Below are 144179 nucleotides of genomic sequence, written 5' to 3'. Positions count from 1 at the left end.
AAGAGAAGATCTTGAAAGCAGCAAGAGAAAAACAATCCATTACATACAAGGGAAACCCAATAAGACTTTGTGTAGATTTCTCAGCAGAAACCATGGAAGCTAGAAGACAGTGGGATGATATATTTAAAATACTAAAAGAGAAAAACTGCCAACCAAGACTTCTATATCCAGCAAAATTATCCTTCAAAAATGAGGGAGAAATTAAAACATTCTCAGACAAAAAGTCACTGAAAGAATTTGTGACCAAGAGACCAGCTCTGCAAGAAATACTAAAAGAAGCACTAGAGTCAGATACAAAAAGACAGAAGAGAGAGATATGGAAAAGAATGTAGAAAGAAGGAAAATCAGATATGATATATATAATACAAAAGGCAAAATGTTAGAGGAAAATATTATCCAAACAGTAATAACACTAAATGTCAATGGACTGAATTCCCCAATCAAAAGACATAGATTGGCAGAATGGATTAAAAAACAGGATCCTTCTATATGCTGTCTACAGGAAACACATCTTAGACCCAAAGATAAACATAGGTTGAAAGTGAAAGGTTGGGAAAAGATATTTCATGCAAATAACAACCAGAAAAGAGCAGGAGTGGCTATACTAATATCCAACAAATTAGACTTCAAATGTAAAACAGTTAAAAGAGACAAAGAAGGACACTATATACTAATAAAAGGAACAATTAAACAAGAAGACATAACAATCATAAATATTTATGCACCGAATCAGAATGCCCCAAAATACGTGAGGAATATACTGCAAACACTGAAAAGGGAAATAGACTCATATACCATAATAGTTGGAGACTTCAACTCACCACTCTCATCAAGGGACAGAACATCTAGACAGAGGATCAACAAAGAAATAGAGAATCTGAATATTACTATAAATGAACTAGACTTAATAGACATTTATAGGACATTACATCCCACAACAGCAGGATACACCTTTTTCTCAAGTGCTCATGGATCATTCTCAAAGATAGACCATATGCTGGGTCACAAAGCAAGTCTTAATAAATTTAAAAAGATTGAAATCTTACACAACACTTTCTCGGACCATAAAGGAATGATGTTGGAAATCAATAATAGGCAGAGTGCCAGAAAATTCACAAATACATGGAGGCTCAACAACACACTCCTAAACAACGACTGGGTCAAAGAAGAAATTGCTAGAGAAATTAGCAAATACCTCGAGGCGAATGAAAATGAAAACACAACATATCAAAACTTATGGGACGCAGCAAAGGCAGTGCTAAGAGGGAAATTTATTGCTCTAAATGCCTATATCAGAAAAGAAGAAAAGGCAAAAATGCAGGAATTAACTATCCATTTGGAAGAACTGGAAAAAGAACAGCAAGCTAACCCCAAAGCAAGCAAAAGGAAAGAAATAACAAAGATTAGAGCACAAATAAATGAAATTGAAAACATGAAAACAATAGAGAAAATCAATAAGGCCAGAAGTTGGTTCTATGAGAAAATCAATAAGATTGATGGGCCCTTAGCAAGATTGACAAAAAGAAGAAGAGAGAGGATGCAAATAAATAAGATCAGAAATGGAAGAGGAGACATAACTACTGACCTCACAGAAATAAAGGAGGTAATAACAGGATACTATGAACAACTTTACGCTAATAAATACAACAATTTAGAGGAAATGGACGGGTTCCTGGAAAGACATGAACAACCAACTTTGACTCAAGAAGAAATAGATGACCTCAACAAACCAATCACAAGTAAAGAAATTGAAGCAGTCATTCAAAAGCTTCCTAAAAAGAAAAGTCCAGGACCAGACGGCTTCACATGTGAATTCTATCAAACATTCCAGAAAGAATTAGTACCAACTCTCCTCAAACTCTTCAAAAAAATCGAAGTGGAGGGAAAACTACCTAATTCATTCTATGACGCCAACATTACCCTCATACCAAAACCAGGTAAAGATATTACAAGAAAAGAAAACTACAGGCCGATCTCTCTAATGAATATAGATGCAAAAATCCTCAATAAAATTCTAGCAAATCGTATCCAACAACACATTAAAAGATTTATTCATCATGACCAAGTAGGATTCATCCCAGGTATGCAAGGATGGTTCAACATAAGAAAATCAATTAATGTAATACACCATATCAACAAATCAAAGCAGAAAAATCACATGATCATCTCAATTGATGCAGAGAAGGCATTTGACAAGATTCAACATCCTTTCCTGTTGAAAACACTTCAAAGGATAGGAATACAAGGGAACTTCCTTAAAATGATACAGGGAATATATGAAAAACCCACAGCTAATATCATCCTTAATGGGGAAAAATTGAAAACGTTCCCCCTAAGATCAGGAACAAGACAAGGATGTCCACTATCACCACTATTATTCAACATTGTGTTGGAGGTTCTAGCCAGAGCAATTAGACAAGAAAAAGAAATACAAGGCATCAAAATTGGAAAGGAAGAAGTAAAACTATCACTGTTTGCAGATGATATGATACTATACGTCGAAAACCCGGAAAAATCCACAACAAAACTACTAGAGCTAATAAATGAGTACAGCAAAGTAGCAGGTTACAAGATCAACATTCAAAAATCTGTAGCATTTCTATACACTAGCAATGAACAAGCGGAGGGGGAAATCAAGAAACGAATCCCATTTACAATTGCAACTAAAAGAATAAAATACCTAGGAATAAATTTAACTAAAGAGACAAAAAACCTATATAAAGAAAACTACAAAAAACTGCTAAAAGAAATCACAGAAGACCTAAACAGATGGAAGGGCATACCGTGTTCATGGATTGGAAGACTAAATATAGTTAAGATGTCAATCCTACCTAAATTGATTTACAGATTCAATGCAATACCAATCAAAATCCCAACAACGTATTTTTCAGAAATAGAAAAACCAATAAGCAAATTTATCTGGAAGGGCAGGGTGCCCCGAATTGCTAAAAACATCTTGAGGAAAAAAAACGAAGCTGGAGGTCTTGCACTGCCTGACTTTAAGGCATATTATGAAGCCACAGTGGTCAAAACAGCATGGTATTGGCATAAAGATAGATATATCGACCAATGGAATCGAATAGAGTGCTCAGATATAGACCCTCTCATCTATGGACATTTGATCTTTGATAAGGCAGTCAAGCCAACTCACCTGGGACAGAACAGTCTCTTCAATAAATGGTGCCTAGAGAACTGGATATCCATATGCAAAAGAATGAAAGAAGACCCATATCTCACACCCTACACAAAAGTTAACTCAAAATGGATCAAAGATCTAAACATTAGGTCTAAGACCATAGAACAGTTAGAGGAAAATGTCGGGAGATATCTTATGAATCTTACAATTGGAGGCGATTTTATGGACCTTACACCTAAAGCAAGAGCACTGAAGAAGGAAATAAATAAATGGGAACTCCTCAAAATTAAACACTTTTGTGCATCAAAGAACTTCATCAAGAAAGTAGAAAGACAGCCTACACAATGGGAATCAATATTTGGAAACGACATATCAGATAAAGGTCTAGTATCCAGAATTTATAATGAGATTGTTCAACTCAACAACAAAAAGATAGCCAACCCAATTACAAAATGGGAAAAAGACTTGAATAGACACCTCTCAGAGGAGGAAATACAAATGGCCAAAAGACACATGAAGAGATGCTCAATGTCCCTGGCCATTAGAGAAATGCAAATCAAAACCACAATGAGATATCATCTCACACCCACCAGAATGGCTATTATCAACAAAACAGAAAATGACAAGTGCTGGAGAGGATGCGGTGAAAGAGGCACACTTATCCACTGTTGGTGGGAATGCCAAATGGTGCAACCACTGTGGAAAACAGTTTGGCGGTTCCTCAAAAAGCTGAATATAGAATTGCCATACGACCCAGCAATACCATTGCTGGGAATCTACTCAAAGGAATTAAGGGCAAAAACTCAAACAGACATTTGCACACCAATGTTTATAGCAGCGTTATTTACAATTGCAAAGAGATGGAAACAGCCAAAATGTCCATCAACAGACGAGTGGCTAAACAAACTGTGGTATATACATACGATGGAATATTATGCAGCTTTAAGGCAGGATAAACTTATGAAGCATGTAATAACATGGATGGACCTAGAGAACATTATGCTGAGTGAGTCTAGCCAAAAACTAAAAGACAAATACTGTATGGTCCCAATGATGTGAATCGACACTCGAGAATAAACTTGGAATATGTCATTGGTAACAGAGTTCAGCAGGAGTTAGAAACAGGGTAAGATAATGGGTAATTGGAGCTGATGGAATACAGACTGTGCAATAGGACTAGATACAAAAACTCAAAAATGGACAGCACAATAATACCTAATTGTAAAGTAATCATGTTAAAATACTGAACGAAGCTGCATCCGAGCGATAGGTTCTTGTTTTGTTTTGTTTTGTTTGTTTTGTTCTTATTATTATTACTTTTATTTTTTTTTCTCTATATTAACATTCTATATTTTTTTGTTATACTGCTAGTTCTTCTAAACCGATGCAAATGTACTAAGAAACGATGAGCATGCATCTATGTGATGATGTTAAGAATTACTGATTGCATATGTAGAATGGTATGATGTCTAAAAAAAAAAAAATGGTCAGCACAATACTGCCTAACTGTAATGTAATTATGTTGGAACGCTGAATGAAGCTGCATCTGATCTATAGTTTTTTTTTGTTTTTTTTTCTTTCTCTTATATATTTTTGTACTTTTTATTTTTATTTGTTTTCTCTGTGTTATCACTTTATTTCTTTTTCTGTTGTCGTGCTATTTCTTTCTCTAAATCGATGCATATGTACTGAGAAATGATGACCATACACCTATGTAATGATATTAAGAATTACTGATTGCATATGTAGAATGGATTGATTTCTAAAAAAAAAAGAGTATATAGAAAGACTACTGTTTTGGTGATGTTTATGTTGTACCCTAACACTTTCCTGTACTCATTTATTAGTTCTAATAGCTTTTCAATAGATTTTTGGGATTTAGTACATACAATATCATGTCATCAGCCAAGCGTGAACATTTTATTTCTTCTTCTCCAGTTTGTATGCTTTTAAATTTATTTTTCTTACCTAATTGCTATAGTTAGAACTTCAAGAACAATGTTGAATAACAATGGTGACAGTGGGCATCCTTGACTTGTTCCTGATCATAGAGGGAAAGATTCCAGTCTTTCCCCAAAGAGGATAATGTTAGCTGTGTTTTTTTCTTATATTCCCTTTATCATATTGAGAAAGTTCCCTTATGTTCCTATCCTTTGAAGTGTTTTCAACACGAAAGGATTTTGAATTTTGTCAAATGCCTTTTATGCATTAATTGAGATAATCACATGATTTTTCCTCAATTTATTGATACGGTGTAGTACTTGGTCATAGTATATAATTCTTTCAATGTGCTGCTGGATTCTATTTGAAAGTATTGTATTGAGAATTGCATGGATATTCATGAAAGAGATTGGTGTGTAATTTTCTTTTCTTGCAGTGTATCTATGTGGCTTTGGTATTAGGGTGATTATGGCTTCACAGAATGAGTTAGGTAGCTTTTCCTCCTTTCCAGATTTTTTGAAGAGTTTGAACAGGATTGGTACTAATTCTTTCTTGAATGCTTGGTAGAATTCACATGTGAAGTCATCTGGTCCTGGACTTTTCATTTTTGGAAGCTTTTTTGATGACTGATTCAACCTCTTTATCTGTGCTTGTTTTGTTAAGGTCATCTATTTCTTCTCTAGTCAATGTTGTTTATTCATGGTTTCCTAGGAAGTTGTCCATTTCACTACGTTGTCTAGTTTATTAGCATATGGTTGCTCATAATATCCTCTCATTATGTGCTATATTTCTGCTGGGTCAGTTGTTATGTCTCTCTTCCATTTCTGATTTTATTCATTTGCGTATTCTCTCTTTTTCAGTCAGCCTAGCTAAGGGTTCATCAATTTTACTGACTTTCTTAAAGAACCAACTTCTGATTTTCTTGATTCTCTCTGTTGTTTTCATGTTCTCAACTTTATTTATTTCTGCTCTAATATTTGCTATTTCTTTCCTTCTGTTTGCTCTGGGATTAGGCTGCTATTTTTTCTCTAGTTCTTCCAAGGGAACAGTTAATTCCTCAATATTTGCTCTTTCTTCTTTTTTATTATAGACATTTAGGGCAATAAATTTCCCTCTCAGCACTGCCTTCGCTGCATGTCATAAATTTCCCCTCACGCCTTTTTTTTTTCTTTTGCATGGGCAGGCTCCCGGAATCAAACCCAGGTCTCCAGCATGGCAGGTGAGAATTCTGCCACTAAGCCACCATTGCCTGCCCTGCATCCCATAATTTTTTTGTTTGTTTCTACAGGAAACCAGAAAACTGGAATTTTTGATGGGAAATTCTGGATTTTTAAATGTCATCAATTAATTTGAGTTAAAAAACAGGGACGGCGGCCACTGCTTGGCTTGGGCTGAGTCTCTCCAGCTTTCAAAACCCCTTGGACATTGCCCCTAGAGAGGTGCACATGGGTGCAGGGCAGAGCAGCAAACTCAGCGGCTGACACTGACACTCATAGAGGAGCCACATAGGGTGATAGGCTCTGAAGGCCCACTCATCCATCCCCCAACCATCGATCCATCCACCTACCCACACATCTATCCACCCATCCATCCACCCCCCCACTCACACATCCATTCCCTATCCATCCACCCACCCACCCATCCATCCACCCATACACTCACCCACACATCCATCCCCCATCCATCCCCTATCCATCCTACTTACCCACACATAAATCCATCCATCCACGCACCCATGCATCCATCCATCCATTCATACCCCATCCATCTCCCATCCATCCACCCACCCACCCATCCATCTCCTATCCATCCTACTTACCCACACATAAATCTATCCATCCACCCACCCACCCATGCATCCATTCATCCATTCATCCCCCATCCAACCATCCACTAACCCACCAACAATTCCATTTGCCTACCTGCCCATTGATCCATCCATCTATCATCCACTCATCCATCCCCCATCCATCCATCCATTCATCCCCCATCCATCCATCCAACCACCACCCACACACCCACCCATCCATCCATCCACTCATCCATCCATCTATCCATCCGTCCATCCACCCACCCATGTACCACCAAATGCAGGCCTTCCTCTGGTTCCTTTTCAGTGGTTGCATTTAACATCCCATAAATTTTTATATGTTGTGTCTTCATTTTCATTTGCCTCAAGATATTTTTGACTTCTCTTGTAATTTCTTCCTTGACCCTCTGCTTGTTTAAGAGTGTGTTGTTTGACTACATATATTTGTGAGCTTTCTAGCCTTCCACAGGTTATTGATTTCCAACTTCACTCCACTATTATCTGAGAGAGTGTTTTGTATAATTTCAATTTTTAAAAATTTATTGAGACTTGCTTTGTGAGCCAAGATGTGGTTTGTCCTGAATAATGATCCATGGGCACCTGAGAAAAATGAGTGTCTATCTGTTGTGAGGTGTAGTGTTTTATAAATGTCTGTTAAATCTAGTTCATTTATTGTACTATTCAACATCTCTGTTTCCTTATTGATCCTCTGTCTAGATGTTCTATTGGAAACTTCAATACACCTCTCTCATCAATGGACAGAACATTTATGAAGTCTCCAACTATTATTGTAGTGGAGTCTACTTCTCCCTTCAGTGTTGTCAATATGTGCCTCATTTATTTTTGGTCACTGTGGTTCATGCATAAATATTTGTGGTTGTTATGTCTTCTTAATGAGTTGCCCTTTATTTTATAAATAATGTCCTTCTTTGTCTCTTTTATTTGTTCACATTTGAAGTCTAATTTGTCTGATATTAATATAGCAACACCCACTCTTTTCTGGTTGTTGCTTGTGGGTAATGTCTTTTTCTAACCTTTTGCTTTCAATATATTTTTTTCCATGGGTCTAAGATGAGCCTCTTGTAGACAGCATATAGATTAGTCCTGTTTTAAATCCATTCTGTCAGTCTATGTCTTTTGATAGGGGAGTTTAAACCATTAATATTTAATGTTATTACTGTAAAGGCAGTACTTTCTTCTACCATTTTGTCTTTTGGATTTTATTATGTCATATCTTATTTTTCTCTCTCTTTTTTTACTCCTCCTGATTGTCTTTCTTTCCACACTCTCTTTCAAACCTTTCTCTCCTGTCTTTTCCAATCTGCCTCTAGTTTTCCCTTTAGTATTTCTTTTAGATTAGGTCTTTGGTTCACAAACTCTCTCAGTGTCTGTCTGAAAGTATTTTAAACTCTTCCTCTTTTTCTTTAATTTTAAATTTTAAATTTTTATTATTTTGGCATGGGCAGGCTCTGGGAATCAAACCCGGGTCGCTGGTATGGCAGGTGAGAATTCTGCCACTGAGCCACCATTGTACTACATTTAACTTTTTTATTGTATAGTATAACATATACACAAAGAAAAGAAATAAAAAAGCAATAGTTTTCAAAGCACTCTTCAACAAATAGTTACAGGAAAGATCCCAGAGTTTGTCATGGGCTACCATATGATTTTTCCTTCTAGCTGCTCCAGAATATAGGTGACTATAAGGCTTAAATATTTTTTTGTCATCACAATCGACGTTTTTTTCCTTCTTTTTTTGTGAAAAATAACATAAATACAAAAAAAGCAATAAATTTTATAGCACAGTACCACAATTAGCTGTAGAACATATTTCAGAGTTTGACATGGGTTACAATTCCACAATTTTAGGTTTTTACTTCTAGCTGCTCTAAGATACTGGAGACTAAAAGAGATATCAATTTAATGATTCAGTATTCATATTCATTTTTTAAATGCTATCTTCACTGTATAACTCCACCATCACATTTAATCTTCCCATCCTTCTTTTTAGGGTTGCTTGGGCTATGGCCATTCTAAATTTTTCATGTTGGGAGGGTCCATCACTAATATGTGGTAAGAAGATGGAACTATCTGATGATCTGGAGAGGTTGGGCCCTCTAGGTTTCAGGACATATCTGGATCAGGGACCCATCTGGAGGTTGTAGGTTTCTGCAGAGTTACTCTAGTGCATGAAACCCTTATGGAATCTTATACATTGCCCTATGTGTTCTTTAGGATTGGCTGGAATGGTCCTGGTTGGGGTATGGCAGGTTATGATAGGTAGCAAGGTCTACCTGAAGCTTGCATAAGAGCAACCTCCAGAGCAGCCTCTCAACTCTATTTGAACTCTCTCTGTCACTGATACTTTATTAGTTACATTTCTTTCCCCCCTTTTGATAAGGATGGAATTGCTGATCCCATTGTGCCAGGTCTGAATTCACCCCTGGGAGTCATTTCCCACGTTTCCAGGGAGACTTTCACCCCTGGATGTCATGTCTCACGTAGGGGGGAAGGCAATGATTCACTTGCAGAGTTGGGCTTAGAGAGACTGAGACCACATATGAGTAAGAAAAGAGGTCCTCCAGAAGTAACTCTTAGGTATACCTATAGGTAGTCTAAGCTTCTCCACTCTCTAAATAATCTTCATAGGAGTAAGCCTCAGGATCGAGGGCATGGCCTATTGATTTGGGTGTCCTTAAAGTTTGACACAGTATCAGGAAACTCTTCCTCATTTTTGAAGGAGAGTTTTTCCAGATGTAGAATTCTTGGCTGGCAGTTTTTCTCTTTTAGTATCTTATAAATATCATGACACTTTCTTCTTGCCTCCATGGTTCCTGCTGAGAAATTCGCATGTAATCTTACTGAGCTTCACTTGTGTGTGATGGATCACTCTTCTCTTACTGCTTTTAAAAGTCTCTCTTTGTCTTTGGAATTTGACAATCTGATTAATAAGTGTCCTGGAGTAGGTCTATTTGGATCTATTCTTTTTGGGGTATACTGCTATTCATGGATCTGTAATTTTATGTCTTTCATAAGAGATGAGAAATTTTCAGTGATTATTTCCTCTGTTATTCTTCCTGCCCATTTTCCCTCTCTTCTTCTTCAGGGACACCTGAAATATATTTATCATGTGCTTCATATTGCATTCAATTCCCTGAGATCCTGTGTATATTTTCTTTTCCCTATATACTCCTTTGTGTGTAGGATTTCAGATGTCCAGTCCTCTATTTCACTAATCCTTTCTTCTGCCTATTCAAATCTGTTGTTGTAGGTCTTCATTGTGCTTTTCATCTCTTCTGTTAAGCCTTTCATTCCCATTTGGTTTTTCAAACTTTTGAGTTCTTCTTTATGTTTGCCCATTGTCTTCTTTATATCCTTCATCTCTTTGACAATATCCTCCCTCAACTCATTGATTTGATTTTTGATGTGATTAAGCATGATGGTTTGAACATCTTTAATTATTTGTTTCAACTTCTGTCTTGTTTGTAATGTTAGTTTGTTCCTTTGACTGGACGGTATCTTCATTTTTCCCTAGTATGACTCGTAATATTTTGGTGGTGTCTAGGCATCTGATTTCCTTGATTAATTTATTCTGGAGGTTATCCCACTCTTTTACCTGAAGTTTTCTGGTTGGTTGGCTTTGTTCTCTATCTGTTCTTTCACATTCAATACAACTTATTCTAGACCTCTAGCATAGCCTCTGTTTAACAGATCAGAACTTTTAGCTCTTATTTTCCTACACTTGCCCTGCCTATATGGAAGCTTTTTTTGAAAAGGACCTCCCCAAATATGATCAACCCCACTCAGATTTTCCCAGGCCAGACAGGCCCATGTGCCAGAAGGAGGGTGTAATCAGTATTAAGTTTCCCTTAAAAAAAGACCCAGCAGGTTGTCAGATGTTCCTGTGAAGACTCTTGGTTGTGTGCTTTCCCTATCCTGCCCAGTAGGTGGTGCTTCCCCTCCTGCAGCTTCCCCCTGGTGTAAAGTGATGTGGTGACTTTAGTTCTCAGCAGACCCTTTCTCTGCCAGAGGCATGGTTGAGACAGAGTCTGAGGTACAAGACAAATTTAAGTTGTTTCTGTTTTCCATTCTCTGGGGTCTGAATTCTCTAAAGGAGGGTTTCCACTTCTGCTGGGCTCCACTCCCTTTTTTGGGGAAGATACAGCATTTAGGGAATAATCTCCACACTTGACTTATTACTTTGTCTCTCAGACTTATCTTACTCTGTCTTTGCCTGGGTCCTGCTGACCATTGAAAATGTCTGAGGTTTTCTCTAATGGGCTACTTAGAATATTTTTTTAAACAATAAAAGGAAACAAAAAGAAATCCCTTTTTGGAATCAGTACTCATCCCCCAAGTTTTGCCAGTCAAGAGCTAGAGTTGGTAACTGGCTTTATGCACCCCCCTTCTTGAGGAGACTGTGCCTCTTTCCAGTACTCTGAGCTTGGCCAACTCCAAAAGCCTCCATCTTTATTCTTTTTATTTTATTTCATTGTAATCTTTTCCCATCAGCCCTACCTCCACTCTGCCAAGCATACCTCAGGGTTCATTTCCTAGTTGTTCTGGGTTTATATGTGCCTAGAGCTTGTATTCAACAGTCCAAATTTGTTCATTAATTCCAGAATTAGAGCTTGGTTGACCTATCTTCCTTGCTTCTAGCAAAGGCTGTTTCTTTTTCCCTAGGGAAATCAACTCCAAAACAGCTTGCCATGCCAGTGGGGGGGGATGCCAGCCTCCATGACTTGGGAGATCTACAGTTCTGTGCTGTGATCTCGGCCATTCTACCTGTTCCAGACTGGTGTACAATGTATTTCTGGTCACAGATGTCCTTCAAACAGTTGTTCCAGATAGTTCCTGCCTATTTACCAGCTGCTGTAGAGGACTAACTAAATTACATACCTCACTACACCACCATTTTGCCCCACCTCTGTTTTAAGTTTTATGATCAGGAAGTGTATGTCTTCTAACTTCATTCTTCTTTTCAAGATTGCTTTAGCTATTCAGAGACCCTTAGAGTTCCATATAAGTTGGATGATTGCCATTTCCATTCCTGCAAAGAAGGTTGTTGGAATTTTTATTGGGATTGCATTACATCTATAAATTGGGTAGGATTGACACCTTAATAGTATGTAGTCTTCCAATCCATGAACATGGAACATCTTTCCATTTATTTAAGTCTTCTTTAGTTTTTAGCAATATTTTGATGTTTTCTGAGTACAAGTCCTTTACATCCTTAGTTAGACTGATATCTTATTCTTACTTGCTACTGTGAAAGGAATTTTTTTATTGATTTATTCTTCCTATTGTTTATTGCTTGTGTATAAAAACTACTGATTTTGGGATTTTGATCTTGTACACCACCACTTTGCTGAATTCATTTATTAGCTGTAGGAGCTTTCTTGCAGGTTTTTCAGGGTTTATTGATATAAGATCATATTATCTGCAGATAGAAAAAGTTTTACTTCTCCCTTTTCAATTTTGATGCCTTTTATTTATTTTTCTTATGTACATCTTCTGGCAAGAACTTTCCTACAATATTGAATAACAGTGGTGACAGTGGGCATTCTTAATTCTGATGTCGGAGTGAAAGCTGTCAATCTTTCACTATTAAGTAGGATGTTAGTGGCGGGCTTTCGTATGTGCTTTTTATCATGTTGACACAGTTTCCTTCTATTTCTAGGAGTCAATGTGTTTTTATCAAGGTAGGGTGCTGTATTTTGTTAAATGCCTTTTCTGCATCAATTGAGATGATCATGTGGGATTTTCCCTCATTCTGTTAACATGCTGTATTCTCTTAATTTATTTCCTTATGGTGAAAAAAACCTTGCATGCAAGTGATGAATCTCCCTTGGCCATGGTGTATAATTATTTTAATATGCTATTGAATTAGGTTTGCTAGTATTTTGTTGAGGACTTTTGGAACTGTATTCATAAGAGATATTGATCTGGACTTTACTTGTAGTAGCTATCTCCAGTTTTGGAATGAGGGTAATGTTGCTCTCAAAGAATGAATTGGGGATTACTCCTTCCTCAAATTTTTTGAAACTTTTAGCAGAGTTGTAGCTAAATTTTCTTGGATTGTTCAGGATAATTCTGTTGTGAAGCCACCTGGCCCTGGGCTTTTCTTTACTTCAATCTCTTTACTTGTACTTGGTCTGTTGTAGTCTTCTATTTCTTATAGTATTAGTGTAGATTGCTCCTGAGTTTCTAAGAATGTGTCCATTTCATTGAGTTTATCTAATTTGTTGGAAAACAGTTGTTTATAGTATCCTCTTATGATCCTTTTATTTCGGTAAGGTCAGTAGTAATGTTCCCCATCTCATTTCTGATTTTATCTGCATCTTCTCTCCTTTTTCTCTTTTTTTGTCAATCTAGCTAAGGGTTTGTCAATGTTATTGATCTTATTAAAAAACCAGCTTTTGGGTTTGTTAATTCTCTATTGTTTTATATTCTCAATTTAATTTATTTCTGCTTTAATTTTTCTTTCATTCTGCTTGCTTTGGGGTTATTTTACTGTTCTTTTTATAGATCCTCCAGATGTGCAGTTAGGTCTTTGATTTTAACACTTTTTCTCTTTTTAATGTAAGCAGTTAGGGCTATAAATTTCCCTCAGCACTGCTTTCACTGCATCCCATAAGTTTTTTTTTTTTTGGTATGCTGTATGGCCAGGGACAAATTTCATTCTTTTTCCATGTGAGTATCCCATTATTGCAGCACCATTTGTTGAATTTTTGTTTGCTTGTTTGTTCTCTCTCTTTGTTTCCTTGTTTGCTTGTTTGGGGGGAAGTGTGTATCCCTTAAGTTTTGTTTGTTTGTTTTGCTGCGTTTTTTTTTTCATGGACAGGCACCAGGAATCAAACCCAGGTCTCTTTCATGGCAGGCAAGAACTCTGCCTGCTGAGCCACCATGGCCCATCCCCCTTAAGTTTTTATACATTGTGTGCTCATTTCCATTTGTCTCAAACAGTTCCCAAAACATGCAGGTAAAGCTCCATTAGATCTCAAAATCTGCGAGGGATTTATAGAATGATGTTTTATCATCAGGGGTTGAGAGAACGGCAGTTCCATTATCTCCAAGGGCTTATGCAGCAGCTCTGCTCTCTCCAAACACTGGGATGAGGTATTTAACATATCCAAGAATTGGGGAGACCACTTTGTTCTCAGTCTCAGCTTCTTCAAGCATCGGGGCAGCACCCAAACTCTCTGCCATCTCTTGGACACAAGCTCAATCCCTTCAGAACAATGGGGTGGCAGCCAGGCTCTCTACAATTCCCAGGGAATATGCTCCACCCTCTCTGAGATCTGGGGCAGCAAAACTTTTCCTGAACAATGGAGCAGCCAGGATCCTATGTGTAAACTCTGGGGCAAACTCACCCTTTCCATGTGCATGTGTGGGTCCACTCTGCTGGCCCAAGGTATCTTAAGCTACAGATATTGGCTTCCACGGTTCTGCCTTTGAAGTCATTTTTCTTTCAATCTGTTTCTTTTCTATCCCTATTAGTCCAGACTGGCAGTGGTTCTGTATACACAGATCTGAAGCAAATATCCATTTTCCATGCAGCATACAGGGGTCACAATCATCAGACAATAGGACTTTCTGCAAATCTTTCCCAGATAACTCCATTTCAAATCCTGGCTTGTACTGAAATGACTGACTTTGGTTAAATCCTCATGTGGGGCACTATTTTCTGGGAACTCATTTTCCAAAAGCTCATAACTTTCCAAACTATCATTTTCTGTTTTCTTTGTACCCAAGAACTCAGTTCTCAGCTTATTCCTTTCCTTTCACATTTTACTATAAGCTGCAAGGAGAAGCCAGGATGCATTTTCCACATTTAGTTAGGAGATCTCTTCAGGTAAGTATCTCAGCTTATTGCTTTCAAATTCTACCTCCCATCCCACACCAGGACTCAATTTTGCCATATTCTCTGCCACTTGTAAACAAGGGTCATTTTTCTTCCAGTTTGCAATGACACATTTATCATTTCTGTCTAAGGTCTTATTGGAAGTATCTTTTAAGTCCATATTTCTATCACAGTCTCTTGAAAACAACCCAGACACGTTTGATCAAGCTCCTCACAATTCTTTCAGAATTTTTCCCTTATACATTTAAAAAGCCATTCCAACATGTTTGGTATTTGCAAATGAGCAGCATCCCATTTCTCTGCTACCAAAATCTGTTTCAGTTTGAAATATACCAAAAAAAAAAAAGATGTCAGAATGAAATATACCAGAAATGGATTGGCTTTTACAAAGCAGATTTATTAAGTTACAAGTTACAATTCTGAGGCTGTGAAAATGTCCAAATTAAGGCATGAACGAAAGGATACCTTCTCAGAGGAAGAGCTGCTGATATCCTGGGTTCTTCTGTCACATGGGAATGCACATGGCAACATTTGCTGATCTTTCTCTCCAAAAAGTCTCTGTGGGCTTTTCCTTCTCTCATAGTCTCTCTTGACTTTGCACTCTCTCCAAAATGCCTCTCCCTTAAAGGACTCCAGCAAGTGGATTTAGACTGACCTTGAATGGGCAGAGTCCCATCTCCATGGAAACAATCTAATCAAAAAGTTCCACCCAATAATAGGTCTACCCCACAGGATTGGATTTAAAGATATAGGCTTTTCTTGAATACATAACAAACCATCACACCCACTGATTGTTTAAGAGAGTATAATTTGCCTTCCATATATTTGTGAATTTTCCAGTTCTTTGTTATTGATTTCCACCTTTATTCTTTTATGACCATAGAAGATGTTTTGTATATTTCAATATTTTAAAATTTATTTAGACTTGTTTTTTGACCCTAGCACAAATGACCTATCCTGGAGAATGATCCGTGTGCACTTGAGAGCAATATACTTTCTGTTATTTGGGGGTGCAATGTTCTGTATATGTCTGTTAGGTTATCATATTATTCAAGTTCTCTGTTTCCTTATTGATCCTCCATCCAGAAATTCTATCTATTGATGATAATGGTGAATTGAAGTCCCCAAGTATTATTGTGGAGATGTTTATTTTTCCCTTCAGCTTTGCCAGTATTTGTTGCATGTATTTTGGGTCACTATAATTAGGTACATAAATATTTATGATTGTTATTGCTTCTTGGTGGATTGCAACATTTATTAATATATAGTGTCCTTTGTCTCTTACAACAATTTTTAACTTAAAGTCAATTTTGTTTGATAATAGGATACTTGTCCCAGCTCTTTTTTGGTTACAATTTTTGTGGAATCTTTTTTCAACTTTTCACTTTCAACCTATTTGTGTATGTGAGTGTAAGGTGAGTGTAAACAACATACAGTTGGGTCATGCTGTTTTATCCATTCTTCCACTCTGAGTCTTTTGATTGGAGAGCTTAACCATTAACATTGAGCACTATTACTGCAAAGGCAGTACTTACTCCAGCCATTTTGTCCTTTGGTTTTCACATGGTGTGCTGGTTTGAATCTGTTGTGTACCCCAGAAAAGCCAAGTTCTTTAATCTTCATTCAATATTACTGGATAGTATCTTTTTAAATGTTCTCATGGAGATATGACCCACACCCAGCTGTGTGTGATAACTTTTGATTAGGTGGTTTCCACGGAGTTGTGTTTCCACCCATTCTAGGTGGAGTTGTTTATTGGAGCCCTTTAAGAGGGCATAATTTTGGAAAAAGCTTTAGAGTCCATGCAGACAGAGACCTCTGAAGATGAAGAAGGAAAATGTCCTTGGGGGAGCTTCCTGAAACAACAAGCTGGGAGAGAAAGCTAATAGACTTCACCACATGCCCTTCCAACTGAGAGAGAAACCCTGAATTTCACCAGCTTTGGTGAAAATATCTTTCCCTAGATGCCTTAACTTGGATATTTTCATAGCTGTGCCTTAATTTGGACATTTTCACAGCCCTAGAACTGTAAACTTGTAACTTCAAAAATTCCCTTTTTAAAAAGGCATTCCATTTCTGGTATATCACATTCTGGCAACTTGCAAACTAAGACACATGCCATATCCTTTTTGTCTCTTTTCTTTTATCGTAACTTCCTTTTCTGTATAGATGACCTTTTATGATATAAATGAATAATCCCTTTCCCATTTCTGTTTCTGTATTTTTAAAAATGCTTTCTTTGTAATTATCCTGGGGTTTATATTTCACAACTTACATCTATAACCTACTAATTCGAAAAGATACCAACTTACCTTCAATATCGTACACTTTCTCTGCTCCCATAGCCCTCTATTTCACCTCTTTGTGACGTTTTTGCCCCACTTTACCACTTTGTATTTTAAATGCACATTAGCAGGAAATATCCTTTTCTCTTGTTCAATTGTATTCTAACACTTATGGAAATTAAAGAGTAGAGTTGTAACTTGAGAATACAGTACTAGTGGGATTTGCATTTACCTTTTTAGTTACCCTTACTGATAATTTTCATTTCTTCACTTTCCTTCAAGCCATTATCTCTTGTCTTTTCCTTTCAATTTGTGGAACTCCATTTAGAAATTCTTGTAGGGCAGATCTTTTGTCAACAAACTCTCAGTGGACAGTTTTGCCAGATAATGAATTCTTGGCTGGCAGTTTTTGCTTTTAATACCTTAAATATATCAAACCACTGCCTTCTCACCTTCATGGATTTTTGTGAGAAATTAACACATAGTTTCATTGAGGATCACTTGTATGCAGTGAATTGCTTTTTTTTTTTTTTTGCAGTTTTCAGAATTCTTTCTTTATCTTTGGCATTTGGAATTCTGATCAGTATGTGTCTCAGAAAATGTCTATTAGGATTTATTCTGTTTTCAGTATGTTGTACTTTCTGGACAGGAATAGTTATGTCTTTCATAAGAGTTGGTAAATTTCAGAAATTATTTCCTCAAATATTCTTTCTGTCCTTTTCCTTTCTCTCCTTCTCTTCTTCTGGGACCCCCATGATGTGTATTTTTATGTGCCTCATGCTGTCTCTCAAATACCTGCTCAAGTTTTTCTATTCATTTCTCTATCCATTCTTCTGATTGTAATTCTAATTGTCTTGTGTCCTGGTTCACTGATTCTTTCTTCTGGGCTGTTCAAATCTGCTGCTCTGTGCCTCTAGTGTATTTTTAATCTCTTCTATTATGACTTAATAATAAAACATAATTTCTGTTATGTTTCCTTTTATACTTTCAAATTCTTTTTTATACACACACACTGTCTCTTTAACATCATTTATCTTCTTATGCATATTTTCCTTCATCTCCTTGTATTAATTTAGGAGATTAGTTTGAGCATCTTTGGTTGGTTGTTCCAAATTCCGAGTCTCCTCTGAAGTTTAGTTTGATCCCTTGATTGAGCTATATCTTGTTTCTTAGTGTGGCTTGTAATTTTTTTTTTTGCTCATATTTAGGCATCTGATTATCTTGATGCATTAACTCTGAAGGTCAATTTCTCTCTTGTCTATGGTTTTATTGCTTATTGGCTTCATATTAAGGCTCTTATCTGATGTTTGGTTCAACTTATTCTTGACTTTTAGAGTATCTTGTGTTTAACTGATCAGATTTCTCAGCTCTTTTTCATCTGATTCTTGCTCTACATTGTGGTACAATTTTTAAGACTGTGCTTTTGTGTAATTTTTTCACCTCTAAGATAAAGCTTCTTTTCCTCTGTTCCTTCTCCAGAAACTTTGATATGTTCTGTTTGCTTTTGTGCAGAATTCCCCGCCAACCCTATGATTTGTTTAACTTCTCTTCCTCAGTCAGTGCCTCATTTTCCTTACATTTTTTCAGTTCTCAGATCCTCCTGTCTTACAGCAATTCTGTTTAGCACCCCCATGTTTTCTTGTGTATGAGCCTTTTCTGCCTCTGATTTCCTCTCCATTAGGGCATCCTACCCTGCAGGGCCAGATAGGGACAATCCAGAAAAGTCCATCTGCCTTTAAGTTTACCAGCTGACAGTAACTGTATTGTCTGAGTGTATCACTTGGCAGCAGCCATTCTCATAGCTTCTCTCTTCTCTTATCCCTCCATGGGGGGCCCTTTTGTATGCAGCACTCCTCAGAGGCATGTGTTCCACCATGGGTCTCTGTGAACTTGAGTTTCTGTGCCTAGATATTTTGGGTGTTTTAACTCACTGCTATGAGTGGCTTTATAGTCTGTGTCTCTGGTGGGAGGTGGGAGGGTCTGGACAACTGCCTCTGCACAATTCCCAAACTGCTTGGGACCAAGTGAGTGGGAGAGAAGAGGACATTGGGGTAAGGGTGGAAACTTCCCACTTGATTTTTTTTCTCTCTTCAGTTCATAAGGTTGCCAGGTCTTGTACATAGGTTTGACTACAACGGGAAGGAACAATATAGAAACAACATGTATTCACTGTAATTGCATATTTCTGCCATTGACTTATAACTTCCTTGAGGTTAGGAACTATTTGTGTCTTATTCACAAATTTGCTTGTTACTCTACATATTTCTATATTGTTCAATTTATTTTTCTTTACATTTTATTTTGAAATATGTACAGATTCATAGGCAATTATGAAAAATATACAGTGAGGTCCCTTATATCTTTCACCCATTTGCCTGCAATCAAAACTTTTCCCAAAATGTAAAAACCAGGAAATTGACATTGGTTTACTCTCCAGAGCATATTCAAAGTTCACCAGTTTTACATGCACTTGCGTGTGTGTGCGTGTGTGTGTGTAGTTCTGTGCAATTTTAACACATGTAGATTCATTTAATGACTGCTGCAGTCAAAATATAGAATTGTCCTATTGTAGAATGACTAATAAGTTTTCCTTGATATCATAAAGTTCTTACAAGTAGTGGTTAGTGTTGAGTTGGAAGGTGGTGACATAGGGGAAGTAAAGGAAGGTGTCAAGCAAAACCTTCAATTTCTGTCAGCATGGTGCTAGAATGATTCATTTATTATTTCAACAAATGTTTGTTGTCTAGTATGTACCAGACATTGTTTGAGGCACTGTGATTACAGTACTAAACAAAACACTAAAAGTCCAGCTTTCTAAGTGGAGCAATCAGTGTGTTAGTGATGTGATTATTTGCTTAATAATCAGAATTCAGAACGACACAATCAAGAAATAGCTCTATTTTTTCCCAACACTGCTTTCAAATGTACTCTGTGGAATCACTTTTCCCTGCTATAGCAGACATTTTTTTTGTGCCCCATGTTACATTCTCTCACCCTACCTGTGATTTCATTGGGAGCTATTATGAACAATTCTCCTTCACACTGAAGGTGTCTCACTTCTAATGCCAATCTTGCCTCTCCACTTTTTGATTTTGGGGAATCTCTGGCTAGTTCAGTGGCTCCTTGAAGGCCTGGGTTACACATAATGACAAGGGAGTTAATAGCCAATGACGTGAACTTTGATCAATGAGAAATAGGAGCTTGGAAGGGGTCATTGTTTGCCTTTCCTCTTGCCCATAAGATGATACCAAGGATTCTGTCTCTGTTCTTGTGAAACTATGGCCAGCTCAGAAATGTGCTACATCATATTTGTTTTCCTACTTCCCTTATTCACTTTCCCTATTTCCCACACTCTATCTGGCTTTTCACACTCCAATAAAATACTAGCATGAAAGCTTTGCTTCTGGCTGTCTTTTCAGAGTCTTGACTAAGCATAAGACAATGGGTGTCTGAATGATAACTTGTCCTCATGTAGTATATTTTTGGGTTCTTCAGAAACCTCTCAAAGGGTGTCTACACATTTGATGCATCCTCTGATCTCTTATGACTTTACCTTCAGCTTCTGCATCCAGGGAGTTCAATGTCAGTCTTTTTCTGTTGGAATACCTTTGTCAGTCTTCTGAGGTATTCCTTTCAATGTTACTCAAACCCAGATGCCTTCTCTGTTGCACCCACTTTACTGGGGGAAAATATTGTTCTTCCTAATGATGGAAGTGCAGTTTGATCAATTGCTGACTTTTTCTGTTTCAACTTTCTGTGACAGAAATCTTCAATCATCCTTGTACTAACAGTATCCTCCAGGGAAGAGGCATGTAGCAGTCTCTGCAAACTGTTGGGGACATAAGTCAGATTATCCCAGGAACTCTCTGTCTTTAATCTGCTCAATTCCCACAGAAGCATGAGGACACATAGTTCTGAAGGTCAATAAACATACAGCAGGGAATAAAATTCCAGGTTCCCCTTCTCACAAGCATCTTTGATATTGCCAAAGATTTTCCTGGAGACCTCATCACTTGGCTAGGGGAGGAGAGTACTCTTCCCTTCTCTCCAACTCCAGTCCTCAAGAAAAAGCCATAGTAACTTTTCTCTATTATGTGTTTGCTTTGGATAATCTCTTAATGTATTGTCTCAATAAATCAGTAGCCATAATAATATAATAATAAAATATGTTATAATATATATATAAATCTTTTTTATTTATTACATGGGTGGCCTATCACTCCTTTTCAGAATGGTTAGGTACTTATTTCTTCTCCTCCACTTTGGTGCCTCAGCCAACATTCTGGAAAATAATAAAAGTCTCTTTACATATCATATTACAGTGTTACTAGAGTTTCCCTAAATCCAAGTTAGCCACACATACCTCCTCATCACCCAGACTCCATCACTTTAATCTCAAGAGCGAAATTTTAATGTCATCAAGGACAAAACATCACAACAGGGCCACTGTAGAATAATGAGAGATCCAGGTTCAAATCTTGAACAGAATCCTTGGTGTACACATGTACCATCAGTGTGGTCGATTTACTCATTTACCTCCACAAAAGAAATGTTCTTAATTTTAATCTGTATTACTGTGAGCGTGACCTTTTTTGTAGATAGGACTTTTTTTGGCATGGGCAGACTCCAGGAATTGAACCCAGGTCTCTGACATGGTAGGCAAAAATTTTGCCACTGAGCCACCATTGCACGGCCCTGTAAATAGGACTTTTTGAAGATGCTATTATTAGCTAAGTTGTAGCCAAACTGAATCAGGATGGGTCTTGAGCCATAATACTGGAGGCCTTATAAGGAGAGGAAATTTGGATGTAGTCATTCAACAGAAACTAGAAACTGGGATGAGTCAGAAGATGGAGAAACCAGAAGTCAGAAAAAGCCACAGGAGGAGAACAAGGACATTGCCATATGATAGAGAACTGCCATTGTCAGAACACTATCAACTCCAGAAGAAAAAAATGGCCTTGCCAACATCTTGATTTTGCCTTCTAGCCTCAGAACCATGGGATAATAAATGCTTGCTATTTAAGCCAACCCATTGTGATGTATTTGTCATAATAGCCTGGCAAACTAAGACAACCACTTACTATTTGTGTGAGCTTAGGCAAGTTACTTAGCCCCATTTTACCAGTTTTCTCACCTTTAAAAGACAAACAATAATTGTACCTCCCTCCCAGGATTGTTGTGAGGACTAATGACATAGGGCTTATAAAGCTCCTAGCCCAGTACTTGATACAATTCTATTCAGTGGATGTTTGTTGCTGTTCTTGTTGACAGTGCTGCTGTTTACTGTTATTGTCATCATTTTCATTGTAGTAACTATATATTTTTTGTATGTTTAACATCCCTCCTTTAGTATCCCTCACCCATTCCTTAGGTTTCTTGGTAAAGCTATCAAGAAGGGTACAGAGTACACAGAAAAAGGCAACTGAGCCAGGTCTGGTTAATTGATCACCTATACCAGCAAGGTCCCATCAAGACAAAACAGGGAACAGATGGCTCACTCAAATTTGGATAATTTAAGGAAGGTTTATTTACTAAGAAATTATTGACAAAATTGTGTGCTAGGTATTAAGATCACTAAGGATAGTGCAGTACTACATGAAATATAAGGGGAATTACTAAAAAATATTTTGAACTGGATGAAATTGAAAATAAAACATATCAAAATATGTAAGGTGCAATTAACTGGTGAATAGAGGGAAATTTAGAGCATTAAATGCTTATATTAGAAAAGAAGAAAGGTCTCAAAATAATAATCTAAGTTTCTACTTCAAAAACTAGAAAAAGAAGAGCAAAATAATCCATACTAAGCAGAAGGGAAGTGTCATGGTCAGTTTCATGTGTCTCCTTGACCAGGCTGTGGTGCCTGTCTGTCTAGTTGGGCAAGTGCTGGCCTGTCTGTTGTTATGAGGATATTCCATGGGCTTAAATTATGATTACATCAGCTGCATCTACAGCTGATTGCATTTGTAATCAGCTAAGGGGAGTGTCTTCTGCAGTGAGTGATGCTTAATTTAATCAATGGAAGGCTTTTAAGGAGGTTTCAGAAGAGACAGTTTCTCTTCCTGCTTCAGAAGTTAAGCCTCTACTCTGGAGTTCATTGCAGACCTTCATTGGAGTTACCAGCTTGTGGCCTGCCTACAGATCTTGGACTCTACATTCCCATGGTTATGTGCAACACTTTTATAGATTTTATATCTATGGATATTTCCTGCGGATTCTGTTTCTCTAAAGAACCTTAGTTATTACAGAGAGGAATAATAAAAATAAGAGCAGAAATAAATGAAATTGAAAATTAAAATTAATGGAAAAAATAAATGAAACAACAAGCTTGTTTTTTGAAAGATAAACTTGCAATAATGACAAAAAAAGAAATAACATACACATTAATAATATTATGAAGGAAATAGGATAAATGACTAAAGATCCTGCAGACATTAAAAGGATAATAAGGGATCACCTTGAACAACTCCATGTACATAAATTCTACAACTTAGATGAAATGGAGCAATTTTTTTTTTTACATGGGCAGGCACCGGAAATCGAACCCGGGTCCTCGGGCATGGCAGGCAAGCACTCTTACCTGCTGAACCACTGTGGCCCGCCCTGGAGCAATTTTTTGAAAGACAAACTACTAAAACTCATCCAAATGAAATAGATACCCAGAATAGCCTTATAACTGTTAGGTGAATTGAACTGTTAGTTTAAAACCTTCTGAAAAAAAGCCTTCAAGCATACAAGGTTTTACTAGCAAGTTCTACAGAACATTTAAAAAGAATATAGATGAGCTTATTTTTAATTTATGTGAAAGGAGAAACACTAAAACAATTTTGAAAAAAAGGGCAAATTTGGAGGAATTACACTGCTCAATTTTAAAACTGAAAGTGCAGTAATCAAGACATGCTAATGTGAAGAGACATACACATAAGTCAATGCAGCAGAATAGAGTCCAAAAATAAACCCACAAAAATATGGCAATTGATCTTTGACAAAGATGCAAATGCCACTCAAAAGAAAAAGGATAATATTTTCAACAAATATTGTTGAAATAACTGGTCATGCAAAAAAAAACTCAACCTAAATCTCATGACTTATACAAAGACTAAAACTATTTAAATTTTTTTAGAAGAAAATATAGGAGAAAATCTTCCTGATTGGAGTTAGGTGAAAACAAATTGTATTTCTACACACTGGCAATAAACATGCAGAAATTAAAACACAATACCATTTACAATTGTGTCAAACAAAATTAAATACTTGGAATTAAACTTAAGAACACATGTACAAGATCTGTATGCTGAAAATGACAAAATGATGTTAAGAAATCAGACTTAAATAAATGGAGTTAAAATTATGTTCAGTAATTGGAATACAACATAATAAAGATGTTATTGCTTCCCAAATTGGAAAACCAAGTTAGCATAATTCCTGTCAAAATCCCAGCAAGGTTTTTTTTTTGTAGACAAAGACAAGCTTATCATTTTTTTATTCTTTTGGTATACAGTTCTATCAATTTTAATACATGTATAGATTCATGTAACCATGGCCACAATCTTCATATGCTACACTTCCATTATCCTCAAACACTCCCAAATGCTATTTCTTTATACTGAAGTCACACCTTCCTTCCACCCACAATTCCTGGCAACTACTGATCTGTTTTTCATCTCTATACTTATTATTTTTTTAGAATTCTATGCAAATTGAACCATAAAATATATATATAAAACCTTTTGGGATTGGATTTTTCATGACATAATTCCCTCAAGATTCATCAGTAGTATTCCATATAGCACTAGCTTTTTTGTGGCTAAATAGAAATCCATGGTATGGCTATACCATAGTTCATTTATCCATTTATGTGTTGAGGGACATATAGGTTGTTTCCAGTTTGGGTTATCAAATAACCCCAAACTTTAACAAATAAAGCTGTTATGAATGCTTTTTACAGGATTTTTGTTTGAACCTAAGTTTTAATTTATCTAGGGCAGATATACAGGAGTGGGATAGCTGGGTCATATGGTCAATGAATACTTAACTTCATAAGATATTGCCAAACTGTTTTCCAAAGTGCCTGTACAATTTTGCATTTCCACCAGCAATATATGAAAATCCCAGTTGCTCCTTGCTCTAGTTTGCAAACTGCCTGAATGTGATATACTAGAAATAGAGCAGCTTTTAAAAAGGGGGATTTAATAAGTTGCAAGTTTACAGTTCTAAGGCTGTGAAAATGTCCCAATTAAAGCAAGTCTATAATAATGTCCAAATTAAGGCACCAACAAGACATTTCCTTCACTAAAGAAAGGCCATGAAGTTCAGGGTTTCTCTCTCAACTAGAAAGGCACATGGTGAACATGGTGACATCTGCTAGCTTTTTCTCCAGGCTTCTTGCTTCATGAAGCCCCCCCCCCCAGGGGAATTTCCTTTCTTCATCTCCAAAGGTCTCTGGCTGCATGGGCTCTTGTGGGTCTCATGGCTCTTTCATGGCTCTCAAGCTTTTTTCCAAAAGATGTCTTCTCTTTTAAAGGATTCCAGTAAACTAATCAAGATGTGCCTGAAATGGTGGAGTCACATCTCCCTCTAATCAAAGGTTAATATCCACAACTGGGTGTGTCACCTCTCCATGGAGATAATCTAATCTAATCAAGTTCCCAAAAGATGGATCAGGATAAAAATATGTTTTTTCTGGGCTGCATAATTCTTTCAAAATGGCTCTTCATCTTCACCAGCACTTGGTATTGTCAGTATTTTTTATTCTAGCCATTCTAATGGGTATGTAGTGCTATCTCGTGGTGGTTTTAACTTGCATTTCCCTATAGGTAATGGTTTGGACATATTTTCATGCTCTCACTTGCCATCTCTACATATTTTTTGATGAAGTATTGCTTTAGGTATCATCCATTTTTAATTAGGTCATATGTTTCCTTTTGTTGAGTTTTATATTATTTATTTATTTATTTTAATTTTGAGAAACAGACATAGCATAAAAATTATTTTAACCATTTTAAGCAGACAGTTCTTTGATATTAAGTACAGTGACAATACTGTGCAACTTTCAACAGACTACTTTCATCATTCCAAAATAAAACTCATACTCATTATGATGGTTAAGTTCATATGTCAACTTAGCTAAGTTATGTTGTCCAGTTGTTTGATCAAGCAAGCACTGGCATGATTGTTACTATGAGGGTATTTTATGGATTTAAATAATCAGTAAGTTGATTGCATCTATGTCTATTTAAATCTACAATCAACTGAGGAACTGAGGAGATTGCCTTCAACTATGAGAGAAGTATCATCATTTCAGTTGAAGGCCTTAAAAAGAGAAATGATGATTTCAACAGTCAGAAGAGAGAATTTCCATTGCTACTTCAGCCAGCCAGCTTCTGGGGACTCATCAAAAACCTTCACCAGAGTCTCCAGCTTGCAGCCTGCACAATGGAATATGTACTTGCCCATCCCCACAGTTGCATGAGCCAATTCCTACAATAATCTCATAATTTATTTACTATATATATGTGTGTATAATATCTTAGAAACCATATATTCTGTAGATTATCTTTTCACTTTCTTGGTAATGTCCTTTGATGCACAAAAGTTGTTAATTTTGATGGAGTCCATTTTATCTGTTTTTTCTTTTGTAACTTGTGCTTTTAGTGTAAATCCAAAAATTCATTGCCTATAACAAAGTCCTAAAGATATTTCTCTGTGTTTTCTTGTAAGACTTGTAAAGTATTAGCTCTTATGTTCAGGTAATTTATCAATTATGAATTCATTTTTGTATATGGTGAGAGGTACGAGTCTAGATGGATTCTTTTGCATGTAGATTTCCAATTACCCCAGCATCATTTTTTGAAGAGACTATTCTTTCCCCATTGAATGAACTTGGCATCCCTGTTGAAAATCTACTGGCCATAAATGTGTGGATTTAGTTCTGGACTCTCAATTTTATTCCATTAGTCTATATGCCTATCCGTATGCCAGGACCACACTACTTTAATTATTACAGTTTGTAGTCATTCTTGAGATTTAAAAAAAAAAGTGTGAGCCCTCCAATTTTGTTCTTTTTCAAGATTGTTTTGGCTATAAAGGGCCCCTTGCAATTCCATATAAATTTGAGGATCAGCTTTTCCATTTCTGCAAAAAACAGTCTGCTGAAATTTTGATACACATTGCAATGAATTTGTAGCTCACTTTCAGCAGTATTGACATCATAACAATATTAAGTCTTCAACTCCATGAAAGTGTTGCCTTTCCATTTATTTAGGTCTTCTTTAACTTGTTTCAGCAGTTTTGTAGTTTTCAGGGTACAAGTCTTTCACCATCTTTGTTAAATATATTCGTAGGTATTTTATTCTTTTAAATACTATTGTAAAAGAAATAGTTTTCTTGATTGACGTTTCAGATTGTTAATTACTGGTATATAGAAACCCAACTGACTTCTGCGTACTTATCTCATATCCTGCACCTTTGATGAATTCATTTATTAGTTCCAGAAGCTTTCTATGATTTTCTATATACAGGATCATGTCATATGTGAATAAGGATAATTTTACTTGCTCTTTCCAATATGGGTGTCTTTTATTTATTTCTTTTGTTTGATTGTTTTGGATGGAACTTCCAGTACAATGTTGAGTAACAGTGATGATAGTCGACATCCGTGTCTTATTCCTGATCTTAGAGGTAAATATTTCATTCTTTCACCACTGATAATGATACTTGCTGTGGATTTTTTATAAATGTTCTTTATCATGTTGATAAAGTTCCCTTCTGTTTTAGTTTGCTAGAGCTACCAAACTTCAAAATAGCAGGAATGGGTTTGCTCTTAAAATGGTTATTTATTAACTTATAAGCTTACAGTTCTGAGGCCATGAAAATGTCCAAATCAAAGCATCATCAAGATGATACCTGGACTCTAAATATAAGATGCTGGTCATCCTTATCTCCTCTGCCACATGGCAAATCTGCTTATCTTTCCCTTCTCCATCAGGTTTCAATTCTTTCAGCTTCTGGCTTCTCCATCTGCAGCTTTCTTTCTGAGCTTCTATGTGTGTCCTTCCGTCTCAGCTTCTGTGGCTTTTTCTTCTCTCTCTTCTACATGTTTCTCTGAATTCCATCCTTTTATAAAAGACTCCAGTAAGATAATTAAGACCCACTTGTGGCATGCCTCAACTGAAATAACCTAATTAAAAGGCCTCACCCAAAATAGGTCTGCACCACAAGAATGGATTAGCTTTAAGAACATGATCTTTTCTGGGGTCCATAAAACCTCCAAACCATGACACCCATTGTTCTAGTTTGCAAGCCACAAACTAGACCTGTTCCAGGACACTTACTAATCAGATTGGCAAATGTCAAGAACAAAGGGAAATTTTGAAAGCAGCAAGAGAAAGCAATCCTATACAAGAGAAGCTCAATAAGTCTTTGTGTGGATTTCTCAGCAGAAACCATGGTGATGAGAAGGCAGAGTCATGATATATTTAAGAGTCTGAAAGAGAAAAACTACCAAACAAGAATTGTAAATCAGCAAAACTATCCTTCAAAAATGAGGGGGAGAGAGCAGTCCACAGTGGCTCAGCAGGCAGAGTTCTTGCCTGCCATGTTGGAGATCCAGGTTCAATTCCCAGTGTCCATGCAAAAAAGAAAATGAGAGAGAGATTAAAATATTTTCAAACAAACAATCACTGAGAGAATTTGTGACTAAGACACTGGCTCTACCAGAAATACTGAAGGGAGCACTACAGGCAGGAGAGAGATGTCTAGAGAAGATTGTAGAAATGAAGACTATCAGTAAAAGTAGAAAGAGAAAAAAATAGATGTGACATAAAATCCAAAAGACAAAATGCTAAAAGAAAATACTGCCCTTACACTAATAATGTTAAATGTTAATGGATTAAACCCCCCAAAATCAAGACATAGTCTTGCAGAGTGGATTAAAAAGCAGGACCCATCTATATGCTGATTACTGGAAACTCACTTCAGAATCAAGGATAAAAATAGATTGAAAATGAAAGGTTGGGAAAATATATTTCATACAAACAACAACCAGAAAAGAGCAGGGGTACCTATACTAATATCTGACAAATTAGACTTCAAATGTAAAATATTTAAAAGAGACTAAGAAGGATACTATGAATTAATAAAAGGAACAAGTCAACAAGAAGACATAACAATCATAAATATTTATGCACAAAGCCAGAGTGCTCCAAAATGCATGAGGCAAACACTGACAACACTGAATGAAGAAGTAGATACATCTACCACAATAGTTGGAGACTTCAATCCCCTACTCTCCTCAATGGATAGAGCATTTAGACAGAGGACCAATAAGGAAACAGAGACTTTAATAATATGATAAATATACTATACTTAACAGACATTTACAGAACATTATACCCCACAACAGCAGGATACACATTTTTTTCAAATATTCATGGATTATTCTCAAGGATTGACCATATGCTGGGTCACAAAGTAAGTCTTAATAAATTTTAAAAGATTGAAATTATACAAAACAGGTTCTCAGATCATAATGGAATGAAGTTGGAAATCAATAACTGGTAGAGGGCCAGAAATTTCACAAATATGTGGAGGCTAAACAACATACTCTTAAACAACCAGTGGGACAAAGAAGTAATTATAAGAGAAATCAATAAATATCCAGAGGCCAATGAAAATGAAAACACAACCTATCAAAATTTATGTGATGCAGAAAAGGCAGTGTTGAGAGAGAAATTTGTTCCTTAAATGCCTATTTTAAAAAAGAAGAAACAGTAACAATCCAGGAAATAGCAGTTCACTTGAATAAACTGGAGAAATGTTGAACAGCAAACTAACATCAAAGAAAACAAAAGGAAATAATTTATGCAGATAAGTGCAGAAATAAATGAAATTCAGAATATGAAAACAATAGAGAAAATCAAGAAAACCAGAAGTTGGTTCTTTGAGAAAATTGATAAAATGAATGGACCCTTAGCTAGGCTAACAGATAAAAGAGAGGATGCAAATAAATAAAATCAGAAGTGGAAGAGGGAACATAACCACTGACTCCACAGAAATAAAGGAGATAATGAGAGGATACCATGAGCAACTATATGTTAATGAACTAGACAAGGTAGAGGAAATGGACAATTTCCTGGAAAGGCATGAACAACCAACATTGACTCAAGAAGAGATAGATGACCTCAACAAACCAATCACCAACAAAGAGATTGAATAAGTCATCAAGAAGATCCCCCAAAAAGAGAAAGGCCCAGGACAAGATAGTTTTCATGTGATTTCTACCAAACATTCAAGAAAGAATTAGTACCAATCTTAATTCAGTACCTCAAACTCTTCAAAAAAATTGAAGAGGAGATGTTCTAGTTTGCAAGCTGCTGGAATGCAATATACCAGAAATGGCTTTTAAAAAGAGTAATTTATAAAGTTGCAAGTTTACATGTTCTAAGGCCATGGAAATGTTCAAATAAAAGCAAGGTGATAGATCTGGCCAATGTAAGGCATCCAGGGGAAAATGCCTTGGTTCAAGAAGGCTGATGATGTTCAGGGTTTCTCTCTCACCTGGATAGGTACGTGACAACATCTGCTAGCTTTTCTCTCCAGGCTTCTTGTTTCATGAAGCTCCCCCAGGGGCATTTTCCTTCTTCATCTCCAAAGGTTTCTGGCTGCGTGGGCTCTAAAGCATTTTCCAAAATGGTTCTTTCTTAAAGGGCTCCAGTAAGTAAACCCCAGTATGAATAGGTGGAGACACATCTCTATGGAAACTATCTAATCAAAGTTACCACCTGCAATTGGGTGAGTCACACCTCCATGGGCACAGTCAAAAAGCTCCCACCCAGCAATATTGAATGAGAATTAAAGAACTTGGCTTTCCTGGGGTACAAAACAGATTCAAACCAGTACAGGAAGGAAAGCTACCCAACTCATTCTATGAAGCCAACATCATCCTAATATCAAAGCGAGATAAGATACTATAAGAAAAAAAATTAAAGGCCAATCTCTTTAATGAATATATGCACAAAAATCCTTAACAAAATGCATGCAAATTGAATCTAGCAGCACATTAAAAGAATTATACACCATGACCAAGTGGCATTAACTCCAGATGTGCGAGGCTTGTTCAGCACAAGAAAATCAATTAATGTAACACACTATATCAGCAAGTCACAGTGGAAAACCACATGATCATCTCAATTGATGCATAAAAGGCATTTGACAAAATTCAACATCCTTTCTTGATTAAAACACTTCAAAGGACAGGAATAGAAGGCAACTTTCTGAACATGATAAGGGGAATATATGAAAGAAAAAAAACACAGTTAACATCATCTTCAATGGGGAAAGCTTGAAATCAGAAGTGGAAGAAGGAATATAACCACTGACTCCTCAGAAATAAAGGAGGTAATGAGAGCATACTATGAGCAACTATATGCTAATAAACTAGATTGTGGTAATAAACTAGCTCCCTTTATGATCAGGAACAAGACAAGGATGCCCAATGTCACCATTGTTATTCAACATAGTGCTGCAATTTCCAGCCAGAGCAACTAGACAAGAAAAAGAATATAAAAGAAATAGAAATAAAAGGCATCCACATTGGAAAGGAAAAAGTAAAACTCTCACTGCTTGCAGATGACATCATACTATATATTTTAAAATCCTGGAAAAAATCTACATCAAAGCTACTTGTGCTAATAAATGAGTGCAACAAAGTGTCAGGGTATAAAATCAACACCCAAAAATCAGTAGTGTTTTTATACACTAGTGATGAGCAATTTGAGAGGTAAATCGAGAAAAATTCCATTTACAATAAGAACTAAAATAATCAAGTAGATAGGAATAAATTGTTAATAACTTTTTATTAATTAAAAAAATTACAAGAAAAAATGCAAACATCCTTAACATATGCTCATTCCATTCTACATATAAATCAGTAATTCACAATATTATCACATAGTTGCATATTCATCATCATGATCATTTCTTAGAACACTTGCATCAATTCAGAAAAAAAAATAAAAAGACAACAGAAAAATAAAATAAAAACAGAAAAAGAAAAAAAAATTACATACCATAGCCCTTACCCCTCCCTTTCATTGATCACTAGCATTTCAAACTGAATTTATTTTAACATTTGTTCAACATATTATTTATTTTTATTCCATATGTTCTACTCATCTGTTGACAAGGTATATAAAATGAGCATCAGACACAGGGTTTTCACAATCACACAGTCACACTATGAAAGCTATGTCATTATACAATCATCATCAAGAAATATGGCTACTGGCGGGCCGCGGTGGCTCAGCGGGCAAAGTGCTTGCCTGCTATGCCGGAGGACCTCGGTTCGATTCCCGGCCCCAGCCCATGTAACGAAAACGGAGAAACAAAATACAATAAAACAAGAAAATGTTTAAAAAGATGTTTCCCTTTCTTCCTCTCTTCCTTCCTTCTATCCTTCCTTCCTTCTCTCTGTCTTTCCTTTAAAAAAAAAAAAAAAAAAAAAAAAAAAAAGAAATATGGCTACTGGAACACAGCTCTACATTTTCAGGCAGTTCTTTCTAGCCTCTCCATTACATCTTGGATAACAAGGTGATATCTACTTAATGCATAAGAATGATCTCCAGGATAACCTCTCGACTCTGTTTGGAATCTCACAGCCATTGCCACTTTGTCTCATTTCACTCTTTCCCCTTTTGGTTGAGGTTTTCTCAATCCCTTGATGCTGGGTCTCAGCTCATTCTAGAGTTTTTCTCAATCCCTTGATGCTGAGTCTCAGCTCATTCTAGGATTTCTGTCCCACGTTGCTAGGAAGGTCCACATTCCTGGGAGTCATGTCCCACGTAGACAGGGGGAGAGTGGTGAGTTTGCTTGTTGTATTGACTGGAGACAGAGGCCACATCTGAGCAGCAAAAGAGGTTCTCTTGGGGGTGACTCTTAGGCCTAAATTTTAAGTAGGCTTGACCTATCCTTTGTGGGGTTAAGTTTCATGTGAACAAACCCCAAGACTGGGTGCTCAGCCTATAGCTTTGGTTGTCCACATTTCTTGTGAGAATATCAATAATTCAACTTGGGGAGGTTGAATTTTCCCCTGTTCTCACCACTCCCCGAAGGGGACTTTGCAAATACTTTTCTGCTCACTGATCAAATCACTCTGGGATTCATTGGGGCATCACTCTGGACAAACCAATAAAGTCTAATGTCCTATCCAAGGTTCCATGTACTTATGTTGTTCAACCAACTACCTACATAAGTTATATTAGGAGATGCACTAGTCAAAATATAAATTTTGTACCAAATAAAACATTTTTGATTTAGTCTCACACGTAGGTTGAAATTTTAAAATACTAATTGCCATCGATTTTCAGCATCTTGCAGTGATGACATTCCTTTGTTCTTCCTCATGCAAAAAATATTTTTAAATTGGTACATTTAGTCATTATCATTATACACTCTAGGCATTCCTAGATTATACCATCTCAATCTTTATCATCTATCTTTCATTGTGATTTCATTTATGCCCCCAGTCCTCCTCCCTTTATCATTCTCACATTTGGCTTCATTTGGTGTTTTAACATAATTATATTACAGTTAGGTAGTGTTGTGCTGTCCATTTCTGAGTTTTTATATTCAGTCCTGTTGCACAATCTGTATCCCTTCAGCTCCAGTTACCCAATATCTTACCCTATTTCTATGTCCCGATGGTCTCTGTTACCAACGAAATATTCCAAGTTTATTCACTAATGTCAGTTCATATCAGTGAGACCATACAGTATTTGTCCTTTTGTTTTTGGCTAATCACACTCAGCATAATGTCCTTAAGGTACATCCATGTTGTTATATACTTCATAACTTTATTCTGTCTTAAAGCTGCATAATATTCCATCATATGTATATGCCATAGTTTGTTCAGCCACCCATCCATTGATGGACATTTCAGCTGTTTCCATCTCTTGGTAATTGTAAATAATGCTGCTATAAACATTGGTGTGCAAATGTCCGTTTGTGTCCTTGCTCTCATGTCCTTTGAGTAGAGACAGCATACAGATGGGTCTTGTTTTTTAATCTATTCTGCCAGTCTATGTCTTTTGATTGGGGAGTTTAATCCATTAACATTTAGTGTTATTACTGCACGGGTAGTACTTTCTTCTACTATTTTGCCTTCTGGATTTTATATGTCATATCTAATTTTCCTTCTTTTTACCTTTACACATAGTCTTCCTTTCTACACTCTTCTCCACACCTCTCTCTTCTGTCTTTTTGTATCTGTCTCTAGTTCTCCCTTTAGTATTTCTTGCAGAGCTGGTTTCTTCGTCACAAAATCTCTCAGTGATTTTTTTGTCTGAAAATGTTTTAATTTCTCCCTCATTTTTTAAGGACAATTTTGCTGGGTATAGAATTCTTGGTTGGCAGTTTTTCTCTTTTAATAATTTAAATATATCATCCCACTGTCTTCTCGCCTCCATGGTTTCTGTGGAGAGATATACACATAGTCTTATTGGGCTTCTCTTGTATGTGATGGTTTGCTTTTCTCTTGCTGCTTTCAAGATTCTGTCTTTCTCTTTGATCTCTGACATTCTGATTAGTAAATGTCTTGGAGTACATCTATTTGGATCTATTCTCTTTGGGGTACGCTGCACTTCTTGGATCTGTAATTTTAAGTCATAAGAGTTGGGAAATTTTCAGTGATAATTTCCTCCATTAGTTTTTCTCCTCCTTTTCCATTCTCTTCTCCTTCTGGAACACCCACAACACGTATATTCATGCAGTTCATATTGTCTTTCAGTTCCCTGAGTCCCTGCTCATATTTTTCCATTTTTTCCCTATATTTTCTTTTTCTTGCCGGGTTTCAGATGTTCCGTCCTCCAGTTCAGAAATCTTATGTTCTGTCTCTCAAAATCTACCATTGTAGGTCTCTATTGTTTTTTCATCTCTTCTACCATGCCTTTCATTCCCATAAATTCTGTGATTTGCTTTTTTGGACTTTCAATTTCTTCTTTTTGTTCATTCCTTGCCTTCTTTATATCCTCCCTCAATTAATTGATTTGGTTTATGATGAGGTTTTCCATGTCTGTTCATATGTTCTGAATTATATGTTTCAGCTCCTGTACCTCATTTGAATTGTTGATTTGTTCCTTTGACTGGACCATATCTTCAATTTTCCTACTGTGATTTGTTATTTTTTGCTTGTGTCTAGGCATTTAATTACCTTAATTAGTTTATTCTGGAGATTGCTTGCACTTCTTTTACCTAGGGTTTTCTTGCTGGATGAATTTGTTGTCTATCTGTTCTTTGACATTCAATTCAGCTTTATCTGGACCTCTAGCTTAAGTTCTGTTTAACAGAGGAGAATTGTTCAGTTCTTGTTTTCTTGTTTCTTACCCTGCTTGTATGGTGCCTTTTCCCCCCACACTTAGGAGGGTCTACTTAGGTATTATAGACTGCAGCCAGATTTTCCCAGACCAAACTGGCCTCCTATCAGGAGGAAAGAGTCACCTGCATTGGTTTTCCCTAAGGGTGAGACTGAGCAGCTTGAAAGAGTTTCCTGTGAAGTCACTAGACTCTGTTTTTCTTATCCTGCCCAGTATGTGGTGCTTGTTTGCCTGCAGGTCCCACCAGCATAAGATGATGCAGTACCTTTAACTTTGGCTGGGGGCATGGTGGAGACAGAGGAGAGGTTGTAGGCTGGTTTTAATGGCTTCAAATTACCAAGCCCTGGTGTCTGAATTCCTTGAGAGAGGGATTCCACCTGAGTTGGGCTTCACCCCTCCCCTGGGGAAGGCACAGGCTCCAGACAAGCCCTCAAACGAGTTTGTTTCTGCCTATGCCTGGGGCAGTTGCAGCCTGAGGAGCCCTGCCACTGCATCCAAAGGCAGTCAAGGCTTTGTAGAAACACAGTCACAAAAACCTCTGTTTCCTTCTTTTTTTTTTTTCTTTTTCCATCAGCCCTGCCCCCTTGGCACCAGGGCAAAAATGAGTGAACTCCGCTTTGACCAGGTTCACCTGAGCTGGGGGCCTATTTTTAGTAGTCAGAATTTGTTAATTAATTCCACAACTGGTGTCTTGTTGGGCTCAGCCCCTGCTGCTGGTAAAGTCTCTTTCCTTTCCCCTCTGGGAAGCACCCTGTGGGGGAGGGGCACCGGCCCCCATGGCTTGGGGAACTCACGGTTCTGGGGGAGCTTGCAGCCAGTCCAGCTGGTCCAGACTGGTATACGCTGTGTGTCCAGTCACTGGTGTGGCCCCAGGAGCTGTTCTGTACTGTTTCTGGTTATTTAGTAGTTCTTCTGGAGGACAAACTAAAACGCACACATTGTTAAGTGGCCATCTTTGTCTGGACCCCCAGTGCCTTAGACAGGAATAAATTTGACTAAGGATACAAAAGACCTACGCACAGGAAACTGCAAGATATTGTTAAAAGAAATTTTGAACACCTAAATAAATGGTAAGGCATACTATGTTCATGGAATGGAATGCTACATGTAGTTAAAATGTCAATTCTACCCAAATTGATTTATAGATTCAATGCAATACCAATTAAAATCCCAACAATTTGCTTTGCAAAAATAGAACAACCAATAACCAAATTTATTTATAAAGGCAGGATGCCCTGAATAGCTAAAAATATCTTGAGAAAAACAATGAAGTAGGAGATCTCGCACTACCCAACTTTAAAGCATATCATGAAGCCATAGTGGTTAAAGCAGCATGGTACTGGCATAAAAATAGATATACTGACCAATGGAATCAAATTGAGTGTTCAGAAATAGGCCATATCATCTATGGACAATTGATCTTTGATAAGGCTGTCAAGCCTATCCACCTGGGACAGAGCAGCCTCCTCAATAAATGGTGTTTGGAGAACTGGATATCCATATGCAAAAGAATGAAAGAGACCCTATTTAATGTCTTATACAAAAATTAACTCAAAATGGATCAAAGACCTAAATGTCAGAGTTAAGACCATAAAACTTTTAGAAGAAAATACTGGGAAGTTGAGGGAAAGATATGGTTAAAGCATTTGTAAGCTTGTTCTGTCTCTCTCTTGGGACAGAGACTTCCTTACTTTCTGACTTTGTGTATAGGTTCTTTCTTCCCACGCTGATTCTTTGCTGGACAAAGAATAACTGTCATAGGTGGTGTCACCCACAAATACTGTCCCGTGTGAGGAAAACATGGAGTAAAGCTTCAGCTATGGATGTAGCATCAGGTGGGGAAGATCATTCCTTTTAGTGGAGTAGAATCACAGCTGCATCAGAGAAACTGAAGCCATTCATCCCAAGGTAAGGGTCAGCAGTGCTCACTTGAGATAGCTGCCCATGTACTTAGTTCAAGTGAGGAATTTTCTTTTTCACATCCCCTTCTTAATAAGATGGGGGTGGAGCTTCCCAAGGAACAAACTGTATATATTAAAAGACTTCAAAAGTCATTAAAAGCAGCAGAATGTTCAATAAAGGAAGGTCAGCTACTATCATTGTTACAAATAGTTCAAATCCACTGCCCCTAGTTCCTTGATAGGGGCACTCTAGATTTGGAGCTCTGGGAACAAGTAGGAAGAGTTTTAAAAGAAAAATATGAGCAGGGTGAGAATATCATAACATTGGTTCTTGTGACATGGGAACTTGTAAAAACTGCTTTATGTCCTCTACACACTCCATCCCATCCCACAGCTCCCTCTGAGGAGCCAGAATCAAAGCCACCACCGGCTCCACCTCCTATTGAGGAAAATTCAACACACCCCACCTCTCCCAGCTTTCATAAAAAATCTAGAAGAGCCACAACCAGCCATGGAAAAATGTCTAATGGAATTCATGGCTTCAGGGGATAATCAAGCTTTCCCTATAATTATTCAACATGGGCAACCTAAGCATAAATCCCTTCCTCATATAATAGTCAAAAAACTAAAAAAGAAGCGTTATTAACTATGGGCTCCAAAGCTCCTTTACAAAAAGAATTGTAGAATCTATTGCTCACAATTATCAGATGTGTTCATGAAATTGGAAAAGTCTTGTTAAAACAATTGTAACTCCTGCTTAATATAGTAATTAGCAATTAGAACTTCAAAAAGACTGTATGCAACAAGCCATTTAAATTCTTGACAGACAAATTCCCAGTGGAGCAAATATGCTCCTGGGTATTCCATCACTTGACTTTGGTAAGTGTACTGGTTTGAAAGAATGTATGTTCTTCCAAACTCTAGAAAAGCCATTGCTTAATCCTAATCCTATTTTGTAAAAGCAGCCATTTCTTCTAATCCCTATTCAGTACTGTATGTTTGAAACTGTAATTAGATCATCTCCCTGGAGATGTGACTCAATCAAGAGTGGTTGTTCAGCTGGACTAGGTGGAGGCATGTCTCCACCCATTTGGGTGGGTCTTGATTAGTTTAGTGGAATCCTATAAAAGAGGAAACATTTTGGAGAATGCGAGAGATTTCTGAGAGAGCAGAGAATGACATAGCCATGAGGAGCAGAGAGTCTACCAGCCAGTGACCTTTGGAGATGAAGAAGGAAAACGCCTCCCGGGGAGCTTCATGAAACAGGAAGCCAGGAGAGAAAGCTAGCAAATGATGCCATGTTCGTCATGTGCCCTTCTAGCTGAGAGAGAAGCCCTGACTTTTCACCATGTGCCTTTTCACTTGGGAGAGAAACCTTGAACTTCATTGACCTTCTTGAACCAAGGTATCTTTCCCTGGATGCCTTTGATTGGACATTTCTATAGACTTGATTTAATTGGGACATTTTCTCAGCCTTAGAACTGTAAACTAGCAATTTATTAAATTCCCCTTTTAAAAAGCCATTCCATTTCTGGTATATTGCATTCTGGTGGCTAGCAAACTAGAACATTAAGAAATTGTTAAAATATACACTCCAGCTGGGAGGACTCGTTATACTCCCAGAAGGAGATGTGCTTTAATATAAAGTTATCTAGGTCCCAGGTAGTTCCTCTCAGTTCCTAGCCAGTTCCCAGAGGATTACCTGGGACCAGTCACATAAGCTAATTGGAATCTGGCCATTGTATTAATTGGACATCAATGAAAAATAGCCTAAAAATGAAACTTTAAATTTCAATAGCATCTTATAATTAAATTCATTTTGTAAAAAGTCACAAATGAAATCAGGTGCCTTATATTCAAGCTTTTTAAAAATTATATAGCAATCATAAAACTTTAAAGAAATACAATTTTTAGAAACAAATATAATATCTATATATGTCATCAATTCTTGCTAAAATGTATATTAATGTTTCAAATGTGCATTAACTAAAGCATTTTAAGTATTTAAAATTATTCTGACAAGTTTAATTTTTCTGGTAATGGTATGTGGTGAAATGCTTGCTCAAAGATAGTTTCCAAAATCATTTTGGTAACTTAAGTATGAAGGATGTAAAGGATGTGTTTTTATTAAAAGAAAAAAGAGAGTAGTTTTGTCCTAAAATAAAATGAGTGGCTGTTACAGAATGAGGAAAGTGTATGACAAAGCATAAATAGATATAGTAAGTTGCCAAAGGTTTGTAGAAAAGGAAATCATGGTCAAAATTAAAACAGATTTAATAAATCTATCTATAAAATTTTTGAAAGCTTTAATATCAATATACTGATGAAAAACTAAAATTTGGTTTTCTGTCTGTTAAAATGACAGTTTTCTTGGACTGTTACTCTACTTTAATAAAAAGTTATAAAAGTCTTTTCTAAATCATCAGTGCAAAAAGCAGAAAATCTATGTTTTCTCAAAATAACTTCTTGTATATTTAAGTTAATTTTATCATGTCCTTGTCTATATAAGAAAATGAATCATCTCACTGTTTAAAAAGGCTAAGTCATAAAGATCCCCAACTTCCTATTCAATTATTTTTTATTTCCCACTACTTCAACCCCTACAAGATTATTAGGCCAATTGTTCGCTCATTGAGGTTATTTAAAATAAATCGTTTTACCACAAACTCCCAGGCAAAGCTTAAAAATATCACAGTGCCAAGGACCTAAAAAGCAATTTGGACATATTCAACCATATATTTTGCTAATAACCCTAAACTTATGGGAAAGAGATTTATTAACTCAGTTAAATTTAACCATCCAGATAACACCTTTTGTCTAGTGACCACTGCTCATGTTTCTCCCTACCCCCTTAAAGTGGCTAACTAACAAGCCAGTTTCGGTGGAGCAGTGGCTGTTAACAGAGGAGAAGTTAATTCAAGTTCAATGCTTGTTAAAGAGCATCTACAAGTCCCTGGAATACTCCTGTTTTCATTATTCCAAAGAAATCTGGATAATGGAGATTATAGCATGATTTATGGCAAATCAATGATATTTTGCAACCTGTGGGTTCCCTTCAAGGGGGACTCCTTAATCCAACTATGACACCAAAAAAGTGGCCTTTAATCATCATAGATTTAAAAGATTGCTTTTTACTATTCCCTTGCATCCCTCTGACAAAGAGCGATTTGCTTTCTCTGTTCCAGTACTAAATAACCATAAGCCTGTAGAAAAAATATCAATGGAAAGTGTTGCCACAGGGAATGTTAAAAAGTCCACAACATGCCAATATTTTGCACATCGGGCTTTACAGCCTAGTCAAAATAAGTCTCCAAATTGTTGTCTTTATCATTATATAGGCAATATCTCATTGGCATCACAAAACAAAGATAAATATTTGTTTTTTATGATCATGTTAAACCTCCTCTAGCTACTGCAGGGCTCCAGAAAAAATTCAATTATCTCAGCCTTGAAAATATTTGGGTCACATCATATCAAATTTTACAGTGAGGCCTCAAACAATAACTATAATACCTTCACTAAAACCAACTTTAAATGATATACAAAAACTGCCCTGTCTAAGCATTCCCACTTTCCAACTTTTCAATTTAATCAATACCTTAAAAGGGAATGCTAATTCATTTAAACTACTATTAAAAAATGGGGGGGTATGACATCCTCTCCTAAAGAAGCTGTTTCATTAGACTTATATACCTTAAATTGTTTAAAATTATGACAAAAATGGTTTAACACCAACAGAAAACATTTTCTCCTCAAAATCAAAATTTCATCAAAGCTAAAGTTTTATATAAAACCCCTCTAGATGATGATTCATAGAAAGGACCTCAGGAATTAGTAACTTGGGGCAAGGGCATACTTGTGGGCTTACTCCCACAGATCCCCAGTGGCTGCCTGCAAAGAACGTGAAACCCTGTCAGGAGTTGGAGAAATCAACCCTTCAACTTGATTCCTCAGATAGAGAAAAAAATCACTGGGAAAACTGAAGACCATTAAACATGTCCCTGTCATAATACGCTCAATGCACAGGGAGTAACTTGGGGAAGTCTAAAATCAATTAAATCAAAAGGCTAATGAAGTACTTCTCCATACCAGAGTACCCTCCATGCCAGAAAATAAATTTCTAGCCTACCTGGGAGTGATTGCTTCCAATTCAGTAGAAGTATTGGGTATTTTCTTCATTCTCATCATAATTATAAATCTCCCATTTGGGATAGCAGAGCAACATGTCTATTAGACTTACTTCCAGGGCCTACCCATTTTCAATTTTAGAACCTGGTGGGCTCCTGATTCCCCTTCATCTACTAATGACACAAATTAGACATGGGGCATTTAGATCGCTACTGCGAGCACTCTATACTAGGCAAAATTTTAAATGTGATTGGGAACATAACAAACTACATGTTACCCTATTGCCCTGGAACTAATAATATCCCACCTTCAAGGAGCTTTCTCCTCTCTTCTTCAAGGAGAACTGCAAACATTGCAATTGCATCTAGAAAAACAGTTAACCCAAATTCAGATACTTACTCAGCAAAAAGTATTTGACAGAGAGGTGCCAAGATGGCAGTTTAGTGAGGTGTGGGATTCAGTTCATCCTCCAGAGCAGCTAATAAATAGCCAGGAACAGCACAGAACAACAGCTGAGGCCATGGCAGTGACCAGACACACAGAATACATCAGTCTGGACCAGTTGGACTGGCTGCATGCCCACCCAGAACCATGACCCAAGCCATGGGGGCTGGTGCCCCTCCCCACAGGCTGCTTCCCAGAGGGAAAAGGAAAGAGACTTTACCAGCAGCAGGGGCTGAGTGCAACCAAACTCCAGTTGTGGAATCAATTAATAAATTCTGACTACTAAAAATAGGACCCCAGCTCAGCTGAACCTTGACTAAAAGTGGAGGTCGTTGGTTTTTGCCCTGGCACAGAGGGGGCAGGGCTGATGGAAAAAGAAAAAAAAAAAGGTTTTTTTTTTTTATCTAAAAAGGTCTGGGCCCTGAAGGAAAGGAGGGGGCACATAGGACCTGGAGATACACAGAGCAATGTACCAACTTAAGCTCTTGATTGGCAAACCCAAAGGAATGGGGGTCCTGCTCTGAAAAGAATTTTTCTCTTTCATTTTGGTGGCTGTGTTTTTATGGCTTGACTGTTCTTTCGATACAGCTGCAAGGCTTCTCGGGCTCCACTGCCCCAGGCATAGGCAGAATTAAGCTTGTTTGAGTGTTTGTCCTGAGCCTGTGCCTATCCCAGGAGAGGGTTGGGGCCCAGCTGAGGAGGAATCCCTCCCTCAAGGAGTTCAAACCCCAAGGTCTGGAAAGGTGGAGCAATTAAAACCAGACTACAACCTCTCCCCTGTCTCCACCATGCCCCCAGCAGCAGAGTCTGCTGAAGTTAAAGGTACTACATCAACTTATGCTGGTGGGACCTGCAGGCAGACAGGTGCCACATACTGGGTAGGACAGAAAAGTGGAAAGGCCAGAGGCTTCATAGGAAAGCCTTTCAATCTGCTGGGTCTTACCCTCAGGGAAAACTAACACAGGTGACTCTTTCCTCCTGACATGGGGCCATTTTGGTCTGGGAAAATCTGGCTATGGTCTATAATTACCTAAGTAGACCTCCCTAAGTGGGGGTTAAAAAGGCACCATACAGACAGGGCAAGAAACAAGAAAACAAGAACTAAAAAATTCTGATCTGTACTAGAGGTCCAGAATAAGATGAAGTGAATGTCAAAGAACAGATAGACAACAAAGTCATCCAGCAAGAAGATCCTAGGTAAAAACAATCTCCAGAATAAACTAATTAAGGTAATTAAGTGCCTAGATGCCAGCAAAAAGTAATGAATCATACTAGGAAAATTGAAGATATGGCCCAGTCAAAGGAACAAACTAGCAATTCAAATGGGGTACAGGAGTTGAAACAATTAATTCAAAATGTTTGAACAGAAATGGAAAACCTCATCAAAAATCAAATTAGTGAATTGAGGGAAGATATAAGGAAGGCAAGGGATGAACAAAAAGAAGAAATCAAAAGTCTGAAAAAAACAAATCACAGAGCTTATTGGGATGAAAGGCACAGTAGAAGAGAAGAATAAAACAATGGAAACCTACAATGTCAGATTTCAAGAGGCAGAAGATGAGATTAGTGAACTGGAGGATGGGACATCAGAAATCTGACAAGCAAAAGAAAATATAGGGAAAAGAATGGAAAAATATGAGCAGGGACTCAGGGAGTCGAATGACAACATGCAGCGCTTGAATATACATGTTGTGGTTGTCCCAGAAGGAGAAGAGAAGGGAAAAGGAGGAGAAAAACTAATGGAGGATATTATCATTGAAAATTTCCCAACTCTTATGAAAGACTTAAAATTACAGATCCAAAAAGTGGAGCATACCCCAAACAGAATAGATCCAAATAGATGTACTCCAAGATACTTACTAATCAGAATGTCGGATTTCAAAGAGAAAGAGAGAATCTTGGTAGCAGCAAGAGAAAAGCAATCCATCACATACAAGGGAAGCCCAATAAGACTCTGCATATATTTCTCAGCAGAAACCATGAAGGCAAGAAGACATTGGGATGATATATTTAAATTACTAAAAGAGAAAAACTGCCAACCAAGAATTCTATATACTGCAAAAATGTCCTTTAAAAATGAGATGGAAATTAAAATATTTTCAGACAAAAGATAATACTGAGAGAATTTGTAACTAAGAGACCAGCTCTGCAAGAAATACTAAAGGGAACACTAGAGACAGAAAGGAAAAGACAGGAGAAAGATGAGAGGAGAAGAGTGTAGAAACGAAGACTATCAGTAAAGGTAAAAGGAAGGAAAATTAGATATGACATATATAATCCAAAAGGCAAACTGGTAGAAGAAAGTACTGCCTGTACAGTAATAACGCTAAATGATAATGGATTATACTCCCAAATAAAAAGATACAGATTGGCAGAATAGATTAAAAAACAGGACCCATCTATATGCTGTCTACAGGAAATGCATCTTAGACCCAAGGATAAATGTAGGTTGAAAGTGAAAGGTCGGGAAAAGATATTCTGTGCAAATAATAATCAGAAAAGAGCAGGAGTAGCTATACTAATATCCAACAAATAGACTTCAAATGTAAAACAGTCAAAAGAGACAAAGAAGGACAGTATGTATTAATAAAAGGAGCAATTCAACAAGAAGGCATAACAATCATAAATATTTATGAACCAAGCCAGAATGCTCCAAAATACATGAGGGAAACCCTGAAAAGAGAAATAGACACATATACCATAATAGTTAGAGACTTCAATTCCCCACTCTCATCAATGGACAGAACATACAGAAAGAGGATCAATAAAGAAACAGAGAATTTGAATAATACAATAAATGAACTAGACTTAATAGATATTATAGAACACTACACCCCATAAGAGCAGGATATACCTTTTTCTCAAGTGTTCAGGGATCATTCTCAAGGATAGACTATAGGCTGGGTCACAAAGCAAGTCTTAATAAATTTAAAAAGATTGATATCATACAAAACACTTTCTCAGATCATAAAGGAATGAAGTCAGAAATCAATAATAGGCAGAGTGCCAGAAAATTCACAAATATATGGAGGCTCAACAACACACTCTTAAACAACCAGTGGGTCAAGGAAGAAATTACAAGAGAAATCAGTAAATATCTCAAGGCAAATGAAAATGAAAACATGACGTATCAAAATTTATGGGATGCCGCAAAGGCAGGGCTAAGAGGGAAATTTATTGTTCTAAATGCCTATATCAAAAAAGAAGGGCAAAAATTGAGGAATTAATTGTCCACCTGGACGAACTAGAGACATAATGGCAAACTAACCCAAAAGCAAGCAAAAGGAAAGAAATAATAAAGAGTAGAGCAGAAATAAATGAAATTGAGAACATGAAAACAATCGAGAAAATCAACAAAACCAGAAGTTGGTTCTATGAGAAAATCAACAAGATTAATGGACCCTTAGTGAGGTTGACAAAAAGAAGAGAGAGGATGGAAATAAATAAAATCAGAAATGTAAAAGGAGACATAACCACTGACCCCACAGAAATAAAGGAAGCAATGAGAGGATACTATGAACAACTTTATGCTAATAAACTTGACAATGTAGATGAAATGGACAACTTCCTAGAAAGGCATGAACAATCAACATTAACTGGAGAAAAAATAGATGACCTCAACAAACCAATCACAAATAAAGAAATTGAATTATTCATTAAGAAGCACCCAAGAAAAAAAAGTCCAGGACCAGATGGCTTCACATGTGAATTTTACCAAACATTCTAGAAAAAATTACTACCAATCCTTCTCAAACTCTTCAAAAACACTGGAGAGGAGGGAAAGCTCCCTAACTCATTCTACGAATCCAACATCACCCTCATACCAAAGCCAAAGATATTACCAAAGGAAAACTACAGACCAATCTCTCTTATGAAAATAGATGCAAAAATCCTCAACAAAATTCTTCCAAATCGAATCCAGCAGTGTATTAAAAGAATTATACACCATGATCAAGTAGGATTCGTCCCAGGTACGCAAAGACGGTTCAACATAAGAAAATCAACTAATGACTTATACCGACAAATCAAAGCAGAAAAACCACACGATCATCTCGATTGATGCAGAAAAGATATTTGACAAAATTCAACATCCTTTCGTGTTGAAAAAACTTCAAAGGATAAGAATAGAAGGGAACTTCCTCAACATGATAAGTGGAATATATGAAAAACCCACAGCTAACATCATCCTCAATAACGAAAAACTGCAAGCTTGTCCCTTAAGATCAGGAACAAGACAAGGATGTCCACTATCACCATTTTTATTTAACATTGTGTTGGAAATTCTAGTCAGAGCAATGAGACAAGAAGAAGAAATACAAGGCATAAAAATTGGAAAGGAAGAAGTAAAACTCTTACTGTTTGCTGATGATATGATACTATATGTCGAAAACCCTGAAAAATCCACAGCAAAACTACTAGAGCTAATAAATGAGTACAGCAAAGTGGCAGGTTACAGGATCAACACTTAAAAATCTAGTGTTTCTATGCACTAGCAATAAACAATCTGAGGGGGAAATCATGAAAAAAATGCCATTTACAATTGCAACCAAAAGAATAAAATATTTAGGAATAAATTTAACTAGAGAGACAAAAGACCTATATAGAGAAAACAATAAGAAATTGTTAAAAGAAATCACAGAAGACCTAAATAAATGGAAGGGCATACTGTGTTCATGGATTGGAAGACTAAATGTAGTTAAGATGTCATTTCTACCTAAACTGATTTACAGATTTAATGCAATACCAATTAAAATCCCAAAAACTTACTTTTCAGAAATAGAAAAACCAATAAGCAAATGTATCTGGAAAGGCAGGGTGCCCTGAATAGCTGAAAGTATCCTGAGAAAGAAAAATGAAGCCATTGGAGGTCTCACGCTACCTGACTTTAAAGCATATTATGAAGCTACAGTGGTCAAAACAGCATGATACTGGCATAAAGATAGATATACTGACCAATGGAATTGAATAGTGTGATCAGATATAGACCCTCTCATCTATGGACAATTGATCTTTGATAAGGCAGTCAAGCCAACTCACCTGGGACAGAACAGTCTTTTCAATAAATGGTGCCTAGAGAACTGGATATCCACATGCAAAAGACTGAAAGAGGACCCATATCTCACACCCTATACAAAAATTAACTCAAAATAGTTCAAAGACCTAAACATTTGATATAAGACCTTAAAACTGATAGAAGAAAATGTAGGGAAATATCTTTTAAATCTTATAATAGAAGGCAGTTTCCTAGACCTTACACCCAAAGCATGAACATTGAAGAAAGAAACAAAGAAATGGGAACTCCTCAAGATTAAATACTTTTGTGCATCAAAGAACTTCATCAAGAAAGTAAAAAGACAGCCTACACAATGGGAGACAATATTTGGAAACGATATATCAGATAAAGGTCTAGGATCCAGAATATATAAAGAGATTATTCAACTCAACAACAAAAAGACAGACAACCCAATTACAAATGGGCAAAAGACTTAAACAGACACTTCTCAGAAGAGGAAATACAAATGGTCAAAAGGCACATGAAAAGATGTTCAACTTCCCTGGCTATTAGGGAAATGTAAATCGAAACCACAATGAGATATCATCTCACACCCACCAGAATGGCCGTTATCAATAAAGCAGAAAATGATGTGCTGGAGAGGATGTGGTAAAAGAGGCACACGTATCCATTGGTGGGAATGTGAAATAGTACAACCACTGTGGAAGGCAGTTTGGCCATTCCCCAGGAATCTAAGTATAGAATTGCCATATGACTTGGCAATACCATTGCTAGGTATTTACACAGAGGACATTAAGGCAAGGACACAAATGGACATTTGCACACCAGTGTTTATAGCAACATTATTTACAATTGCCAAGAGATGGAAATAGCCCAAATGTCCATCAGCAGACGAGTGGATAAAGAAGCTGTGGTATATACATATGATGGAATATTATGCAGCTGTTAGACAGAATGAAGTTATGCAGTATGTAACAACATGGACGAACCTTAAGGACAATATGCTGAGTGAGATTAGCCAGAAACAAAAGGACAACTACTCTATGGTCTCGCTGATATGAACTTAATGAATGAACTTGGAGAATTTCAGTTAAGAACAGAGGTCATCAAGAGATACAAATAGGGTAGATATTGGGTAATTGGAACTGAAGGGATACAGATTGTGCAATGGGACTGATTGTAAAAATTCAGAAATGGATAGCACAATACTACCTAACTGTAATACAATAATGTTAGAACACTGAATGTAGCTGAATGTGACAAGGAGGAGGCCTGGGGCAAAAATGAAATCAGAAGGAAGGATATATGATAAAGACTGAGGTATATAATCTAGGAATGCCTAGAGTATATAATGATAATGACTAAATGTACAAATTTAAAAATGTTTTGCATGAGGAAGAACAAAGGAATGTCAATAATGCAGGGTGTTGAAAATAGATGGCAATGAACATTTTAAAACTTTAACTTATATATGAGACTAAAGCAATATAAAAAATGTTTATTTGGTACTATGCTGGTTTGAAAGGAAGTATGCCCCCTAGAACAGCCATGTTTTAATCAAATTCCCATTTCATAAAGGTAGAATAATCCCTATTCAATACTGTATGTTTGAAACGGTAATCAGATCATCTCCCTGGATGATGTGATTTAGTCAAGATTGGTTGTTAAACTGGATTAGATGACAACATGTCTCCACCCATTTGGGTGGGTCTTGATTGGTTTATTGGAGTCCTATAAAAGAGGAAACATTTTTGGAGAATAAGAGATTCAGAGAGAGCAGAGAATGCTGCAGCACCACGAAGCAGAGAGTCTACCAGCCTGTGACCTTTGGAGATGAAGAAGGAAAACACCTCCTGGAGAGCTTCATGAAACCAGAAGCCATGAGAGAAAGCTAGCAGATGACGCCATGTTCACCATGTGCCCTTCCAGCCAAGAGAGAAGCCCTGACTGTGTTCGCCATGTGCTTTCTCACTTGAGAGAGAAACCCTGAACTTCATCGGCCTTCTTGAACCAAGGTATCTTTCCCTGGGTGCCTTTGATTGGACATTTCTGTAGACTTGTTTTAATTGGGACATTTTCTCAGCCTTAGAACTATAAACTAGCAACTCATTAAATTCCTCTTTCTAATAGCCATTCCGTTTCTGGTATATTGCATTCTGGCAGCTAGCAAACTAGAACAGGTACAAAATTTATATTTTGACTAGTGCATTCCCAATATTACCTATGTGGACAGCTTAATTGAACATCATAAGTACATGGAACCTTGAGTAGGGCATGAGATTTTGTAGGTTTGTCCAGAGTGATGCCTTGATAAATCCCAAAAGGATTTGAACAGTGAATAAAAAAAGTATTTGCAAAGTCCCCTTGGGGGAATGGAGAGAAAGGGGGAAAATTAAACTTCCCCAAGTGGAGAATTCTTGATATTCTCACAAGCAGTGGGGACAACCAAAGCAACAGACTGAGCCTCCAATCTTGGGATTTCTTTATATGAAAATTAACCTCACACAGGATAGGCAAAGCTCACTTAGAGGGAACTGCCTGATAATGTAGAGTCATGTTCCTGTAGCCATGTTTCTTGAAGATGATTGTATAATGATATAGCTTTCACAATGTGACTGTGTGATTGTGAAAACCTTGTGTCTGATGCTTCTTTTATCTACCTTATGGACAGATGAGTAAAACATATGGATTAAAAATAAATAAATAATAAGGGGTATAAGGGGTAAAGTAAATTGCATCAATGGAAATACTAGTGGCCAGTGAGAGGGAGGGTAAGTTGTTTGGGGTGTATGAGATTTTTCTTTTTTGTTTTTATTTCTTTTTCTGGAGTGATGCAAATGTCTAAACATGATCATGGTGATGAATACACAACTATGTGATGATATTGTAAGCCATTTATTTGTAAACCATGTATGAACTGAATGTGTGTGACTATTTCTCAGTAAAAATATTTTTAAAAGAAAAAATATTTGACACCTTAAATGATAACCTTATTGGCTTAATCTGTCTAATCGGTTCCACAGATTAAATATTTGAATCTGGATCTTATCCGCATTTGGTATACTTCTGGTTTTTCTGTTTCTTTCAGCCCTCAGGATGATTTGTTCTATAATTTCTCATCTTTGCCAGACTAAACAACAATTAGTAGCCATAGTCACAGCTTCGCCTTTGCCGCCATCAACATCGACAGCAATAATAAATAATAAGGGGGGAGATGGGAGTATATGGTTAAGCATTTGTAAATTTTTTCTCTCTCTCCCGGATCAGAGACTCCTTACTTTCTGACTTTGTGTCATAGGTTTTTCCTCCTGTGCTGATTCTTTACTGAACAAAGAATAACTGCCATAGGTGCTGTCACCCACAGGAAATATCTTATAAATCTTCTAATAGGAGGTGGTTTTCTAGACCTTACCCACAAAGCATGAGCATTGAAAAAAGAAATAAATGGAATTTCCTCAAAATTAAACAAAAACAAAGCAAAACAAAAAAAGTCTTCCCAGATATTCAGTGAATTCAAAGGCAAATCCCACTTGTGTAAAACTCTAGAGGACAATAGAGACTGGAGAAGGACTCCACGATGCTGAATCAAAGAAAAAGAAAAATACTAGTTAGGACATTTCTGTCTCGGACCTGCTAGTCCACTCCCCTCCCCCTCACTCACTGTCATGCAGCTTGGGAAATGCTCAGAGGCAGCACCCTGGTACCCTCCCACCATGGATACAGACTATAGAGCTACTCAAGCATTGAGTTAGAGCCCCACGCAAATCCAGGCACAGGGACCCAAGTCCACAGAGACCTACTGTGGAACACAAGCCACGGAGGAGTGCTGCATAAAAAGGGCCCCCAGAGTTGGGGGAGGTAGAGACTGCAACAGAACTGCTGGCAAGAACTGTTGTGCACTCACTCAATCCAGTTTCAGTCACCTGGAGCACCTAAACATAAAATGGATATTTCCGAAGTGACTTACCTTTCTAGATTGACCACATCTGGCTCACTGGAGTATACAACTCTAATGGAGAAGAAAAACGAGGCAAAAAAAGAAGTGGGTTAAATTGAACTGCTGCAAGATACAATGGGCCCCAGAACTGAAAAGTATAAGGAAAAGGGAACACTGGCTGAAGGGGAGAATTTAAACACATCCTTGGAACTGGGGAGAAAATTCTGCACAAAACCAAACAAAAAGATCGAGATTTTCAAAGGAACAGAGGAAAGGAAATTTTCTCCTGGAGGTGAAACAATTGCACAAAAAGTGCAATCCTAAAAATTGGATCACATATCCAGGGCAAGAATCAGATGAAGAGCTGAGAAAATCTAAACTGTTAAACAGGGCTGTTCTAAAGATCAAGAATAAGTTGGAATAAGCATTAAATAGGAGCCTTAAAGCCAATTAACAATAAAACCCTAGACAAGAGGGGAAACTGACCTTCAGAGTTAACTCAACAAGGTAATCAGATGCCCATACATCAATAAAAATTACAGACCATACTAAGAAATATAAGAAATGGCTCAGTCAAGGAAACAAATTAAAATTTCAGAGCTCAGAATTTGGTAAAACTAATCAAAGATGTTCAAACAAATCACAAGTCAATTCAAGGAGATGATGGAAAATATGCCTAAAGAGATAAAGGATATTAAGGAGATAATGTAAAAACATAAAGGAGAATTTGAAAATATAAGAAATATAACAGAAATTATGGGGGTGAAGGGCACAAAAGTAGAAACTGAAAAGGCACAAGAGGCATACAATAGCAGATTTAGACAGGCAAAAGAGTCAGTGAACTACAAGGCAGACAATTAAAATTATATAGCCCAAAGAACAGATAGAAAAAAGAACAAAAAAAAAGAGCAGTTTCTCAAGGATTTGAGTGACAGCGTAAAATGCATACATATACATGTCACTGGTCCCTCAGAAGGAGAAGAGAAGGGAAAATGTGTAAAAAGAATATCTGAGGAAATAATTGCTGAAATTTCCTAACTTTTATGAAAGACATAAATAAACATGTCCAAGAAGTGCAACATACTCCAAACAGCATAAATCCTAATAGACCTTCATCGAGACACATACTAATCAGAATTTCAAATGCCAAAGATAAAGAGAGAATTCTGAAAGAAGCAAGAGAAAAGTGTTTTATCACATACAATGGATCCTCAATAAGATTAAAGCATCAATTTCTTATCAGAAACCATGGAGGTCAACAAGGCAGTTGTATGATATAATTAAGGTACTGAAAGAGAAAAACTGCCAGCCAAAAATTCTTTATCCAGAAAAAGTGGCCTTCAAAAATTAGAGAGAGTTTAAAATATTCACAAACAGAAATTGAGTTTGTCAACAAAAGACCTGCCCTAAAATAATTACCAAAAGGAGTTCTTCAGGTTGAATAGAAAAGACAGGAAAGAGTGGCTTGGAGGAGTGTGAAGAAATGAAGATTATCAGTAAGGGTAACTAAAAAGAGTAAATGCAAAACCCAATAGTACTGGATCCAGAATATACAGCCCTACTCTTCAATTTCTCTAAGAGTTGGAATACAATTGAACAAGAAAAAGGCATATTTCCTGATAATGCTGTGCAAATATAAAGTGGTAAAGTGGATCAAAATATCATAAAGAGGTGAAATCAAGAGATGTGGGAGCAGAGAATGTGTATGCTATTGAAGCTAAACTGGTATCTATTCAAATTAGTAGGTTATAGATATAGGTTGTGTAATATAAATCCCAGGTAACCACAAGAAAGTATTTTAAAAAATACATAAGTAGAAATAAAGGATCAGTTGTCTTTGGCCAATTTATTTTTGACACCATTGCCAAGTCTATTCAATTGGGGAAGAACAGCTTCTTCAACAAATGGTGCTTAGAGAACTGATACCCTTATTCAAAGGAATGGAACTCTCTCTTTCACCATATCCAAAAATTAGCTCCAAATGGATCAAAGATCCAAATATAAGAACCAGGAATATAAAATTCCTACAGGAAAACATAGGGAAGTATCTTCAGGACCATGTGTTAAGTAACAGTTACTTAGACTTTACACTGAACGCACAAACAAAAGAAAAAATAGATAAATGGAACCGCATCAAAATTTAAAATTTTTGTGCATCAAAAGACTTCATCATGAACGTAAAAAGACAATCTGTGCAATAGGGGAAAATATTTCAAAACCACATATCTGATATGAGTTTAATATCAAGAATATATAAAGAAATCCTACAACTCAAAATTAAAAGGACAAAGAGCTCATTCTAAAACTGGAAAAAAAGACTTGAATAGACATTTCTCCAAAAAGGATACACAAATGGCCCAAAAGCACATGAAAAAATGCTCAACACCACTAGCCATCAAGGAAATGCAGATCAAAACCACAGTGAGATATCATTTCATTCCCACTATAATGGCTTCTATTAAAAAATAGAAAATTACAAATATGAAAAAAGATAGGGAGAAATAGGCATGCTCATTCATTGTTGGTGGTAATGTAAAATGGTTCAGCTGCTGTGGAAAACAGTTTGGTGGTTCCTTGGAGAGTTAGGTATAGAATTACCATACGTATTAGTCAAGGTTCTCTAGAGAAACAGAATCAACAGGAAACACTTGCAAATATAAAATTTATAAAAGTGTCTCACATGACCATGGGAATGCAGGGTTCAAAATCTGCAGGGCAGGCTGTGAAGCTGACGATTCCGATGGAGGGTCTGGATGAACTCCACAGGAGAGGCTCACCGGCCAAAGCAGGAAGAGAGCCTGTCTCTTCTGAATCCTCCTTAAAAGGCTTCCAGTGCTTAGATTAAGCAACACTCACTGCAGAAGACACGCCCCTTGGCTGATTAAAAATGGAATCAGCTGTGGATGCAGGTGACATGATCATGATTTAATTCTGTGAAATGTCCTCATCACGACAGACAGGCCAGCACTTGCCCAACCAGACAAACAGGTATCACCACTTGGTCAAGTTGACACATGAACCTGACCATGACAGTCCACCCTTTGTCAACTTGGCAGCTATGAATATCACCTTAAACCACACCTAATTTCTAAATAAAAAACAATAAAACACATTTTTTTTTCACCTAACAATATTCAACTGTCCTGCATATAAGTGGAAATACATTAAATCTCTCCAGAATAAGGTGCAAGACCTTGGGTAATATTCATTCTTAAACTTGATATCTTACAACTTAAATAGTATAACATGAACAAAACAGCATTACAGTCCTCATTTCTGTAACTGATCATGTGGTCATAGTTCATATTTATCACTACCTTCTTCCACTACCCATTCCATGTTCCCTTTACCCTCAGCAAGCACTTCAGCTGGCCATGGTTCTTTGCCTGGTGCGGTGACCCAAACCTTCATTCCTGAAGTTTCAGAGCCATTGGTAGTCCTGCCTGGATTCGGTTGTTGCAGTTTGCCATTGATTTTAATCACAGGGCATGGTAGTAATAAAAGATGCCCTAGGGGATCTCCTATATTCCAAGAAAACTCTTCTTTACCTCCACTGTGTAGTTGCAGTCCTACTTCCCCTGATAGTCAGGGTCAATCACCCCAGCCAATAATGTAATCTCCTTCTTGGCTTGTTGATCCAGGGGCACGAGTAGCCCAAAGTGACCGGGTGGCAGTCTTAGATTCCAGTTCAATGGAATCATTGTTGTTTCACCTGGTGGAAGCACTCCCCCTTTTGGAACGAAAACCTATAGACCAGCAAAGCTCAGGGTTGTAGGGACAGAAAGCAAAAATCTTCCTAGTGGATCACTAGGAGTAATAGTGAGTGGTACCACTCCCATTTTCACCCCTTGGTTCCTGAACCCATGGATCCTGGCTATGGGAGAAACAGCACCATACAGCGGACGCTGATTCAGAGCATATACAGCTTCCTGGAGAACATTATCCCAGCCCTTCAAGGTATTGCCACCTAGTTGGCACCATAATTGAGTTTTCAAAAGGCCATTCCACCTTTCTATCAATCCAGCTGCTTCTGGATGATGGGAAACATGGTAAGACCAGAGAATTCCATGAGCATGTGCCCATTCCTGCACTTCATTTGTTGTGAAGTGTGTTCCTTGATCAGAAGCAATGCTGTGTGGGATACTGTTCTAATTTGCTAGCGGCGGGAATGCAACACACCAGAGATGGATTGGCTTTTAATAAAAGGGGATTTATTTTGTTAGTTCTTCAGAGGAAAGGCAGCTAACTTTCCACTGAGGTTCTTACTTACGTGGAAGGCACAGGATTGTCTCTGCTGGTCTTCTCTCCAGGCCCCTGGGTCCCAACAACCTTCCCCAGGGTGACTTCTTTCTGCATCTCCAAAGGCCTGGGCTGAGCTGTGAGTGCTGAGATGAGGAATGCTGAGCTACTAGGCTGTGCTACATTGCATTCTCTCATTTAAGCACCAACCAATTAAGTCAAACATCACTCATTGCAGCAGACACGCCTCCTAGCTGACTGCAGATGTAATTAGCAACAGATGAGATTCATGTACCATTGGCTTGTGTCCACAGCAACAGAACTAGGTATGCTCACCTGGCCAAGTTGACAACTGAATCTAACTAACACATGTCCACCTCTTGTCAACTTGGCAACTTCAAGCATCACCTTAAACAGATGAAAAAATTCTGTTCTTGCTGTGGACCTGTGAATCTCAAAACAAGTTGCCTGCTGCCAAGATGTAAAGGAGGATATTCACAGGATATAGATTGTCATTTCCATGGGGAGAAATTCGAAGAAACACAGATGTAAAACCTGCAGGGCAAGCACAGTGGGATCTCAAAGTCTGAAAGTCATTTATCCTTTGGCTTTAGAAAGTGGCAGTCCCACCCCTTCCAAGGGCCTATGCAGTGGCCTGCTTCTTTCCAAACCAACCTCGGGGAACATTGAGGAGACCACCTCTGGGCTCTACTCTCTCCAGGCATCAGGGCCACCCCTGGGCTCTCTGCCATTTCTGGGGCACATGCTCAACCCCTCCACATGGTGACAGCCAGGCTCTCCCAGTCCCCCAAGGAGCATGCTATGCCTTTTCCAAAGCCCGAGGCTGCACAACTCTTCCACTGCAATGAGAGGGGAGACTCATCCTCGCCCTTCAGAGTAAACTCACCCTCTCCATGTATATGGGTGGGTCCACTCTCCTGGCCGAGGTTTCTTGGCGTCAGACCCAAGCTTCCATGGTTCTCACTCTGCAAACTCCAATTTTTTCCCTTTTGTGTCCTCCTTTGTCAAGATTGGTAGTAGTTCCATTTACACCAACAGTCTCTTCAAACCCTCCAGGACTTCTCTATCATTCTCTTCACAGTTCCTCCAAAATCTTCCCTTTAGCCATCCAAAAACTGTTCCAACATATCTGGTATTTGCAAACCGCAGCATCACTCCACTTCTGGTACCAAATCTGTTCTAGTTTGCTAGCTGCGGGAATGCAACACACCAGAGATGGATTGGCTTTTAATAAAAGGGGATTTATTTTGTTGGTTCTTTAGAGGAAAGGCAGCTAACTTTCCACTGAGGTTCTTTCTTACGTGGAAGGCACAGGATGGTCTCTGCTGGTCTTCTCTCCAGGCCCCTGGGTCCCAACAACCTTCCCCAGGGTGACTTCTTTCTGCATCTCCAAAGGCCTGGGCTGAGCTGCGAGTGCTGAGATGAGGAATGCCGAGCTGTTAGGCTGTGCTACATTGCATTCTCTCATTTAAGTACCAGCCGATTAAATCAAATGTCACTCATTGCAGCAGACACACCTCCTAGCAGACTGCAGATGTAATTAGCAACAGATGAGATTCACGTACCATTGGCTTGTGTCCGCAGCAACAGAACTAGGTATGCTCACCTGGCCAAGTTGACAACTGAATCTAACTAACACAGATAACATGACAATGGATAAGGCACTCTGTAGGCCCACAGAGGGTAGTTTTGGCAGAAGAATTGCATGCAGGAAAGCAAACCCATATCCAGAGTATGTGTCTATTCCAGTTAGAACAAATCACTGCCCCTTCCATGAAGGGAGTGGTCCAATGTAATCAACCTGCCACCAAGTAGCTGGCTGATCACCTCATGGAATGGTGCCATATTGGGGGCTGAGTGTGGGTCTCTGTTGCTGGAAGGTTTGGCACTCAACAATGGCTGTAGCTGAGTCAGCTTTGGTGGGTGGAAGTTCATATTGTGGATCCCATGCATAACCTCCATCCCTACCACCATGACCACTTTGTTCATGAGCCCATTGGGCAACGACAGGAGTTGCTGGGGAAAGAGGCTGACTGGTATCCACAGAACGGGTCATCTTATCCACTTGATTATTAAAACGTTCCTCTGCTGAAGTCATCCTCTGGTGTGCATTCACATGGGGCACAAATATCTTCACATTTTTAGCCCACTCAGAAAGGTCTATCCACATAGCTTTTCCCCAGACCTCTGTGTCACCAATTTTCCAATTATGGTCTTTCCAAGTCCCTGACCATCCAGCCAAACCATTAGCAACAGCCCATGAGTCAATATACAAACACAGCTCTGGCCAGTTTCCTTCCAAGCAAAATGAACAACCAGGTGCACTGCTCGAAGTTCTGCCCACTGGGAGGATTTCCCCTCACCACTGTCTTTCAAGGACACCCCAGAAAGGGGTCATAGTGCTGCAGCTGTCCACTTTTGGGTGGTACCTGCAAATCGGGCTGAACCATCTGTAAATCAAGCCTGAGTTTTCTCTTCCTCAGTCAATTCACTGTAAGGAACTTCCCAAGAGGCCATAGCTTTGGTCTGGGAAAGAGAAGGTAACATGGCAGGAGTGGAGACCATGGGTATTTGGGCCACTTCTTCATGTAACTTACTTGTGCCTTCAGGACCTGCTCTGGCCCTATCTTGTATATACCATTTCCATTTTACAATAGAGTGCTGCTGCGCACGTCCAACCTTATGACTTGGTGGGTCAGACAACACCCAGCTCATGATAGGCAACTCAGGTCTCATGGTAACTTGGTGCCCCATGGTTAAGCGTTCAGTCTCTACTAAGGCCCAGTAGCAGGCCAAAAGCTGTTTCTCAAAAGGAGAGTAGTTATCTGTAACAGATGGTAAGGCTTTGCTCCAAAATCCTAAGGGTCTGCATTGTGATTCTCCTATAGGGGCCTGCCAAAGGCTCCAGACAACATCTCTATTTGCCACTGACACTTCCAGCACCACTGGATCTGCTCGGTCATACAGCCCATGTGGCAGAGCAGCTTGTATAGCAGCCTGGACCTGTTGCAGAGCCTCCTCTTGTTCAGGTCCCCACTCAAAATTAGCAGCTTTTCTGGTCACTTGATAAATGGAGCAGAGTAGCACACCCAAATGAGGAATATGTTGTTCCCAAAATCCAAAGAGACCAACTAGGCATTGTGCTGCTTTTTTGGTCATAAGAGGGGCCAGATGCAGCAACTTATCCTTCACCTTAGAAGGGATATCTCAACATGCTCCACACCACTGGACATCTCGAAATTTTACTGAGGTGGAAGTCCCCTGTATTTTTGTTGGATTTTTCTCCCGTCCTGTGACAAACAAATGCCTTACCAATAAGTCTAGAGTAGTTGCTACTTCTTGCTTACTAGGTCCAATCAACATGATATCATCAATGTAATGGACCAGTGTGATGTCTTGTGGGAGGGAGAAATGATCAAGGTCCCTGCGGACAAGATTATGACATAGGGCTGGAGAGTTGATATACCCCTGAGGTAGGACAGTTAAACTATACTGCTGACCTTGTCAGCTGAAATCAAACTGTTTCTGGTGGTCCTTACTAACAGCTATTGAGAAAAAAGCATTTTCCAGATCAATAGCTGCATACCAGGTACCAGGGGATGTATTGATTTACTCTAGCAATGATACCACATCTGGAATAGCAGCTGCAATTGGAGTCACCACCTGGTTGAGCTTATGATAATCCACTGTCATCCTCTAAGAGCCATCTGTTTTCTGCACAGGTCAAATAGGAGAGTTGAATGGGGATGTGGTGGGAATCACCACCCCTGCATCTTTCAAGTCCTTAAGAGTGGCAGTAATTTCTGCAATCCCTCCAGGAATCCGGTATTGCTTCTGATTTACTATTTTGCTAGGTAGGGGCAGTTCTAGTGGTTTCCACTTGGCCTTTCCCACCATAATAGCCCTCACTGCATGAGTTAGAGAACCAATGTGGGGATTCTGTCAGTTGCTCAGTATGTCTATTCCAATTATGCATTCTGGAACTGGGGAAATAACTACAAAATGGGTCTGGGGGCCCACTAGACCCACTGTGACACAGACCTGAGCTAAAACTCCATTGATCACCTGGCCTCCATAAGCCCCCACTCTGACTGGTGGACTAGAGTGATGTTTTGGGTCCCCTGGAATTAACGTCACTTCTGAACCAGTGTCTAATAATCCCCGAAATACCTGATTATTTTCTTTTCCCCAATGCAAAGTTACCTTGGTAAAAGGTCATCGGTCTTCTTGGGGAAGGCTTGGAGGAAGATTAACAGTGTAAATTTGTGGCAGTGTAACAGGGTTCTCCCCCAAAGTGACCTGGCCTCCCCTTCATTCAAGGGGCTCTGGGTCTGTAAACTGTCTCAAGGCTGGAAATTGATTAAGGGGCCGTGACTCTGTGTTTTTGTAATTCAGGTTAGACTTCTGTTCACTTGACCTAGAACTCTTTTGTTTATACAGCTCAAACAAGAATTTAGTAGACTGCCCTTCTATTGTATTTCTAGGTACCCCATGATTTACTAGCCAATGCCACAAATCTCTGTGAGTCATATAAGTTTGACTCCTGCTTTGAGTTTGCTGTCTATTATCATAGCCAGGTCTACCCTGTCTTTGGTGATTAAGTGCTGCCACTTAGCTTCTGCCAACTCGGGATCCCATCATCCCCACTGTGTTTAAGGATTCCAGCTTTGTGACAGCAGTTCCCACAGTAATATCTGACCTACAGAGAAGTGCAACGTCAGAGCTCTTCAGGGATGTTGGAGCTATTCTCACAAATTTATTTCTCACTGTTCTGGTAAAAGGTGTATCCTCCGGAGATTCCTGGGGTGTAAGAGCAGGCTTTGCATGATAAATCCATGCTAACATGCCAATCTCTCTAAGCCTCTGGATCCCCTCATCTACATAATACCAGGGCAGTTCTGGCATTTCAACCTCAGGTAATGTCGGCCACCTTTTGATCCATGTTTCAACCAACCATCCAAACAAACTGTTAATACCTTTTCTAACCCCTCGAGCTATAACTTTGAATGCAGTATCTCTGCTTAGTGGGCCCGTATCAGTAAATTCAGCCTGATCCAGCCTTATATTCCTCCCACCATTATCCCACACCCTTAAAATCCATTTCCACACATATTCCCCTGATTTCTGTCTATATAAATTGGAAAATTCACACAGTTCTTTTGGAGTCTAGCGTATATCCTCATGTGTGATACTTTGTACCTTACCTTTAAGGGCCTGTTGGGACTTTAGTCTAGTTATAGGTCTGGAAGAAATGAGGGGTGGTGGGAGTGGGTCATGAAAATAATTAGAAATATCATCCAAGTCATTTGCTTCAGGGCCTTCATTTGCAGTTTCATCTGGTGGAACAGAATTAATCACTCTAGGGCTAATCCCTTCAGGAGGAGGTTGGCTGGCCAACTCCTCAAGGCAGGCTGGAGGTGGGGTGGCTATGTCCTCAGGGCAGACTATTATAGGGTTATCTAGAGAAGACTAAGCATGACCTCGGGTTTCAACCTCACCCTCGACATCATTATCAATCCATATGTCACCATCCCATTTTTCAGGGTCCCACTCCTTTCCAATCAATGCCCTCACTTTAATGGCAGACACCATGCAACATTGAGATTTCAGTTTATGTTGTAAAGTTGCTACTCTAACAATAAGATTCTGAGCCTGATTTTCAGAGATCTCAAGTCTACGGCTACATGAAATAAGATTTTCCTTCAGGATACTCATAGAAACTTCTACATCTGTCAGATGGTGCTTAAGCTTCTCATTTGAAGCCTTAAGCCCATCCCTTTCAATCATTAATGCATCCAGTGTATCTTACAACAACAAGCCAACATCTCTACACCTCGTATTTCCACAAAACTCCACAAAGGTGTAAAAAACATTATCCCCCAGAGTCTGGCTTCATACAAACAAAGCATTAGGAGAACCAAATGGTGATATTTTGACTATCTGTTTTGCCAAGTCACTCTATGGATTGGGAGTGTCATTCTGATTATGGGAATCAGAGTCCGTAGTGCCTTTGAGTCTAGTTAGAGTAGAAAACCATTCATAAAAACCCATTTTTAAGATTCTGTTTCTTAAGAACCATTCCTGGTACCAAGTTGTATTAGTTAAGGTTCTCCAGAGAAACAGAATCAACAGGAAACACTCACAAATATAAAATTTTTAAAAGTGCCTCACGTGACCATGGGAATGCAGAGTCCAAAATCTGCAGGACAGGCTGTGAAGTTGATGATTCCGATGGAGGGTCTGGACAAACTCCACAGGAGAGGCTCACTGGCCAAAGCAGGAAGAGAGCCTGTCTCTTCTGAATCCTCCTTAAAAGGCTTCCAGTGATAAGATTAAGCATCACTTATTGCAGAAGACACACCCCTTGGCTGATTACAAATGGAATCAGCTGTGCATGCCAGTGACGTGATCATAATTTAATTCTGTAAAATGTTCTCATCACAACAGACAGGCCAGCACTTGCCCAACCAGACAAACAGGTACTACCACTTTGCCAAGTTGACACATGAACCTGACCATGACACCATATAACCTGACAATCCTTCTACTAGGTACATACTTAAAAGATTTGAAAGCCGGGACTCAGATATTTGTGCTCCACTGTTCACAGCAGCATTGTTCACAATTGCCAAAGGTGGAAGCAACCCAAGTGCCCATCAGCTGATGAATGGATAAATACAATGTGGTATATACATACAGTGGAAGTTCATTTAGCTATTAAAAGGAATGAAGTCCCAATACATGCGACAACATGGGTAATCCTTGGGACACCATATTGAGTGAAATAAGCCAAACACAAAAGAACAAATATTATATGATCTTACTGTTTTAGTTTGCTAAAGCTGCTGGAATGCATTATACCAGATACAGAATGGCTTTTAAAAAGGGGAATTTATTAAGTTTACATTTCTAAGACCATGGAAATGTCCAAATTAAGGTACCAACAAGAGGTTATCTTCACTCAAGAAAGGCTTGACACCATCTGGAACAACTCTGTCATCTGGGAAAGCAGGTGGCTGACATCTGCTGGAGTCTTTGGTTTCTGGACACCTCTGTCAGCTAGGAAGGAACATGGTGATGTCTGCTAGCTTTCTCTCCTCATTTCATAAGATTTTCCCAAGGACATTTTCTTTCATCTCCAAAGGTCTCTGGCTGTGTGGGCTCTGTTGGTTCTGAAGATTTTTCTTAAATAGTTCACTCTTAAAGGGCTCCAGTAAGCAACCCCACTTTGAATGGGTGGAGACACATCTCCATGAAAACCACCTGTGCTGGTTTGAAAGTTTGTATGGACCCTAGAAAAGCCATGTTTTAATCAAAATTCTATTTCATAAAGGCAGAATAATCCCTATTCAATACTGTATGTTTGAATCTGTAATTAGATCATCCCTCTGGAGATGTAACCCAATCAAGAGTGGTTGTTAAACTGGATTGGGGAGATGTGCCTCCACCCATTTGGGTGGGTCTTGATTGGTTTACTGGAGTCCTCTAAAAGAGGAAACATTTTGGAGAATGAGAGATCTCTGAGAGAGCAGAGAATGACATAACTGCGAGAAGCAGAGTCTACCAGCCAGCGAGCTTTGGAGATGAAGAAAGAAAATGCCTCCTGGGGAGCTTCATGAAACAGGAAGCCAGGAGAGAAAGCTAGCAGATGACACCATGTTCGCCATATGCCCTTCCAGCTGAGAGAGAAGTCCTGACTATGTTCTTCATGTGCCTTCTCACTTGAGAGAGAAACCCTGAATATCATCAGCCTTCTTGAACCAAGGTATCTTTCTCTAGATGTCTTTGATTCAACATTTCTATAGACTTGCTTTAATTCAGACATTTTCTTGGCATTAGAACTGTAAACCAGCAACTTATTAAATTCCCCTTTTAAAAAGCCATTCCATTTCTGGTATATTGCATTCTGGCAGCTATCAAACTAGAACTCCACCTAATTTAAAGGTCCCATACACAATTGGGTGGGTCACATCTCCATGGAAACAACTTAATCAAAAATCTCCCACCCAGCAATATTGAATGAGAATTAAAGAACATGGCTTTTCTGGGGTACACATTAGTTTCAAACCAGTATGCTCACTGATATGAAATGATTAGAATAAGCAAATTCATACAGTCAGCATCTAGAATATATGCTACCAAAGGCTGGGTTGGGGGTAGGGAATGTGGAGTTAATGCTTAAATTGTACAGCACTTCTATTTGGGTTGATTGCAAAGTTTCGGTAATAGATGATGCAGATGGTAGCACAAATTTGTGAAAATAATTAACAGCACTGAATTATATGTGTGAATGTGGTTTCAAGGGGAAATTTTAGGTCATATTTATGTTATTAGAATAAAAATTTTAAAAAAGCACTGTACAACACAGTGAACCCTATTGCAACTATAGTTAATAGTATAATTATAAAAATCTTCTTTCATGAATTGTAAATAATGTACCCCACCAATGCAAGGTGTTAAGAATAGGGTGTATATCTGAACCCTGTATTTTATGCATGATTTTTCTGTAAACCTAACTTCTCTAACAAAAAAAAAAAATTTAAGTCACACATAGAAAGTTCTCATTATGAAAGGACAAATGGCACTAAAAATGCCACTTGAAAAACCTGACTCCAGTTTACTATTAAATCTGAGACTATTTTAAGATCGTGGGATAAAATAAATAGATTCTGATAGTTTCTACTTTTCCAGTTTTCTTCCCAAGCCTGAATGCTTATCAGAATCACCTGGCTCCCTAGCTATAAGTACAGATCCCTATGTCCCACCCTCGGAAGTCTGACTTGGTAGGCAAGAACTACCAAGGTGATTCTAACGTAGTCCATCCATATATTGGAATTTAGAAACCAATGTTTATTCCAGTGGTTCTAGGAATAAACCACTAACCCTTTGGTGCATCAGCATATATACTTAACTTCTTCATGATCATATAATAAAGAGAGTTTTCTAAGGTATGGTTCTTTTGGTGCAACAAAAATGTGATGCAATTTCTATCTGTTTCAAATGCTTGCACCTGTCAACCAAGAGAAAGTGAAAGAACCAGTGTTACTCCTCAGTATCAAGTACCACAGAATAGAATGCATCCTACCACTGAACTACCCATGCACCCTACAATAGAGTCATTTTAGACACATGGATTCAAATAGATTGAAAGTGAAAAGATGGAAAAAGATTTTTCCTGCAAGTTGTAATCAAAAGAAAGCAGGAGTAACTATACTAATATCAGACAAAATAGACTTTAAATGTAAAGACATCATAAGAGACAAACAAGGACACTATACATTAATTAAAGGGTCAATTCACCAAGAAGATATAACAATCATAGATGTTTATGCTCCCAATCAAGGAGCTCTAAAGTACATGAAACAGACATTGGCAAAACTGAAGGGAGTAATAGATGATTCAATAATAATAGTAGGAGATTTCAATACACCACTTTTCTCTTTATATAGAGCAATCAGACAGAAGATCAATCAGAAAATAGAGAAGCTAAATAACTTGATAAATGAATTAGACCTAACAGACATATATAGGTCATTGCACCCCAACACACAAGCATATACATTCTTCTCTAGTGCTCATGGAACAATCTCCAGGATAGAACATATGCTGGGGCACAAATCATGTCTTTATACATTTAAAAACATTGAAACTATTCAAAGCACTTTCTCTGATAACAGTGTGATGAAGCTGGATCTCAATAACCACCAAAGAACGAGAACATTCACAAACATATGGAGATTAAATAACACACTCTTAAACAACCAGTGGGTCAAAGAAGAAATAGCTAGAGAAATCAGTAGCTATCTGGATATGAATGAAAATGAGAATACAACTTATCAGAACTTATGGGATGTGGCAAAGGCTGTGCTGAGAGGGAAATTTATTGCCCTAAATGCATATATTAAAAAACAAGAAAGAGCACAAAATGAGGACTTATCAGCACACTTGGAGGAACTTGAGAAAGAACCACAAACTAACCCTAAAGTGACTAAAAGAAGATAAATAACAAAGATTAAAGCAGAGATAAATGAATGGGAGAACAAAAGAACAATAGAGACAATCAATAAAATCAAAAGTTGGTTCTTTGAGAAAATCAATAAAATTGATGGGCCACTAGCAAGACTGACAAAGAAAAAAAGAGGATGCAAATAAAAAAGATCAGAAATGAGAAGGGGTGTGTTACCACAGACCCTGAAGATATAAAAGAAATCATAAGAGGATACTAGGAACAACTATATGCCAACAAACTAGACAACTTAGATGAAATGGACGTATTCCTGGAAACACACAAACAAGCTACACTGACTCAGGAAGAAATAGATATCAACAAACCAATCACAAGTAAAGAGATTCAATCAGTCATCAAAAATCTGCCTACAAAGAAAAGCCCAGGGCCGGATGGTTTCACAGGAGAACTTTTCAAACATTCCAGAAAGAACTAACACCAATTCTGCTCAAACCTTGCCAGAAAATTGTAGAAAAAGGAACCTACCTAACTCATTTTATATAGCTAATATCATCAAAACCAGGTAAAGATGCTATAAGAAAGGAAAACTACAGGTCAATCTCCCTAATGAACATAGATGCAAAAATTCTCAACAAAATACTAGCAAATCGAATCCAACAACACATTAAAAAAATTATACACTACAAACCAAGTGGGGTTTATACCAGGAATGCAAGGATGGTTCAACACACAAAAAAATCAATTAATGTAATAAAGCACATTAAAAAATCAAAAGGGAAAGATCACATGATCATCTGAATTGATGCTGAAAAAGCACTCGACAAAATTCAACATCCTTTTCTGATAAAAACACTCCAAAAGATAGGAATCAAAGGTAACTACCTCAATATGATAAAGGGAATATATGTAAAAACCAATAGCAAGCATCATACTCAATGGAGATAGACTGAAAGATTTCCCCTAAGATCAGGAACAAGATAAGGATGCCCACTGTCACCACTATTATTCAACATTGTGCTAGAAGTTCTAGCTAGAGCAATCAGGCAGGACAAAGAAATAAAAGGCATCCAAATTGGAAAGGAAGAAGTAAAACTCTCATTATTTGCAGATGATATGATACTATACTTGGAAGATCCTGAGAAATCAACAGCAAAGTTATTTGAGCTAATAAACAAATTCAGCAAAGTGGTGGGATATAAAATTAACGTGCAAAACTCATAACGTTTCTATACAGAAGCAGTGACCTAGCTGAGGCGTCAGTTAAGGAAAAAATTCCATTCAAAATAGCAACTAAAAGAATCAAGTAGTTAGGAATGAACTTAAACTAGGGATGTACAGGACTTGTACACAGAAAACTACATAACATTGCTAAAAGAAACTTAAAAAAATTGTTGAACTTAACTGCTTTGTTTAATTGCAGATAGTCAAAATTTAAGTTGTAGTGATAGCTTCTAAAAAAGTTATTTCTAGAATGTTAGCCTTTCTAATTGTGTAGGCTGAAATAGTGAATAATTGAGTGAATAAAAATTGAATGAATAATTTCTTGATAAACCTGGACAACTGAATCATGTTACCTTAATAGCTGAAAAAAGGAAGTACTTTCTGTGGGATTTATAATATAAGCAATAACCTTTTCTCCCATTACATCTCTGTCCCAGTCATCCTTTAAGATAGTTTGATTGTGAAGTCAGCTTGGGTTTGACCCCAGAAAAAGCTGCAGTGTATAGAAGGCATTTTGGAACCAAGATCATGCTTGAGTTTGAATTTCTGCTTTGCTTTAATATTCAACAAGGCAGTTAGTCTCTTTGAATCTAAATCCCATCTGCTGCCCCTACCATGTTCACTGTGCCCTTTTTTATATATCTTCATTATGGAGCTGTCTATGAATTGTTTAAAAATATATATTTGTGGCTGAAATTTCAAGAAATGGACTTCAAGATGATACTTTTTATCTCCCAGGGTTGATGGACTATTAACTGAGACCATGTATATTAAGCAACAAAACAGAATGTAAGAAAGCATGCCTGACACATAGTGAAAACTCAAGAACTGCAATCTCTACAAGGGCAGGAACTTTGTTCTGTGTACTGTTGTATTGGTACCTTGGACATAGAAGAAACTCAGTAAATAAATGTTGACTATATAAAACGTTAATGTTGTTCCTTTCCTTCCTCTGCCTATTTTATTCATAAAGTAGCTCTTACATAAATTATCACCGTGCCTTACATATTTGTCTACTTCACACACACACACACACGCGCACACACACACGCAGTGTGAACACATGGCTGTACTCTTCTTAGTCTCCCAGTTCCTGGCCTTCAGCAACCTCCATAGATGCTTGCTAAAGGAAAGCCATTAAACCATATGCTACTTCAGTCCCCTTAAAATTGTAAATGACTTTCCTTTACACTTAGAAATCTGTGTTCTTACAAAAGTGTTTAATCTCTCAGCAAAGTTAATGATATACACAGCTGTGTTAAGCTATAGTAAAGTGTTAGCTGTCAATAATACAACTGTAGAGTTGAGCAAGAGGATATATTTCAGTGATTCTGTGAACCACAGTATGTGTGTGACTGAAATCTCACGACTTGTTTATATAGTTCCCAAAATACTCTCACTATTTTCCAGAATGGATTGGGATAAACAAACTAAAGTAAATACATTCCTCGATTTCATTTGTATTAAACACATAGTCACAGCTTCCAATACTTCAAAATATAGCATCAGAACTGTTACCTTTTCATGTGAGCTACTTCAAGCTTTTTTCTTTGCCTTATAGGGAATCGTGGTCACAGACTTGAAATTGAGGGATATAATGGAAGTAAGCCCTTGTGTTAGGGAGAGCAATGGTCCGAGAGGCAGCTGCGAGGATTTTAGTCCTAGTTCCTCTCCCTCTAACACCAGTGTGATTCAGAGCAAGCCCCTTGGGCCTGGATATATTCGATTATGGGGACGGACTCCATCAGCGGTCCAGTTTTCATGTTATTTTAGCTGCAGTCCCGTGTGAATCCTGAGCAGGGCGAGGAAGGAGTGGATGAAACTCCATTCACTCTCTTCTTGGGGAGCAATGAAAACCAAACAAAAGATGGCCTAGATAGTTGTTAAATCCCTTTGTCGCTGGAAGAAGGTTGCAGAATTGGTCCTGCTTTCTGCCGCTTTCCCCAACTAAGGCCACATTAAAGCGCCGCATTCAATATAGAAAAGAGCGCCCACTTTCGGCTGGGAGAAAGAAAACTAGAAGGTAGGTGCTGTGCCTAATCTTTCCAGCGCACCCCTCCTGGGTGGCTTCCACTTGAGACGCCTTCAGCTTCAGCCGCACAGATGAGTGACGCGAGACTGGACCTTCCCCTTTGTGGCTGTCTCCTGTTCTCTGTTCCCCGCTGGCTGCAAGCTCTGCAGCCCCCCTGGGGTATTTCTACCGAGGTACCTGGACTGTGTACTCCTAAATATTACGCCCCTCACTAGCGTTTGTTCATTGTCTTCAAACCATTTTGCTAAGAAATATGCGCTTCTGCCCCCACTCCCTTCCCCAGCCTGGCATCTTCTTCATCAAAGTCCCGTTCCAAGTGGACACAGCCGAGAATGCAGGAATGGAAACAGAGGAGGCGTGCAGAAGCAAACATGTACTTATGTATCCATCTGGGGCAGTTTCATTTAGTCAACCACTAATGATTATCCACTCCTCCATGAATTTCCTCTAAGGAGCTTCCGAACAGTGATGCAAGAGGAGCTAGGGCTAAGAAGCCAAAACCAGGGGATGCAAATCCCGTGCTACAATAGCCTTGCGACTTAACACTTTGGCTTCCGTATCTGAAAAACAGGTATGATAATAATAATTACTTCATACCGTTATTGCGATGACTAAATAACTGTATGTGTAAGATATATATATATATATATATATATATATATATATACATATACACATATGTATATGCATATATATAATCTTAAAATATATAATAGAATGTTGTTTGGTATCAAGTTTTGTGTTAGCTGTTATTAGTTAGCATTATTTCAATGAACTCTTCTTGAGCATTCACTCTCTGCTAGGTTGAGGATGTATAGAAGTATGCATCCAGAAGCACTTTTCTTGGAAAATATTCACTTTTGCTAACTGTACATATTAATTTATTAGCAGGATAGATGGTGTATTACCATACTAAATAAAGCCAGATAATTTTTTTAAAACATACATCAGATCATATCACTTCCCTACTCGAACCTAATAATTTCCCATTACACTTAGAACAAAATCCAAACTCCTCCTGTTTCACAAATCCCTGCAAGACTCCCTAACTATCCCTCTGCCCCTATCTCCTCACTTCCACTCTTCTCCAGTGACACTGATCTTCTTTCTGTTCCTCAAATATATCAAGCTTCTTTCCACTTTACAATCTTTGTCCCAGCTCTCTCTGCTTGGGATTCTATTCCCTCTTGGCTTCTTGTAATTGAGAATTCAGTTTTAACGTCACCTGCTCAGAGAGGCCTTCTGTGGTTTTCCAACATAAAGGCTTGTACTAGAACCATAAATTTTGTAGCATGGATGAGATCATTTTAAGAAAAAGTATGGAGTAAGAAGAGGGCATTTGATAGAGCCTTGAAAGCTCTTAATGGAGTCATCATTTACCATCCACACAGCTAGTAACTCAGGTCTGTCTACTTTCAAAAGTTATTCTCTTTCAAAAATATTCTGTTGCTTCTCAAAGAAATGGTATCAAATAAAATTGAATTAATGTTAATATAAAGGTAAACCTTTGCAAAGGATGAATGGAGATGAAAAAGAAGCATAAGCTGTTCTGGAAAATGAAGAAGCAATATTTGGAATAGATTGGGAAGAATAATATTTTGACAGGGTAGGTAGCATGTTCAAAGGCAGTGAGGCATAAAAGTATGTGAAATTATTTAGTGCATTTCCAGTTGTACACAGGACAGTTGAGTATTGTTGTGTCTATTGTTTTTTATTTAGAGATAAGTGTGGTTTAATATGATGGGTATAGCTGCCAAGTTGACATGGGGTGGACTGTGATGGTCAGTGCATTTGTCAACTTGGCCAGGTAATGGCTCTCAGTAGTCTGGTCAAGCAAGCACTGACCTGTTACTGCAAGTATATTTTATGAACTTAAATCAGTAAGTTGATGGCATTTATGGCTGAATACACGTACAATCAACTAAAGGCAGTGTCTTCAGCAATGACAGACATTTAATCCAAACATTTGAAGGCTTTTAAAAGGAGAAGTGATGACTTCAGCAGTCAGAAGGGAGAATTTTTATCTCTACTTCAGTCAACCAGCCTCTACTGGGGAATTCAACAAAAACATTCATTAGAATTGCCAGCTTGCAGCCTGCCCTGCAGAATTTGGACTCATGCATCCTCACAATTGAGTGAGACACTTTTATAAAATTTTATAATGTTAACAGATATCTCCTGTTGGTTGTTTCCCTAGAGAACCCTGACTGATGCACTATCTTTGCAATTTTTCTGTAAATCTGAAATTATTCTAAAATAAAATGTATTTTAAAAAGTATGTAGTATTGAGTGTTAACTCCATGAAGGCAGGGGCATTTTCGTATTGTTCACTGTCATACCTCCAGCATCGAGAACAGGACCTTGCTCATAGTAGGCACTTAGCACATATTTGCTGAAGGAATGGATGAATGAATAAATGAATGCATGACACTATACAGGAAGAGGCTTGAATACAGGGTGTGTTGAAGAGAAAAGCAGAACATGAAGTCATACTCAATACAAAATTGAAGTGTATATGTAGATTCTTTGATCCTGAGACATATGTGTATAAATTGGTATTTTCCTGGAACTTTGAGTACTTCTGTGACACTTAAGATTCAGAGCTGTAGTTCTGCAGCTCTGAAATTCAGCATGGCTACATACAACTGTTTAACAACAGTTAAAGAAACCAAAAAAGAGATCAGGCATCCATTAAAGATGAGAATGAAGCTGATCTTGTTGGGACTAAGGTAAATCAGAATGCAGGGTAAACGATGATAGTGTTTGTACTCTAGAGCTTCACCTATTGTGTGAGACCAAAGGCAGAAATGTTTATTGGGTCTAGCACTTAAATTTTCTGTTACACACAATCTAATCAACCTGTCTGGATGGTTCATTTAGACAATCCAAACACATGGAGCCCAGAATGGGAACAAGGCCTTGTAATTCTGTATAGCTTAATGTAACACCTGGAGACATCCCAGAGAATGGTAGGTTGATAATTGAAAAGTATTGGTCGAGTCCCTTGAGAGACTGGACAAAAAAATATGGAAATATTAAATTTTCCCACCTGGGAACCCCCTGCTACTCTCTAGAACATTAGGCAGTCCCCCCCCCAGTATAGGCCAAGCCCTTGATTTTGAGACTTGTCTTTATAAAACTTATTTCTATAGTGAAGAAGCTAAGCCTACCCATAATTATGCCTAATAGTTACTTCCAGGAAATCTCTTTGGTTGCTCAAATGTGGCACCTCTCTCTCTCTCTCTCTCTCTCTCTCTCTCTGCCCAACTCTTCAAGGAAAATTATTACCTTCACCCCATAGGAGACATGACATTCAGGGGTGAAAGTCTCCCTGAAAACATGTGGCATGACTTCCAGGGTTGAGCCTGGCCCTGGTATGGAGGGATCGACAATGCCTTCTGGTCTAAAAGTGGGAAAAGAAATGTAGCAAAATAAGGTATCAGTGCCTAAAAGAGTTCAAATGGAGTTGAGAGGTATTCTGGAGACTACTCTTATGCAAGTTTCAGTTAGATATTGCTAATTACCAGGATTTGCAAAATTCCGACTAACATGATTCCTGCCAAACTTAAAGAACATCTAGGGCTCTATCTGAGATTCTACAAATGATCCATGCACTGGGTTTACTTTCCAGAAACTTACAACCTCCAGATGAGTTCCTAGGCCAGTTAAGTCTCGAGATGCAGAGGGGTCAGCTTTTACATCACATAATTCCATTTCCCTATCCCATATTGTCAAGACAGCCTTTCAACCTGAAAAAGTTAGAATGGGCAAAGCCCTAATATCCCTAAAGATTGTGAGAACAATCAAAGGAGAAGGAGTTATAGCAGAGAAGATAGAATTTAACAAACGAATATGACTGCTGAATCACTATAATGATATTTCTTTTAGCTTCCAGTGTTTTGGAGCTGCTAGAAGGAAAAAGCTGAAAATGTGGAACGGTAACCATACCAAATTCTGAAATCTGTTCTACAACTAATTGTTGTGGTGTTCTCTGAAATTTATTCCTTTTTAAATGTATATATGTTATATTTCACACTAAAAACCGTTTTTTTTAAAGCAAAAGCAAAACCAAAAACATTTTCTTTTTAAAGGGAGGCAATAATCCACAGTGTAAAAATCCTGCAGAGATGATGTAACATAATGGCTGAAAATGCCTATTGGTTTTAGCAACACTATTGAGAATTTTGGCTGGGAAGGAGAGGTGGGAGAAAGACCACTAGCTTAAGTCTGTGTGGTGAGGGCATTAGGGGAAGTTGGTTTGAGAAAGGTGACTGGAATTTTTTTAGATAAGAGAAATGCTGGCAATCTTTAAATGCTGATCATAAAGAGCGTGTAAGCAGGCAGCCGTTTAAGAGTCGGGAGACAGGGATTAAATGAGTTGGAAGGAGGAAATACGGATGTAAGGGGCGGTGTGTTTAAATCAAGAGTAGATTATTGTTGTTGCAAAAGAATGGGAGAAAGGAGAGGTGAAGGATACAAGGAGGTTGGGAAACAGTGGCGAAAGTAGAGGGAGTTCTTGTTAGATAAATGCTCTTCTGTCTGTGAAGTAGGCGACATTCTCCGCTGAAAGTAAACGAGGCTCCGGCGGGGCGAGCCAGCCTCTCATTTATCGCGCCAACGCCATTTGATAGACTCCTTCTGTCCTCCTGCAGCCGCTCATTTTCCCCTCTTGGCTCGGCGCTTGGTAAGCAGTTACGACAGAACTGTTGACCGAACGCCTGACAGACTCAGAGAGACGGAAGACGGAACTAACACTCCCAGAATGCAGTCCGGTTCTTGGGAAATGCAGGGGCAGGGAAAGCAGCAGGCCCTGCCCCGCTGACGACTCCCATTGGAAGAGAGCTCACATTCCCAGGAGGCTGCGCGCGGGCGGGGCGCTTCACACGGAAGTCGGCGGCATTGGGGTCTAGCCTCCCTCGGGAGCTCAAAGTTGGCTACCCCACGTCCAGAACCCGCGCTCTTGCAGAGGGCGCTGGACAGGTACGTAAAGGGTGCGCTCAGTAACAAAGTGGGGGACTAGACAGCAGAGGGGAAGGCGGGGGTGGCCAGGAAGGTACCGAAGTAGAGTGAGGAGGCAATGGGAGGGTGACTCGGAATTCTCTGAGGTCCACATTTCGAATTGTCGGGCAGATCCAGTTTGGATGAAGTGCGTTTTATGCCTGTGATAAATCCTCAGGTTAAAGAAAGCCATAATGTGTCACTTCATTTGTTGTTAACAGGAAGGAAAATGTTGACTTTGTCAGTTAGCATTCCCAGGACATCACCTTAGCATTTGAATCTCTTAATCACCTGAGTCTTTTAAAATCGCCTCTATGCCCTTGCTTCGGTGACGTCACTCTTCTGCTTCACCTTCTACTTCGGAAGTCTACTGCTCAGTAGTGGGTTCTAACCCTCTTCACGCCCCTCCTCCACCACCAAATGTTGACATTCATCTTCCTCTTCAGTTCAAATACGAACTCTGTATCTCTTGCCCAAATCGGCTTCCTGAGCGTCAGATGTGTTTGTTATTATTACTATTATTATTTTTAATGGTCAATATTTATCAAATTCTATATTCTAGACTCCTTGGTAAGTGGTTTACATATCCCTCTCTCAGAACCCCTATAAACAATTATCAAGACCTTTTCTTTCCGTCTTATTAATTGCTCTGAACTACCTGTACTTCCATTTTCCCACCCTTAATCCCAGAAGATGCTGTCATGTTTGGGGCATTCTTTCTCATTTGAATACATTTGGCTTGGAGCAGATTCATTCATTCGTTTAATAAATGTTTATTGAACAGCGCATATACACCACAGAGTTTTCTAAGTGCTAGGGATATATTTGTAAATAAGACAAAAGAGGTCAGTGCTCTCCAGAGCTTCCGTATTTTGGGGACAGGGGCGTGGGGGGGGTACAAAAAGGAATAAACAAGATGATATGGTGGTTAATGCAAAATAAAACAGACGGTTTATTTTACAGAGTGGGATCCTGTCCTAACAGAGGGATTAGCTTGAGTCTTAGAGCATCACCCTAGAAGAATATTTGTGATACACACAGTACCTGATCTGTGATCAGGCTTCAGACTTTTCATAAATGTCCTTTCTTTTCTTTTGTCTATCATATTATAGCAATATTTGTTTTTCATTCTTCTGTCTCCTCCAAGGTTGTTATTTCAGAATTGGTGGTTTATTTCTCATTGGTTTATTTCCTCCTAAGACCCAGAAAGAAGAGTTAGGGTTTGATTACTATCAGCTCAACTTCTTTATTTTAGAGAGATAGTTTGGTAATCAAAATATTCTTCTTTCCAGGGCCTAGTGACTATAAATCTATCATTTACAAGTATATTTAACCACAGGCTCAGTATTCACTCATTTATTCAATATATATTTGAGAGAATATTTATACTGTGCACTGTACTGAGCACTGAGAACATTGTGAGGGTAAAGTAGACATTTTAACCTCTCTTCCAAGGAAAAGTAATCATAATAATATACTGAGGGAATGCCTAATGAATAGGCTGATATCTGCATTCCTTTTTCTTCATCCAAGGTGAGATAATCACAAAACTTTCATTGTGTACATTCTTAGATTATTCACTTATTTCAATTTATTGCATTTATTTATATCTGTCTTCCCCATCCCATTGTACTGTGGAACTTGTGAGTATAGGGGTCTTTTCTTACTTATCTGTATATCTCCAGTGTCTTCTACATTGGCTGCCATAGAGTAAAATCTTCAGTACGTATGTGTTGAACTGAAATAGACTCCATTTGATTAAATCCAAATTACTTAATTTATACAAAGCCTCTGTCAGCCTTATCCACTAACCTTCACATTCACTGAATGTGGACCATTCTATCTCATCAAGCAGTTTCTTCACCTTTTCTAGCTTGTTCTCACCTCGGTGCTTTCTCTTGTTCCATAGCTTCCTCCTAAAATTAGTTCCTTCTCTTTCCTGGGTACCCTTTCTCAACTCCACCCCCCACCCCCCGTTACGTTGATGGGCCAATTAATATAATTATATACCCCATAATATAAGAATGAAAAAAAACTTCCCATTGTGTATTTCCTATGAAACATTCTGCTAATGAATTGTTGCAAGAATTCACATAATAAATCCGTTTGCAATAATATAAATGATGATGCAGAATACTTTCTTTTGATTTTTGTGTTGAATGTATTACCATGTATTATAAATTAATTATTCCACTTCATTTCTGTATTTGAACTGTTGCACAACCTTTGTTCGTGAAGCACATTATGGCATCATTTGATTTCCACTTGGTATAAGCATTTCTTTGAGTATTATTTTCTCCTTAGCCTAAGATAATTTATATATTAATGTGATTATACCACACTGTCATTTTCAGAGTATCAGGTAAAAGTCTCAATTCTTAAAATAATCTTATTCCACGCAGCTATTTTTCAATTGTCAATCAGTACTGCAAAAAATAAATTTTGTCTGTAACTGATTTTGAAAAACATAGTAGGAATGCATGAGTGCTTGAATTGTAATTGTTATTATGGTTTTAGGATGCCAACCTAAGAGCAGCTAGACTTGCTTCCAAGACATTAAAAATTAAGCACCATCACTTTAAAGGGTTTCTTGGCACCTATACCTTCACAGACATGAATGCATAGGCGGCACTGACTTGTGTGCCATTACTCATTTATGAGATATGTATATAGATGGTCCAGAATATACTTATACATCTTTAATACTAACAAAATAACAATACATAATTGAAAAATTCCTCAGAACACATGGACTCCAGTGTGAAAAATGTTGGCTTGGTCTTTTCCCTTACTCTGTTCTCTGATGCTGTCTTCAACTTTTGCTTGAATGCCTCCACTGAGGAGAAGTGTGCATCACTACTGTGCTTTTTTGTTACTGTCTCTTAAATACAGGAAACTCCTTACTTATAAATGAATATATTCCAGAAGTTCCTTCATAAGATTATTGTTTGAAACTCTGGATGCATTTTTCTCTATAAATAATGCTCTTCATGACAGATTTGTATGTCAGTAGCATCTTGCTTAATCTTAATTTTGTGAATTTAAGACTGTCACCACAATTATAAGAAAAAAATTGCATCCAGAATTCTAACTTGGATTTCCCCATAACATATCTTCTTTTGAATCTCAGCAACTGGAACAAAAATATCCTTTCCTTGGAACTTATTAGACTTCTCAAACACCAAGTTGTGGTGGTTGCTCTTCAGGCCCAGAGCCCTAAGGACAAGCCCCCAAGATATGAGGAAAGGAAAGAGAAGTTTTGGAGATGTAAATATATGGAGAGGTAAGATTAGGATTGATTAAGGAGGAACAGTAAGTTTCTAAAATAGGGGTTCTTAGCAGAAATGAAGTAGAATTAGAATGATGACTGTGGAAAGAAAAGAAGAGAATAAAAGAAGAGAGGAGGAACCATATTGAGACAGGCCTTTCCTTTATATTCTGTTGTCTTTATTTTCCTTTTTCTCTCTCTCTGGTTTGTCTCTTCACTCTTCCTGAGTATTACTTTACATTTATATAATACTTTATGGTTAGTTAGGTATTCATATACTTCTAGTAATTATTAGAGCCAAGTTTTCTAGTTTTTCATTTCTCTGTCTAGGGGACCATATGATTTCTTATCTGTTTCTCTTTGTGTTTTTATTCTACTTACTCTCCTCTACTTTTTGTCTTACTGATCCTAACGAATGGCCTCCTTCCTAATTATAAAGTTTCAGTGACTGTTTCACAGCCTTTGCCTTCATATTCCGTGTCAGTGAGCACAACTAGAAGCTGACACTCAGTCCTTCCTGAAACTTACTTTCTCTTTGGCTTCCATGACACCACATACTTTTGGGTTTTCCTCTGACTTTTCCAGTTGCTTCTCCTCATCTTCTTTGTGGGCCCCTATTTGTCTACCTTCCCCTAAACTGTTGTTGTGTCTTTGGTTTTTTCTTTGGCACTACTCTTTTTATTCTGTGTGTACTCTCTTCAGCAAATAAATTGTGTTTAAAATATCAAGTCTAGATGGGCTCATCAAGAGATAAGAGGGTTCAGAATCAATACCTAAGGAAATTCAACATTTAGAGGTAAGGTGAAAGAAGAGGAGTCATCAGGAAGACAGAAGGAGCAGCCAGAGATGTAGGAAGAGGGTGTTTCAAGAAGGAGGGTTAATCAGCAATGTTTATTATTCTTAGAGGTCAAGTAAGTTGAGAATAAGAGAAGTGACCACTGTGTTTTGCAACAGATTTTCTTGGTGCTCTTAGCAAGCATGGTTTTGTGGAGTGTTAAGGACAAACATCAGAATGTATTAAAGTTGAAGAGCTAAAAGAAGGTGGAGAAGCAGAGATAATGTGTGCACACAAAGACTTTAAGAAATAGAATGTACCTGGAGTATTATAAGGTCAAGGGAGGATTTTAGGATCAAGGAAGATAATGTATGAGGAAGTGATTTGAAATCTATAAATTGTCATGTATGTATGAGGAGAAATGGGAATATGGAAGGAAACTCAAGGGAACAGTCTCAATTAGATAATATAATGAAGAAGCAATTCCAAGAGGAGTTCAGCTCTAGAAACAGAAGTGCCCCTTCTGTTCTGTGTGCTGTGCTTTGGTGCTGGCATTCCAAGAAGGAATCAACAGGTTCCTTGACCTCAAACACGTCCTAATCTTCTTCAGTGTTCACAAAGTATGGTTGTGTGCATTGCCTGAATCCAGACAAGCTTTTTAAAATGCAGATTCCAGGGCCCCACCTCAGGCCTGCTGAGTCAGAATTTCATGGTATAATGCTGAGAATTTGGATTTTTAACATGTGGCTCTCACTGTGCCATCCCAGATGACTCATAATCACACTAAAGTTGGATATAATCCCTGATCTGTTGGGTGAAACTGAGCATGTTAACAAATAACATTAAATTGATGAGTTAGTTGAATAGTAGTATGGTATTTGTTCATCTCTTTTTACAAGTTTATGTCATTAGATAAATAGAAACTGGGCTTTTTTTGTAGGAAAAAAGACAGTACTACTCATATCTAAACATGAGAAAAATAATCTTAAACTCATGCTGTATTGTTTTAGTAAGGTTGTGTTTATGAAAGATCTTACCATAATTTATAAAACTGTTCCTCTTGTTGAATATTTGGGTTGTTTCCACTTTGTTTCTGTTATGGATAATGCCTTTATGCTAGAGATAGCATACAGTATAGGTGAAGAACGTGGATTCCAAAACCTATACTGTTGGAGTTTAAATCCCAGCTCTCTCTCTTCCTAGCTCTATAATTTTTGGCAAATTATTAAAATCGTCTGAGCTTCAGTGTTCTCATCTGTAATATGAGCATCCTGATAGTATATAATTTCATTGACTTGTGTAAGGATTAAATGAGTTAATAATTATAAAGTGCTTAAAATAGTGCCTATACATAGTTAAGCACTTAATAAAAATGGGCTGTTATTATTGTTAATTGGTATATTTGTGAATCTAAAGTCTAACTTCTATTGAACTGATTCCTTAGGATAGATTTTCAGGATGGAATCACTGAATTAAAGGGTAAAGATATGTTTATGTCTCTTTGCTATATATGGTCATTGCTTTTCAAAAGGCAAAAAAACGAATATTAGTTTGTGGTGTATAATTTGTAAATGCAGTCTATCTTTCAGTCTAATGTTTATGTAGCTGATTCTTAACATTCATTGTAGTATGTTTTATAAAGTCGCTATAAATACTGAATTAGTAAATACTGAATTAGCAAATACTGAACCATTGCTCCTAGGGGAAATATGGGATTAGGTTCCTATAATCCTCTGGTCACATTTTTATCAATAGATCAATACTTAACCTTGTTTTATGTGTGTTTTTGTTTAAAGACATTTTATTTAATATGTATATTGTTGACTTATTAATATTGAGCTCACAGCCAGTAGCACTATAACTAACTCATGCCTGAAGGAAGCTTATCTAACACATGTATTTTCTCAGTAAGGCACCTCACAGCCTTCTTGTGCTTGGGACAGTACTTCAGCAGTATGCTTAGGCATTTTAAGTAGTGAAATCATCAACAAAAAGCACAAAAATATGAAAAAGATATGGTACTAAATATACCAGAAAAAGGATTTTTTATACTATGAGAGCTAAAACAAGAAGGCAGAGTGTCACTTTGAGCTCAACTGAGAAAGCGCATGTCTGGCAACTCAGATTTTTCACAGCTCTGTACATGTCGACAAATGACCACGGAAGTGCTGCAAATATTGATTTTGGGGTTACAAATAAATGTTAGCTAGTAGGCAGATTCGCAGATTATGGAATAATGAGGTTCAACTGTATGCATGTATGTATGTGTATGTATTTTGTTTGTCTATAAGTAATATGTGTATCAGTGTGGTTTAGGTTACAAGCTTGTAGCCCTTTTTGCTAAACCTGATTTTAAGCCTGTTGTTAAGTTTAATGTTGTGTGATCTTATTATATAGAATCTTGTTCAATACCATCTCTAGGTAGATGATGATAAATGATAGCAAGTTACTTTTGAAGGATCATGTCAATGAAATATTCTAAATTTTTTTTCTTTTTTTTTTCTTTTTTTCTTTTGATAGATTGAAGCCATGGCCATTCTTTTTGCTGTTGTTGCCAGGGGAACCACTATCCTTGCCAAACATGCTTGGTGTGGAGGAAACTTCCTGGAGGTGACAGAGCAGATTCTGGCTAAGATACCTTCTGAAAATAACAAACTAACGTACTCACATGGCAAGTGAGTTCTGTTGTGCATGTGATAGAGAGTGAAAGGGAATTCTATGTTGTAATCAGAGTAGTAGATAACTAAAAAAGCTTCCTGATAGATAAGTTGAATAAGCTGATAGAGCAATAACCTTTATCAGCTTAGAAAATGTCCATTTTTATTATAAATTTAATTTGTAATTGTATATTATCATTGAAGTATTATTAATAATTTATTTTATATGAAAATGTTATACACAAAACTGATTGATTTTGCTAAAGAGCCCTAAGATATGTGAACCTTGATGCAAATATGATAATAAAAATTCCTTTGTTCATTCTTTCAGTAAGTATTTATTGAGCACTTGCTATTGCCAGGCATTTTGCTCGGTGCTGGGGATACAGTATTTTCCCTCATAGAGACTATGGTTTAGAGAGAAAGAGACAGTCAAATCTATAGATAATTATATAGAAGATAGATATGGAGGTTAAGGAAATAAAATTGCAGGTAGAAGGAGCAACAGATAAAGAGGTATGGAGGCTTGGTATCATAAGGTGTATTAGGGAACTGCAGATTTTTCTCTGTGCCTGGTTCCCAGAGAGGTGAAAGATAAAGCTAGAGAGATGGGTAGAAGAGAAGTCATGTAAGGCCTCATAGGCCACATTAAGAGACTGGACTTTATTCTGAGGGAAGTGGGAAGAAATTGAAGGTTTTTGGCCACAGTGTGACAAGGTCAGGATTTGCTTTACAAAGATCACTCTGATGGCTGGTTGGAGAATGGATTAGAGATGATGTAGATGGGCAGTTTTAGTAATCAAATGGAAAGTGTCTCAACCTTCCTTGTCCATACATAAAAAATTTACTTAATCCGTCTTTATTTCCCTACTTCTTGATCTGCTGTAAGAGAGAGACCCCAAAATACAGTGATTTAAAAGAGATAGTCCAGAGATGAGTGGTTACGAGCTGGTGGAGTGGGTCTGACAGTGTCAATTAGTAGCTTTCATCTTTTGCTAAGGCAACTGTTTCCTCTCAGTTCTTGCCCAGTATTTTTAAAGGCAAGGCCAAAAATGGCCTTATATTTTATTAAGGCCTTAGTTACTGCTTATATTTCATCATTCAGAATATGGTTATATAGCTAACCTAGCTGTAAAGGAAGCCAGAAAATGCAGTGTCTGCCTGTGCAGGCATTTGCTCAGCTAAACTCTGTTACTCTGGAAAAAATTATAGTATTTCAGTTTCAAGGGACAACATGCCATCTATTCCTCTGGCTACCCAAATATCTTGGTATATCCTTCTTCGCAAACATAGAAAATACCCCCTCTCCAAGGGAGATGACCCAAAGACCCATATGTACTGCCCCAAGGCTAAAGTCTCTGTGTGATACATAGTCTTCTGCATCAGGCCCAATTGTGGCTCCTGTGGCCCACTGACCATAGACTAAAAGACAAGTCATCTATTCTTCCTGTTTCCCAAGCCCAACCCAATAGACAATGGTCCATAGGATCACCACGGTTGGAGTTAGGAAAAGGGAAGAATGATAAACGCATAAAACTCATCGCTTCTTACCAATGATTAAATAACTGCTTTGCCACAACTTCAAAGACTCCCTGTTCTCACCATGAGTAGTTAGTGGTTCTGCTTTCTTGTAGAAGTTCCCTTGTCTTTTCTCCATGACTTCTGGCTTTGCTCTCTAAATGGTTCTTCCTGGCCCATTACCCTCTGTGGTCACATCTGAAATGGAAGTTAGAGAGTATGTCATCTTTGAGAACTGTACAGGTTTTGTAGTTTGCTTTCTGTTGGTATAGGTTTGAGGCCCAGAGGTTGTTTTAGGGGTTAAGTAATCACTGTCTCTTGTAGGTATGACTTTATGGTGATATTGTTCTTTCCAAAACTTATTAGGCTTATAGTCTGGGTGTTTCTAGTCAATTCCTGGGAAAACACTGCAGTCCTTTTAGAGGCAAGGCCAAGAAGTAGGATATATATCTTTCACTTCCATTTTAACAGCCAAAAGTTAGTTACATAGCCCTATTTAGCTGTAAGGGAAGCTAGAATATGTAGTCTGATTAAAATGCAGTCATAATGGAAGGCAATGCAATCAATCCAGTCCTGATCCAGTTGTCCCCTATATCCTCTGGGGTGAGATTTCATCACTGAGTTGTGTTTGTTTGTTTTTAAATCTTCTGCCTTGATTTCCTTCTTATAATCATGTTCCATTGTCCCAATAAAAAATATCTCTTATTACTGTACACCAAAAGACAAAAAGTCCATTTTATTATATGCTAATTTAAAGATAAACTTTAAAATGTCTTTTTATTGACTCAGTCTTCTCAAGTTATTGCCCTATCTTACCCACATTCTTCCCTCCAAACTTAAAAGAGGCACTTCTTGCCTCAACATTCTGACTTTTATCCCCGCTGTTGTAATGAAACTGTTTCCACTGAAGGTTAATAACCTCTGAATCTATATTTCTAATGCTGACTTCTCCAATGTCTTCCATGTCCATGTTACTAACTACTATAAAACATGTCCACTAGAATACCTCATAGGTACTTCAAATTCAGTGTATGCAAAATTAAACTTATTACTTTTCCCATGAAATCAAATGTTTTACTTATTCTTCAGATCTCAGGTCAAACATCACTGGTACCAGAAAGTCTTTCCTGTTACTCTCCCCACATCTCTATTAGATGCTTCCTTTATGTCCCCAGAACTCTATGTACCTGCCCCATTGTCTTGTTTACCATGCTGCACTATAACTCCCTACACTGTAATCTCTGTGAAGGCAGGGGTGGTTGGTTTTGTTTATGTATTCTCAGCATCTAGCACAGTAACTGGCTCAAAGTAAATACTCAGATAAATGTTCTTGAGTATTTGGTAGAAAAGTTGTTTGCATTGAGATTTTAGGAAAAAAGCAAAGGAGTCTGTATGACCCATTATGAGTTAATCCTAATTACATGTCCCTCTAAGATATCATCTCTTGTTCAGGTCTTAAAAGTCCAATTATGTTCTTGACGCTGTTATTTTAATGGGTAATACACGTGCTGTTGTGCTATGTAGCTAACATAGAGACCTTCTTTTAATTTCTTATTTACTCCTATCATTTTGGCTTGAGAGAAACAGGTAAATGAGGGAGGGGAAGAGGGAGAAAAGATTATCTCTATAAATAATTTGGTAATCTTGGCAGTACTGAATTTACTTATACATAGAAGATAGAAGTGAAAGAGATGTTGCTTATAACCACAGTAAGTTTTATATCTTTTATTCTACAGTTATTTGTTTCATTACATCTGCCAAGACAGGATTGTTTATCTTTGTATCACTGACGATGTAAGTAATTTGAAGACATATTGCTGTTTAACTATATGTACTGTTAAATACAGTCATTTCTTAATTATCTATACCTATGAAGGGTAAAGGAGATGTGATGGAACTTTACATTACAGTTAACTTTTTCTGTACTTTGGATTTATCGTATAGAGCAAGAAATAAGAAAATTTGATATCTGGGTATTTGCAGATTAGCCTGGTTTGGGTAAAGTTTTAGCTTAACCTCTTGCAATTTCTACAACTATTATATTGTATAGTGAGAATTGGTGCTCATAATTATGATCCTTTGATATCACATCCTCTCATCTGTTTGTTTTAATGGTAATATTAAATAGATTATTTCATTCCTCCAATCAATAGTTAAAGAAGATTTTAATATATATGGACTTTGGGAAAACAAAAATCACAAAACATGTCCATCAGCTATATGTACCCGTAGTATCTTGGGTCAGTTGTTTTGTTAAGTATTTGCTGGCTTCAGATGCAAAAAAACTCAGTAACTTAATGATGTCATCAAGATCCTTTTCTCTGCTATCCTTAGTATCAACTTCATCCTAGACTGGTTCCCTTATGATCATGTAGCTACTTGCTTGTTTATTCATGCACAGAGAAGAGAGACTGTGTCTTTTTGAGTCTCTTATCTTAGGGATAGGGAAAATTTTCTGAGAAGTATGCCTTCCCCCCCACCCCTTCCTTTCAAACATAATTTCCTTTCATATCTTTTTGGCAAGGACTAGGTCACAGGCATATTTCTAAACTGATCACTGACAAGGAGAATGGAATTTGTATGATTGCCTTAGATCATGGTTCTTAGCCTTTATTGTATCACAGACCCCTTTGACACCTATGGGCCCTATTTCAGAATGTTTTTAAATGTATAGAGTAAAACACACATGATTATAAAGGAAACCAATTATATTGAAATTTAGCTATCAAAATACTTTAAAAATTGATATAGTATTATATGTGTTTCTTTATGAATGCATTAAATAAAAAGATCTAGTCATGAGTCTAATTATCTACACTAATTTTGAAATAGTGTAAATGATATTTTGAGATATCTATAACTGTGACAGTATATTAAAAAAGATTTCTGTTGGTGACAGAGTCAATTCTTCTTAATTTACTTTGGTTTGTTACCTCATTCACAGTTAAAATTTAAGTTAAAGATTGGTGAAAATAATGATAATGATGTGATTTTTTCTTTTTTTATCCATCCATGCACATGGGCCCCCTGAATTCAGATCATTAGCCACAGTTTAAGAACCCGTGGCTTAGACTAATTATTGAATGAAATGGATATTAGTGAGTCAACCACAGTGGTTATTACAATTATATATTTTTTGACTGGCTGGGGCTAGACAAGGGTACAGTACTTGATCTTTTCAAAAGTACTGCTGCTATTAAAAAAATAAGTTCTAAGTTCATGTCAGTAGCATTATCATTGTATGGTCCCATGAGAGAGATGAAGGAAATAAAACCCCAGTTCCTACCGTCAAGAAGCTGACTTAGGTATAAGTATCTTTGGTTAGCAATAGTCAGATATATCTGGAATTGAATCCCAGTTCTTCTGTTTACTCGTTGTTTGACGTTTGGTGAATTACTTAACTTTTTAGAGCCTTTACTTCCTGACTGTAAAATGGGGTCAATGCTACTTCCTCCTCTTTGAGTCCTTGTCCAATAAATGGTAGCTATTTTTATTGTTTTAGCTATTAATCATCAGCATCATCTTTGCTCTCTAAGTGTGAATTCTGATTTGGTTTCTTTTCAGGATTTTGAACGTTCTCGAGCATTTAATTTTTTGAATGAGATAAAGAAGAGGTTCCAGACCACATATGGTTCGAGAGCACAGACAGCACTTCCATATGCCATGAATAGTGAGTTCTCAAGTGTCTTGGCTGCACAGCTGGTAAGATCTTTTTCAGGATAAAGTATTTTCATTCATATCTTCTTCTTTATTACCTTAAAATGAATAGAGGACTCTGACCTGCAGTAGACTTTTCTGATTCTGTTACTGTAAGCCAACATAATAAAACTAATGTAAAAAAATTTAAGGGGCTGTTTTAGAGTGGAAAGCTAATAGTCAATTGTATTCTCTATTAATAGTGGTCAAAATATCTCAGGATTGGGAAGAACATTAAAGATCATCTGTTTAACTACCCATTTAATGCTTTAATCCACTTATGGTGGTTTGGAGCTGTGTACCCCAGAAAAACAAGTTCTTAAACTTAATCCATTTCTATGAGTGTAAAACCATTGTAAGTAAAACATTTTGATAAGATTACTTCAGTTAAGGTGTGGCCCACCTCAATTAGAATGGGTCTTAAATCCTATTACTGGAGTCCTTTATAAGCAAAATGAAGTTTGGACAGACAGAGCATCACCTCAGAGTCTTGATTTGGGCTTTTCTCAGCCTCAAAACTAAGAGCTAATAAATTGCCATTGATTACACCAACCCATTGCATAGTCTTTGCTTGAGCAGCAAAGAAATAAACACCTTCTGAGAGAGGAGAAGGTTAAAACATAGGTTAAAGACACTTGGTGTGTTAAGTGGTGTTTTAGTTTATAAGTTGCCAGAATGTGAGATACCAGAAACGGAATAGCTTTTAAAAAGGGGAATTTATTAAGTTGCAAGTTTACAGTTCTAAGGCCATGAAAATGTCCCACTTAAGGCAAGGCCATAGAAATGTCCAAATTAAGGCATCCAGGGAAAGATACCTTGGTTCAAGAAGGCTGATAATATTCAGGCTTTCTCTCTCAACTGGAAAGGCACATGGCGATGTCTGCTAGTTTTCTCTCCAGGCTTCTCCAATGGCTTCCCCAGGTCTCTGTCCATTCTGTTGACTCTGTCAGTTCTGGTGGCTCTGTCGGTTCTGGTGGTTCTACAGCTTCCACCAAAATGGTTCCCTCTTAAAGGGCTCCAGTAAGCAACCCCACCTTGAATAGGTGGAGTATCTTCATGGAAACCATCTAATCAGAACTTACCATCCACAACTCACTAGGTCACATCTCCATAGAAACAATCAAAGAGCTCCCACCCAGCAATATTGAGTGAGGATTAAAGAACTTGGCTTTTCTGGGGTACACAACAGACTCATACCAGCACATTCACCCTTTGGCCCCCCAAAAGACATGTCTTTCCCAATGCAGAAACATTCATTCTTTAACAATATCAGAAAACCTTAAACCATTTCAGTAATAATACAAATACAATACAAAGTTAGAAACAGTACAAAATTTCATCAGAGTCAGCTACAGGCATGGTCTGTCCTAAGGCAAAATTCTCCTCTGACTCTGGACCTGTAAAACTCAGAACAAGTGATTTGCTGCCAAAATACAAAGGAGGGACAGTCATAGGATACATAGTCCCATTTCCATAGGGAGAAATTGGAAAGAACACGGGGTCACTGGACCCTAGCAGTTTTGAAAACCTACAGGGTAAACTCCATTAGATTTCAAAGTCTGAGAGTCATTTCTCTTCAGGACTTTAGAAAGTGACAGTCACACCCTTTTCAAGGGCCTGTACAGCAGCCTGCCTCTCTCTGAATGCAACCTTAGCAGATATTGGAGAGACCACCTTTTTCTTGGCTGTACCCTCTCCAAGCATTGGGACCACACCCGTGCTCTCTGCCCAACAATGTGGTAGCAGCTAGACTCTCCCCAATCCCTAAGGAATGTGTTCCCCTCTCTCCAAGGCCTGAGTCAGAACAACTCTTCCGCTGCAAGGAAGTGGAAGGCCCACCCTCTGCCTTCAGGGCAAACTCACCCACTCCAAGTGCCTGGGTGGGTCCACTCTCCTGGCCCACGGTTTCTTGACTTCATACCTTAGCTTCCATTGTTCTGCTTCTGTAGTTACTTCTCCTCTACTGTGTTCCTTTTATGCCCCCTCTTAGTCCATACCAGCAATGGTTCTCTTTATACAGATCCTGCAGCACTTTTGTTGGGTTCCTATGCAATAGGTTGTGGTCATGCCCTTCAGACAAAAGGACTTGCCACAGATCCTTCCTGGATAACTCCATCTCCAATCCTGGCTTTTTCTGAAATGGCTGGCTGGTTCCACATTTAGTTAAATCCTCATGTGAGGCACTATTCTCTGGGGAAACTGTTTCTGGAAGCCCAGAATTTTCCAGACCATCAATTTCTGGTTTCTTTGTACCAGTTGTATCAGTTGTCAGCTCATATCTTTCCTCTCGCATTTCATTATTTATAAGCTACAAAGAGAAACAAAGCTGCACTTTCAAAATTTAATTTAGAAATCTCTTCTGCTAGATATCCTGGTTTGTCGCCTTTGAATTCTAGCTTCCATCCAACAGCAGCACACATTTTTGCAAGATTCTGAGCCACTTTAAAACAAGGGTCACCTTCTTTCCAGTAACGCATGCATTATATCTGTCTAAGGCCTTATCAGAAGTATCTTTAGAGTCTCCATTTCTACCAAGTCTCTTCAAAGCATTCTAGGCCTTCTCTGTCAAGCAGCTCACAACTCTTCCAGAAACTTCCCCTTATCCATTTAAAATGCTGTACCAGCATGTTCAGTATTTGCAAACCACAGCAGCACCCCACTTCTCCAGTACCAAAATCTATTCTAGTTTGCAAGCTACTGGAATATAATATACCAGAAACGGAATGGATTTTAGAAAGCAGAATTTATTATGTTGCAAGTTTACAGTTAGGCTGTGAAAATGCCCAAATTAAGGCAAGGCTATAAAAATGTCCAAATTAAGGCATTCAGGTAAATGTACCTTGGTTCAAGAAGTCTGATGATATTTAGGGTTTCTCTTTCAAGTGCAAAGGCACATGGTGACATCTGCTAGCTTTCTCTCCCCGTTTTGTAAGCCTTTTTCAGTCGCTTCCCCAGGGCTTTGTCTGTTCTGTAGTCTCTTTCGGTTCTGGTGGTTCTCATGTCTCAAAAGCTTTTTTACAAAATGGTTCCCTCTTAAAGGGCTCCAGTAAGCAACCTCACCTTGAATGGGTGGAGACATATCTCCATAGAAACCATCTAATCAAAACTTACTACCCACAACTGGGTGGGTCATATCTCCATGGAAACAATAAAAATGATTCCACACAGCAGTATTGAATGAAGATTAAAGGACATGGCTTTTCTGGGGTACATATAGCTTCAAACTGGCTCAGGTGGTTTTTAGTTTCCTTGCTTTCTTCCTGTAGACTGGTATTCTTGGGCTGGCTTCTGGTGATCCTTGGTCTTGGGCAGCTCTCTAATATGACAATGTACATGGTGGGCCTTTCTGGCCTCATCCTTCTTTTCCAGGCACCACTGACCTTTGGATTCTTGCTTCCCCTCATAAAAGATTCCAGTAATAGGATTAAACCTATTCTGATTGAGGTGGGCCGTACCCTAATGCAGAACCTCATCAAAAGGTCTTAACTTAAAATGGGTTCATATCCACAGGAATGGATTACATCTAAGAACATATTTTTCTGGGGTATAAACAACTCCAAACCATGACTGGAGGCAAATTTAATTTTTGAATAGATCAAATTAATAATTTGAAAGAGTATTTATCTGTTTGAATCCCTAAGTGTCAGGTCAGTGTATTTTTACAAATGCATTTGTCTGAAATACTACCCCAGTCAAGATAGAGAACATTTCCATCACCTGAAAGTTCCCTCATATCCCTTTGTAGTCATTCTTCTCCCCCATATTCTGCTCCAGGCAACCACTGATCTATTTTCTGTCAATATAAATTAGTTTTGTCTTGAGGCTTCCAGGGATGATGGCAGATAAGGGAGCTAAAGGATACACTCCTCCTTCAAAAACAGTGAGTGGGCAGCAGAAAGTGTCTGAATCAATGGTTCTGAGGCTTCAGAGACCAGGGGAGCACTGTACAGCATCCAGGAAAGAGCGGGATGGGGAAGCCAAGAAGCTGCAGCAAAAAATTGTGAGTGAATCTCTCCCAAAGGCCAAAGGAAATAATGGTTGAAGTAAGTACTGTCTTTACAGTAATAAGATTGAAAGTTAATGGATTAAACTTCCCAATCAAAAGACATAGAATGACAGAATAGATAAAAAAAAAAATAGGATCCATCTATATTCTGTCTTCAGAAGACTCAGCAGACCCAAGGACACAAGTGGTCGAAAGTGAAAGGCTGGAAAAATATGTTCCATGCAAACAGTAACCAAAAGAGAGCTGGAGTAGCTATACTAGTATTGGACAAAATAGACATTAAATGCAAAATTGTTATGAGAGGAAAGAAGGATATTATATGTTAATAAAAGGGGCAATTCACCAAGAAGAAATTATAATCGTAAATATTTATGCACCTAGCCAGGGTGCCCCAAAATACTTGATGCAGACTGGCAAAACTGAAGGGAGAAATAAGCATTTCTTCAGTAATAGTTAGAGACTTCTATAACTTCTTTCATCAATAGATATAACATCTGGATGGAGGATCCATAAAGAAACAGAGAACTTGAATAATATGGTAAATGAACTAGAGCTCACAGACATATAAAAAACATTGTACCCCTGAAACAGCAGGATATGCATTCTTCTCAATTGTTCTTGGATCATTCTCCAGAATAGACCACATATTGGGTCACAAAACAGGTCTTAATAAATTTAAAAACATTGAAATTATACAAAACACTCTCTCTGATCATAATGGAATGGAGCTGGAAATCAATAACGGGTAGATAACTGGAAAATTACAGAGGTTAAAAAATACACTCGTGGGTGGCACAATGGTGGCTCAGTGGCAGAGTTCTCACCTGCCATGTCAGAGACCTGGGTTTGATTCCCAGTGCCTGTCCATGCCAAAGGAAAAAAAAGTACATTCTTAAATAATCATTGGGCCAAAGAAGAAATTGCCAGAGAAATCAGTAAATATCTTGAGATGAATAAAAACAAGAACACAACTGTTTCGGTTTGCCAGAGCTGCTGGAATGCAATATACCAGAAATGCATTGGCTTTTATAAAGGGTATTTATTAGTTTACAGATTTACAGTTCTAAGGCCATGAAAATGTCCAAATGAAGGCATCAAGAGGAAGATACCTTCTTGGAAGAAAGCATGCTAGCATCCAGTGTTCCTCTGTTACATGGAAAGGCACATCTGCTGGTCCTTCTCTCTAAAATGTCTTTGGGTGTTTCTCTCTTAGCTTCTCTCTCTTCTCTCCAAAATGTCTCTGCCTTTTATCCTCTCATAAAGGACTCCAGCAAGGGGATTAAGATTCACCTTAAGTGAGCTGGATTACATCTCCATGGAAATAGCCTAAGCAAGAGGCCCCACCCACTATAGGTCTGCACCCACAGGGAATGGATTAAAAGAGTATATGCTTTTCTGGGATACGTAACAGATTCAAACCAGCGTAACATAAAAAAACTTATTGGATACAGCAGAGGCAGTGCTGAGAGGGAAATGTATAGCCCTAAATGCCTACATTTAAAAAAAATGGGAAAGAGCTAAATTCAAAGACCTAACTGTGCACTTGGAGGGCCTACAAGAAGAACAGCAAATTCCAAAGCAGGCAGAAGGAAAGAAATAAAGATAAGAGCAGAAATAAATGAAATTTAGAATCAAGAAATAATAGAAAAAATCAATAAAACCAAAAATTTGTTCTTTGAAAAGATCAGTAAAAGCAACAAACTCTTAGCTAGACTGACAAAGGAAAAAAAGAGAGAAGATGTGAATAAAGAAAATCAAATGAGATGGGCCACTGCTACTGACTCCACAGAAATATTGAAACATCATCAAGGATAATATAAACAAGTCTATGCCAACAAACTAGACAGCACAGATGAAATGGACAATTTCCTAGAAACCCACAAACAACCTACACTGACTGTACAAGAAATAGAACTTCTCAGCAGACCAATTACATGTAAAGAACTCACATCAGTCATCAAAAACCTCCCCAGGAAGAAAAGCCCAGGAGTTCACAGGGGTATTCTACTAATCATTCCAAGCAGAATTAATGCCAATCCTGCTTAAACTCTTCAAAAAAATTGAAGAAAAGGGAACAGTACTTAACTCATTCTGTGACATCAGCATCAGATAAATACATTATAAGAAAAAATTACAGACCAATCTCTCTAACAAAATACTTGTAAATTGAATCCATATTAACAAATCAAAGGGGAAAAACCACATCCTCTCCATTGATGCATAAAAGGTATTTGACAAAACCAACATCCTTTCTTGCTAAAAGCACTTTGAAAGATAGAAATAGAAGGAAACTTCCTCAGCAAGATAAAGGGTATATATGAAAAACCCACCCCAAACATTATACTCAATAGTGGAAGACTGAAAGCTTCCCATCTAAGATCAGGAACAAGACAAGGATGCCCACTGTCACCCCTGGTATTCAACATTCTGCTATAAGTGCTAGCCAGAGCAGTTAGGCAAGAAAAAGAAATGAAAGGCACAAACCAGAAAGAAGTAAAACTTTTGCTGTTGGTTGATAACATAATGCTATATGCATTAAGTCCTAAAAAATCTATAGCAAAGCTACTAGAGCTAATAAATGAGTACAGAAAAGTGGCAGGGTGCAAGATCAACACATACAAATCAGCAGTGTTTCTATACACTAATGAGCAATCTGAGGAGGAAATAATAAAAACAGTTCTTTTAGCAGCTAAAAGAATCAGATATTAAGGAATAAGCTTAACCAAAGATGTAAGGGGCCTGTGTACAGAAAATTACAAAAAAATATTAAAGAAATAAAAGAGGATCTAAATAAATGGAAGGAGATTCTCTGTTCATGGATTAGAAACTCCTGGAAGAAAGTGTAGGAAAGCATCTCCAAGATCCTGTGGTAAGTGGTGATTTCTTAGACCTTATACCCAAAGCATGAGCAAAAAAAGAGAAAAAAAAAAAGGATAAATGGAATCTCCTTAAAACTGAATATTTTTGCACTCCAATGAACTTTGTCAAGAAGATGAAAAGGCTGCCTATTCAATGGGAGAAAATATTTGGAAAACACATATCCAATAAGGGTTTAATATCCAGAATATAGCTAAAAACTCTACAACTCAACAATGAAAACGATTTATTGTAGTTTGAGTGTTTTCCATTTCTATGAATGTTTTTAATACTTTTTAAATATACATTCTTCTGAGAATGAAGTTCCTTTAAATACTTACAGATAAACCTTTGTTATTCAGCTGGCTTTTCCATACCCCCTGCTGGGAAATGTGAATATGTGAAACTGTACAAAACATCACCAATAGAAGAAATATCAGTACACTGTAAAAAGTAAATAGGGTTAGTTGGCAGCAAAACTTTCAACTAAACTGGTTTGTCATTAGCTCAAGAATTGTGTCTCTCTGAGCAGATCTGTGCAGTTTTCTCATCATGCGGTAATTAGAACATTGTATATTAAACACGCCATAATTGGTTAGCTATGAATGATAATTTCAGAATATGTATTCTCACTAATGTCTTAGATTCTGGATCCTACAAAAAGGCAATGAAAATAGGACACATGCTCTTATCACAGCAGATTCAGGAATAGATGTTTAGAATCTGGGCCAGCCCCTACCTCATCATGTCCAAGAAATTGGGAACACTTCAGGGTGTTCTTACTCTATCCTATCCTCCTGCCCTAACTGCAGCCACCTTTCTCTCCTTTCTTTATCTTAGCACAGATTATATAGCCCCCCTACTTTGCCTCTCTTACTTCTGCCCCAAGACTCGATGTATATTTGATATATTATAGTACAGTTAGCTATATTTTATTTAAAATAAGGTGATATTTTTACACTATACTTTTATACAGAAGCATTTTTTATGGTAGTCATTTATTTTTTCCTAAGTCTAGTAACATTCTTCTAATGAATTGGCATGTATCTTTTTTTATCAATAGAGAACATCATTTTATAGCATTCCTCAATATAATTTGTCATTCTTCTTGTTAATGTTTTCCTATTATAAATAATGTCTAGATACAATAGATTAAACCTTATTTTCTTACAGAAGCATCACTCCGAGAATAAGGGCCTAGACAAAGTGATGGAGACACAAGCACAAGTGGATGAACTGAAAGGAATCATGGTCAGAAACATAGGTATGTTTTATGACATAGTCCACATACATATGGGCAAAAACAATGACAATAGATGACTTGATAACTTGATGTTACATATCAAGTTATTCTAGAGAGGCTGAAACTGTACTTCCCTAGTCTTACTATTTCAATTTGAAGCTAATTATCAGCTAAGGTATGAGGGTACCATACCAATGATACTGTCTGCTTTCTATGAATGGTTTCTTCCTAGAATCTTGATTGATGTTCTTCCTAAATTTGTTACTTTGCTTATCAAGATGAATTTCTAAGAACCCTACAACAATTCAGCAATTTAGATAAATTTTGATTAACTATACCTAGATAGCTGTATTATTAGTAGATACCTAAAGTTCATCTATTTGACTACCTTAGAAAGTTTGTTGCTCTTGATTTAGAGACAAAATTAGACCAAAAAACTGGTTGGTGTATTCTTCAAAAGAATAAGCTATTTTATAATTTCTGTTGAATGGCCTGGCCTATTTTCATTTTGTTAAGAACCCGTTTAGCACATTAAAATAATCCCGAAAAAAACATCCTTTATTCCTTAATTGATTTATGCAATGATATTTAGAATTATTATGATGCTAGTTCTGTAAAGCACTGATCATCACCTCAGAACCAGTAAAAAATGCCTTGAGTTTGAGTCACGATTTCCCTTCCTACCAGCTGTTAGCCCTAAAGCAATCCTCCCACCTTTCTGAGCTTTATTTCTTAATCTTCAAAAAGGAGATGATAGTAGAACCTTAAGTCACCAAGATAAAAGAGGTAATGAATATAAAACATTATGCACAGTGCCTGGCACATATTAAGAGCTGAGTAATTGTTGGCTATTATATGCTAATACAGTATTTCACTGAGTTATATCATAGGTTACCTAACCATGTCCTTATTATTGGTCATTTAGATTCTTTAGAGCAGTGTTACTCAAAGTGCTGTTTTGCAACCAGATGTAGAGCTTGCTCCGAGATGTAAATCAGTGCTCAGCTTCCTCTGTTGAGAAGATCTTACTGTGAAAATAATATCAATTGGACTAAACAGTGTGCTTAGTGACTTATTGAATCAATAGCAGACACTTTTAGTAGCACAAATTTAGAGATTTGTGTTACAATAACAGTACCATTATAAATGTTTTTGTCCTATTATGTTTTTTCTTATTTTCTTGAAATTAATTACTAGGAGTGGGATTAATAAATCAAAGGCAGAAACATTTTATGGTTCTTGATGTGTATATCTCTTGGTTATTTAAAGTGATTTCCTTCTTTGATTTCCGTTTTAATGTGTCTAGAGGGAGACTAAAGAATCTACTGAAAACACTATTAATATTTCTTTTCAGTCTTTTTTAGTATTTATTTTGTATGAAAGTGGCAGTAGTCAACTGTTAACATTATTATTTATTGCATAAAGTTCCTAGAAAGTAAAACTTTTTCATTAACTCCTCCTTTTAAACAACATATATTTTTAGAATTAAAAAAAAAGCAGCAAACATTTCTCTTTACTTTTTAACAACTTTATTAAGATATAATTCACATGCCATAAAATTCACACATTTAAAGTGTACAATTCAATGGTTTTTAGTATATTCACAGAGTTATGCAGCTATCAACACCATCAATTTTAGAACATTTTCATCACCCTATACCCCTTAGCAATCATTCCCGATTTCCCCTCAACTCCCCAGCTGTAGGCAACAATAAATTTCCCTTCTATCTCTGTAGATTTGCCTATTTTGGACATTTTACGTAAATGGAATCAGCAATATGTGGTCTTTTGTGACTGGATTCTTTTACTTTGCATAATGTCTTTGAAATTCTTCCATTTTTAATTTATATCAGTATTTTATTGCTTTTTGTTATTTTAAAATTTTTAAACTTTATTTTGAAATACTTTCAAACTTACAGGACAGTTAGAAAAACAAGGCAAACCCCATATAGAGAACTCTAACATACCTTTATTCCCTCAGATACCAGATCTACCAATTTTAATGTATTGTCACATTTTCTGTGTCATTCTATCCATGTATTCATTGATCTTTCTTTCTATTTGTCAATCCATTTTCTGAACAACTTGAGTGCAGCTTATATACATCATGCTCCTTGAACACTGCCATAATAATTTCCTAAGAGCAAGGATATTCACTTATGTATCTACCTTAAATGCAGTTATCAAGTTCAAGAACTTTAGCATTGAAATTAAACTTACAGTCTATATTGAAATTAAACTTACATAGACTGTATATATACAGTCTATGTTCATATTTTCTGGTAATGTCCTTTGGAGCTTTCTCTCCTCCCTCATTACATGTTGTCTAGGACCAGGTATTGCCTTTAATTGTCTCTTCAATTGTACTTTTTTTTTCATTGTAGGAACATATGTACATTACCTTTCCCATTTTAATCACTCCCAAGCGAATCATTCATTGGGATTATCACATTCACTATGTTGAGGAACCTACACTGCCTTCCATTGCTGAAGCTTTCCCATCTCCCCAAACAGAAGCCCTATACCCACTTTGCATTAATTCCCCATTACCTCTCCCCCTGCTCCTGCTCCTGGCAATCTGTACTCCAGTTTTTATCTCTATGAACTTGCATATTCTCTGATAACTTTCTTTGTAGTTCCCTGGGGCTTAAATTTGACATCCTAAATTTATAACAATCTTGTTTGCTCTGATACCAGCTGTGCTGGTTTGAAAGGATTTATATACCCTAGGAAAGCCGTGTTTTAATCCTAATCTGTCATGTGGGAGCAATGATTTCTAATATTCGCTATCCAGTACTATAGGTTGGAAACTTGATTAGATTATTGCCATGGAGATGTGACTCAATCAATTGTGGGTATTAAGCGTGATTAGATGGAGACGTGTGTCTGCCTATTCTATGTGGGTCTTGATTAGTTTACTAGAATCCTATAAAAGAAGAACTAATTTGGAGAAAGCTTCACAACACCACAGAACCACGAAGCAGAGAGTCTACCAGCCAGTGACTTTTGAAGATGAAGAAGGAAAATGCCTCCTGGGGAGCTTCATGAAACAAGAGGCCTGGAGAAAAAGCCAGCAAATGCCACCATGTTCACCATGTGCCCTTCCATTTGAGAGAGAAATGCTGAACGTCATCAGTCTTCTTGAACCAAGTATCTTTCCCTGGATGCCTTAAATTGGACATTTCAATAGACTTGTTTTAATTGGGACATTTTCTCGGCCTTAGAACTGTAAACTAGCAACTTACTAAGTTCCCCCTTTTAAAAGCCATTCCATTTCTGGTATATTGCATTCCAGCAGCTCGCAAACTAGAACATCAACTTAGCTTCAATAGCATACACAAACTATGTTACTACACCCCTTGGTCCACCCATCTTTATGTAGTTCTTGTCACAAATTACATGTTTATACATTGAGTTCAGAACCACTGATTTATCATTGCATTTTCCTTTTAGATGCTTTAGGAAGTAAAATGCAGGATACCAAATCAAAAATAATACTAGCATGTATATTTACCTATGTAATGACCCTTACTAGAGATCTTTATTTCTTCATGTGGCTTCAATCTATTGTTCTTACCTTTCAACCTACAGAACTCTTTTTAGCATCTCTTGTAGGGCCAGTCTAGTGATGACAAGCTCCTTCAAGTTTTGTTTATTTGGAATGTCTTAAGCTCCCTAATTTTCAAAAGACAGTTTTGCCAGATATAGAGTTCTTGGTTGGAAGTTTTTTGCTTTGAGTGCTTTAAATATGTCATCCCTGCACCTTCTTGCCTCCATTGTTATTAATAAGAAATTGGCATTTAATCTTATTGAGGCATCCTTGTACATACATGACAGGTTTTGTGGCTTTCAACACCCTGTCATTGGCTATAATATGTCATGGTATGTATCTGTTGGATTTATTCTGTCTAGGGGGGTTTGTTGAGCATCTTGGATTTGTATATTCATGTCTCTCATTAGATTTGGGCTGTTTTCAGCCATTCTGTCTTTGAATATTACCTCTATCTCTTTCTCTCTTTTTTTCTTCTAGTACTCCCACAATGCATATATTGTTATGCTTGATTGAATCCCACATGCTCTTCAGGCTGTGTTTACTTTTCTTCTTTCTCTTCGGACTGGATGATTTCAGTTGTCTTATTTTCACTCTCACTGATTCTTTCTTCTGCCAGCTCCAGTCTACGGTTGAATCCCTCTAGGGAATTTATAATTTCTGTTACTGTGGTCTTCTGCTCTGTTTAGTTTCCTTTTTATCATTTCCATCTCTCTACTGATATTCTTTTTGTTCATCTGTTGTATTCCTGATATTCTTTAGTTCTTTTCCCATGGTTTTCCTTCAGCTCTTTGATCATATTTAGGACCTTTTTTTTGAGTCTTTGTGTAGTATGTCCCAGATTTGATCCTCCGTTTTGATGGTTTCTAATGTTTTAATCTTCTCTTTTGCCTGGAACAATTTCTTGTTTCTTTGTATGTTTTATAATCTTTTGTTGAAACCTGGACACTTTGATATTTTACTGTTATTGTTGGAATTTAGACTCTGAACCAGCTATTCCTTAAGCCTATATGTAGTTTAAGAGTGCTCAAGACAGAGCTCTCTTTGAATGCCAGGAGCTAATGTTAAAAAAAAAAGAAAGGGAAAAGAAAAAGTACCTTTCCCAGTCTTTGAAGATTGACCTGTGTCAGTTCTTATCTTCAGAGCTTATCCATACAATGACCTTAGGGAATAGCTCAAGCCAAAGTGTAGGAGCCACCTGGAGCCTTTCTGTGAAGGGTGTCTTGTCTTGGCCTTGCACATGTGGCCCTGGGAATTCCGCCATTTACACAGATGTGAATGTTCCCTCTTCCTTAGGAAACAATTTCTTCATGGTCCTGGGTACTGCACTGTATTATGTCCTGCAGTCAACAGTACCTTGCCCTAGACAGCCACTTGACTACTCTCCCATAGTGTTCTGTAAGAGCACTCTGAACTGCCTTCTCCATGCATGCAGTCCCTCAGGGCACCACCAGACAGATTGGACCAGATGTACATGCTCCCAGTATATGCACAAGGGTTCCTCTGCTTCCTCTGGAACCAGAACCAGGGATGAACACTCACTGTATGTCCTGGCTCTGAGCTGAGGCCACAGATCCTACCACTTAAAATAACATTTTTCTTGATTCATACTTGCCCTGTTTCTGCATTCCATTTACTGTTTTCTGGAGCTTTGAGAAAGATGTTTCTGCTACTTCTTGCTGTTTGTTCAAAGATTCTGTCAGGGACCAGAACTCTGAAGTGTCTCACTCACCATCTTGATTGGGGTAGTATTTTAGTTTGTTAATGTTGCTGGAGTGCAATATACCAGAAATGGGTTGACGTTTTTATAAAAGGGATTTATTTGTTAAGTTATAAGTTTACAATTCTAAGGTAAGGCCATAAAAATGTACAAACTAAGAAATCCAGAAAGGGTTGGATTCAAGAAAGGGCTCATGATATTTGGCATTTCTCTTTCATCTGGGAAGGCATATGGTGATGTTTGCTAGCTTTCTCTCCAGGCTTCTCTTTTCACATGGCTTCCCTGGGTGTGTCAGCGCTGAAGCTTTTTCCAAAATGGTTCCCTCTTAAAGGACTCCAGTAAGCAACTCCATCTTGAATGGGTGGAGGTGCATCTCCATGGAAATCTCCTAATCAGAAGGCCCCACCCACAATTAGGTGGGTCACATCTCCATGGAAGCAACTTAATCAAAAAGATCCCACCCAGTAATATTGATTGAGGATTAAAAACATGGCTTTTCTGGGGTACATAACAGTTTCAAACCAGCAGATAGTCTACTTCATTCCTTCTTATTGTTGAATAACAATGAAATTGTTGTTATTGTTGAATAACAATACATTCCATTGTTTAGATGCACCACATTTTGTTAATCTGTTCATTCATTGATGGACATTTGAGTCATTTCTACTTTTGGGCTATTATTAATAATACTGCTATGAACATTCATGTACAAGTTTCTGTGTGACTACAGGTTTTTCAGTTCTCTAGGGTATATACCTAGGAGTAAAATGCTGGGTCACATGGTAACTCCATATTTAACGTTTTAAGAACTGGCCGAACTTTCTTGAAGTGGCTGCACCATTATATATTCCTACTAGCAATGTATGAGGGTTTCAGTTTCTCTGTATCCTCACCAATACTGGTCATTATGGCTTTTTTTAGTTATAGCCAACATAGTGGTTGTGAAGTGGTAACTCGTGGTTTGACTTGCTTTTTCTGAATATCTTTTCATGCACTTTATAGGTCATTAGTATATCTTCCTTTATCTACTTTGGAGAAATTTTTATTCTTATCCTTTGCCCATTTTTAAAGGGAGTTATTTGTTGTTTTATTGTAGAGTTGTAGTCCTTTATATATTCTGGGTACTAACTCTTATCAAATTCATGATTTACAAATATGTTCTCCCTGTCCATGGGTTGTCTTCACTTTCTCTGGTGTCCTTGAAGCACAGGAGTTTTTAATTTTGATGGAGTCCAGTTCATCTATTGTTTTCTTTTGTTGTTTGTACTTTGGATATCATATATAAGAAACCATTGCCTAATCCAATGATATAACAATATACTCTTCTGTTTATTTATTGGATGTTTTAGTTTCAGGTCTTATATTCAGTTCTATTATATATTTTTAGTTAATATTTGTATATGGGGTAATGAAGAGGTCCACCATAATTCTCTTGAATGTGGATATCCAGTACCATTTGTTGAAAAGACCAGTCTGACTCATTGAATGATCTTGGGACCTTTACTGAAAATCAGTTATCCATAGATGCATAGTTTTATTTTTGAACTCTCAGTATTGTTCTATTGATCTATATATCTATCCTTATGCTAGCATCACACTGTCCTGATTATTGTACCTTTGAAGTAAGTTTTAAAATTGTGAAGTGTTAATCCTCCAACTTTGTTCTTTTTCAAGATTAGTTTGACTGTTTTGGGTCCCTCATATATGAATTTTAGGATGAGCTTGTCAATCTCTGTAAAAAAGCCAGCTGGGATTTTGATAAGGATTGTGTTGACTCTTTAGATCAGTTTAAGGAGTACTTCCATTTTAGCAATATTAATCTTATGATCCATGAACATGGGATGTGTTTGTTTAGTCTTTAACTTTTTCAACAATGTTTAGTAGTTTTCAAAGCACAATTTTTGCACTTCATTTGTTAAATTATTCCTAAGTATTTTATTCCTTTTAATGCTATTGTAAGTAGAATTTTTTCTTAATTTCATTTTTGGATTGTTCATTGCTAGTTTATAGAAATACAACTGATTTTTTAAAAATAGTTTTATTTAAGAAAACAAACAATACACTTAGAACCACCAAAAATGGATATCTTAGTTAGCTTAACCATAGGCATTTTTAAATAAAGAATCCAGATAATCATTGAAAAACCTGTGTTGGCACAGTAGGTTTCATAAACCAATTTAAAATTAAGGAACAAGGAAAAAAATCCACAAATTCAGATAGCAGAGTTTCTTAAATTCCTACATATTAAACACTAACTTAAACACCATTTAATCAGCTATTAAAACTGTGAATGTTCTCAAAATACAAAGTAGAAAGTTACTCCAAATATCAGTGTTGCTATGGTAATTACCTATGTTACTAAATATTTTCCTGATTTCAGGAAAATATAGAGATGCATATATTTTTACAATTAACATATGGAAATCTTAACCACCTAAAATGGATGTTTTTGTTCGCTTGTTCATAGGCATATTTAAATAAAATATCTAAATAATCATTTTAAAGCCTGTTTGTATAATATGTTTAATAAATCAATTTAAAATTAAAGCAAGGAAGTAAAAAAATCTACAAATACAGATATCAAAATTTCTTGTATTTGAAATATTAAACACTCTTAAATACCATTTGATTAACTATCAAAACTGTACATTCTCAAAATATCAAGTGCAAAGTTATTACAAAAAACAACTTTGCTATAGGAGTCACCTATGTTACTAAACATTTTCAAATGTTTGATTTCAGGAATTTATTTTATCTAATATTGCTGTAGCCAACTATGCTTTTTTTTTTTTTTACTTTTTGTTGTTGTTGTTGTTGTAAAATATAACATATTTCAAAGCATACTTCAACAAGCAGCTTCAAAACAGGTCCCAGAGTTTGTCATGGGCTACCATTTCCTCATCTCAGATTTTTCCTTCTAGCTGCTCCAAAACACTGGAGGCTTTACCAGAGTCATAATAATGAAATCATATCTGTCCTTTTGTGTCTGATTTATTTCACTCAGCATTATATCCTCAAGGTTTATCCACATTGTCATATGTTTTGGGACATCATTTTGTCTTACTGGTGCATAATATTCAGTTTGTATGTATATACCACATTTTGTTTATCCACTCGTCCATTGATGGGCGCCTGGATTGTTCCCATCTCTTGGCAATTGTGAATAGTGCCTCTATGAAAATCCATCTACAAATGTCTGTTCCTGTCACTTCCCTCAGCTCCTCTGGGTATATATTGAGTATTGGTATTGCAGGACCATAGGAAAATTCAATGTTTAGTTTTCTGCAGAATCGCCAAACTGATTTCCATAGTAGCTGAACCATAATACAGTCCCACCAGCAGTGTGTAAGTGTTTGAATTTCTCCACATCCTCTCCAGATTTATAGTTTCCAGTTTATTCCATAGCAGCCATTCTTATAGGTATGAGGTGATATCTCATTGTTGTCTTAATTTGCATCTCCCTTATAGCCAGTGAAGATGAGTATCTCTTCATGTGTTTTTTATCTGCATTTGCTCTTCAGAAAAGTACCTGTTCATATCCTCTGCCCATTTTATAATTGGGTTGTTTGTTCTTTGGTTGTTGAGCTGTATAATTTCTTTATGTACACAGGATATCAAGCCTTTATCCGATATGTGGTTTCCAAATATTTTCTCCCATTGAGTTGGCTGCTGCTTCATCTTTTTAACAAAATCCTTTGATACACAGAAGCTCTTCATCTTAAGGAGTTCTCATTTGTCTATTTTTTCTTTTGCTGCTTGTGATTTAGGTGTAAAGTTTAAGAAGCTACCTCCAATTACTAGATCTTGAAGATGTTTCCCTACATTTTCTTCTAGAAGTTTTATAGTACTGGCCTTACATTTAGGTCTCTAATCCATTTTAAGTTAATTTTTGTATAGGGTGTAAGGTAGGGGTCAGCTTTCATTCTTTTGGCTATTAAAATCTAATTCTTCCATGCTCATTTATTGAAAAGATTATTCTGTCCCAGTTCAGTGGATTTGGGGGCCTTATTGAAAATCAGATGTCCATTAATTTGGTGTTCAATCTCTGCATTCTCAGTTCTACCCCATGGGTCAATACTTCTATCTTTGTGCCAGTATCATGATGTTTTTGACCACTGTGGCTTTATAGTAAGCTTTAAAGTCAGGAAGTGATAGTCCTCCCACTTCACTTTTCTTTTTAAAGGATATCTTTCGCTATGCAAAGTCTCTTTCCTTTCCATATAAATTTGATAGCTAGCTTTTGTAATTCTTCAAAGTAAGGTTATTGGGATTTTGATTGGTATTGCATTGAATCTGTAGATCAGTTTGGGTAGAATTGACATCTTGACAACATCCAACCTTCGCATGGAATGTCTTTCCATCTATTTAGGTTATTTTTTATTTCTTTTAGCAATTTTTTGTAATTTTCTGTATATAAGTCCTTGACATGCCTGGTTAGGCTTATTTCTAGATACCTGATTCTTCTGGTCACTGTTTTGAATGGAATTTTTTATTAGTTGTCACCTCAGATAAGTCATTGCTTACTTATGTACATAAATCTTATATTCCACCACTTTGCTGAATTTGTTTTTTTAGCTCAAGTAGCTTAACTGTAGATTTCTCAGGGTTTTCTAAATATAGGATCATGTCATCTGTAAATATTGAAAATTTTACTTCTTCCTTTCCTATTTGGATGCCTTTTATTTCTTTCTCCTGTCTAATCGTTCCAGCTAGGACTTCTAATACATTGTTGAATAATAGTAGTGACAGTGGGCATCCTTATCTTATTCCTGATCTTAAGGGGAATGCTTTCAATTTCTCACCAATTAAGTATGATGCTGGCTATGGGTTTTTCATATATGCCCTTTATGATTCTGAGAAAGTTTCCTTCGATTCCTAACTTTTGAAGTTTTTTTTATCAGGAAAGGATGCTGAATTTTGCCAGATGCTTTTTCAGCATCAATCGAGATGATCATGTGATTTTTTCCCTTTCAGTTTGTTAATGTGCTGCATATTATGTTGATTGATTTTCTTATGTTGAACCACCCTTGCATTCCTGGTATGAATCCCACTTGGTCATGCTGTATAATTCAAACAGTGTTTGAGAAAATTCTCCTGTGAAGCCATCTGGTCCTCGACTTTTCCTTATGAGAAAATTTTTAATGACTGATTGAATCTCTTTACTTGTAATTGGTTTGTTGAGATCTTCTGTGTCTTCTTGAGTCAGTATAGGTAATTTGTGTATTTCTAGGAATTTGTCTGTTTCATCTGAGTTGTCTAGTTTGTTGGCATATAGTTGTTCATAATATTCTCTTATGATTTTTTAAAGTTTCTTCATGATCTGGAGTAATGACTCTCTTCTCATTTCTGATTTTGTTTATTTGTGTCCCTTCTCTTTTTTTTCTTCATTCGTCTAGCTAGGGATCTATCAATTTTCTTGATTTTCTCAAAGAGCCAACTTTTAGTTTTGTTGTTTCTTTCTATTGTTAAAAAAGTTCTCTATTTTGTTTATTTCTGCTTTAATCTTTATTATTTCTCTTCTTTTACTTGCTTTAGGGTTAGTTTGCTGTTCTTTCTCTAAATTCTCCAGGTGAGCAGTTAAATTCTCAAAATTTGCTCTTTCTTGTTTTTTAATATAGGCATTTAGGACAATAAATTTCCCTCTCAGCACACCCTTTGTCACATCCCATAAGTTTTGATGTGTTGTATTCTCATTATTATTTGTCTCCAGATATTTACCTATTTCACTAGCAATTTCTTCCTTGACCCACTGATTATTTAAGAGTGTGTTGTTTAATCTCCATATATTTGTGAAAGCTCTGGTTATTTGGTGATTTTTAATTTCCAAATTTATTCCTTTGTGATAAGAGAGAGTGCTTTAGAAAAATTCAATCTTACTAAATTTATAAAGACTTAGTTTTTTATCCCTGCATGTGATCTATACTGGAGAACATTCCGTGTGTGTTAGAGAAGAATGTATATCCTGGTATTTTGTGGTATAATGATCTATATATATCTGTTAGGTCTAATTCATTTATCCCAATTGTTTAGGTTCTCTATTTTCTTGTTGATTCTCTGTGTGGTTGTTCTATGTATAGTGGAGAGTGGTGTATTAAAGTCTCCTCTATTACTGTTGATTTGTCTATAACTTCCTTCAGTACTTCCAATGACTTCCTCATGAACTTTGGAGCTCCTTGATTGGAAGTATACATATTTATGATTGTTTTTTCTCCTTGATGAATTGTCCCTTTTATTAATTTGTAGTATCCTTCTTTGACTCTTATGATACCTTTACATTTAAAGTCTATTTTGTCTGATATTAATGAGCTATTCCTGCTTTCTTTTAGTTACAGCTTGCATTAGAAGATGTTTTCTCATCCTTTCACTTTCAGTCTGTGTCTTTGAGTCTAAGAGGCATCTCTTATAAACATCATATAGATGGATTATGTTTTTAAATCCATTCTGCCAGTCTGTATCTTTTGATTGGTAAGTTTAGTCCATTAACAGTAATTACTGAAAAAGCAGTTCTTGACTCTAATCTTGTCCTTTAGTTTTTATTTGTCAGAGCTGTATATTATTTTCTTTCTCTCCCTTCTCTCCTTTAAATTACCATTACTCATATTCTTTAATTCTGTGCCCTCCTCCCTCTCCTGTCTTATTTTTTTAGCTGACAGAATACTCTTTAGTATTTCTTGTAGGGCAGATCTCTTGTTGACTAGTTCTCTCAATCTCTCTTTGTCTTTGAAGATTTTAAACTCTCCCTCATTTTTAAGGATAACTTGGTTGGATAAAGAATTCTTGGCTGAAAGCCTTTCTCTTTCAGGATCTTAACTATATCATATCACTGCCTTCTTGCTTCCATGGTGCCTATTGAGTAATCTGAAGTCAGTTTTATGTGTTTCCCTTGTTTGTGATCGATTGATTTTCTCTTGCTACTTTCAGGAATTTTTGTTTCTCTTCATTATCTTACAGTTTGATCAGTATGTATCTTGTACCAGTCTTGTTCCAATTCTATTTGGAATTTGTAGGGCTTCTTTGATTTGCATATTAATGTCCTTTGTAAGGATTGGGAAGTTTTCCCTGATTATATCTTCAAGTAATTTTCCCAACCCTTTTGTCTTGTCCTTCTGGGACACCAGTGATTATTATATTTGTACGCCTCTTGTTGAACATCTTCCCTAAGATCCAGGTGCATGTTTTCTTTCTTGCCATTTGTTCTTTTGTGAACTCTAGTTCAATTGTTCTACCTTCTAGCTCACTTATTCTTCCTTCTGCTTCTTCAGATCTGCTATCGTGTATCTCTAATATATTTCTGATTTCGTCTATTATATCTTTCATTTCTGTGAGATCTGCCATTTTTCTGTTTAACCTTCTGAATTCTCCTTTATGCTTTTCTGGTGTCTTCTTGATATCCTTTATTTCTTTATAAATATCCTTGAGTAGTTCCATATCCTGTGTCCCCTCTGGAATTTTGATTTGGTCATTGGGTTGGGCTATTTCTGCTTGAATCTTCATGTGCTTTGTGATTTTCTATTGAGTTTGGAGCATTTGATTATCTTGATATGGTTATTTTGCAAGTTGGTTAGTTGGTTTCTTTCACTCTTCTAAAGTTTTGTATTTACTTGTTTTTTTTGCTGAAGGTTTCCTTTTGCACTTGGTTTGTTGGTTATTCTCTGCAAAGTCAAGTTCTGTATCTCATGTAGGGGTTATAGTTCAACTTGATGATCTATTAGAAGCTAGGCCAGGATGCACAGGTCCTTCAGTGGCAGAATGTCTACCCACCACACAGGAGATCCAAACTCGACTCCTGGCCTGTGCGCTAAAAAGAAGAAGAAGAAGAAGAAGAAGATAATGAGAATAAAATAAAATAAGAACATAATAAAAATATGAGAAACAAAAACAAGAACAACAAAAAAGCACACCTCAATAGTAGTAGGCCCCAGAATCAGAAGATGTTCTAAGACATACTGGGAGTAAAGTCAGACTGGTGCCCAGAAAAGGATAAGAAAATTTAAGAGAAAGAAAAAATAATGATAAAAATAAATTAAATGGAATAATAAATAATAATATGTGAAATAAATAAACAAGGAATCAATAAAAATATAAAAATCTAAAATATCTATAAATATCAAACTAAAAGATAGGGTACACAGGTAGTTCAGTGGTTAGAATGCCTCCCTTCCATGCAGGAGACCCAGGTTTGATTCCCAGATCATGCACCCAAAAATAAATAAATAAATGAAAGATAATTGAAAAGCTACTAATAAAAATGTATATTTAAAAGGGGGGGGGGAAGAAAAAAAGAATATTAAGAAAAAAAAATTAAATAAAAACCTTGACAGATAGGGAGTTAGCCTATCTGCACTATCCCTTCTCCCCAGCAGGTGGTGATCCCGAGGCTCCTCCTCCTTTAGCCCCACACACCCTTGCTGCAGTGGGTCGAGGATGGCGTACTCATCCTGGGCAGTGGTAGCTGGAGGGCTGGTCTCTGTATTAGTGGAACTGGGCAATTGACCAGCACCCAGGGGATCAGCCGACGGCAGTGCTGGTGGGTCTGCCAGACACCACACCAGTGGGGCAGCTGTTCCCAGCATGGCTGGGCAATTGCTGTCTCTGCCCTGACGCCCAGCCCCCCAGAGTGGATGATCGGGCCACATCTGGGCCCCTCACAGGTACTCACCACCATGACCTGTGTGGGGAGTCTCCCCAGCCGGTAGCTGGGGCAGGCTGAAGTGGAGTATGGTCAGTTTCCTCCAATCGCACCTCCCCACACACCGCAGCCTGTGCAGGTGGGGATCTTGATCACCTGACCCATCCTGCCTGCTCTCCCTGTTCCGATAACCCTGCCACTGTCCTCCCCAAAACTGCCTAAAGATGCTGTTTGTTTACTCATAACCTGGGACTGCAGCCCTGGTCATTTTCTCCCCATCCCCTGTCTTGTTTCTCAGAGCATGAGTGAACTCACTCCATTCAGCTCTCCCATCTTCCCAGAAGTCCCCCAGAAATACAATTGATTTTTGCTTATAGTTCTTGTACTGTGCAACCTTGCTGAACGCATTTATTAGTTCTAATAGATTTTTAAGTCTTTTTTATAGATTTTCCATATACAAGATCATGTTATCTGCAAATAGATTAGTTTTAATTCTTCCTTTCCAATCTCAATGCCTTTCATTTATTTTTCTTGCCTAATTGTCCTGGCAAGAACCTCCAGTACAGTGTTGAATAGAGGTTAAGAATGGACGTCCTTGCATCTTGTCTTGTTTCTTTAGTTCTCTGAAATATTTACAGTGGCTACTTTGAAGTCTTTATCTGCTGACTCCAACAGCTGGACCTCTCAAAGTCAGTTTGTATTGCCTGTTTTTTTAAATTTTTCCTTCTATGTATGGGTCACGCTTTCATGTTTCTTTTCATATCTTAATTTTTCGTTGAAAACTATATAGTTTAGACAGTGTATTGTAACATCTCTAGATACTGATTGCCACCCCCCTCCCTTGGGGATTGTTGTTGCTGTTTGCTCATTTAGATAGGGACTGAGCTGGATTTTTTCAGTGAAGTCTATTTCTCCCAAAATGTGCAGCCTCTGACATCCTTCCTCACAGGAAGCAGTCTTTGATGTGTAAACAGTCATCCTGTGATGACTGATTTTAGCAGGGCTCTCTCTGAGTGTCTCTTTCCCTAATATCCATGTTTATCTTCTAGCTGATCTGCCTCTTTTGGCATCACACCCAGCTGTAGGCCTACACTAATTGTGGGCTGATTGCTCTGTTGTTTTTGCCAGTGCCTATGATTCAGTTTAATGAGGGCCCAATGTACAGGCCAGTTTTTTTTTCTTTGAAGCCGGTCTTGGAGGCTTTTTTGTACCCCAGAAGGACTCTTCTTAGCTCTTTCTTTGTCTTGTTCTGTCTGTTAAACTTCTAGCTGGCCATTGGCTTACCTTGTTGCTGTTATGAAGCTACCAGCTTCATCTTAATTGTCTATCTCCAAAATATCCATTGTTTTTGATGACACCTTTAGACTTGAAATTCCTCATTCTCCGTCCTAAATAAAGTTTATCCCCTTAGGGCCCCACTCCTGGGCAAATCTTTGAGCCACTGACTGTGGGTTGGGACAGTGGGCCACTTCTTTCAGGGTGATACTGTTTCTCTACTAGTGAAGCACATGGTAGGGGTGGTAGCCCTTGGTTTTCTCAGCTTGCCTCTCCCAGCATGGAACTTCCTCCCTATGAGTGAATTGGGGAAGGGCTAATTGGGGGAGTATTCTCAACCTGCAACTTGAGGTAGAGCATCTGTCCTATGAGTGGGGGCTGGGTGGAAGAAGGGAACGACAGACCTATGAGCCATACCCTACTGGAATACAGCTTCTACAACATGGAGCTGGTGCACTTACAGATAAGAAGTACTGGAAACCTGCCCCTGCTGAAAAGAAAGCATAGCCCTTGACTGGTAACTGGTGGGAAAGGGAGTCCTGTGTTCTTGGCCATATTTTCTAGTAGTAGCCATCTCGGAGCTGGGAGTTGGAATGGAGGAAGCAGGTCTTGGCCCAAATGCCCTAGGCTTTTGCTTTTCTTGCTGAGAATTAGTTAATTTACTTGTTTAAATATTTCTCCATTTGCTGCATGCCCTTCGTATACACACAATTTCCAGAGATTTTAAATGAGATTTTTGTTTGTTGGGTTTTTAAATTTTCATTAGTTATAGTTGTTTCACTGGATCTTTGGAGTTCCTCACACTGCCATTCTGGAAGTGTCCAATTCTCATTAATTTTAGGGATCCCATTTATTTTTAGACTCAAATAATATCTTTAATCATACCTTTAATTTAGGGATTTACAGTCTGCAACCCTTGGGATAAATCTGGTCTGCTGCATGTTTTCTATATAAAGTTTTCTTGGAATGCAGTCATGCCCATTTGTTTACATATTGACTTTGACAGAGTTGAGGAGTTGCAATGAAATCTTATGGTCCACAAATCCTAAAATATTTAATTACTGGTCCTTTATAAAAAAACATTGGTCACCACTACTTTAGTTGATAAGCTGTTACTAAAGTCTTTTATGACTTAAAGTTGTAAGGGTTTTTCTGTAGTAAAGATGAACTTTCAAGAATACCAACTGTAATTAAAATCAGATTTGGCTTAAGACAAAGAGAAACATAGCATATCTGTAATGTAAAACATGATCGTTTCTGTTCTTCCAATAATTTCAGATCTGGTAGCTCAGCGGGGAGAAAGATTGGAATTGTTGATAGACAAAACAGAAAATCTCGTGGATTCAGTAAGTATGGAATATGATCATAGTTTTCAAGATATGAAGTAGGGGAACTGCAGTTGATGACTAACATAATAGGAACATGCCTTGACTTCAGTAATTTGTGTTTTTTCCTTTTCATATTTGTTAAGTTGTGATTGTGAGATTAACAATAAAGCATACAAAAAAGCCGTGATTCATTAATAGCTGTTAAAAAGGCTTTGGTTTGGAAAACACTGAATTTACAAAAACATTCTTTGGGTTGATGCCTACATTTAGCATCTCTGCTGCATGTACTGGTTTGATCCCTGTGCACATTTGTAAAATATGGAGCAAATATATATGTGGGCCCGTTGTGACCAGTATGAATCCTGAAAACTGGACAGTTCAACCACTTTCTTGCTTACTGTGATAACTTGAGCTTTCCTTGTACCAAGCAAATGATATGATTTGGGAAGGGCCAATGAGCCTTAAAGGGGGCAATGCGTCCTATGATCTACTTAATGCTATGATTGTGGTGTCTTTGCATTTTCTACCTGATTACTAGATAAAGAGGGAAGAGGATAGATATGTGGTAAATAGACAGGGGGCAGAGATCACTGAAAATTTGAGTCCACACAGTTTACAAATTTAGATACATAGTAGATGTTTATACCTTGATTTCAGTCAGCAATCACGTTTGTTATGACTGGCAGATGAATGTAGTGGTTAAGCACTTGAGCTCTAGAACCAGGCTGGGTTTGAACCTATCTCTGTGATCTTAGGCAAGTAAATTAACCACACTGTACCTCACTTGTCCTGGTCTGTGAAGTGGAAATGTAAAATATCTAACAGTATCTGGTACAGAGTAGAACTATTTAAATAGTTTATTGTTACTTTTATCGTTATTTTTACAGAGCATCTATTAATACCAGGTCTTAGGAGGATGTAAAAACTACTTACTGAGTTTTGTAGCAGTTGAATAAACAGGGTTTTATATGACAGTGTGAGAAAGGATGTCCATTTTATGTGACAATGGGAGAAAGGATGGCACCATGCAGCAAGTCAAACCACCTAGACAACACTGTGACCCATTTCCAGGAGGGCAAAGAGGGCAAAGGAATATTTTCCTAGATCTATATACCAATTTCTTTGGTACTTCTAGCTCATCTCAGCTATTTTTTTTTTCTGGGAAAAATTTTAGTTGGAACGAGGGTGAATTAAATTCATTAGATCACATACACTTTCACCTCTACAGAAGGCTCCAACAGTGAGAAAATAGATACAAAATCTTTCCACTGCTTCCCACCAACTCAGAGATGCAGATTTTGCTCAAACCAGAAAAATGGACATTCAGAAACATAATAGTTATGAGTCATAATCACCCTTCTCCCTTCTGATTAACAGTCTTTCTACATTCGTTCAGAAACTGTCCTAGCAGCCTACTCTCTCTCATCAAAATGCTGGGAGAGTTATAAAACGTTATTGTTTATTTTTATAATATGCAGTAGGCTGGATTAAACACAAAAGGTCATGTAAGCACTGCATGCTGGTTTTCATGCTAGAGATTTCCTCAGATTCCTTAGAATATAATTTCATTTACCCCTCAGTTAAAAACCAGGGAGTCAAGGCAGAACTCACCTATTACTACTCTCTAGATTTTAACTGACAGAAACCTAGTGTTAGTTTCCTAGCATGCTCAAGCAAATACCATGAAATGTTTCAGCTTAAACAATGGTGATTTATTCAGTTTTGAGGCTGGGAAAATGTCCTGATCAAGGCATCATCAAGGCAATGGTTGCTCCCTGAAGACTCTGGCATTCTAGGGCTGGCTGCCTGGGATCCTTGGTTCCTCTGTCACATGGCAAGGTGCATGGAGGCATTTCCTGATCTCTTCCTTTTCTTCCAGTTTCCATTTCAGCTTCTTAGATTCTGTGGCTTTCTCTCACTATCTCTGAATTTATTCTTCTTATAAAGGATTCCAATAAGCCTAGAGTCCTCAGGAATGCATAGAAGGGGAGATGGGGACTAGGAAGTAAGCCAAGCTACATTCCTTGAACACTCTATCCTCACCAGCACAGTCCTGCAACCCATGACTCACAGCCCACACACGTGAGCTCCGTCACCCATTACCCTCCCCGCATTTCAACCCCTCGTGTGTGTACCCGCTCCACAGTTGCATCCCAGGCACGCACACGCCTGCCCCAGACCAACCCACCTCTCCTGTGCAAGCAGTCTTACCCCACCCCTCCCGAGCCCTACCTCCCAGCCCTGTCCCTGCAGGTGGTTGACAGCTCATAAAAGCTGTGGGCACTTACCTCCATAACCAGGCTACCCCCACCCCCAGCTTGTACAGTCATGCAACCCCACCCCATCCCCCCTGAGTTCTGCACACGTGTACATCAGTTTACAGCTCTCCCAGGTCTGTGCATGCACACGGCCACCACTCACACCCCCCAGCTCTGGGCAAGCACTGATCTGCGCAGCTAGGATGCATCCACCCCCAGACCATGCAGGCGCAATGTTGACCTGCTGCCCTGAGCTCTGCATGCACACAAAGGGCCACGAGCCCTAGACCAATGCACACCAGGGCCTTGCCCCTCAGACCTGCACTCATGCAGCTACATCCTCCCGTGCCGCTGAGCACCCATGCTCACAGGCACCAGTGTAGCATCCCCAACCTGCACCTATACCTGTGCTGCAACACATCACAATCACTGCACTGTTGTGCCCCACCCTGCATCCTGCTCAACATCCATCCCACAAATACAAGACTTTAGACTACTGAGGGAAATGAATTTCCAAAGTAAGCTAATCAAGATATTTACATGCCGTGAAGATGGAAGAAGATCACTAAACATATGATGCAGACAGATATAGCCCAGCCTAACTACCAAATTAAACACCAGAGGAGACACAGACATTGGAACAACTAATCAAAAATGTGCATATAACTGTACTAAATAAAATAAATGGGATAGCTAATGACATAAAGGAGATGAGCATAAAGAGGAATAGAAAGAATAAATAGAAAAATAGCAGATATCACAGCGATTAAAGATGCTGAAGACCAAATAAAAACATACTGGAGACACACAACAGCAGATTTGAAGAGGCGGAAGAAAGAATAAGCAAACTAGAGAAGAGGACAACTGATTCCAAACATTCAAAACAGCAAATAGCAAAAAAAGATGGAAAAATTTGAATTGAATCTCAGGGAAATGATGGACAAAACAAAGCACACAAATGTAAGAATCATTGGTTTCCCAGAAGAAGAAAAGAGTAAAGGGTTAGCAAGATTAGTTGAGGATATAATGGGAAGAAACTTCCCAGCCCTTACAAAGGACATAAGTATGCAAGTCAGAGAAGCTTAATGAGCTCCAAATAGAATAAATCCAAATAGGCCTTCCCCAAGAGACATACTAATCAGTGTGTCAAATGTTGAAGAGACGCAGAAAATCCTGAAAGCAGCAAGAGAAAAACAACCTACTTCATACAAGGTTACCTTATAAGACTGCGTTCAGATTACTCAACTGGCACTACAGAGGTGAGAAGGCAGTGGTATGATATATTTAAGATCCTAAAAGAAAGACTTCCAGCCAAGAATTCTGCACCCAGCCAAATTGTCCTTCAAAACTGAGGAAGAGATTGAAATGTTCACAGACAAGTCCTGAAAGAATTTGTCAGCAAGAGACCAGCCCTACAAGAAGTACTAAAGGGAGTTCTGCCAGTTGAAAAAAAAAGGCTGGATAGGGACTTCTGGATGTGGGCACAGAATTGAAGATTACCAGTAAGAGTAACTTAAAGTATAAAAAGAGAGAGGGGAGATGGTGCAATAGTGGCTCAGTAGCAAAATTCTCGTCTGCAATGGCAGAGACCTGGGTTTGAGTCCCAGAGCCTGCCCGTGCCAAAAATTAGAAAAGAGAGAGAGAGAGAGAGAGAGAGAGAGAGAGAGAGAGAGAGAGAGAGAGAGAGAGAAGAAAAAGAATGTATAAATCTGACAAATAAAATCCGAAAGATAAGGTGGTAGATTCAAGAAATGCCTTTTCAGTAATGAATTTGAATGTTAATGGTCAAAACTTACCAATTAAAAGATACAGATTGGCAGAGTGGTTTAAGAAATATAATCCAGCTATATGCTGCTAACAAGAGCCTCATCTTAGACACAAGGATATAAATAGATTGAAAGTGAAAGGATGGAAAAAGATGTTCCACACAAGTTGTAACCAAAAGAAAGTAGGAATAGCTATACTAATACTGGATGCAATAGACTTTAAATGTGAAGACAGCATAAGAGACAAAGAAGGACACTATATTAATAAAAGTGACAATGCACCAAGAAAAAATAACAGTCGTAAATGTTTATGCTTCTAATCAAGACACTCCAAAGAACTTGAAACAGACATTGGCAAAACTGAAAGGCGCGATAGAAGTTTCAACAGTAGTAGGAGATTCATACACCATTCTCCTCTATAGCTATAACAACCAAACAGAAGATCAACAAGAAAATAGAGAAGTTAAACAACTTGATAAATGAATTAGACTTAACAGACATATATAGGTTATTACACCCCAAAACACCAGGATGTACATTCTTCTCTAGTGCTCCTGGAACATTCTCCAGGATAGATCATATGCTGGGGCACAAAATAGGTCTTTATAAGTTTAAAAACATTGAAATTATTCAAAGCACTTTCTCTGATCACAATAGAATGAAGCTGGATACGAATAACCACCAAAGAACGAGAACTTTTAGAAATATATGGAGAGTAAATGACACACTCTTAAACGACCAGTGGGTCAAAGAAGAAATAGCTAGAGAAATCAGTAGCTATCCTGAGATGAATGAAAATGAGAGTACAACATATCAGAATTTATGGAATGAGTCAAAGGCTGTGCTGAGATGGAAATTTATTGTCCTAAATGCCTATATTAAAAAACAAGAACGAGCAAAAATCGAAGACTTTTAACTGTTCACCTGGAGGAACTTGAGAAAGAACAGGAGACTAACCCCAAAGCAAATAGAAGAAGAGAATTACTGATTTTCTCAAAGAACCAACTTCTGGTTTTATTGATTCTATTGTCATTTTGTTCTCCCATTCATTTACCTCTGCCTTAATCTTTGTTATTTACTTAATAACAAAGTAAAATAACTAGCACCAATCCTGCTCAAACTTTACCAGAACATTGAGGAAAAAGGAACACTACCTAACTCATTTTATGACGGTAATATTTTAATACCAAAACTGGGTAAAGATGCTATAAGAATGGAAAAGTACAGGCCAATCTCCCTAATGAACATAGATGCAAAAATTCTCAACAAAATACCAGCAAATCGAATCCAACAACACATTAAAAGAATTTTGTACCATGACCAAGTAAGGTTTATATTAGGAATGCCAGATGGTTCAACACAAGAAAATCAATTAATGTAATACAGCACATTAACAAGTTGAAAGGGAAAAATCACATGATCATCCCATTTGATGCTGAAAAAGCATGCAACAAGATTCAACATCCTTTGCTGATAAAAACATTTCAAAAGATAGGAATCAAAGGAAACTTCCTCAGTATGATAAAGGGCATATGTCATGGTCAGGTTCTTGTGTAAACTTGGCCAAGTGGTGGTACCTGTGTGTCTGGTTGGGCAAATGCTGGTCTGTCTGTTGCGATGAGGACATTTAGATCATGATCATGTCAGCTGCATCCATAGCTGATTCCATTTGTAATCAGCCAAGGGGTGTGTCAGCCAAAGGGGAGTATCTTCGACAATGAGTAATGTTTAATCTGATCACTGGAAGCCTTTTAAGGAGGTTTCAGAAGAGACCGGTTCTTCCTGCTTTGGCAGGCGAGCCTCTCCTGTGCAGTTCGTCCAGACCCTCCATCGAACTCATCGGCTTCACAGCCTGCCATGCAGATTTTGGACTCTGCGTTCCCTCAGTCACGTGAGACACTTTTATAAATTTTATATTTGCAAGTGTTCCCTGTTGATTCTGTTTCTCTAGAGAACCCTAACTAATACATCTTGGTACCAGGAGTGGTTCTTAAGAAACACAATCTTAAAAATGGGTTTTAGTGAATGGTTTTCTACTCTGACTGGACTCAAAGACACTAAGGATTCTGACTCCCATAATCAGAATGACACTTCTAATCCATGGAGTGAGTTGGCAAAAGAGATAGTCAAAATATCACCATTTGATTCTCCTAATTCTTTGCTTGTACGAAGCCAGACTCTGGGGGATAATGTTTTTGACACCTTTATGGAGTTTTGTGGAAGTAAGAGGTATAGAGATGTTGGCTGGTTGTTGTTGGATACACTGGCTACATTAAGGAATGAAAAGGATGGGCTTAAGGCTTCAAACAAGAAGCTTAAGCACCCTCTGACAGATGTAGACATATCTATGAGTATCCTGAAGGAAAATTTTATTTCCTGTAGCCGTAGATTTGAGATCTCTGAAAATCAGACTCAGAATCTTATTGTTAGAGTAGCAACTTTACAATGTAAACAGAAATCTCAATCTTGCACGGTGTCTGCCGTTAAAGTGAGGGCATTGATTGGAAAGGAGTGGGACCCTGAAAATTGGGATGGTGACATATGGATTGATAATGATGTCGGGGGTGAGGTTGTAGCCACAGGTCATGCTGAGTCTTCTCTAGATAACCCTGTAATAGTTTGCTCTGAGGACATAACCGCCCCACCTCCAGCCTGCCTTGAGGAGTTGGCCACCCAACCTCCTCCTGAAGGGTTTAGCCCTAGAGTGATTAATCCTGTTTCACCAGATGAAACTGCAAATGAAGACCCTGAAGCAAATGGCTTGGAAGATATGTCTAATTCTTTTCAAGACCCACCCCCACCACATTTCATTTCTTCCAAACCTATAACTAGGCTAAAGTCCCAACAGATAAATAGATAAATGGAAACTCCTCAAAATCAAATGCTTCTGCATCTCAAAAGACTTTGTCAAAAAGGTGAAGAGGCAGTCAACTCAATGGGAGAAAATATTTGGAAATCGCACATTGGACAAAGGTTTGATATCCTGTATGCATAAAGAAATCATACAACTCAACAACAAAAGGGCAAACAACCCAATTATAAAATGGGCTAAAGAGATGAATATGTATTTTTATGAATAACAAATACAGATGGCTCAAAAGCACATGAAGAGTTGCTCATTTTCATTAACTGTAAGGGAAATGCTGATCAAGACTACAATGAGATACCACCTCACACTTATAAGAATGGCTGCTGTTAAACAAATAGGAAACTATAAATGTTGGAGGGGATATGGAGAAATTAGGACACTTATGCCCTGCTGGTGGGAATGTATAATGGTACAACCGCTATGGAAGACAGTTTGGCTGTTCCTTAGGAAACTAAATATCCAGTTGCCTTATGACCCAACAATACCACTTCTTGGTATACACCCAGAAGAGCTGAAAGCAGTGACACAAACAGACATTTGCTCACTGATGTTCATAGCAGTATTATTCACAGTTGCCAGAAGATAGAAATAATCCAAGTACCCATCAACATATGAGTGGATTAACAAAATGTGGATGGAATATTAGCAGTAAAACGAAACAATGTCCTGAAGTACTTGACAAGATGGATGAACCTTCAGAACATAATGCTGAGTGAGATAAGCCAGATACAAAAGGGTAGATACTGTATGATTCCACTTTTATGACCATGGTAAAGGTAAAATCAGAGGCTTATAATACAGAATATAGGGTACTTAGAGATACATAGAAGCTAGAGATGGGTAAACGGTTAGCTAATGAAGTTGAACTCAAATGTAAGGGAATAGATAGATGTGAAGGTGATTCTCTAGTGGGTCTATAAGTAATATCAAGGTGAACAAGATTGAAAGGGGTTGTATAGACGTATGTGTCCCACTGATTAACACTAGAAATATAAATAAGTTCTTATAAGAACTACTTCAAAGGTATGATTCATGTACAAAGAATGTTTAAGTCCAGGGTACAGGGGGAAAACTGCTGTTGCATGCTATGGGCTGATGTTTAACAGGAAAACATCAGCAGTACCACAGCAACAGCAGGGGTAAATAATGGGGGAAGGGACAAGATAGGGGGAGATTTGGATTTCCTAATTGTTGAGGGTGTGTTTATTGGTTATCATTCTCTAGGGAACAAAGAAATTATCTAAAATTGAGAGTGTTGATGGACTTTGGATTTGGGCATTGTACATGATGCCTAATGAATGCAGGTGGCTGAAGGATACACTGACTGAGAAGTAGATTGGCGAATGCTGGTGTATACATTTAATCGAATATTGTGCTGCCACAAAAAGGAATGAAATCATGAGGCATGCAATATTGTGAATGAACCTGTGGGATATTTGATGAAGCAAAATAAGCCAGAAACAAAAGAGCAATTATTGTATGGTCTCCTTTAGAAAATGCTTACAAGAAAACAGGGCCTAGATTATAAGCTCTTATAGCAGTCGCTTTAAGTCCAGAGTGGTTATTATTTTGGATTTTGAGAGGCATATAAAAATAAAACCTGTTATTTAGAGATAAGAATGAAACAATCAAGTTGAGGTTGAAGTAATTCAGAACATAGGGGTAAGGAAGACAATGTCTATATTTTAGAACCACACTACTCTTTGAGACCAAAGGGTGAAAGGTTTATATTATCTGGAACTGAAATTTTCTGTAGCACATAATCCAACTCAACCTGTCTGCATAAGTTATTTGAACAATTGAAATACAGGGATCCCAGAATAAGAAAGAGGTCCTTTAATCCTGTATAGCTTAATGTAATGCCTGGATACATCCTAGAGTATATTAAGCAGATAATTCAAAAAGTATTGGCAAAGTACCTTGAGGGATGGGAGAAAAAAATATGAAACTATTAAAGTTTACCATCAGGATTCCCCTGATACTGCGTATGCCTGAGAGTTACTTCTGGAGAACCTCTGTTGTTGCTAAGATGTGGCCTCACTCTGTCTAAGCCCAACTCTGCAAGTGAAATCATTGCCCTCCCCCCTATGTGGGACATGACATCCAGGGGCGAAGGTCTCCCTGGCAACGTGGTAGAGGACTCCCAGGGATGAATCTGTCCCTGACACCATGGGATCAATAATTCCATCCTGATCAAAAGGGGGAAAAGAAATGTAACTAATAAAGTATCAATGGCAGAGAGAGAACAAAAAGAGTGGCAGAGAGGCAACTCTGGAGTTTGCTCTTATGCAAGCTTCAGTTAGACATTGCCACCTATCATAACCTGCCAACCCCAACCAGGACAATTCCAGCCAATCCTAAAGAACACCTAGGGCAAATTCTACAAAGGTTCCATGCACCAGAGTAACTGCAGAAACCTGCAACCTCCATATGGGTCCCTGGATCACATAAGTCCTGAAACCTAGAGGGCACAGCCTCTCCAGAACATCATATAGTCCTGTCCAATATGAAAAAGTTAGAATGGCCATAGCCCAAACACCTGTAAAGAGAGGGATGGAAAGATCAAAGGTGATGGTGGAGTTATACAGAGAAGATAGCATTTAACAAATGAATATGATTGCTGAATCATTACATTTATGTCTCTTTTAGTCTCCAGTATCTTAGACCAGCTAGAAGTAAAAACCTAAATTGTGAAATTGTAACCCCTGTCAAACTCTGAAATATGCTCTATAACTAATTGTGGTGCTGTGCTTTGAAATTTATTGCTTTTTAGTATATATGTTATTTTTCAAAAGAAAAGAAAAAAAGTCGATTGTGGTGATAAAAAAGTATTTAAGCTTTCTAGCCTCCTATATTCTGGAGCAGCTAGAAGGAAAAATCTGAGAGGATCATGTGGTAGCCCATGACAAACTCTGGGATCTGTCCTGTAACTACTTGTTGAAGAGTGCTTTGGAAACTATTGCTTTTTTCTTTCTTTGCTTTTTATATATGTTATACTCTACAATAAAAAAGTTTACAAAAAAGATAATAAAATAAAAAGCAAAAAAAAATGTACTTGGAAATTTATTGCTTTTTTGTATATATTTCACAATAAAAAAATCATAAAAAAAGAATATGATCTTTTAAGGGGTACATAACAGCTCTAAACTACTACAGTTTCATTTGCCCATTTTTTAATTGGATTGTTTTGTCTTTCTGTTGTTGAGTTGTAGGATCTCTTTATATATTCTGGATATTAAACCTTTATCTGATATGTGGTTTCCAAATATTGTCTTCCATTGAATAGGCTGCCTTTTTTCTTTCTTGACAAAGTACTTTGGTGCATGAAAGTATTCATTTTTGAGGCGATCCCAATTTATCTATTTCTTCTTTCATTGCTTGTGCTTTCGGTGTAAGGTCTAGGAAACTACTTCCTGTCACAAGATCTTTAGGATACTTCCATACATTTTCTGCTAAGAGTTTTATGTTCTTAATCTAATGTTTAAGTCTTTTGATCCAGTTTGAATTTTTGTATAAGGTTTGAGATAGAAGTCCTCTTTCATTTGTTTGGATATGTATATATAATTCTCTAAGCACCATTGTTGAAGAGACTGTTCTGTCCCAGTTGAGTGGACTTGGCAGTCTTGTCAAAAATCAGTTGTCTGTGGATGACAGGGGTCTTTTTTTTGATTCTAGGCAATTGTCCCTTTTATATAAATTTTCCAAAGCAATATAAGATTTTTCATATTTTTTTTACTTTGTAATATATATCTCAACTTGTTCTTATATTTGTTATTAGTACCTTCTCCTCTTTTCCCATCAGGCCTGACAGGTGTGTATTTTCAAGGTGCCGACTATTGGCTTTTTGAACCTCTTTATTATTTTTTCTGTTTCATTAAATCTTGCTTTTTCTTTCCCTTTATTGGCTATAGTTGTTTCACTTGTTCTTCTAGTATTTTAAGTGGACTTTTTCAGTGATTAATTTTCAACATTTTCCTTTTGTTAAATTTTCATTATAGCTATAAATTTCTCACTATGTAATCTTTTAACTACAATCACAAGTTAGATGCATAGTGATTTCACTATTGTTTAGTTCTAAACATTCTAGTTTTTATGAAACTATATTATTTCTACCATAATTCATTTAAAGCTAGGTTGCCATGGTATCTATTTTAAATTTCAAAATTTACCAATTTGTGAGTTTTTTTTTAATCAACACAATCAGCTTTGCTTTTGTGAGAAATAACATATATACAAAAAAGCATTAAATTACAGAGCACAACACAACAATTAGTTGTAAACAGATTTCAGAGTTTGGTATGGGTTACAATTCTAAAGCTTTGGTTTTTACTTCTAGTTGCAGTAAGATACTGGAGACTAAAAGATATGTCAATTCAGTATGATTCAGCAATTATAATCATTTGTTAAATCCTATTTTCTCTGTATAATTCCATCTTCAGCTCTGATCTTTCTCCCACTGTTTAAGGGTATTTTGGCTATGCCCATTCTAACTTTTCCATGTTGGAGGGGGCTGTTGATAATATGGAATAGGGAGATGGAACTGTCTGATGTTCTGGAGAGGCTGAGCCCTCTAGGATTCAGGACTTATCTGATCCAGGGATCCATCTCGAGGTAGTAGGTTTCTGGAAAGTTACCCTAGTAAGTGGAACCTTTGTAGAATCTTTTTGTTTGTTTGTTTCATTTTTGTTTTGTTTTTTATTGTGAAATATAACATATATATATATATAATGCAGTAAATTTCCAAGTACATTTTAAGTAGTTATAGAACAGATTTGAAAGTTTGGTATAGGTTACTGTTTCACGATTTTTCGTTTTTTCTTCTAGCTGCTCCAAGACACTGGAGACCAAAAGAAATATCAATATAATTTTCAGCAGTCATACTGATTTAAATCTTATCTTCTCTGTTATACTATTCCTTCTCTTTTTTTTCTGTTTTGTGATAAATAACATATATACAAAACCAATAAATTTCAAAGTACATCGCAACAATTAGTTGTAGAACAGATTTCAGAGTTTGGTATGGGTTACAATTCTGCAATTTTAGTTTTTACTAATAGCTTCTCTAAAGTACTGTAAACTAAAAAAAAATATCATTGTAATGATTCAGCAATCATACTCATTTGTTAACCCTACCTTCTCTGTATAACTCCACTATCACCTTTGAACCTTCTTCCACTATCTAAGGGTATTCAGGCTATGCCCTTTCTAACTTTTTCATATCGAAAAGGGCTGTTGATAACGTGGGATAGTGGGATGGAACTAGTTCATGTTCTGGAAGGGCTGGCCCCCTGCATTTATCTGGCCCCTGGACTCATCTGGTCCAGGGACCCATCTGGAGATTGTAGGTTTCTGGAAAGTTACCCTAGTGCATGAAACCTTTGTAGAATCTTATATAATGCCCTGGGTGTTCTTTAGGATTGGCAGGAATGGTTTTGGTAAGTCATGATAGGTAGCAATGTCTAGCTGAATCTTGCATTAAAGTGACCTCCAGAGAAGCCTCTCAACTCTATTTGAACTCTCTCAGCCACTGAATAACATCCTTGTCTTGTTCCTGACCTTAGAGGGAAAGCTTTCAGTCTTTCCCCATTGAGGATGATATTAGCTGTAGGTTTTCATATATTCCCTTTATCATGTTTCCTTATATTCCTGTCTTTCGAAGTGTTTTTATCAAGAAAGGATGCTGAATTTTGTCAAATGACTCTCCTTCGTGAATCGAGATGATCATGTTTTTTTTCCCTTCAATTTGTTCATCTAGTATAGCATATTAATTGATTTTCTTGTGTTGAACCAGTCTTGCATACCTGGAATAAATCTCCCTTGGCCATGGAGTATAATTCTTTTCATGTGCTACTGGATTTGATTTGCAAGTATTTTGTCGAGGATTTTTACATCTTTATTCATTGCAGAGATTGGTCTGTAATTTTCTTTTCTTGTAGTGTCTTTGCTTGGCTTTGGTATTAGAATGATGTTGGCATCATAGAAGGAGTTAGGTAGCTTTCCCTCCTTTTCAACTTTTTTGAAGAGTTTGGACAGGATTGTTACTAATTCTTCTAAATGCCTGGTAGAATTCACATGTGAAGCCATCTGGTCCTGGACTTCTCTTCCTTGGGAGGTTTTTTTATGACTGTTTCAATCTCTTTCCTTATGATTGGTTTGTAGAGGTCTTCTCTTTCTTCTGAAGTCTATAGGTTGTTCTAGGAAGTTGTGCATTTTGTCTAGATTGTCTAGTTTGTTGGCATACAGTTTCTCATAGTCACCTCTCATCTCTTATTTCTGTAGAGTCAGCAGTAATGTCCCCTCTCCCATTTGATTTTATTTATTTGCATCCTCTCTCTTTTATTGTCAGTCTAGCTAAGTTCCATTGAATTTATTGATTTTTCAAAGAACCATCTTCTGGTTTTGTTGATTCTCTCTATTGTTTTCATGTTCTCAATTTCATTTATTAATGCTCTAATTTTTGTAATTTTTTTCCTTCTGTTTGTTTTGGGATTAATTTGGTGATCTTTTTCTAGTTCTTCCAGGTTCTTTTTAAATGTAGACATTTAGAGCAATAAATTTCCCTCTTAGCACTGCCTATGCTGCATCCCATAAATTTTGATATGTTCCATTTTCATTTTCATTTGCCTCAAGATATGTACTGACTTCTCTTGTAATTTCTTCCTTGACCCACTGGCTGTTTAGGAGTGTGTTGTTTAGCCTCTATATATTTGTGAATTTTCCAGCCTTCCACCTGTTATTGATTTCTAGCTTCATTCCATTATGATGCAAGAAAGTGTTTTGCATAATTTCAGTCTTTTTTAATTTATTGAGACCTGTTTTGTGATGTGACATGTGGTCTATCCTGGAAAATGATGCATGAGCACTTGTGTAGAATATATATCCTGCCCTCGTTGCGTTCAGTGTTATGTAAATGTTAAATCATTCAAGATCTTTTTCCTTATTAATCCTCTTTCTGGATGTTATATCCATTGATGAGAGCAAGGAATTGAAGTCTCCAACTATTTTGGTAGAGGTGTCTACTTCTCCAGTCAGTGTTTGCCTCATGTATTGTGGGACACTCTGGCTCAGTGCATAGGTATTTATGATTGTTATGTCTTCTTGTTCAATTGTTCCTTTTATTAATACATAGTGTCTTTCTTATCTGTTTTAATTGTTTTACATTTGAAGTCTAATTTTCAGATATTAGTATAGCAACCCCTGCTCTTTTCTGGTTGTCATTTGTGTGAAATATCTTTTTCCAATCTTTCACTTTTCACCTTTTTTTGTCCTTGAATTTAAAGTAAGTCTCTTGCAATACTTATATCATTTTGTCATTTGGATTATATATGTCGTATTTTATTTTTTCACTTTTTACGCTATTAGTCATCTGTACTGATGATCTTCATTTCTACACCCTCCTCCATGCCTGTCTCTCCTGTCTTTTCCTATCAGCCTGTAGCATTCCCTTTATTATTTGTTGTAGAGCAGGTTTCTTGTTCACTATCTCTCTCAGTATTTGTTTATTTGTAAATATTTTATACCCTCCCTTATTTTTGAAGGAGAATTTGTTCAGATATAGAATTCTTGGCTGGTAGTTTTTTTTTTTTCTTTCAGTGTCTTAAATATATCATACCACTGCCTTCTCAGTCTATGGTTTCTGATGAGAAATCACACTTTGTTTTACCAAGCTTCCCTGTATGTGCAGATCACTTTTCTCTTGCTACTTTCAGAATTCTCTCTTTGTCTTTGATATTTGACAATATGGTTAATAAGTGTCTTGGAGTCAATCTATTTCAATCTATTATTCTGTGATATGTGTTAGTTTGCAAGCTGCCCAGAATGTGTTATACCAGAACTAGAATGGCTTTTAAAAGGGGGAATTTAATAAGTTACAAGTTTATAGTTCTAAGTCTATAAAATTGTCCAAACTAAGACATCCAGGTAAAGATGCCTTGATCCAAGGAAAACCAATAGGTTAGAAGCACCTCTGTCACTGGGAAATCACGTGGCTGGCATCCGCTGGTCCCCTGCTCCTGAACTCCATTGTTTTCAGCCTCTGTTCCTATGAGGATTCCTCACTTTGCTTCTCTGGAGCTGCCTTTTATCTCTTGGTTTCCCTTGACTCTCTCCAGGTTCTTGCTTAACATCTCATGGCAACATCTGCTGGGCTCCAAGCATCTCCAAACATCCTGTCCCTGTTCTCCAGGTGTTGGCATCTGTGTCAGCTATGGATTCTGTCAGCTCTGAGGGTTCTGTTGTTTCTGACTCTCTCCAAAATATTTCCTCTTTTAAAGGATTTCAGTAAACTAATCAAGCCCTACCTGGAATGGGTGGAGTCACATCTCCATGTAATCAAAAGGCCATACCCACAATTGGGCGCTTCACATCTTTGTGGATATAATCTAATCAGACGTTTCCAACCTACAGTATTGGATTAGGATTAGAAGAAATCTGCCTACACAAGATTGGATCAGGATTAAAGTATGGTTTTTCTGGAATACATTATATTTACAAACCAGCACAGAGTACATTGCGTTTCTTGGATCTGTAATTTTCCATCTTTCATGAGTTAGGAAAATTCAGCAATTATTTCCCCAATTATTCTTTCTGCTCCTTTTCCCTTCTTTTCTCCTTCTGGGCTATCCATAATACATATATTCCTGTGTTTCATGTTATCATTCAATTCCCTGCTCAGATTTTTCCTTTCTTTTCCCTACATATATTTTTTGTATGTTGTATTTTAGATGGCCTGTCCTCTAGTTCACTATTTCTTCTGCCTCTTCAAATCTATTATTGTAGGTCTCCATTATATGTTTTCATCTCTTCTCTTGTGCCTTTCATTCCCATAAATTCTGTTATTTTTTGCACATTTCCGAAGTCTTCTTTGTTTCCATCCAGTGTCACCTTTTTATCGTTCATCTCTTTTACCACATTTCCTTCAGCTAGTTGGATTGATTTAAAAGGTTTGTTTGAACATCTTTAATTAGTTGTTTAAGTAGCTGTATCTCATGTGAAGTTTGGTTTGGTCCTTTGACTGGGCCATATCTTCATGCTTCCTAATGTGACTCGTGATTTTTTTCTGGTGTCTAGACATCTGATTTTCTTGATTATTCTAGGTGTTGTTTTCCCTCTTTTACCTAGGGTTTTCTTCCTGATTGGCTTTGTGCTCTAAGTATTCTTTAACATGTGGTTCAACTTAATCTAGACCTCTAGTAGCTTCTGTTGAGCTGATCATAATTTTTTCAGCTTTCTTTTTTCTGATTATTTCCCTGCATATATGGAATGATTTTTGAGATTGCCTTTATTTCTGCAGTTGTTTTGCCCCCAGGAAAAAGCTTTTATTCCCTCTTTCTCCTCAGGGAATGTTGATCTGCTCTGTTTTTGTTTGCCTATATATGTTTTTAACACCCCTTTCATTACCTCTAGCAACTTTTACATGCAAGATCTGATTATGGGAGGAGGGTCCCCCTGTGAGGTTCTATCCCAGTCAGTTATTCACAGGAAATACAGGCTCAGGACTCACAATGGGGATGTAATCAGTATCAAGATTCCCTGGAGATGAGACCAGCAGGTTGCCAGTCTTCCCTGTGAAGCCTCCTGATTATTTGCTTTTCCTGTCCTTCCAGCAGATGATGTTCTTCAGACTGCTGATCCCCACAACCTAGGGTGATACTGTGCCTTTAATTCTCAGCCAACCCTGGGGGTGTGGTTGAGACAGTGGCTTCAGGGGTCCAACTAGAAGCTGTTTGAAAATATTGCTGTTTTTCCAGCCCCTGGGGTCTGAGTTCTCTAAATAACAGTCACTGCCTTTGCTGGGCCTTGCCTCCCTCCACCCCACCCCCACCCGTGCTTTCCTGGGTAGAAACTGCTTGCTCATCAGCTACCTGTTCACTGCAGGCTGGAAAAGTTAAAGGACTGTCATCAGCCCCACTTCTGCCCCTGCCAGAGCCTGTTTGAGGCAGGCTGGTCTCTGCTTTTTGTAGGTTGAAACTGCTGTTGTTATCCTGGACTCTGGGCTGTAAATTCTCTGAATGATAGACACCACTTGCTCTGGGCCCTGCATCCCCTTTTTCTTTGGGGAAGATCTTTATGTTAGGAAACTATCTTCCCCCTACCTGACCTGATTAGTTATTTTGTCTCTTAATCAACCCTGCTTCTACCCCTGCCTGAGGTGGGGCTGAAAACAGAGCCAGCCAGCTGCTTTCTTTAATGGGCTGCTAAAAAAAAAATAAATAAAAAGAAGTAGCTGTTCTCAGAGCTGGACCTCACACCCTGGGTTTCCCAATCAAGAACCAGAGTTGGTACCCAGTTCCTTGTGCCCCTTTTCTTGTGCACAGCTGTTTTCCAACAATCGAGCTCAGACCAACTCTAGAAGCCTCTGTTTTTTCAATCAGTTTTGTTTCCTCCCTGCTGGAAGCAAGGCTGAAACAGAAATCCTGGTTTATTTCTTGATTGCATTATAAATATATCTGTGCTTAGAGCTTGTATTCAGCAGTCCTAATTCATTAATCAAATCTGCAGTCGGTGCCTGGCTGAGCTCCCCTTTCTTTCTACTAGGACAAAGGGCTTCTCTTTCCCACCAGGAAGTGCCCCTGAGTTAGCCTGCTGTGCCAGTGGGGGAGGGTTACCAGCCTCCACAGTTTGGATGGATTTACTTACAGCTCTTTGCTGTGATTTATAAAGCCTACTCTTCCATTTTTCCTGAGTGCTGTCCTATGTGTCTAGTCTCCGAAATCCTTCCAAACAGTTGTTTCAGACAGTTCCTGGCTATTTCCTAGCTGTCCTGGAGGACAGACAAAACCCTACAACTCCCTACAAAAGTTCAGCTTAAGCCCTCCTCCTTTTTTTTTTTTTTTTTTAATGTGAGATTTTTCTGTCTTCCTTTCCTTCCCCTTTATAGTATTCCCACTCCAGAGAACCAGATAGGGTCAATCCAGAAAAGATGAATGTACATACCACACTTTGTCTATCCATTCTTTTCTGTGGGGCTTTATTTCTGGATTCCCCAGTTCTTCCATTGATCTATTTATCTCCCCTTATGCCAATTTCACCCTCTCCTGATTACTGTAGCTTTATAGTAACTCTTGAAATTAGATAGTATAAGTCCTCCAACTATTAAGGAGAATTCTTGAGTCTTCCTATCCATGAATATAGCGTATCTCTGCTTTTATTTAGGATTTCTTTAATTCTTCTCAGCTGTGTTTTTTAGCTTTTGGTGTATACGTCTTGCACATATTTTGTTAAAATTATCATTAAGAATTTCATGCTTTTGGATTTTATCATAAATTTCTATTTTATTTTTCAATTTTTTGTTGCTAGTGTTTTAGTTTGCTAAAGCTACCAGAATGCCACACACCAGAGATGGATTGGCTTTTAAAAAGGAGATTTATTTAGTAAAACATTTATAGTTCTTCAGAGGAAAGGCAGCTAGTGTTCATTTCATTTTCTCATTTTTTTATATTAAGGACTATTTGCTCAGATTGCTTAGCTGTGTCTCCTTTTTAATCACTGCTTCAGTTCATAAATCCTATTCAATGCAAATAATCTATTCACTGCATAAATTTATGCTAGATTTAATCAGTTACTTAGCATTGGGTTCGTGTTCACTTTTTCTCTTTCATGTAAAACCTTTACCCCACTTTCACATAGTATCCTGTGCATTCTGTGTCAAGAGAAACACAGGGGCTGTTGCCCCTGCCACTCTCCTTGAGAGACTTTTTGGAAAAGGTGGCTAGAGATGAATGTGGAGTTAAGGGAGTGGATTTTAAAAAGTTTACTGAAGTATAGCATACTTATAGAAAAGCACATCAACCCTAAATGCTTGATATATTTTCACAAAGCGGACACTCCCGTGAAATTAACACCCAGATTAATAACCAGAATATGGCTAGCATCCCAGAACCCCCCACCCCTGTCCTCATCTAGTCATCAGTCCCTCCAAGAGTAACCACTGTACTGAATTCACTAAAAGTATAGCACATGTATTCTGTTTTTGCCAAGCTTCTTTTGCTTAAAATTATGTTTATGAGATTCATCAATGACATGTGTAGTGGTAGATGACTAATTCTCATTGCTGTATATTATTACATTGTGTAAATATAGCACAATTTATCTATATATTCTGCAGTTGATGGGCATTGTGGTAGTTTCCATCTTTGAGGTGTGATAGATAGAAACATTTCTGCACATGTCTTTTGGTGAACTTGTGTACACAACACTGTTGGGTATGATCCTAGGAGTGGAGTAGCTGGTGTCAAAGAAAAAACTGCACCAAACACTGTGAAACGGTCAAGGATGACTTTATCCTGGGCTGCTATGGCAGGGAAGTGAGAGTAAAAGTCAATTTCATGGAAACAGAGGACAGTAAGCTTTTTTAGGGACTGTCGAGTGGGTTGGAGGAAAAGCACTGGAAGATAGGTTGATCACTGAGAGGGGCGAATGATTCACTGAGGTTGCAATTAGGACCACTTCTTTTAGAATGTTTTTCTTTGCAGTAATTAGCCCTCCTGGAGTCTTTAAGGGCTAAGAAAGAGGAAGAGGGAGATAAAGAACTACCTTGTTAGGAGCCTTTTCAATGCCTGGATATTGTAAGGGCCTGGATAAGAGGGATGTCAGAGTCCCTGGAGTCAGGGAGAAACCCATCTAAAGTTTAGTGATGCTAAAGGGAAGTTAAAAAGACCCTCCTGGTCACTGAGCTGCAAGAGATTCAGTACGTATTTAGAAACTGATAATACAAATAATAGAAAATGGGCAAATGAAGGAGTGAAATTCTTTGAGTTTCAGCCTTCATACCACTGAGTATTTATATTCCTATGGAAAGCCAACAGGCTTTTATGGTTCAAAATCTCAAGATTATAGTGGGAAGAACAAGCAAATTGTTTTCAGCCTACTGGCTTAGAATGGGCCTTTCTTACTGGAAGTGTAAAGAGGAAAAGGCATCTTTGAGAGATGGGAGAACCACTTCTGGTGCCAGACGTCTTGTACATTGTTGTAGTAGCAAAAATAAACAAAGGAAGCCTTTCCAGTAAGCTCATATTGCTTATAATTGGCCTGGAAGAGTCCTACGTTTGGAAGCTAGTGATAATGAATGGTCAGTTTCTACTTGTGAAGAGAGGGAGGGGACAAACGGCACTGAGACTTTTAAAGAATTAATGAAAGTTAGATTTTGGAAGGATGAAACAGCAAATCATTCATGTAGTCAATGTGAATTCATTCTTTTGCAGTCTGTGACCTTCAAAACGACCAGCAGAAATCTTGCCCGAGCCATGTGTATGAAGAATCTCAAGCTTACTATCATCATCATTGTCATATCAATTGTAAGTTTTGGCCTTGTAATATGTGTTTTAGTTTTCAATCTCTAAGAAACTAGCTACTGAAATTCTTTCTAATTAGTCAGCACTATGAAATGAGGCACGTGCATCTTTTAATGATGAAACTTGAGTAGGCAGAGGCTGTCCTATGAAATCTTACTATATGAAATAATATTTCTATTTAAACCTCACCTCCTCTATTGAGAATTCTTATATTTAGAGAATTATAATGCGAATGTAAGACATTCCCAGTTTTCCTATATATTTGATGTTTTTGTTACTACAGAAATAGGATTCTTTTACAATTAGATTTTCCAATTGATTTTATATTTTCTAAATCTATTTCTATTTTGTAATTTATCCAACTTTCTACTTTTTTCTATTTTCTACTTGCTTTTTTTTGTATCTTGCAACTTTACATAACTCTCTTATTAGTTCTTATGGCTTGTCAGTTAATTTTTATGTATGCTATAGGTCAGGGGTCAGCAAATGATTTTGTAAAAGGCCAGATAGTAAATATTTTAGGCTTTGTGTGCCGCATCCACTTCTTTTTTTTAAACAACAATCTAAAAATGTAAAAACCATTTTTAGGTCACGTGCCATGATCTATAGTTTGCTTACCCCTGCTCTAAGTAATTTATCACACTATCTGTTAATGATTTTGTATCATCAATTTATATGTGTATATATTCCTATGTATACTTTTACATGATTTTGCATTTACTAGCAATGTTGAGTAATTATGGTATCAGCATGCATCTTTGTCTAGTTCCTGACTTTAATGAGAATATTTTTAATATTTCATTTTTTAAAATGATATTTAGTATGAATTATTAGATTTCTGTTATCTAGTCAAGCAAATTTACCTTAATTTTTAGATTAGTTAGTTTTAATCATTGAAAGGGCATTGAATTTTATATGACATTCCTGCATCCATTGAATTGATAATGTGACTATCTTTAATTTTAATGTATTGAATTACCTTAATAAATTTACTTATAAAGAACTATTCTTTCCTTTCTTTGATAAATTCTAAGAGGTCACTATGTATTATTTTAATACATGATGAGTTTAATTTTTATTTATTTAGTAGTTTTCTGTTTATTTTTATAAATAGAAATTGGTCTGTGCACTATTCTTCTGAAACTCCTATTCAAACAGATATTGGACCTCTTTGAATTCTTGCATGTCTAATAACCTTTCCAAATATATTTAAATTCCTTTGTTTTTGCATTTCACCCTTGGAGAATCATTCAGCTAACTCTTCCAGAAAACTAATTTCATTTTCTCCTTTGTTCATTCTATCAGTCTTCATTTATTAAATTTTTACAACCATGTTTTAAATTTCTAAGATCTTTTCTATTATTTTTAGTTTGACCACTTTTGTTCATTGAACTTGTACCTATTAACAGATGTACTTTCTCTATGAATTTCTCTGGATATATATTAAGTGATTTATTGCAGGGACTGGGCTTATGCAATTGTAGGGGCTGGCTAGGCAAGTCTGAAATCAGTAGAGGTAGAGCAGGCCAGTAGGAAGCAGGTGGAATTTTTTTCATCAGGGAAGCCTCAATTCTGCTGGTCAGGCCTTTCAAGTAATTGAATTGGGCCCATTAAGACTATCTAGGATGATCCCCCTTATTTAGAGTCAGCTGATTATGGGCTTTAATATCAATTACAAATAGCAAATATTGATAATAACTCCTTTAAACAAGAGCTCTTTGGTGTTCTCAGTAATTTTTAAGAGTGTAAAGAGGACCCGAATCATAAGTTTGATAGCCACTGTCTAAGGGAGAGGACAGAAATTCTTTAGTTTGGATGTAGTTCATAGCTGCATAAAGCTTCCTTTCTTCCCCATGCTTTTTGTCATTTGCAGAAGCACAAAGTTATCTTTGAACAGATATCTCAGACTTTTTCTTCTCAACCCTCAGTGGTTGCTAGGAGTCCTCAAGACAGGTCCTCCACTTTAGACATCTGGACCTATCTAACAGACTAGCAACCACAGATACATAGATTTTATACTGGAAATAGTTGTCATGGCCTTAAGTGTTTCCCTTGCTCAGGATCCTCAGTTGGCATATTATGGCTTCTTCCTTCTCGTTTGGTCTGGGAATTTAGATTGATTTATAAAGCTGGAGTATTATGAAATTCAGAATATATTTATTGATTACTTATTGCATGTAGAGCACTGCTCTAAATGTAGCCTCAATCTTTGTAATATCAATCATATTGAACTTCAACTTGAAAATTCTTTATATTTCAGCTGTGACAAATAGCCAACTTGTTATCAAGTTGGTAAACTTTGTATTTCTTGAGTATCTGTGTATGCGTGTGGCAGAATATATGAGTAGTTTATCTATACATTAATACCCAGAATTTGGTGTAACCCCACCCCGACTCCCAACATCTGTAGGAAAGTGAGGCAAATGCTTTGCTGCCCTCTTTTTTGGGCATGCAGTTCAAAAATGCATTCTATTTCAAGCATGTGAGTAATAAAATCAGTCACTTAAAGAGCTTGAGAAATTATAATTTAAAACAAAATAAAATGACAACTTTAATTTTAGTGCAGTATACCTAATGTTCAAAATAAATATATTTTGGAATGTAATGATGTGAGCAAGTATATGTGTTTTTTAAATATCATAATTTTAAATTAGAGTCATAGAATTGAAAAAGTAAACACATAAAAGTAAACACATTATCCATTAAAAAACCTGCGTTTTTGCAGGGTACTTGCATCGTCATTTTTCCTTTCATTTGATAATCACAATTTGTGTCCTTATCCACTGAAAAGTTTGTAGCAACATTATGTTCATATATGGTATAGATGTAGACTCCCTACTAATGCTTTTTTCATATAAGCTTATCATCCTAATAATGAAAATTTTATCCATGTATAAAATTTTAAAATTCATTATAAAATCATAGTTCAAGAGAATTATGGTAATCTATGGTCTTTATGACTGTTAATAATGCATCACTAAGACTTGTTCATACAACCTTGATTCTGCCTAGTTTCCAGGGAAGAGCAACAACTCCACTGATTTCTCTCCCAACTAAGAAAAAATAGTGGAATTCAGGTGGGTGAGAGAGTTATATCATAAATGTTAATTTTAACTCCACTCCAATCTTTGAAAATACTTGACTAGTTTATTGCATTACTACAGAACAGCTACTCTAATGTAACCAAAAGTATTTGTTAATAGGGCTTTACTTTGCTTTATGTATTATTTAGGAGCGCATGATAGATTCAAGAAAATAAAATTGCCTTCCCCCTCCCTCCAGGTGTTCATCTATATCATTGTGTCACCTCTCTGTGGTGGATTTACATGGCCAAGCTGTGTGAAGAAATAAGAAAGAGTTATCATTAACCAAGGATATGAGAGAATAAGGAGTTAAAAGCAATCCATGTGATTCAAGCCTTTCACGACTGACAGATGGTATCTGTTAGTCTCTTCAACCCTCTTGTCACTTTTTTAATCTTGTTCTATGCCTCCAGATTTATCTTTGTCCTATCAACCAGTTTATCGCAGTGCACTTCAGATTGAACCATTCATTGCAGCATTAGCCTTAAACAGGCGTTTGTTTCTTTGTTGTAACTAGTATCTACTTAGAGAAATATTTTTGGTTTTAATTGCACAAAGCTGTCACCAAGATGGAAATTACCAGGTTTATGAGCTGTATCCTAAAACCAAGGAAGGACTTTATGTATTAACACAAGCATTCAAGCGACAATTAGTATTGCTTATATCTCATCCTAATGTCTTTTGTTATTGAAGAGTTTTAGGTGCTTCAAACAATATAAATGAAGAGTAGTTGTTATTTTGAGAATTGTAATTAATTGTTGGTGCTGCTTGTTTTTAGGAGCCCAGACAGATTAAGTATTCTAAAACATTTTATTTCAATCAGATGGGGAGCATTTTGCTAGCCTATTAGAAGCACACACAATTATCACTGTTCTCTTAGTATTCGCTTTCAGAAATAAAGTTCAGTGGGCTGATCATTTACAATACAATGAATGGCTTGATAAACGATTTCCACATTGCAATTGGTTTGAGAAGATGATGGTTTAAATATTGTTGCAAATTGTGCTTTTTTTATATTCCTTTTTCCTCTGTGGATATTTAGGGCAGTGGTATTGTTAATACTGGTAATGGAAGGGCTGGAGAGGCAAATTGCTCTGGCTCACCAAAGAAAAAACATGAAAACCAAGTTGGATGTGCTAGCATTTTAGATGTATGAAGAGAGGTATTGTGGGAAATTTTTTCCATTCTGGGAAAAGCCCAAACTGAATAGAGTCACCAGTCAAATCCAGGGTTTGGGTTTGACTGTTGTTGAATAATAGTTTGAGCATCCTTTGTGGGCTAATAAATTCTTTAATCTGCATAGTTTTGAAGAATTATTTTGTGAAACTATGATTGGACAGTATGATGTATAGAAACAACATAAAATAATTTAACATCCATTTAACTGCAGTGTAAGAAAAATGGGCTATAATCATACTGCTTAGGCTACTCTGCCACCTATTATCTAGTATGTATTTTTGGTGTGTATCTGAAAGGAGGATATCTGTTCCCCTAGATCTAATTGCATTTATGCATCAGTAAGTGCTTTTAAATAGAAATTATATCTGACTATTTTCAAAAGAAAAGGATAAATTAGTCTGTAGAATATAGTCACCTGTTCTGCCTATTCACGTGCCTTGAATGTATCACATAATCTGGCTCATAGTTCCTGTTCTTCCATCTAAACCTCTTGATTCATGCTATCTATTTCATGTATTTTAAGTATATCTTAAGCCCGCTCTTTAACTGTTGATCATGCATAGCACAAACAGTTTTCCAGTCCTCTTTAACAGCACAAATGCCTTTTAATTGCATCGGCATTTTCTATAAGAAAACTGAATTTGTTCTAATAAATCATTCGGCACTTCTGAATAATAGTTTCTAAATGTCTTTAATCCAACGAAAAAGGTTTTAAGCTTATTTCCCTTTCTTATACACACCTGAATAAAATTAATTTGCATGTTTTAGGGATCAATTACTTAACTGTTCCTTGATCTATTTATGTATAAGAATGCTTTTTAAAGCACGTCTTGTTTTAAATAATGAGCAAACTGAAGAAATTAATAAAACTTAAGAGTAATACGATGAGTTGCTTGCTTAAAAAGTTCTTCCTGGAATCTGCTTTCTTGTGACGACCTTTTGTTTCTAGAGCAAAAGCATTTAACTAATGCTTAAAATATATTTGGAAGTGTTTGCGCCTTTAAGATCTATAGCATAGTGTCAGATATGTAGAATTTCTTCAGAATTGAAAGACGCGAAAAGGGGAAAAAGAACATAAAATATGTAAGGCCATGCTGAAAACAATGAAAGATCTGAACTGACCACACTGCCTGCAAACCATTATCCCAAGACCATGGTTTAGAGAAAACAGAAAAAGTACCCCAGTAATTGTTATCAAGTTCAACACAGTTTTGAAATTTTTTCCTGAGGTTCAATGACAGTTTCTGAAAGAAATGGCTCAAGGAAAGGCATGAGGGTGTGGGAGAGAATAGTTTCTTATAGCATTCAAGCTTAGCTAAAAAGAAGGAAAGTCATGACAATACTTGGTATAAGAAAATTCCTATCCTGATTTTATAAAAGCACAAAGAGAACTAAGTCTCATGCACTGAGAGAGTACCTTTTACAAATTTTCACTTCTGGCAAAGATGGAGTAACGCAGACTGTATTTACCCTCCTTCCTGAAATAACCCAAATGACAGAAATATATATGAAACAGTTTCTCATAGCTGGATAAATAGAAACTCTATATAATCCTTTAGCTATAAATGCTTAGTATAGTTTTCAGTTGCTAAAATGTTGTTTTGTTTTTTTTATGATCACTCCACTGAAGCAACCTTGGATTTATTAAGCATAAAAAGCCTTTGTTGAAATAGTTTGCTGTTGGTCTAATCTCCAAAACGTTCCCTTGCTCCCCTTGTAGGAATGAAACATCATATGAACTAATATCAGCACCTTCCTTTTGAAAGATGAGATCAAAAACCCAAGTGGTCAACATCAGTAGGGACCTACAAGATGACAGGACATGTTGATTAAGCAGTTCTTCCTCTTTTATTTTTTTTTTATTAGTCAATTTGGGACATTTTTTCTTCCAATGCCCTTCCTTCCTGTAGTAAGCACACTGATTTTTACTATGTTTCTTATTCTCTTTACTTTCCTCATGACCCATTTCCACTTAGAATAGAAGGGCTGTCTGTTGCTTCATTTGCTGTTTGTTCCTGATTTTTTAATACTTTGAAAGCAACATCTATAAGCATTGGTATGGGCATTCCAAACCAGTTTTTAGCTTCTGCAGTTTACACAGAATGCCCGGAGCACTCTGACTAATAAAAGTTATGTTAAGTATTCTGGTCTTTTCCGGACTTTCCAGATTTGTATCCACATACCTGTGGTAGGCTTTTAAAGATTCTTTCTCAGAAAGCCAAGGGATCCTTATCAGACTCCTGCTGCACCTGATGTATTTTGTGCAGAGATTTTTGTTTTGGAGTCCCATTCTTAAGAACAGCCAAAATGCATGTCTTACAGTGCTCTAAGGGAACTCACTCCCCAGGGTCATTCCTCAAGAAATGCAGCCTTGGGCAGCTGCATAAACAAAGTCTTGGAGAGATGCCTCTGGTAAGGGGTCTGCTTCTTGCCTTACTTTATCTAACCATTTATCTTTCCTCCAGGGTTAGTCACACATTTTGTCAATGACAATATTGGCTCAGTTTGGGTGTGTGCTAAAAATGGACGCAGTATTTTTCTTTTGGATCGCCCCTGTAAGCAGGTGTGCTATTTCTCTAGTTTAACAAATCATTGAAAACAGCATGTGAACCAACATAGTTCCTTGAGAGTGTCCTTCTGCATCAACTCTTAGAGGGACCTGACACATAGGAATTTCCCCTGCCCCAGAAGCAGTCGCACCTTGTCCAAACTGGACACCAGTTACGGGTGTGAGAGTAGGAGGTCATTCCTCCAACAGGATCATACGGGGGTGCTTTAGGAGTGTTAGGGAGCTTAGCCAAGCTCATGGGCAGCAGAGGGGGCAGGGATGGCATTACTGCCAGACCTGCATTGCCCAGGCTCACACGTGGCAGAGAGGGTGGAGATGGCACTGCTGCCAGATCCCCATTAGGAGGTGTCACTTCCCGCTAGATGCCAGAGGCAGTGAGTATGATACCATCCCTGCACCAATAAGTGGTGGAGGTCAAGAGAAAGGGGATTGCAAATGAAGATTTAATGGGTCCTTACAATTAAGGATTTCATGTAAGGCTTTTAATATTTGTTTCTTTTCCCCTTGGACTTCATCTAGGGGCTTCTAGTAAAACACCGTACAATGTTTTAAGGCATCCAGTGTAGTCTCCTTTTCTGTTACAGCAGGCTCCTTCCATTCTGCTCCCTCTGAGTTTTCAAGGTACAGTAAATTAAATGTTTTACAACATCTTTATCTTTACACTACCCAAAAAATGGTTGAATATAGGGCACTCTCGCTAATTCCTTGCCCTTGCAATACATCTCTGATTGGATGATCACCTTGAAGTCAAGAGTCCCATTCTCTGGCCACTTCACCACTTAGTTTTTGTTGTGGCCACACATTCGCAATAATATACTAACAATTTTTAAATGATGTTCTCTAAATAGAGACCAATGAAGAATAGTTCCCAAGGGAGATGTAGGTAGTACCCTTTGTAAGTTTCCCATGGCTGGGTAATACCAACAGAAATCAGGAAGATGGAACATCAGGGTGGGAGCTTCTTAAACATAACTGGTTCTCCACACAAGTGCAAACTGCATAACTGCAAAATCCAAAGAATCACAAATCTGGAGTCATGGATAGTGCGGCTCAAACCCATGAAATCTGAACATGAAACCTGGATCAACTCAGTAGCCTTTTGCACAATAGGCTAATTGAAACAAAAGGAATCAAAGTAAACATGACAGATAGAAGATCACACACCCAACCCTGCAAAAGGCTTGACTGCAAAGTCGCCTTCACCCAGATACTCTGGTGTCTGTCTATGGCAGATGCCTCCACCCCTACCCTCCAGTCCTGGTCCTCCAAGAGAAATTACAGCTGCTACACATGGAGGCAAGGGGTCCAGGAGAGCCCTGTGGCTGAGGAGACATGAATCAGGGCTGCACTAAAAGCAGCAGGGGTCCTGCTCTGGTTCACCCAAGTGTTACCATCAGAAATCACAGTCCAAAATAGCAAGGCTGCCTGATTCTGCATCAAACAGAGAAACAAGTCTTTTGATCTTGGTGAGAAGGTGCGTCATCATAGAACTGGAGAAAAAACTTTTCAAGATCAATTTGGAGTTGAAAGGGTGGCTTGGGCTTTAGGGTTAGGGTTAGGGTTAGGGTTAGGGTTAGGGTTAGGGTTTAGGGTTTAGGGTTAGGGTTAGGGTTAGGGTTAGGGGTTAGGGTTAGGGGTTAGGGTTAGGGTTAGGGTTAGGGTTAGGGTTAGGGTTAGGGTTAGGGTTAGGGTTAGGGTTAGGGTTAGGGTTAGGGTTAGGGTTAGGGTTAGGGTTAGGGTTAGGGTTAGGGTTAGGGTTAGGGTTAGGGTTAGGGTTAGGGTTAGGGTTAGGGTTAGGGTTAGGGTTAGGGTTAGGGTTAGGGTTAGGGTTAGGGTTAGGGTTAGGGTTAGGGTTAGGGTTAGGGTTAGGGTTAGGGTTAGGGTTAGGGTTAGGGTTAGGGTTAGGGTTAGGGTTAGGGTTAGGGTTAGGGTTAGGGTTAGGGTTAGGGTTTGGGTTAGGGTTAGGGTTAGGGTTAGGGTTAGGGTTAGGGTTAGGGTTAGGGTTAGGGTTAGGGTTAGGGTTAGGGTTAGGGTTAGGGTTAGGGTTAGGGTTAGGGTTAGGGTTAGGGTTAGGGTTAGGGTTAGGGTTAGGGTTAGGGTTAGGGTTAGGGTTAGGGTTAGGGTTAGGGTTAGGGTTAGGGTTAGGGTTAGGGTTAGGGTTAGGGTTAGGGTTAGGGTTAGGGTTAGGGTTAGGGTTAGGGTTAGGGTTAGGGTTAGGGTTAGGGTTAGGGTTAGGGTTAGGGTTAGGGTTAGGGTTAGGGTTAGGGTTAGGGTTAGGGTTAGGGTTAGGGTTAGGGTTAGGGTTAGGGTTAGGGTTAGGGTTAGGGTTAGGGTTAGGGTTAGGGTTAGGGTTAGGGTTAGGGTTAGGGTTAGGGTTAGGGTTAGGGTTAGGGTTAGGGTTAGGGTTAGGGTTAGGGTTAGGGTTAGGGTTAGGGTTAGGGTTAGGGTTAGGGTTAGGGTTAGGGTTAGGGTTAGGGTTAGGGTTAGGGTTAGGGTTAGGGTTAGGGTTAGGGTTAGGGTTAGGGTTAGGGTTAGGGTTAGGGTTAGGGTTAGGGTTAGGGTTAGGGTTAGGGTTAGGGTTAGGGTTAGGGTTAGGGTTAGGGTTAGGGTTAGGGTTAGGGTTAGGGTTAGGGTTAGGGTTAGGGTTAGGGTTAGGGTTAGGGTTAGGGTTAGGGTTAGGGTTAGGGTTAGGGTTAGGGTTAGGGTTAGGGTTAGGGTTAGGGTTAGGGTTAGGGTTAGGGTTAGGGTTAGGGTTAGGGTTAGGGTTAGGGTTAGGGTTAGGGTTAGGGTTAGGGTTAGGGTTAGGGTTAGGGTTAGGGTTAGGGTTAGGGTTAGGGTTAGGGTTAGGGTTAGGGTTAGGGTTAGGGTTAGGGTTAGGGTTAGGGTTAGGGTTAGGGTTAGGGTTAGGGTTAGGGTTAGGGTTAGGGTTAGGGTTAGGGTTAGGGTTAGGGTTAGGGTTAGGGTTAGGGTTAGGGTTAGGGTTAGGGTTAGGGTTAGGGTTAGGGTTAGGGTTAGGGTTAGGGTTAGGGTTAGGGTTAGGGTTAGGGTTAGGGTTAGGGTTAGGGTTAGGGTTAGGGTTAGGGTTAGGGTTAGGGTTAGGGTTAGGGTTAGGGTTAGGGTTAGGGTTAGGGTTAGGGTTAGGGTTAGGGTTAGGGTTAGGGTTAGGGTTAGGGTTAGGGTTAGGGTTAGGGTTAGGGTTAGGGTTAGGGTTAGGGTTAGGGTTAGGGTTAGGGTTAGGGTTAGGGTTAGGGTTAGGGTTAGGGTTAGGGTTAGGGTTAGGGTTAGGGTTAGGGTTAGGGTTAGGGTTAGGGTTAGGGTTAGGGTTAGGGTTAGGGTTAGGGTTAGGGTTAGGGTTAGGGTTAGGGTTAGGGTTAGGGTTAGGGTTAGGGTTAGGGTTAGGGTTAGGGTTAGGGTTAGGGTTAGGGTTAGGGTTAGGGTTAGGGTTAGGGTTAGGGTTAGGGTTAGGGTTAGGGTTAGGGTTAGGGTTAGGGTTAGGGTTAGGGTTAGGGTTAGGGTTAGGGTTAGGGTTAGGGTTAGGGTTAGGGTTAGGGTTAGGGTTAGGGTTAGGGTTAGGGTTAGGGTTAGGGTTAGGGTTAGGGTTAGGGTTAGGGTTAGGGTTAGGGTTAGGGTTAGGGTTAGGGTTAGGGTTAGGGTTAGGGTTAGGGTTAGGGTTAGGGTTAGGGTTAGGGTTAGGGTTAGGGTTAGGGTTAGGGTTAGGGTTAGGGTTAGGGTTAGGGTTAGGGTTAGGGTTAGGGTTAGGGTTAGGGTTAGGGTTAGGGTTAGGGTTAGGGTTAGGGTTAGGGTTAGGGTTAGGGTTAGGGTTAGGGTTAGGGTTAGGGTTAGGGTTAGGGTTAGGGTTAGGGTTAGGGTTAGGGTTAGGGTTAGGGTTAGGGTTAGGGTTAGGGTTAGGGTTAGGGTTAGGGTTAGGGTTAGGGTTAGGGTTAGGGTTAGGGTTAGGGTTAGGGTTAGGGTTAGGGTTAGGGTTAGGGTTAGGGTTAGGGTTAGGGTTAGGGTTAGGGTTAGGGTTAGGGTTAGGGTTAGGGTTAGGGTTAGGGTTAGGGTTAGGGTTAGGGTTAGGGTTAGGGTTAGGGTTAGGGTTAGGGTTAGGGTTAGGGTTAGGGTTAGGGTTAGGGTTAGGGTTAGGGTTAGGGTTAGGGTTAGGGTTAGGGTTAGGGTTAGGGTTAGGGTTAGGGTTAGGGTTAGGGTTAGGGTTAGGGTTAGGGTTAGGGTTAGGGTTAGGGTTAGGGTTAGGGTTAGGGTTAGGGTTAGGGTTAGGGTTAGGGTTAGGGTTAGGGTTAGGGTTAGGGTTAGGGTTAGGGTTAGGGTTAGGGTTAGGGTTAGGGTTAGGGTTAGGGTTAGGGTTAGGGTTAGGGTTAGGGTTAGGGTTAGGGTTAGGGTTAGGGTTAGGGTTAGGGTTAGGGTTAGGGTTAGGGTTAGGGTTAGGGTTAGGGTTAGGGTTAGGGTTAGGGTTAGGGTTAGGGTTAGGGTTAGGGTTAGGGTTAGGGTTAGGGTTAGGGTTAGGGTTAGGGTTAGGGTTAGGGTTAGGGTTAGGGTTAGGGTTAGGGTTAGGGTTAGGGTTAGGGTTAGGGTTAGGGTTAGGGTTAGGGTTAGGGTTAGGGTTAGGGTTAGGGTTAGGGTTAGGGTTAGGGTTAGGGTTAGGGTTAGGGTTAGGGTTAGGGTTAGGGTTAGGGTTAGGGTTAGGGTTAGGGTTAGGGTTAGGGTTAGGGTTAGGGTTAGGGTTAGGGTTAGGGTTAGGGTTAGGGTTAGGGTTAGGGTTAGGGTTAGGGTTAGGGTTAGGGTTAGGGTTAGGGTTAGGGTTAGGGTTAGGGTTAGGGTTAGGGTTAGGGTTAGGGTTAGGGTTAGGGTTAGGGTTAGGGTTAGGGTTAGGGTTAGGGTTAGGGTTAGGGTTAGGGTTAGGGTTAGGGTTAGGGTTAGGGTTAGGGTTAGGGTTAGGGTTAGGGTTAGGGTTAGGGTTAGGGTTAGGGTTAGGGTTAGGGTTAGGGTTAGGGTTAGGGTTAGGGTTAGGGTTAGGGTTAGGGTTAGGGTTAGGGTTAGGGTTAGGGTTAGGGTTAGGGTTAGGGTTAGGGTTAGGGTTAGGGTTAGGGTTAGGGTTAGGGTTAGGGTTAGGGTTAGGGTTAGGGTTAGGGTTAGGGTTAGGGTTAGGGTTAGGGTTAGGGTTAGGGTTAGGGTTAGGGTTAGGGTTAGGGTTAGGGTTAGGGTTAGGGTTAGGGTTAGGGTTAGGGTTAGGGTTAGGGTTAGGGTTAGGGTTAGGGTTAGGGTTAGGGTTAGGGTTAGGGTTAGGGTTAGGGTTAGGGTTAGGGTTAGGGTTAGGGTTAGGGTTAGGGTTAGGGTTAGGGTTAGGGTTAGGGTTAGGGTTAGGGTTAGGGTTAGGGTTAGGGTTAGGGTTAGGGTTAGGGTTAGGGTTAGGGTTAGGGTTAGGGTTAGGGTTAGGGTTAGGGTTAGGGTTAGGGTTAGGGTTAGGGTTAGGGTTAGGGTTAGGGTTAGGGTTAGGGTTAGGGTTAGGGTTAGGGTTAGGGTTAGGGTTAGGGTTAGGGTTAGGGTTAGGGTTAGGGTTAGGGTTAGGGTTAGGGTTAGGGTTAGGGTTAGGGTTAGGGTTAGGGTTAGGGTTAGGGTTAGGGTTAGGGTTAGGGTTAGGGTTAGGGTTAGGGTTAGGGTTAGGGTTAGGGTTAGGGTTAGGGTTAGGGTTAGGGTTAGGGTTAGGGTTAGGGTTAGGGTTAGGGTTAGGGTTAGGGTTAGGGTTAGGGTTAGGGTTAGGGTTAGGGTTAGGGTTAGGGTTAGGGTTAGGGTTAGGGTTAGGGTTAGGGTTAGGGTTAGGGTTAGGGTTAGGGTTAGGGTTAGGGTTAGGGTTAGGGTTAGGGTTAGGGTTAGGGTTAGGGTTAGGGTTAGGGTTAGGGTTAGGGTTAGGGTTAGGGTTAGGGTTAGGGTTAGGGTTAGGGTTAGGGTTAGGGTTAGGGTTAGGGTTAGGGTTAGGGTTAGGGTTAGGGTTAGGGTTAGGGTTAGGGTTAGGGTTAGGGTTAGGGTTAGGGTTAGGGTTAGGGTTAGGGTTAGGGTTAGGGTTAGGGTTAGGGTTAGGGTTAGGGTTAGGGTTAGGGTTAGGGTTAGGGTTAGGGTTAGGGTTAGGGTTAGGGTTAGGGTTAGGGTTAGGGTTAGGGTTAGGGTTAGGGTTAGGGTTAGGGTTAGGGTTAGGGTTAGGGTTAGGGTTAGGGTTAGGGTTAGGGTTAGGGTTAGGGTTAGGGTTAGGGTTAGGGTTAGGGTTAGGGTTAGGGTTAGGGTTAGGGTTAGGGTTAGGGTTAGGGTTAGGGTTAGGGTTAGGGTTAGGGTTAGGGTTAGGGTTAGGGTTAGGGTTAGGGTTAGGGTTAGGGTTAGGGTTAGGGTTAGGGTTAGGGTTAGGGTTAGGGTTAGGGTTAGGGTTAGGGTTAGGGTTAGGGTTAGGGTTAGGGTTAGGGTTAGGGTTAGGGTTAGGGTTAGGGTTAGGGTTAGGGTTAGGGTTAGGGTTAGGGTTAGGGTTAGGGTTAGGGTTAGGGTTAGGGTTAGGGTTAGGGTTAGGGTTAGGGTTAGGGTTAGGGTTAGGGTTAGTGTTAGGGTTAGGGTTAGGGTTAGGGTTAGGGTTAGGGTTAGGGTTAGGGTTAGGGTTAGGGTTAGGGTTAGGGTTAGGGTTAGGGTTAGGGTTAGGGTTAGGGTTAGGGTTAGGGTTAGGGTTAGGGTTAGGGTTAGGGTTAGGGTTAGGGTTAGGGTTAGGGTTAGGGTTAGGGTTAGGGTTAGGGTTAGGGTTAGGGTTAGGGTTAGGGTTATGGTTAGGGTTAGGGTTAGGGTTAGGGTTAGGGTTAGGGTTAGGGTTAGGGTTAGGGTTAGGGTTAGGGTTAGGGTTAGGGTTAGGGTTAGGGTTAGGGTTAGGGTTAGGGTTAGGGTTAGGGTTAGGGTTAGGGTTAGGGTTAGGGTTAGGGTTAGGGTTAGGGTTAGGGTTAGGGTTAGGGTTAGGGTTAGGGTTAGGGTTAGGGTTAGGGTAAGGGTTAGGGTTAGGGTTAGGGTTAGGGTTAGGGTTAGGGTTAGGGTTAGGGTTAGGGTTAGGGTTAGGGTTAGGGTTAGGGTTAGGGTTAGGGTTAGGGTTAGGGTTAGGGTTAGGGTTAGGGTTAGGGTTAGGGTTAGGGTTAGGGTTAGGGTTAGGGTTAGGGTTAGGGTTAGGGTTAGGGTTAGGGTTAGGGTTAGGGTTAGGGTTAGGGTTAGGGTTAGGGTTAGGGTTAGGGTTAGGGTTAGGGTTAGGGTTAGGGTTAGGGTTAGGGTTAGGGTTAGGGTTAGGGTTAGGGTTAGGGTT

General features: G+C 38.0%; 1 protein-coding gene across 5 annotated transcripts; it reads left to right on the top strand.

The window, feature by feature from the left end:
* The first annotated feature begins 73149 nt into the window (after positions 1 to 73149).
* On the top strand, positions 73150 to 135199 carry VAMP7 (vesicle associated membrane protein 7). Of its 5 annotated transcripts, XM_077146083.1 has the most exons (9): positions 73152 to 73291; positions 79873 to 80027; positions 83264 to 83321; positions 85092 to 85229; positions 93259 to 93349; positions 109781 to 109848; positions 129926 to 130018; positions 133028 to 133092; positions 133298 to 135192. In XM_077146083.1, exons 2-8 carry the CDS (start codon positions 79882 to 79884, stop codon positions 133070 to 133072), a joined length of 639 nt encoding a protein of 212 aa, XP_077002198.1. In that variant the 5' UTR covers positions 73152 to 73291; positions 79873 to 79881; the 3' UTR covers positions 133073 to 133092; positions 133298 to 135192. The 5 variants fall into 5 exon arrangements, with proteins under 5 accessions (XP_077002200.1, XP_077002198.1, XP_077002199.1 ...); XM_077146085.1 differs by lacking the exon at positions 109781 to 109848 and having other exon boundaries at positions 73150 to 73291; positions 133298 to 135199; XM_077146082.1 differs by lacking the exon at positions 133028 to 133092 and having other exon boundaries at positions 73154 to 73291; positions 133298 to 135189.
* Positions 135200 to 144179: the final 8980 nt, after the last annotated feature.

The sequence above is a fragment of the Tamandua tetradactyla genome, chromosome X (genome assembly GCF_023851605.1).
Source record: "Tamandua tetradactyla isolate mTamTet1 chromosome X, mTamTet1.pri, whole genome shotgun sequence".
Lineage (NCBI taxonomy): Eukaryota > Metazoa > Chordata > Mammalia > Pilosa > Myrmecophagidae > Tamandua > Tamandua tetradactyla.
Note: the sequence above shows the minus strand (reverse complement) of the source record. Positions and strands in the feature narration are given on the sequence as shown.

Coding starts and splice junctions, on each gene's coding strand:
- VAMP7 (XM_077146082.1), top strand. CDS start 79,882: ATGGCCATTCTTTTTGCTGTTGTTGCCAGGGGAACCACTATCCTTGCC. Junction 83,322..85,091: donor ATCTTTGTATCACTGACGAT/GTAAGTAATTTG, acceptor GTTTCTTTTCAG/GATTTTGAACGTTCTCGAGC. Junction 93,350..109,780: donor AATCATGGTCAGAAACATAG/GTATGTTTTATG, acceptor CAATAATTTCAG/ATCTGGTAGCTCAGCGGGGA.